Source organism: Salvelinus alpinus, chromosome 34 (assembly GCF_045679555.1).
Source record: "Salvelinus alpinus chromosome 34, SLU_Salpinus.1, whole genome shotgun sequence".
In the NCBI taxonomy this organism is placed as follows: domain Eukaryota; kingdom Metazoa; phylum Chordata; class Actinopteri; order Salmoniformes; family Salmonidae; genus Salvelinus; species Salvelinus alpinus.
The window spans coordinates 8,725,663-8,869,841 of record NC_092119.1 but is presented as its reverse complement, the minus strand read 5'-3'; the positions used below and the strand labels follow the sequence as shown (position 1 = coordinate 8,869,841).

The window sequence follows — 144,179 nt, the reverse complement described above, 5'->3', positions numbered from 1 at the left end:
CTTGGCCATTGTGGAGAGGTTGGAGTCTGTTTGATTGAGTGTGTGGACAGGTGTCTTTTATACAGGTAACGAGTTCAAACAGGTGCAGTTAATACAGGTAATGAGTGGAGAACAGGAGGGCTTCTTAAAGAAAAACTAACAGGTCTGTGAGAGCCGGAATTCTTACTGGTTGGTAGGTGATCAAATACTTACGTCATGCAATAAAATGCAAATTAATTACTTAAAAATCATACAATGTGATTTTCTGGATTTTTGTTTTAGATTCCGTCTCTCACAGTTGAAGTGTACCTATGATAAAAATGACAGACCTCTACATGCTTTGTAAGTAGGAAAACCTGCAAAATCGGCAGTGTATCAAATACTTGTTCTCCCCACTGTAGTTGATAATAACCATGCTCTCTCTGAGATGTTGTTGTAATTTTGCCCTCAGGTATGCCAGGTGCCGACGCCATTTTGCCCAAGCTGTCCTTTTCTGCCGCTCTCACCTACCCCATGCTTAGTGCTGGCACCATCGTCTTCGATAAGATCTTTGTCAACGAGGGAGAGTTCTATGACCCGCGGACTGGTACTGAATAGATAGGACTTGTTTTGTTTTCGGGTTGAATAAGTATTCACGAACATGATCAGTGCATACTACTGATACCAACGTGTACTGGGAAGAGACACACACACAGGCACAGACACACGCATACACACACACATGATAACATACGCACTATCCACACACATACACATGGATTTTGTGTTGTAGATATGTGGTAATAGAGTAGTGGCCTGAGGGAACACACTTAATGTGTTGTGAAATCTGTTGTGTAATGTAATGTTTTTAGTTGTACATAACTGCCTTAATTTTGCTGGACCCCAGGAAGAGTAACTGCTGCCTTGGCAGGAACTAATGGGGATCCATAATAAACCCCAGGAAGAGTAGCTGCTGCCTTGGCAGGAACTAATAGGAATGCATAATAAACCCCAGGAAGAGTAGCTGCTGCCTTGGCAGGAACTAATAGGAATGCATAATAAACCCCAGGAAGAGTAGCTGCTGCCTTGGCAGGAACTAATGGCGATCCATAATAAACCCCAGGAAGAGTAGCTGCTGCCTTGTCAGGAACTAATGGGGATCCATAATAAACCCCAGGAAGAGTAGCTGCTGCCTTGGCAGGAACTAATAGGAATGCATAATAAACCCCAGGAAGAGTAGCTGCTGCCTTGGCAGGAACTAATGGCGATCCATAATAAACCCCAGGAAGAGTAGCTGCTGCCTTGGCAGGAACTAATGGCGATCCATAATAAACCCCAGGAAGAGTAGCTGCTGTGTCACGATCGTCTTTAGGAGAGAGATATGACCAAGGCGCAGCGTGTGGAAAGTACATCTTCTTTATTTAAGAAAGAAGACGAAAACGAAACGAACACTATACAAACTAAACAAAACAACAAAACAGACGACCGTGAAGCTATTCAAACATAAGTGCTGACACTAAACACTTAGACATAGACAATTACCCACAAATACATGATGCCTATGGCCACCTTAAATATGGCTCCCAATCAGAGACAAATGAAAAACATCTGTCTCTGATTGAGAACCACTCAGGCAACCATAGACATAACTAGACACATACACTCAACCATAGACTTCCCTAGAAACATTCACTCAACACAAACCCATACACTCTAACAAATCCCCCTAGACACTACAACCACCCAAGACAAGACAAAAACACAAACATACCCCATGTCACACCCTGACCTAACTAAAATAATAAAGAAAACAAAGAATACTAAGGCCAGGGCGTGACATGCTGCCTTGGCAGGAACTAATGGCGATCCATAATAAACCCCAGGAAGAATAGCTGTTGCCTTGGCAGGAACTAATAGGAATGCATAATAATCCCCAGGAAGAGTAGCTGCTGCCTTGGCAGGAACTAATAGGAATGCATAATAAACCCCAGGAAGAGTAGCTGCTGCCTTGGCAGGAACTAATGGCGATCCATAATAAACCCCAGGAAGAGTAGCTGCTGCCTTGGCAGGAACTAATGGCGATCCATAATAAACCCCAGGAAGAATAGCTGTTGCCTTGGCAGGAACTAATAGGAATGCATAATAAACCCCAGGAAGAGTAGCTGCTGCCTTGGCAGGAACTAATAGGAATGCATAATAAACCCCAGGAAGAGTAACTGCTGCCTTGGCAGGAACTAATGGGGATCCATAATAAACCCCAGGAAGAGTAGCTGCTGCCTTGGCAGGAACTATTAGGAATGCATTATAAACCCCAGGAAGAGTAGCTGCTGCCTTGGCAGGAACTAATGGGGAGCCATAATAAATACAAATACAAATACTGTGAGTTCAATCTACATGTGAAGGGTATTTATAATCCCAGAGTACATCAGTTAGTTACATCATTGTTTTAGTTAATGTACAATGAGCCAACTGTCAAACCAAGCCATAAACCTAAACAGGCAACTGTTTGCTATATTGCTGTGTACAACATCAGTGAGTATGCTAAGCTAATGCTAACCTCACTATCTCTGTCTCTGTGTTGCCCAGGCATCTTCACGGCGCCCGTTGATGGCCGCTACTTCTTCAGCGCAATCCTGACTGGCCACAAGAACGAGAAGATTGAGGCGGTGCTGTCCAAGTCCAACTACGGCATGGCCCGTGTGGACTCCGGGGGATACCAGCCAGAGGGACTGGAGAACAAGCCGGTAGCCGAGGCCAAGGTCACCCCCGGCTCCCTGGCCGTGTTCAACATCATCCTGCCCCTCCAGGCAGGAGACACAGTCTGCATTGACCTGGTCATGGGCAAGCTGGCCCACTCTGTAGAACCTCTCACCATCTTCAGTGGAATGCTGCTGTATGAACAGATGTAAGCCAAAAACCCCCTAGGTTGTCCAACTGGAACATAAGAGAGGGAGAGGAAGGAAGAAACGGAAGAAGGACGAGGAAAGAAGAAAGTTAGAGAAGAGAGGGGTTGGGGTTGGTCCCCATTCTGGACGGTTTAGACTCACAGTTTGAATTGACCACCGCTTTTCAAAGCAAAACGACAGGGTCCAGAGATGGAATTACTTTATATCAACTCGGGAAACACGGGAACGAACGACAACTTGGAGACGACTACAACGACGGAAAAGTGTTGTGTTTCTCCCTCTGTATGTCATTCCTGGCCCTCTGATGTTGTGAGACCTGATGAACTGCTTGAACAAACACAGGATGTACTATAAACTAAGTAGCAGACTGAGAGACTTCACCCTTCATTCTTTTTTTACCTAGCTTGTCCAGTATTTGGAGAAGTGTTTTTCACACCAAATTTGTTGCTACTACTGCAGGATTTTTCTATGGTTATTCTTATTACTATGTCCCTGTTTCTATATTACTCACTCCAGGCATGGGGCTCAGCGTACTGTAGTCCTCACTGCGCAGCTGCCGACCATAATGTCTGCTTGACGTCCCACCTTTGCTGCAAAGTGTTTCCCTGCCAAAGAACCAGACCCACTGTCAAGGTCTGAGGTTAACCGGAAGTTGGGAATAGGGGAGAGAACCAGGAATGAGAAATTCCTTGCTTGATTTTCTATAGCTGATTTCTATGGTGATGAATTCACGTTTTGTGATTTTAATGTTATCGTGCACCTTTTTGCCTCCTTGTCTCTCTCTTCTGTAATGCCTTTGGCCTGGTGATCCAAAGCTTGGCCTTGTTGACGATATTGCTAGAGCTTAAGTCTGTTATACTGGTGGTTCCCAAGGCCTTTTATGTGCCGTCTGTGACCTAGCTAAATGTGTTGTCCGTGACCTAGCTAAATGTGCCGTCTGTGACCTAGCTAAATGTGTTGTCCGTGACCTAGCTAAATGTGTTGTCTGTGACCTAGCTAAATGTGTTGTCCGTGACCTAGCTAAATGTGTTGTCTGTGACCGAGCTAGATGTGCCGTCCGTGACCTAGCTAAATGTGTTGTCCATGACCTAGCTAAATGTGCCGTCCGTGACCTAGCTAAATGTGTTGTCCATGACCTAGCTAAATGTGTTGTCCGTGACCTAATTAAATGTGTTGTCCGTGACCTAGCTAAATGTGCCGTCCGTGACCTAGCTAAATGTGTTGTCCATGACCTAGCTAAATCTGCCGTCCGTGACCTAGCTAAATGTGCCGTCCATGACCTAAAGCCTTCAGATATGTCTTGCCATGCTCCAGATGAATGAAAACATTTTCGTACCCCAGACCCAGCCTTAACCACAACCAAGTAGGAATTTGCCTCAACCAAACAGAGGGAAACTCTGCCTTATACCCCAGTACAGAAGGAAGCCCTGCCATATACCCCAGTACAGAAGGAAACCCTGCCTTATACCCCAGTGCAGAAGGAAACTCTGCCCTATACCCCAGTACAGAAGGAAACTCTGCCCTATACCCCAGTACAGAAGGAAACTCTGCCCTATACCCCAGTACAGAAGGAAACTCTGTCCTATACCCCAGTACAGAAGGAAACTCTGCCCTATACCCCAGTACAGAAGGAAATCCTGCCTTATACCCCAGTACAGAAGGAAACTCTGCCCTATACCCCAGTACAGAAGGAAGCCCTGCCTAATACCCCAGTACAGAAGGAAGCCCTGCCTTATACCCCAGTACAGAAGGAAGCCCTGCCTTATACCCCAGTACAGAAGGAAGCCCTGCCTTATACCTCAGTACAGAATGAAGCCCTGCCTTATACCCCAGTACAGAAGGAAGCCCTGCCTTATACCCCAGTACAGAAGGAAGCCCTGCCTTATACCTCAGTACAGAAGGACCACATGGCCTACAGATCCTTTATTACATCATTAGAGGGAATCAGATGATGTGACTCAACAATCTTCAACCTAACACAGAGTCACACCCCAAAGTGTGAGAAAGTCAGTCTGAAAGCCTCGGTGACCAGTCAGGAGGGAGTATCACCCCCCCCCCCCCCACCACCCCGAACCCAAACCCCCCGTTTCCCCCTTAGGCACACGATGTGTTGAACGGCTGCCAAGGGCCACACGGTGTGAGCGGATCATAAACAGAGCGATGTGCTCTCTCTCTGAGGCCCCGATGGACGTCATTAATCGAGGCACAGTGAAGTGTTTACACAGGACGATAAATAAGGAGCTCTCTCTGACAGCAGGGGATGATTACTTGGTCATGTCTGTCGGCTCCCCAATGGTCCAGTGATACAGAGGACTAGGTTCTCTAATGGCCCAGTGATACAGAGGACTAGGTCCTCTAATGGCCCAGTGATACAGAGGACTAGGTCCTCTAATGGCCCAGTGATACAGAGGACTAGGTCCTCTAATGGCCCAGTGATACAGACCGGTGCAGATGCAAGAATGAGGATTTTTCAGACCAGGGCAGATGCAACAATGAGGCGCTTTCAGACCAGGGCAGATGCAACAATGAGGCACTTTCAGAGCGGGGCAGATGCAACAATGAGGCGCTTTCAGAGTGGGGTAGATGCAACAATGAGGCGCTTTCAGACCAGGGCAGATGCAACAATGAGGCGCTTTCAGACCAGGGCAGATGCAACAATGAGGCGCTTTCAGACCAGGGCAGATGCAACAATGAGGCGCTTTCAGAGTGGGGCAGATGCAACAATGAGGCGCTTTCAGAACAGGGCAGAGAAAATAAAAATAAGAAAAGCAGGTTTAATTGTAACAGAAACATGATGTCAGTCAACTAATTTCTTTAGTAAAAAGACAGGTGCTCCTGATAACGCCGCCATCGTCATCAAGGATGTTGGAATTATTTTGGGATGAATGTGCAAAAGTAACCAACTTTTTAAAGTGATTTGTTTGACAATCAGATGAAAACATCATGACTGGTTGTGGTCATGGTACATTAAAATAACATTTTTACAGTTAAATGACATGTCTTTACTATAAAACCCATAGGAGGGGGGATGGTGGGGAAGCTCAGACTGACCTCTGCCTGGGTCCTCCAAATCACTAAGTCCGCCCCTGTACAGAGGAATAGTTACAGGCCCTCTAATGGCCTATGTGATACTCCGCACCTAGTGTTTTCCCAACACAGTCCTGTGTCCCAACACAGTCCTTTCACATATTTGATCTATTCCAACACTAGCGCACCAGAACAGGACCAGGATGGTATTATCCAGTGCTGCATTAGACTATGTGTTATTTACTAGGAAATTGATTCAGTTTACAGATCAGCAAATGGATACCAACATATTTGACAGAGAGGTACACCATTGCAATCAAATACATGGAGTTATATTCAAATTATATCACTATTTGAAGACGCTGCATTTAGTTGAGAAGCTGCTATCTTGCTACTCTGTGCCTTTGAGTATTTCTCCACTTGGTCCTATCTGACCTCTCTGTTTGTTATTGCTAATGGAATTCCAAAGGTTTACTCAATCTATGAAGTCACCAACAACGGGTCATTCCACATGCCAACCAAAGCAATGCTATGTACTAAAGGTCCAGTTCCTCTTTGTTTTTTTGCAGCTCCTCCTCCCTACAGTCTAACCTTTTCCCTTGAATGTGTGATTTGGCGACACGTGTAGCTCAATTAAAGTTATTTAATTTTACAGCCATGTTCTCTAAGTAGGAGTTTTTTTTCGATTAATTCTCTGCTCGGAGGGTTAGGACTCTAATCTACCTGCTCAGAGGGTTTGGACTCTAATCTACCTGCTCAGAGGGTTAGGACTCTAATCTAGCTGCTCAGAGGGTTAGGACTCTAATCTAACTGCTCAGAGGGTTAGGACTCTAATCCAGCTGCTCAGAGGGTTTGGACTCTAATCTAGCTGCTCAGAGGGTTAGGACTCTAATCTACCTGCTCAGAGGGTTAGGACTCTAATCTAGCTGCTCAGAGGGTTAGGACTCTAATCTAGCTGCTCAGAGGGTTAGGACTCTAATCTACCTGCTCAGAGGGTTTGGACTCTAATCCAGCTGCTCAGAGGGTTAGGACTCTAATCCAGCTGCTCAGAGGGTTAGAACTCTAATCTACCTGCTCAGAGGGTTTGGACTCTAATCCAGCTGCTCAGAGGGTTAGGACTCTAATCTACCTGCTCAGAGGGTTTGGACTCTAATCCAGCTGCTCAGACGGTTAGGACTCTAATCCAGCTGCTCAGAGGGTTAGGACTCTAATCTAGCTGCTCAGCGGGTTTGGACTCTAATCCAGCTGCTCAGAGGGTTAGGACTCTAATCCAGCTGCTCAGAGGGTTAGAACTCTAATCTACCTGCTCAGAGGGTTTGGACTCTAATCCAGCTGCTCAGATGGTTTGGACTCTAATCCAGCTGCTCAGAGGGTTAGGACTCTAGTCTACCTGCTCAGAGGGTTAGGACTCTAATCTAGCTGCTCAGAGGGTTAGGACTCTAATCTACCTGCTCAGAGGGTTTGGACTCTAATCCAGCTGCTCAGAGGGTTAGGACTCTAATCTAGCGGGAAAGGAGATTGTGATGATGTCATGTTTTGAGATATCATCTGTCAGAGCAGTATGTAGTTTGAGCAGACTTCCCGGGTTCAGTGCTCTTGTGTGATTGCTTAAATGTATATAGGCAGTGATCCAAATCCTGTGATTTATTAATAAATACAGTATATTGTATGGAATCAAGTATTTCCATAAGTGGACCACTATTCCTGTTGATTTACTGAAACCATTTGGAACTTTAGTCAAAGAATATATAAATGGTTTGATTCATTTTTTATTCCTGCACATTAATAAACATGACATTTTGCTTCCCCCCTCGACCCGTGCTGTAAAGGCTGGGAAAGTGTTGAGCCACGTCATTTTTTTTCCAGTCTGCAAGCCAAAAAGAGAAAGGCATGCTGGGAGATCTGCCTGTGAGTTCATGGAAAGAATAACATGTCACATCTGTCCATCAACGGAGACGTAGAGATCTCATTTTTTGGGACGAACAAAGTCCCATTTTCCCATTTAGTTACTCCTGAGCTGAGCTGGGATGGGACTTTAACAGCCCTGGTCATCTAAACCAGGCTTTCCCAACACTCTCCTCGCCCCCCCCCCCCCCCCCCCACCCACCCCCCCCCCACCCACCCCCCCCCCCCCACAGTCAACTAATCATTAAGCCTTTGACTAATCAAATCAGGTGTTCCAGTAAAAAAAAAGAACTTCTGAGGGGGCTGGAGGAGAGGGTTATGGGTAGGGTAACCCCGGTCTAGACATCCAGGGGGCTGGAGGAGAGGGTTATGGGTAGGGTAACCCCGGTCTAGACATCCAGGGGGCTGGAGGAGAGGGTTATGGGTAGGGTAACCCCGGTCTAGACATCCAGGGGGCTGGAGGAGAGGGTTATGGGTAGGGTAACCCTGGTCTAGACGTCCAGGGGGCTGGAGGAGAGGGTTATGGGTAGGGTCTAGAGAGATCTCCACAAAACACAATCATTCCCCCTATAAGTTTCTTCTTCATTAGATTTCCACTGTCCTTCGTCTGTGGAATGAACCCAGATCCTGCCCTCTGAAGCCTGGTGCTCAGATGCCGGATTATCTCCTCTGGTTGGAATGGGAGAATCTGAATGGGCCTTAGAGTGGACACTATGTAATGATGTACATGAAGTGTGACTGTGTTCTGCCCTGGGTGTGTGAGTGTGGGAGTGGGCAGGGGAGTTTAGGGCTGGAATCTGTACACACCAGCTGTGTGTGGCCGGGACAGGGTGGGGTTACTGACATATTTCCTGTTTATCTTTCATTTTTACACACACACCCACAAACACACAGTTTTGTATTGCTGTACTTGTGGGGACAAAATTATTGATTCCCATCCAAAATCCTATTTTCCCCTAACCCTAAATCTAACCTTAACCTAACCATTACCCTAAACCTAACCTTTACCCCTAACCCTAAATCTAAAACTATACCTAACCCTAAACTTAAACCCTAACCCTTAACTTAAACCCTAAACTTAAACCCTCAACTTAAACCCTAACCCTAATTGTAGCCCTAACCCTAAACCTAACCCTTAAAACAGCATTTTTCCTCGTGGGGACAGGCAAAATGTCCCCACTTGTCCAAATGTTCCAAACATTGGTGACTTTGAATTCTGTAAAGTGAGTGAAATAATTATTGTTGTCTATCAAAACTGGCAAGCCACCTGGGTCTGACAGCTTGGATGGAAAATTACTGAGGATGATAGAGGACAATATTGCCACTCCTATTTGCTATCTCATCAATCTAAGCCTACAGGAAAGCGTGTGCCCTCAGGCCTGGAGGGAATCAAAGTCATTCCGCTACCCAAGGATAGCAAATCACCCTTTACTGGCACAAATACCTGACCAATCAGCCTGTTACCAATCCTTAGTAAACTTTTGGATAAAATGGTGTTTGACCAGATACAATGCTATTTCACAGTACACAAATTAACAACAGGTTTTCAGCACGCTTATAGGGAAGGGCATTGGACATGTATGACACAATCAAAAGACTAATGATTGGCTGAGAGAAATTGATGACATTTATCGATTATAACCTGCTGCTGGAAAAACGTACGTGTTATGGCTTTGCACCCTCTGCTTTATTGTGGATTGAGAGTTTCCTGTCTAACAGAACACAGAGGGTGTTCTTTATTAGGAGCCTCTTCAACATAATCCAAGTAGAGTCAGGCATTTCCCCAGGGCAGCTGTCTAACTTTACTAATGGCCTTCCACTGGCACGGAGTAAAGTCTGTGTGTCTATGGACGCTGATGACTCAACACTATACACATTAGCTACCACAGCAAGATAAATCACTGCAACACTTAACAAAGAGCTGCAGTCAGTTTCAGAATGGGTGGCAAGAAATAAGTTAGTCCTGAATATTTCAAAAACTAAAAGCATAGTATTTGGGAAACATCATTCACTAAACCCTGAACCTCAACTAAATCTTGTAATGAAATGTGGAAATTGAGCACGTTGAGGAGACTAAACTATGCCAGCAGCATACCACCCTGCATACCACTGTTGGCTTGCTTCTGAAGCTAAGCAGGGTTGGTCCTGGTCAGTCCCTGGATGGGAGACCAGATGCTGCTGGAAGTGGTGTTGGAGGGCCAGTAGGAGGCACTCTTTCCTCTGGTCTAAAAAATATCCCAATGCCCCAGGGCAGTGATTGGGGACACTGCCCTGTGTAGGGTGCCGTCTTTCGGATGGGACGTTAAACGGGTGTCCTGACTCTCTGAGGTCATTAAAGATCCCATGGCACTTATCGTAAGAGTAGGGGTGTTAACCCCGGTGTCCTGGCTAAATTCCCAATCTGGCCCTCAAACCATCATGGTCACCTAATAATCCCCAGTTTATAATTGGCTCATTCATCCCCCTCCTCTCCCCTGTAACTATTCCCCAGGTCATTGCTGCAAATGAGAATGTGTTCTCAGTCAACTTACCTGGTAAAATAACGGTAAAAAATAAATAAAAACTGCTTTGTGTAACCCTGGATTGGAAACTGTCACGGTCAAAACATATTGATGCAACAGTAGTTAAAATGGAGGAGAGGTCTGTCCGTAATAAAGCGCTGCTCTGCCTTCTTAACATCAACAAGGCAGGTCTTAGATTTGTTGCACATGGACTACTGTCCAGTTATGTGGTCAGATGCCACAAAGAGGGACTTGGGAAAATTACAACTGGCCCAGAACAGGGCAGCATGGCTGGCCCTTAAATGTACATGAAGAGATAACATGAGTAATATCCATGTCAACACTATATGCACTTCCTCACTACTTGTATTTGTGAGACATATTAACATGTTGAATGCACTGAGCTGTCTGTTTAAACTACTGGCACACAGCTTGGACACCCATACATACCCCACAATAAATGCCACAAGAGATCTCTTCACAGTCCCCAAGTCCAGAACAGACTATGGGAGGTGCACAGTACTACATAGAGCCATGACTACATGGAACTATCATCCACGTTAAGTAACAGATGCAAGCAGGAAAATCAGATTTAAAAACAGATACAAATACAGCTTATGGAACAGCGGGGACTCTGAAGAGACACAGGCACACCCACATGATAAAATCTGCACCATACACACACGTGCACATGGATTTTGTGTTGAATATATGTGGTTGTAGAGTAGCGACCTGAAAACACACATTTAATGTGTTGTGAAATTTAATGTTTTTAGTTGTATTTAACTGCCTTCATTTTCCTGGACCCCAGGAGGAGTAATTGCTGCGTTGGCAGGAACTAATGGGGATCCATAATAAACCCCAGGAAGAGTAGCTGCTGCCTTGGCAGGAACTAATGGGGATCCATAATAAACCCCAGGAGGAGTAGCTGCTGCCTTGGCAGGAACTAATGGGGATCCATAATAAACCCCAGGAAGAGTAGCTGCTGCCTTGGCAGGAACTAATGGGGATCCATAATAAACCCCAGGAAGAGTAGCTGCTGCCTTGACAGGAACTAATCAGGATCCATAATAAACCCCAGGAAGAGTAGCTGCTGCCTTGGCAGGAACTAATGGGGATCCATAATAAACCCCAGGAAGAGTAGCTGCTGCCTTGGCAGGAACTAATGGGGATCCATAATAAACCCCAGGAAGAGTAGCTGCTGCCTTGACAGGAACTAATCAGGATCCATAATAAACCCCAGGAAGAGTAGCTGCTGCCTTGGCAGGAACTAATGGGGATCCATAATAAACCCCAGGAAGAGTAGCTGCTGCCTTGGCAGGAACTAATGGGGATCCATAATAAACCCCAGAAAGAGTAGCTACTGCCTTGGCAGGAACTAATGGGGATCCATAATAAACCCCAGGAAGAGTAGCTGCTGCCTTGGCAGGAACTAATGGGTATCCTTAATAAACCCCAGGAAGAGTAGCTGCTGCCTTGGCAGGAACTAATGGGGATCCATAATAAACCCCAGGAAGAGTAGCTGCTGCCTTGGCAGGAACTAATGGGGGATCCATGATAAATACAATTGAATACAGTTGAAATTGTATATGACGCACATCATTGTCCATTTTTGTCACCCTGAGAGGAGAGGTTGCTTTAGGACAGGTACAGGAGGTAGCAGTGTTTTATAACATTATCAGGTTTGGTAAATCCCTCTCCAATGCCAGCAATGACAGAAGCAGGATTAAAAATGATTCATGTTTAATCTATACATGTTATACAAATCATAGAATGCATAGTTGGTTATTGCTTATACTCTGAACGCTCCACCCCTAACTGCAAACTATGAATCTTGAACACGTTGTCGTATGAAAGCCCATGTGGGCGAGGCATTCTGAAGATGCTCGACACTTATAATAACAAGAATCAAAATCCATCTCCAATCCTGTAGAGAATCCTGAACAACATGTTTGGGGAATTAAATGACGTCATAGAACATTCCTATAGAACGTTGTCTGTCTAGATGTTGTTTGGGAACATTATCCACGGGTGTTATGGGGTAATATTCATGTTATAATTGAGGGTGTGGTACCACAAGAGCTGGTACAGAGGCTCCCTGGTCTTCTCCGTCTCCACGGATACGGTGACCCTGTGTTGCTGTGGCAACATGATGTTAGACAGCTCCACCTGTTGGATCATCTTCACCTTCTCAGCATTACGACACCGTTTTTAATTTTTTTATTTAACAAGATGAGTCAGTTAAGAACAAATTCTTATTTACAATGACGGCCTACCAAAATGTAAAAAGGCCTCCTGTGAAGACAGGGGCTGGGATTAAAAATAAATGACAAAACACACATCACGACAAGAGAGACCCCACAACACTACATAAAGAGAGACCTAAGATGACAGCATAGCATTGCAGCACCACATGACAACGACATTGAGAGCAACATGGCAGCATCACAACATGGTGGCAGCACAACATGGCAGCAGCACAACATGGTATCAACACAACATGGCAGCAGCACAACATGGTACAAACATTACTGGGCACAGACAACAGCACAAAGGGCAAGAAGGTAGAGACAACAATACATCACTTGAAGCAGCCACAACTGTCAGTAAGAGTGTCCATGATTGAGTCTTTGAATGAAGAGATAAAACTGTCCAGATTTAGTGGTTTTTGCAGCTCTTTCCAGTTGCTAGCTGCAGCGAACTGAAAAGAGGAGGGACCTAGAGATGTGTGTGCTTTGGGGACCTTTAACAGAATGTGACTGGCAGAACGGGTGTTGTATGTGGAAGATGAAGGCTGCAGTAGGTATCTCAGATAAGGGAGAGTGAGGCCTAAGAGAGTTTTATAAATAAGCATCAACCAGTGGGTCTTGCGACAGGTATACAGCGATGACCAGTTTACAGAGGAGTATAGAGTGCAGTGATGTGTCCTATAAGGAGCATTGGTGGAAAATCTCATGGCCGAATGGTAAAGAACATCTAGCCGCTCGAGAGCACCCTTATCTGCCGATCTATAAATTATGTCTCTGTAATCTAGCATGGGTAGGATGGTCATCTGAATCAGGGTTAGTTTGGCAGCTGGGGTGAAAGAGGAGCGACTACGATAGAGGAAACCAAGTCTAGATTTAACTTTAGCCTGTAGCTTTGATATGTGCTGAGAGAAGGAGAGTGTACTGTCTAGCCATACTCCCAAGTACTTGTATGAGGTGACTACCTCAAGTTCTAAACCCTCAGAGGTAGTAATCACACCTGTGGGGAGAGGAGCATTCTTCTTACCAAACCACATGACTTTTGCTTTGGAGGTGTTCAGAACAAGGTTTACAAGGTTAACAAACGTGTTATAAACATGACCAGAAATCTATTAGTTTAAGTGTTATAAACTGTACATGATACAAAATGGTTGATCATGATTAAATCTAGAGGAGTGTTCTATAATGTGAATGTTAATCTCTGCGTGAGCTCTTTTCCCAGTGATCCATTTGTAAAGACTGAGAACTACCTGGGAGTAGTCTGCTTCTGACACCACAGGCAGGGTTCTGAGAGAGAGAGAGAGGGAGAGGGAGGAGAGGAGGGAGAGGGAGGAGAGGAGGGAGAGAGAGAGGGAGAGGAGGGAGAGAGGGAAGAGTGGAGGGAGAGAGGGAGAGGGAGGAGAGGAGAGAGAGAGAGGGGGAGAGGGAGGAGAGAGTGAGAGGGAGGAGAGGAGGGAGAAAGGGAGGAGAGGAGGGAGAGAGGAGGAGGGTGAGACTTAGTTCCTTTTTTAAACTGCAGTGGAGCAGCCACCCCTTATTTGACCCAAACACAGCGGCATCACAGGATCCGGCGCCAGATCCTCCGTCACGTGTGTCTTACGTGTCAGAGAGAAGGACCTTGAGGGACACACCACCCTCCCTCTGCCAGACAACGGCCAAAATGTCCATCCCGCGGCGCGAGAAGCTGACCGAGCAGGGGGACAGACAGACAAACTGACAGACAGACACAGCCCTTAATGAACACAATGATAATGATAATACATGCATATTAATATCATAAATAATGAAAATAATAACAATGATACACAGTGTGGGTACATTTGTTGCAGTCTGAGAGGGATGGGTTTCCACCTAGTGGTAGAGACGAGGATAGCAGCACTAAAGAGCCCAAGTGGAGAAGCGAGTGAGTGAGTGAGTGGGTGAGTGAGTGAGTGAGTGAGTGAGTGAGTGAGTGAGTGAGTGAGTGAGTGAGTGAGTGAGTGAGTGAGTGAGTGAGTGAGTGAGTGACACAGACACACACCTAGACACAGACACACACCTAGACACACACAGACACACACCTAGACACAGACACAGACACACACACACACACACACCTAGACACAGACACACACCTAGACACACACAGACACACACCTAGACACAGACACACACCTAGACACAGACACACACCTAGACACACACAGACACACACCTAGTGTCACAGGCCGGCTCATAGCCTGTGACAAAAATGAGGGGACACGAACAACAGGTATAGGCCAATTAAAAATGTTCTTTATTATAAACCAAACTATTAACTTTAAACAAAGAAATAGGAATGAGGTGTGGAAGTATCATAATGTAAGGTGTATGTAAAGTGCATGGATGCATGAATCTGTGTGTGTGAATATGACTGAGTGAAAACTATACAAAACTACAAAGGAACAAACAAAACAGGATCATACCTGGAGGAGCAGAGAGAGAGAGAGAGACAATTAGTGAAGCAGTTTTATACCCTGAGCCCAGGTGACTCCAATCCCTAACGACCATCCTGTGCCTGCAGGAGGAACCGCGCCTGCAATGCAGAGGAGGAGCCGTGACACCTAGACACACACAGACACACACATAGACATATACACACACCTAGACACACACCTAGACACAGACACACACCTAGACACACACCTAGACACAAACTGCTGGTGCATGTGCCCATGGTCGCATTGGTTATACTCATAGAGGCAGGGAAGGAACATTGGTTATACTCATAGAGGCAGGGAAGGAACATTGGTTATACTCATAGAGGCAGGGAAGGAACATTGGTTATACTCATAGAGGCAGGGAAGGAACATTGGTTATACTCATAGAGGCAGGGAAGGAACATTGGTTATACTCATAGAGGCAGGGAAGGAACATTGAGCGTGATAGAAGAGAGATGTCAATCTACTACTTCTAAAAGTCATCTAGTACGAAGCTGTTGTTCACTGCAAACATCAAAGCAGTGACTCACTCCTGCAGGTTCATGCTCTACAACATCCGTAGAGAATGACTCTACCTCACACAGGAAGAGGTTCAGGTCCTTATCCAGGCACGTATCATCCCCTGTCTAGACTACTGCAACTCGCTGTTGGCTGAGCTCCCACTTTGTACCATCGAAACCCCTGAAACCTATCCAGAATGCTGCAGTCCGCCTGGTGTTCAACCTTCACAAGTTCTCCCATGTCACCCCGCTCCTCCACACACTCCACTGGCTTCCAGTCGAAGCTTACATCAGCTACAAAGACCATGGTACTTGCTTAAGGAGCAGCAAGAGGAACTACTTCCTCCCTACTTTTAAGCTACGCTCAAACAATACACCCCAACCCGAGAACTCCATTATACCACCTCTGGTCTCTTGGCCCTCTCTCAGCCCAGTCTAAGCTCTTCTCTGTCGTGGTGCCCCAATGGTGGATCCAGCTTCCACCTAAAGCTAGGAGAGCAGAATCCCTGTCCCATCTTCCGAAAAACATCTGAAACCCTAAAATGTAAATACAATTTTTTTTTTGTTGATTCAAATAATTGTTATTAAGTGTAACTGGCTCCATAGCTCCACTTTTCAATCAAAGTGTTACCTTAACTTTAACATTTTAGTTGGCACAAATTGAATGTTCAACTTGAGAAACATTCTGTCAATTTAAAATGATATGTTTGTCTCAACTTGTCTCATATGTTCATTCAACTAGAAATGACTATTTCTTCAATAAAAAAAAGTATTTGAAACTAATAAGAAACACACTGTGCTTTTGACATACAGTATGTATTATTCAAAATGGTCATCATCAGGGATTTGAACTCAATCTCTTGGCTCACGGCCACGCAATCTGCAAGCTACACCACCATGTACGTGTCAATGACTGATTTCACCTGTATTGCTACACTTTTCACTTCAAAGTAAATCTCAGTTCTGTTAAAAGTAAATTCAAGAAACACTATTTTATTTATTAGATTAATTAAAGAGTAACATAAAAAAATATTAATATGCCCGACCAACATTAGAAAACAACACAGAAAACCCCTCAAATTGATTAAATAAGTACATTAAAACCATGATGACAGAATAATCCGATTAAATCAAATCAAATCAAATGTATTTATATAGCCCTTCTTACATCAGCTGATATCTCAAAGTGCTATACAGAAACCCAGCCTAAAACCCCAAACAGCAAGCAATGCAGGTGTAGAAGCACGGTGGCTAGGAAAAACTCCCTAGAAAGGCCAAAAACTAGGAAGAAACCTAGAGAGGAACCAGGCGATGAGGGGTGGCCAGTCCTCTTCTGGCTGTGCCGGGTGGAGATTATAACAGAACATGGCCAAGATGTTAAAATGTTCATAAATGACCAGCATGGTCAAATAATAATAATCACAGTAGTTGTCGAGGGTGCAACAAGTCAGCACCTCAGGAGTAAATGTCGGTTGGCTTTTCATAGCCGATCATTAAGAGTATCTCTACCGCTCCTGCTGTCTCTAGAGAGTTGAAAACAGCAGGTCTGGGACAGGTAGCACGTCCGGTGAACAGGTCAGGGTTCCATAGCCGCAGGCAGAACAGTTGAAACTGGAGCAGCAGCACGGCCAGGTGGACTGGGGACAGCAAGGAGTCATCATGCCAGGTAGTCCTGAGGCATGGTCCTAGAGCTTAGGTCCTCCGAAAGAGAGAAAGAAAAAAAGAGAGAATTAGAGAGCGCATACTTAAATTCACACAGGACACCGGATAAGACAGGAGAAATACTCTAGATATAACAGACTGTCCCTAGCCCCTGACACATAAACTACTGAAACATAAATACTGGAGGCTGAGACAGGAGGGGTCAGGAGACACTGTGGCACCCATCCGATGATACCCCCGGACAGGGCCAAACAGGCAGGATATAACCCCACCCACTTTGCCAAGCACAACCCCCACACCACTAGAGGGATACCTTCAACCACCAACTTACCATCCTGAGACAAGTCCGAGTATAGCCCACAAAGATCTCCACAACGGCACAACCCAAGGGGGGGGCGCCAACCCAGACAGGAAGACCACGTCAGCGACTCAACCCACTCAAGTGACGCACCCCTCCTAGGGACGGCATGGGAGAGCACCAGTAAGCCAGTGACTCAGCCCCTGTAATAGGGTTAGAGGCAGAGAATCCCAGTGGAGAGAGGGGCACCGGCCAGGCAGAGACAGCAAGGGCAGTTCGTTGCTCCAGAGCCTTTCCGTTCACCTTCACGCTCCTGCGCCAGACTACACTCAATCATAGGACCTACTGAAGAGATGAGTCTTCAATAAAGACTTAAAGGTTGAGACCGAGTCTGCTTCTCTCATTTACTACACATGGTGGTGTAGCAGGAACATCAGAATGCTGTGAACCAAAAGGTTGTGAGTTCAAATCCCAGGTGAGGAGGAAATGTTGAATAATAATAAATGCACAATGTTTGTCAAATACGTTGATAACTGTGTGTAACTAGTTCCGAAGCCATTTTTTTTTAAACACAAATCATTTCTAGTTGAATGAACATACAAATTGAGCAAGCACATCATTTAAATTGACAGATTTGTTTGAGTAAAGTTTGAATAACCTAAAAAACGGCTGGGGAACCAGTTAATTAATACCTGGTTCGTGGTGTGATGGAAAATATTATTGTGTGAAGAGACAGCCTTGAAAATGTTCATCTTGTCTTTCGTGTCATAAATTATCCTTGGTTTCTGCATTTGCTTGGTAAAGACATGAGGGTGGGTGACACGACCCCCTCCTTAGGACCATCTGGCAGAACGCCCAGAATATGTTCTGTAAATTAAGATAGGAGACGGTGCCAGACACATGCAGGAACCAACCCTATGACCCATGCCTATTTAACTTGTCTATGTTTGCAGTATATACAGAGCATTCGGAAAGTATTCAGACACTTTGACTTCTTCCCCACTTTGTTACGTTACAGCCTTATTCTAAAATTGATTAAATAGTTTTTTCCCCCTCATCAATCTACACACAATACCCCATAATGACATCACAATACCCCATAATGACATAACAATACCCCATAATGACATCACAATACCCCATACTGACAAAGTAAAAACAATTTTTTTGAATTTTTTGCAAACGTATAAAAAAACAAACTGAAATATTACATTTAAGTATTCAGACCCTTTACTCAGTACTTTGTTAAAGCACCTTTGGCAGCAATTACAGCCTTGATCGTTTTAGGTATGACGCTAAAAGCTTGGCACACCTGTATTTGGAGAGCTTCTCCCACTCTTCTCTGCAGATCCTTTCAAGCTCTGTCAGGTTGGATGGGGAGTGTCGCTGCACAGCTGTTTTCAGGTCTCTCCAGAGATGTTAGATCAGGTTCAAGTCCGGGCTCTGGCTTGGTCACTCAAGGACATTCAGAGACTTGTCCCGAAGCCAGTCCTGTGTTGTCGTGGCTGTGTGCTTAGGGTCGTTGTTCTGTTGGAAGGTGAACCTTCGCCCCAGTCTGAGGTCCTGAGCGTTCTAGAGCAGGTTTTCTTCAAGGATCTCTCTGTACTTTGCTCCGTTAATCTTTCCCTCGATCCTGACTAGTCTCCCAGTCCCTGCCACTGAAAAACATCCCCACAGCATGATCCTGCACCACCATGCTTCACTGTAGGGACGGTGCCAGGTTTCCTCCAGACGTGACACTTGGCATTCAGGCCAAAGAGTTCAATATTGGTGTCATCAGACTAGATAATCTTGTTTCTCATGGTCTGAGTCTTTAGGTGCCTTTTGGCAAACTCCAAGGGGGCTGTCATGTGCCTGTTACTGAGGAGTGGCTTCTGTCTGGCCACTCTACCATAAATGCCTGATTGGTGGAGTGTTGCAGAGATGGTTGTCCTTCTGGAAGGTTCTCCGATCTCCACATAGGAACTCTGGAGCTCTGTTAGAGTGACCATCGGGTTCTTGGTCACCTCCCTGACCAAGGCCCTTCTTACCCGATTACTCAGTTTGGCCGGGCGGCCAGCTCTAGGAAGAGTCTTGGTGGTTCCAAACTTCTTCCATGTAAGAATGATGGAGGCCACTGTGTTCTTGGGGACCGTCAATGCTGCTGACATTTTGTGGTACCCTTCCCCAGATCTGTGCCTCGACACAATCCTGTCTCGGAGCTCTACGGGCAACTCCTTCGACCTCATGGCTTAGTTTTTGCTCTGACATGTACTTTCAACTCAAGTCTGGGTTCTTATATAGACAGGTGTATGCCTTTCCATATCATGTCAAATCAATTGAATCTTAGGGGTCCCTTAAAAAAATATATCCAAAATAAAATAGTAAATAACACAAGAGGAATCACATAAAATACACAAGAATGGAGCTATACACTGTATATAGTATATAGTATATATATACTGCAGTGCCTTGCAAAAGTATTCATCTCCCTTGGTGTTTTTCCTATTTTGTTGCATTACAACCTGTATTTTAAATTGAGTTTTATTTGGATTTAATTTAGCCAGTCCTGTGGCTAAGGGGGTACAAGAGATGGCAACATAGCTATGATTTAAATTAAATCTGAAATGTATAAAATGCATAATATTTTATGCCAGGCCTTTAATATACTGGACAAATAGTCCAAATTGGTGAAGTGAAATGAAAAAATTAAAAGTGGTGCGTGCATGTGTATTAACCCCCTTTGCTATGAAGCCCCTAAATAAGATCTGGTGCAACCAATTAGCTTCAGAAGTCATATAATTAGTTAAACAAAGTCCACCTGTGTGCAATCTAAGTGTCACATGATCTTTCACATGATCTCAGTATATATACATCTGTTCTGAAAGGCCCCAGAGTCTGCAACATCACTAACCAAGGGGCTCCACCAAGCAAGCGGCACCATGAAGACCAAGGAGCACTCCAAACAGGTCAGGGACAAAGTTGTGGTGAAGTATTAGACCAGGGTTGGGTTATAAAAAAATATCAGAAACTTTGAACATTCCACAGAGCACCATTAAATCTTTATTTTATCTTATTAAAAAATGGAAAGAATATGGCACTACAACAATCCTGCTAAGAGAGGGCTGCCCATCAAAACTCATGGACCAGGCAAGGAGGGAATTAATCAGAGAGGCTACAGAGACCAAAGATAACACTGAAGGAGCGGCAAAGCTCCACAGAGGAGATTGGAGTATCTGTCCACAGGACCACTTTAAGCCGTACACTCCACAGAGCTGGGCTTTATGGAAGTGTCCTGAAAAAAAGCCATTGCTTAAAGAAAAAAATAAGCAAACACATTTGGTGTTCGCCAAAAGGCATGTGGGAGACTCCCCAAACATATGGAATTAGGTTCTCTGGTCAGATGAGACTAAAATTTATATTTTGGCCATCAAGGAAAAAGCTATGTCTGGCGCAAACCCAACACCTCTCATCACCCTGAGAACACCATCCACACAGTGAAGCATGGTGGTGGCAGCATCATGCTGTGAGGATGTTTTTCATCGGCAGGGATTGGGAAACTGGTCAGAATTGAAGGAATGATGAATGGCGCTAAATACAGGGAAATTCTTGAAACCTGTTTCAGTCTTCCAGTGATTTGAGACTGGGATGAAGGTTCACCTTCCAGCAGGACAATGGCCATAAGCATACTGCTAAAGCAACACTCGAGTGGTTTAAGGGGAAATGTTTAAAAGTCTTGGAATGGCCTAGTCAAAGCTCAAACCTCAATCCATTTGAGAACCTGTGGTATGACTTAAAATTGCTGTACATCAGCGGAAGCCATCCAACTTGAAGGAGCTGGAGCAGTTTTGCCTTGAAGAATGGGCAAAAATCCCAGTGGCTAGATGTGCCAAGATTATAGAGACATACCCCAAGAGACTTGCAGCTGTAATTGCTGCAAAAGGTGTCTCTACAAAGTATTGACTTGGGGGGGGAAGTTACGCACGTAAAAGTTTTCAGGTTTTTTTGTCTTATTTGTTGTTTGTTTCACAATAAAAAAAATTCTGCATCTTAAAAGTTGTAAGCATGTTGTGTAAATCAAATGATACAAATCCCCCCAAAAATATATTTTAATTCCAGGTTGTAAGGCAACAAAATAGGAAAAATGCAAAGAGGGGTGAATACTTTCGCAATCCACGGTATATAGGGAGTACCAATACCAGATAAATGTGCAGAGGTATGACATACTTGAGGTAGATATTTACATGAAGGCAAGGTAAAGTGATTATGCATCCAGATAGATTATAATCAGAGTAAAAACATTTATAATGTGTGTAAAAGTGTGTGTGTGTGTGTATGTATGTGTGTTATTTGTGTGTGCATGTGTAGTGCTTGAATGTGTGAGGTATTTGTGTGGGAGTGACAGTGTAGTGTGTGTGTGAGTGAGTGTGTATAGTGGTGTGTATATAAAGTCTAGTGAGTGTGAGTAGGGTCAGTGCAGATAGTTTGTGTACCATTAATTGACTATTTAGCCGTCTTATGGCTTGGGGGTAGAAACTGTCTCGGAGCCTGATGGTCCGAGAGCCGATGCTCCGGTACCGTTTACCAGACTGTAGTAGAGGGAACTGTCTATGGCTTGTGTGGCTGGAGTCTTTGGCAATTTTTTGGGCCTTCCTCTGACACCGCCTGGTATAGGTCCTGGAGGGCAGGGAGCTTGGCCCCTATAATGTCCTGGGCTGTCTGCACCACCCTTTGTAGTGCTTTTCTGTCAACCGCGGTACAATTTCCATACCAAGCGGTGATGCAGCCAATCAAGATGCTCTCGATGGTGCAGCTGTAGAACTTTTTGAGGATCTGAGGGCCTGTGCCCAATTCTTTCAGCCTCCTGAGGGGGAAGAGGCGCTGCCGTGCCCTCTTTACGACTGTGCGGGTGTGTGTGGACCATGTTAATTCCTTAGTGATGTGGACACCAAGAAACTTAAAGCTCTCGACCCATGAGAGCCATGAGAGGTTTTTGTCCTGTCACCATACTGCTAAGTCTTTGACCTCCTACCTGTAGGCTGACTCATCACCGTTGATGATCAGGCCTATCACCATCGTGTCATCAGAAAACTTGATGATGTTGTTGGAGTCGTGCACGACCATGCAGTCCTGGGTGAACAAGAAGTACAGGACGGGACTAAGCACACACCCCTGAGGGGCCCCGTGTTGAGGGTCAGTGTGGCAGAGTTGTTGTTGCCTACCCTGATCACCTGGAGCCAACCCATCAGGAAGTCCAGGGTCCAGTTGCAGAGGGAGGGGTTCAGTCCCAGGGTCCCTAACTTGGTGATGAGCTTTGAGGGGACTATGGTGTTGAATGCTGAGCTGTAGTCAATGAACAGCATTCTCAATACTGTAGTTCATTTCCTTGTCCAGGTGGGAGAAGGCAGTGTGAAGTGCATTTGAGATCGCGTCATCTGTGGATCTGTTGAGGCGGTATGCGAATTGGAGTGGGTCTAGGGTTTCTGCGATAGGGTGTCAGGGATGATGGTGTTGATGTGTGTCATTACAAGCCTTTCAAAGCACCTAATACTTACAGATGTAAGTGCTACAGTGCAAAAGTAATTTACTTCACTTATTTCATTGCTTTTCTATGTTACTTATTTGATACGTGACTTTTGTAGCCATTGCACTGTGTGGTAAGCCTGCAAGTACATGACAATAACATTTACAATACTTTTCAACAAAAAATTTTTTTATGGAAATTGCATGCAATGTAAAAATTAAATAACAAAAATGTCCAAAAATATGAAATGCTGTTGTCGTGGAAATTCTGCACATGGGACAAAGTCAATCTTAAATGAATCATTGTTTATTAACAGCAAGCTGGAGAGGTCACAGTCAAACGTAGATGAATCATTGTTTATTAACAGCAAGCTGGAGAGGTCACAGTCAAATGTAGATGAATCATTGTTTATTAACAGCAAGCTGGAGAGGTCACAGTCAAATGTAGATGAATCATTGTTTATTAACAGCAAGCTGGAGAGGTCACAGTCAAACGTAGATGCATAAAGTACCTGTCTGAAGTGAGCTCCGCCAGGGTAGTCCCGTTAGATCTCTTACAGTGCACCCTGAAAGTATTCAGACCCCATGACTTTTTCCACGTTTTGTTAACTTTACAGCCGTATTCTTTATTTTTTTGAAGCTTTTATTCTCTCATCAATCTACACACAATACCCCATAATGACAAATCAAAAACTGTTTTTTAGAATTGTTTGCAAATGTATATATTTTTTTTTACTGAAATGTCTTATTTACATAAGTATTCAGCCTCTTTGCTATGAGACTTAAAATGTAGCTCAGGTGCATCCTGTTTCCATTGATCACCCATGAGATGTTTCTACAACTTGATTGGAGTCCAGCTGTGATAAATCAACTGCATCATTGAAAAAGGTTTGTGAGCAAGCGTTCCACTGTAAAGTCTACCCCTGTTGTATTTGGCACGTGATGAATAACAATTTATAGTGTTTGCTCAGATTTGAACCAAACTGTTTTAACTCGCGACCCCCCAAAATAGAGTGGTTCAATGCTCCGCCGCCACCCCGCCACTCACATGCAAACACAATCGTTGCACAAATGTAGCCTATCGTTACAGATGAATTGTCAAAATTCAAGACACGGAAATAAACTTTGTTTCACACTTGCATTTTTGATCTGAAAGTCATTCATTTTAGAAGCCAATATCAACTCAGCTATAACGTCACTTCTCTTTGAGTCCAGAGCAAGCATACGGCCTACCTGTATCCAGCGAGGATGGAACGCATGATCTGTCTGTCGCCTTTTTCTTCCTCACAAAATATCATAATAAATTAGCTACAATATGTTACATCTTCATCCCATAAGTATTGAAGCCAATGCAATGTTACAGCTATCGTTAATCATATCGCCAATGAGAAGAACTGAAGTATATAGCCTAATTAACTCACCCAAACTAGGCCTATCTAAAATATGAAAATGATCAATGAAATCGGCAGGTAGCCTATTGTTCTGGTAAAGAAGCGTCCGTAGCAGATGGCTAAACTGTATTTTATATGGATAATATAAACGTAGACTACTCTTGTTTTCTCCAGGCAAACCGGATAAAATCAAACATATGCTCTCTGGTTACTAATATGGATATGTGCGCCTGTCTTTGCGTGACAACGCTGATGACTGGTCATTGGTGAAACCTTAGGACAACCTTTTGGTTCTGAAGCAAGAATTTGCTGTAATGCCCGAAGGCCTATTTTATTGACCAGATCGAATAGACAAAGGTAAAAATATAAAATGAAAATGTTATACCTGTTTATTAAAATATGTATTTGGCCCATTCAGTTTCACACTCGCGACCTCCCAAAACCTTCTCGCGACTGACAGTTTCCTGCTCCATTCAGAGAGCCTTGTGCATTTCACTAGCCAATCTGTTGCACGTTTTTTGTGTGCAAGCTACTGTCTCAGGCTGTGTGGAGAGTGTCAAAACATTACAAAACCTGGCCAGACAATTTCAAGTCATCAATCTCAAGGCAAAGTCGAGTCCCACTTCTTGAGACTCCAAGTCTCAAGTTATTTTATTTGCTGTCAAGTTGAGTCTCAAGTCATCAAATTTGTGACTGACTCAGACTCGAGTCCAAGTCATTTGACTCGAGTCCACACCTCTGGCTAGACAACCATCTAATGTTAGCATGCTAGCTTGCTAAGTAACTTCGCTAACAAGGACACACTCAGATAGCAAACTAGCCATCTTAACAGCATACAGTATATCATAATTTAGCTAGCTAGCAACGGTCAAGTTCATGTTTCTAGCTAGCTAGCTAACATTCTCAAGCCATTGAACATTAGCGAACTGCGTAGGTAAAATCTTTGGGGAAGCCAGGGAAAAAAAGACATATTACAACCTATGTGTTGTGATAATTGGGTTGTTTTCTCTATAACCTGTTAGTTAATTTGCCTCGCCACTGTGATATACTGTATAGGCCTAAGGTCGAGACAACATCTGTCCGGTGAAGTCCACAAAGCATATTGCATGTAACAAACAGTTACATGACCTACATCATGGTCAAGCAAGTTAATGTTTCCGACATTTTCATACTACTAAACAACTATTGATTTAGAACCATGGGGAGTTACAGCAAGTCACAAAGAAAACAGGAGCTGCCTCCACTATTCCAGCACCATTTCAACATCATCAAATCACCTCTGCTTAGTCTCATACAGTGACAACTGAAAGATACCAAAAACGATTTAGTCCTTAAGCTAAATATGATGTGGCTATCTATGGTACTGATTTCTGTGTGTATGTGTACACTCTTTTAGTTTTTGTTGTCCTAGACTACCTGGCTAAAAACTTGCTCGCTAGCCTAACTTCCTTTCCTGCTAGTTAACATTAGCCTACTATAGCTAGATACATATTGAACTTCCATCCTCTCAGGCCAGGGGAACAATGTATGAATTTATGGTTGGTTGGATCAGAATTGCTGTTATATAATCATTGGCCAGTACAGATAATTAAGTAAAACCACAAGTCCAAATCCCTATCTCCATTCATGTCTAAATTAGGAAATGGACCATTTTAGCTAGCTAGCCACCGGAGGACAACGACACAAAGAGATGCAACAATTCAATTTTTTTCTGTCAATTACATTTTGCATTTGATGTGATGTGATTGGTGTGAAGCCAAATCCAAACTCGCTTCCCTTGACACTTTTATTTGGTGCGCCAGGACCATTGACAGATGAGCTTGCTCGGATTAGATCAACGCTGATTGGCTATTATTTTATACTTTTTTATCAAGGGAGGCCAGATGCTCGCTGGCTTCCCTTGCATTCAATGCTATGAGCGGCAACAATGTCATACTCTTTTTGAAAAGACAGCAACAGATAGATGTGCTACACATACAAAGGGGCACTGTTTCACTCGCTCAGATGATTTTTCCAGTGAGATCCACTAAATAAACATCTAGGAGCAACAACAGCTCAATCGCGAAGTGGTAGGCCACACAAACTCACAGAACTGGACCGCCGAGTGCTGAAGCACGTAGTGCGTAAAAGTAATCTGTCCTCGGGTTGCATCACTCACTACCGAGTTCCAAACTGCCTCTGGAAGCAACGTCAGCACAATAACTGTTTGTCCGGAGCTTCATGAAATGGGTTTCCATGGCAGAGCAGCCGCACACAAGCCTATGATCACCATGCGCAATGCCAAGCGTCGGCTGGAGTGGTGTAAAGCTCTCCACCATTGGACTCTGGAGTAGTGGAAACGCATTCTCTGGAGTGATGAATCACGCTTCACCATCTGGCAGTCCGACGGACTAATCTGGGTTTGGCGGATGCCAGGAGAACGCTATCTATCCGAATGCATAGTGCCAACTGTAAAGTTTGGTGGAAGAGGAATAATGCAATAATGGTCTGGGGCTGTTTTTCATGGTTTGTGTCAGGCCCCTTAGGTCCAATGAAGGGAAATCTTAATGCTACAGCATGCAGTATATTTCGAATGTACTTGTTTAGTAAAAACGAATGCAGTAAGCAACAAATATCAGCATATTAGGCTCATCCTACTGAGAATGCACACAACACCCGCTGTAGCCTACACGTAGCCTACATAGGCTACTTGGACTGGCGCCCAGTGTACCTGCAGTCTAAGTATAATGTAGGTACACTACTATTGTGTCGGCCTGTACAAACACAGCTTCCAGCTGCCCCCTGGTGGCCATTCTAAATATTTCTTTAGACAGTCAAATCCTCCTGTTGCAGAATTATTCTGCGATGAAAGGGGTTGAATTAAGATCCGACATCTGTTGCCGTAAGTATTTTATGAAACCAGCATGCCATAATATTGTTACTGACATATGGTACACATATGGGGCTGCAGGTAGCCTAGTGGTTAGAGCGTTGGACTTGTAACCGAAAAGTTGCAAGATTGAATCCCCGAGCTGACAAGGTAAAAATCTGTCGTTCTGTCCCTTGAACAAGGCAGTTAACCCCACTGTTCCTAGGCCGTCATTGTAAATAAGAATTTGTTCTTAACTGACTTGTGCTGTTAAATAAATATAAAATATGCCATATTTGCAGTTCAATCAGTCAGAAATACATTCATACTGGCTGTATTTCTGCCCGCTTGAATGGAAATAGCTCAGATACACATGAAAACATGAAATGACCCAGAGAATCGATAGAGCGTCACTCAGTGACGCACAAAAAAAAATAATAATAATGGTCCTTCTTCCCTTTAATAATAGAAGCCACAGTCCTCAGATGCTGATACTGTACACTAACACATAGTTCCTTTAATGCTTGTTTTATTCAGTAGATGAAAACATGATGATTAGGATTTGAATCTTTCATGCTGTTCCTTTACAATTCCTGTTTTATTGCATTCAGTCATACATTCAGCGTATAACTGACACTGTACATGTCCGTTGTTTCAGTAAACAGAAAGACTAACAAGCTAAACAAGCACATCTCCAGGCTCGGGGTTCATTGGCAATATGTGTACCTCCTCACCCCCCCCACTCTCATGTCCTCATACAACCTGTCCTCTCCCTCTCGCTGTGAGCACCACCTGTCTCTCTCTCTCTCTCTCACACACACACACACACACACACACACACACACACACACACACGCTCTTCAGTTCTCTTTTAGTCTGCTGCTGTGCCCACTGATTGACTAAAATGAGTTGAGGTGAAAAAGCAGGTACCAGGTTTCGTTGTCACCTGTGTTTTCTGGTCAGTGTTATTTGAAGGAGAGGAGACCTGACACTGTTTGTAAGTGTCTCAGAGTAATAGCGTTATCCATGTAATCATAAACACTTTGATCTGAAATATTAAACATTTCCCAGATCAGCATTCCTTGTTGTCCGTGTAATCGTATTACACTTTAATCTAAAAAGTAAAACAGATCCCAGATCAGCTCTCCCTGTTGTCCGTGTAATCGTATTACACTTTGATCTAAAAAGTAAAACAGATCCCAGATCAGCATTCTTACTTTGGGATGCTTGATACATGGTTCAGATGGTTCCTTACTCTGAAAGTAGTCTATGGACCAAAATAAACTGTCTATACTTCAAATACTCTACAAACGTCAGCTCACCTTGGCCACCACAAACTAACAATCAATGGAAGTGACGGGGTCATGTGGGGCCACCCATACATAAAATGTACACACGCATGACTGTAATTCTCTTTAGGTAAAAGTGTCTGCTAAATGGCATATATTATACTGAATCAGTCCCAGTATTATTTTCCAGTCAGACCAGGAGGGGGCAGAATGTGGTTGCCAGGACAGATCACCTCTCCTGCCAGGAGAGGAAGCCTTCGTCCCAAATGGCTCCTTATTCCCTTCGAAGGACCCATAGGGCTATGGTCAAAAGTAGTGCACTTATATCTGGAAAAGTGTACCATTTGGGGCATTGGATGCAGCCGAAATGTCAGTAGCACCGAGAGGGCAGTGAAAACAATGGGAGTCTGCTTGGCATGCCAACTCATCTCAGTGTGTGAAAGGGCACTGTTTGAAGGTAGACTGTTTGAATAGGACACATTCTCCTCATATGCCCTTCTAATCAGAGTGTTATGTTGTGCTGGTTTGTGTCTTTGTTCTTGGCCACTTGGCCGCTTGTATGACGTTCGAGTCATCATGATTCTTTACCTCTCAGAACACTTCACTGGTTCAAAAACGAGAGAGAGAGAGAGAGAGAGAGAGAGAGAGAGAGAGAGAGAGAGAGAGAGAGAGAGAGAGAGAGAGAGAGAGAGAGAGAGAGAGAGAGAGAGAGAGAGAGAGAGAGAGAGAGAGAGAGAGAGAGAGAGAGAGAGAGAGAGAGAGAGAGAGAGAGAGAGAGAGAGAGAGAGAGAGAGAGAGAGAGAGAGAGAGAGAGAGAGAGAGAGAGAGAGAGAGAGAGAGAGAGAGAGAGAGAGAGAGAGAGAGAGAGAGAGAGAGAGAGAGAGAGAGAGAGAGAGAGAGAGAGAGAGAGAGAGAGAGAGAGAGAGAGAGAGAGAGAGAGAGAGAGAGAGAGAGAGAGAGAGAGAGAGAGAGAGAGAGAGAGAGAGAGAGAGAGAGAGAGAGAGAGAGAGAGAGAGAGAGAGAGAGAGAGAGAGATGGGAGGATGAAAACAGAGGGACAAAGAGAGATGGAGGGAACGGAGGGATTGAGATGGAGGAAAAGAGAGAGGAGGAGAGTTAGTCAGGGATAATGGCGGTGGCGATAGAGGAGAGGAACGGACCCAGGTGGCTCCATTGCTTGAATTCATAGCATGTAGCAGGGACGGACTGGGACCAGAAATCGGCCCTAACATTTCTAGCACACCGGCCCATTTTTTTAAATTGAAGCCCCCATTTTTAGCCAAGTAAATGATCATTTTGCACTAAGCTCACAATTTAGACAGGCACAATTGGCTTAAAATGAGCCCATCTGGTATTTGCACGAATTGCCCTTTATTTAGCCAGTCCATTTCTGACTATGAGCACTGAACACATCCCCTCTGCACCTGTTAGGAGATGATGCTCTCTGTTTCTCTACCCTGAGGGACTATCAGCTCTCTGCTGACTGGACAGAGACAGGAGGAGAGGACACTCACCATAGGTCTATTACACATACCCTGAATAACATGACGATCTTACCAACATTCTTATCTTGTATTAAGACAATGGTGTTAAATATACGTTCAGTTTTAGAGTTGATTTCCTGTAACAGTTTCCTCTCACCATCAACTTCTGATAATGCCCTACTTATAGTTCTGATTATTATTTAAGCAATAAGGCCAGAAGAGGTGTGGTATATGGCCATTATACCACAGCTAAGAGCTGTTCTTAGGGACGACGCAACGCGGAGTGCCAGGACATAGCCCTTAGCCGTGGTATATTGGCCATATATCACAAACCCTTGAGGAGCCTTATTGCTATTATAAACTGGTTAGCAACATATTTAGAGCAATAAAAAGAAATGTTTTGTCATACTCAAGATATATACGGTCTGATATACCACGTCTGTCAGCCAATCAACATTCAGGGCTCGAACCACCCAGTTTATAATCTGTATTATAGAATAGAGCTAAATCTCCTGGTCACCACCCTGTCTATTCTAATCACAGGAACCCATCTTCGGTTTGATGTGATCACACACCACAGCCCATGCACCTGCTCACCTCGCTCGGGTGACAGGATAAGTCATTTCCTGTGATATGAATCATGGGGAGAGGTAGAGGTGAGGGGGATTCTAATTAAAAAGAGACTCAATAAAAAATCTCTCTCTCTCTCTCTCTCTCTCTCTCTCTCTCTCTCTCTCTCACACTTTCTTTCTTCCCCCTCTCTCTCTAGGCCATCACTCTCTATACTCCCCCCTCTCTCTCTAGGCCATCACTCTCTATACTCCCCCCTCTCTCTCTAGGCAATCACTCTCTATACTCCCCCCTCTCTCTCTAGGCAATCACTCTCTATACTCCCCCCTCTCTCTCTAGGCCATCACTCTCTATACTCCCTTCTTCCTTGCTGAGCAGCCTTTCAGGTTATGTCAACATAGGACTCGTTTTACTGTGGATATAGATACTTTTGTACCTGTTTCCTCCAGCATCTTCACAAGGTCCTTTGCTGTTGTTCTGGGATGGATTTACACTTTTTGCACCAAAGTACGTTCATCTCTAGGACACAGAACGCATCTCCTTCCTGAGCGGTATGGCGGCTGTGTGGTCCCATGGTGTTTATACTTGCGTACTATTGTTTGTACAGATGAACGTGGTACCTTCAGGCATTTGGAAATTGCTCCCAAGGATGAACCAGACTTGTGGAGGTCTACAATTTTTTTCTGAGGTCTTGGCTGATTTCTTTTGATTGATTTTCCCATGATATCAAGCAGAAGCACTGAGTTTGAAGGTAGGCCTTGAAATACATCCACAGATACACCTTCAATTGACTCAAATTATGTCAATTCGCCTATCAGAAGCTTCTAAAGCCATGACATCATTTTCTGGATTTTTCCAAGCTGTTTAAAGGCACAGTCAACTTAGTGTATGTAAACTTCTGACCCACTGGAATTCTGATACAGTGAATTATAAGTGAAATAATCTGTCTGTAAACAATTGGTGGAAAAATGACTTGTGTCATGCACAATGTTGATGTCCCATCCGACTTGCCAAAACTATAGTTTGTTAACAAGACATTTGTGGAGTCCCTGAAAAACTAATTTTAATGACTCCAACCTAACTGATACTCCCTCTGTCTCCAGGGTGCATGTGTGTGTGTGTGTGTGTGTGTATGTGTGTGTGTGTGTGTGTGTGTGTGTGTGTGTGTGTGTGTGTGTGTGTGTGTGTGTGTGTGTGTGTGTGTGTGTGTGTGTGTGTGTGTGTGTGTGTGTGTGTGTGTGTGTGTGTGTGTGTGTGTTTATGTGTGTACGCTCTCCAAGTGTCACTGTGGGCATTCCTACTGGGATTGGACGCCCGTCTCCTGGAGGAGGGCAATCTTAACGTAACAGATTCACACCTCAATAAAGGGGATTCAGCAGGATATTGTTACACGGTGATTAGGAGTAGTACGTCTCTGTTACTGTGTATCACCCCAGGGTATAGATGTGTGTGGAGGAGCTAACCAAACCATATGCCGTTCACAAGCAGTATCCTGTATATTTCACCATTGGCCCCAAGGCCAATCGTTGTAGAGATTGTATTAAGTGTAAGTGTATTGACACATTTGTTTGAAATGTAAATGCTATAATGCTATAACGCTATAACACTATTACGCTATAGTGTTATAACACTATAACGCTATAAGACTATTAGGCTATAACGCTATAACACTATAACGCTATAACGCTATTACGCTATAATGCTATAACGCTATAACACTATAACACTATAACGCTATAACACCATAGCGCTATAACTCTATAACGCTATAAGACTATTACGATATAACGCTATAACACTATAACGCTATTACGCTATAATGCTATAACGCTATAACACTATAACACTATAACGCTATAACACTATAACGCTATAACGCTATAACACTATTACGCTATTACGCTATAATGCTATAATGCTATTACGCTATAACGCTATAACTCTATAATGTTATAACGCTTGTTACGGATACAGGTATCCTGTGTGTGTGAGTATCCTGTGTGTATCCTGTGTGTGTATTTATTTTCTCCCCTTCTCCCCTCACAGGTGGCAATCATCATTCCCCAATCAGTCATCAATCAGAAGACACACCTCCTCCTGTTTCCATTATCCAATCACAACCCCTTTCCCTTGGTTTAAAAACCCATTCAGTTGTTTTCTCTGGAGCTCAATCTGTCATGCCATCTCTCTGTAGATCTCTTGTTTTTGCAACTACATGTCACTTTGTCCGTTACCCTGTGAGTATTGTTTTGTTATGGTGTTTGACTGTGTGTTTGATAGTGGGAAAAGGGGGTACCAAGACAAGTCGCCCATGGGCATACACTACCCGTAGGAATACTTTGTCTAACACTAGTTAGAACTGGGTGGACCACCCACTGTATTTTTGGTTAGTTAGTTAGCTGTATAGTAGTAGGCTAGTCTAATTTAGGGGTGTTTTGGGATATTTGTTTCTTTCATTGGGTCCAGCTCAGCCCCTTTTCCTGCCCCCGCCCGCCCCGTTACCGTGTGTTTACATTTACATTACAGTCATTTAGCAGACGCTCTTATCCAGAGCGACTTACAGTAGAGTGCATACATTTTTATTACATTTTTTTTTTTTTTTTTTTTTTTTTTTTTTTTACATACTGAGACAAGGATATCCCTACCGGCCAAACCCTCCCTACCGGCCAAACCCTCCCTAACCCGGATGACGCTATGCCAATTGTGCGTCGCCCCACGGATCTCCCGGTTGCGGCCGGCTGCGACAGAGCCTGGGCGCGAACCCAGAGACTCTGGTGGCGCAGCTAGCACTGCGATGCAGTGCCCTAGACCACTGCGCCACCCGGGAGATACCATGGTTTACCAAATAAACCATGAGTGTTTGACGGTAATTTAGTTGTCTGTGGTTTTTTGTTCTCACTGTTACGTTTTCACTATTATACTTTGCATGAGTTATGTTACGGGTCTCGTTACCATCCCCCCTAGACTGTCGGGCCAAAGGGATTCGTAACAACGCTGTGGTGCTATAACACTAATGCTATAACGCTATAACACTATAACACTAATGCTATAATGCTATAATTCTAGAACTTTCCTAATAATAGCATAATGCTATAACGCTATAACGCTATAATGCTATAATGCTATAATGCTTTAACGCTGTAATGTTATAACGCTATAATGCAATAATGCTATACCGCTATAATGCTATAATTCCATAACCCTCCTAATAATAGCATAATGCTATACCGCTATAATGTTATAACGCTATAGTGCTATAATGCTATAATTACATTACCTTCCTAATAATAGCACAACGCTATAAAGATATAATGTTATAACGCTATTATGCTATAATGCTATAATTCCATAACCCTCCTAATAATAGCATAACGCTATAACGCTATATCGCTACAATGCTATAATGCTATATCGCTACAATGCTATAATGCTATAACGCTACAATGCTATAATGATATAACGCTATAATGCTGTAAAGCTATATCGCTACAATGCTATAATGCTATAACGCTACAATGCTATAATGCTATAACGCTACAATGCTATAATGCTATAACGCTATACTGGTATAATGCTATAACGCTATACTGGTATAATGCTATAACGCTATAATGGTATAATGCTATAACGCTATACTGGTATAATGCTATAACGCTATACTGGTATAATGCTATAACGCTATACTGGTATAATGCTATAACGCTATACTGGTGTAATGCTATAACGCTATACTGGTATAATGCTATAACGCTATAATGGTATAATGCTATACTGGTATAATGCTATAACGCTATACTGGTATAATGCTATAACGCTATACTGGTATAATGCTATAACGCTATACTGGTATAATGCTATAACGCTATAATGGTATAATGCTATAATGCTATACTGGTATAATGCTATAACGCTATACTGGTATAATGCTATAACGCTATAATGGTATAATGCTATAACGCTATAATGGTATAACGCTATAACGCTATACTGGTATAATGCTAGTACCAGTAGCCATTCCTGACAACAACCTCTCATGAATGTAAAACAACAAGCTAATTAATATTCCACCGTTTTTCAGTGGCAGATGGCTGCTTCCTCCAACTCTTTTGTTTCTTGGTTAGGGTTGGTTCACCAGCCATATGACTCTTCAGTCTAACTGGGTGGAGGGTTGGTTCACCAGCCATATGACTCTTCAGTCCAACTGGGTGGAGGGTTGGTTCACCAGCCATATGACTCTTCAGTCTAACTGGGTGGAGGGTTGGTTCACCTGCCATATGACTCTTCAGTCTAACTGGTTGGAGGGTTGGTTCACCAGCCATATGACTCTTCAGTCTAACTGGGCGGAGGGTTGGTTCACCAGCCATATGACTCTTCAGTCTAACTGGGTGGAGGGTTGGTTCACCTGCCATATGACTCTTCAGTCTAACTGGGTGGAGGGTTGGTTCACCTGCCATATGACTCTTCAGTCCAACTGGGTGGAGGGTTGGTTCACCAGCCATATGACTCTTCAGTCTAACTGGGTGGAGGGTTGGTTCACCAGCCGTATGACTCTTCAGTCTAACTGGGTGGAGGGTTGGTTCACCAGCCATATGACTCTTCAGTCTAACTGGGTGGAGGGTTGGTTCACCTGCCATATGACTCTTCAGTCTAACTGGTTGGAGGGTTGGTTCACCAGCCATATGACTCTTCAGTCTAACTGGGCGGAGGGTTGGTTCACCAGCCATATGACTCTTCAGTCTAACTGGGTGGAGGGTTGGTTCACCTGCCATATGACTCTTCAGTCTAACTGGGTGGAGGGTTGGTTCACCTGCCATATGACTCTTCAGTCCAACTGGGTGGAGGGTTGGTTCACCAGCCATATGACTCTTCAGTCTAACTGGGTGGAGGGTTGGTTCACCAGCCGTATGACTCTTCAGTCTAACTGGGTGGAGGGTTGGTTCACCAGCCATATGACTCTTCAGTCTAACTGGGTGGAGGGTTGGTTCACCAGCCATATGACTCTTCAGTCCAACTGGGTGGAGGGTTGGTTCACCTGCCATATGACTCTTCAGTCCAACTGGGTGGAGGGTTGGTTCACCTGCCATATGACTCTTCAGTCTAACTGGGTGGAGGGTTGGTTCACCAGCCGTATGACTCTTCAGTCTAACTGGGTGGAGGTTTATACACAGTGGCAGCAGAAGACTGAGATTCTCTGTCTGTAAACGGTGGGCCTCTGCTTTCTCCGATACCCTCCTATTGAACCAGGTCCTGCATGTACTGGGGTCATGTGCTGTTTAGTGTTTAACTTAGAATGGCTCTATGGAGGATGTTAGGTAACTCTCAGATAGACTACAACCAGATCAGCACCTCAGCCAAGGATCAAAGAAGTCATTCTAATTCACACATTACATGCTCCCTCCTGGTCAGGTCGTTATTGTAAAAGAGAAATGTGTTCGAAAAGACTTAGCTGGTTAAACAAGGTCAAACACATCATGCTAATGAGCCACAGCTGACAGATATTATTAAGTAGGTTTTATATTGGCTCATATTCATCAGGCGTGTCACATGTCTAATAAACACAACATCAATATGAGATACAAGCTTAACATTTACATTACATTCACTGCTTGATTAAAACCCTCAGAATGACCGGTGTTTGTAGTGCACTACATAGGGAATAGAATGGACTGTGTTAGTGATCGATGTTTCAGTATGTTATTCAACAAAACCCTGTGAAATCACCATGGAGAAACGCCTTGCCTCCCCGTACCTAATGTTACTTGTAAATCATGACAATACACCATGGATTTTTTTTTTTTTTTTAAGTGTCTGTGATCAATAAATACATGTTTTATTGGAACATCCTAGTCATCAATGGAACATATACAACAATGAATGGAATATGCGTTACACCCGATCATCAGGACGCAGTAACGAAAACCAGGCTTGAAAAGATATCAGACGTTTAGCTTTGGGTCAGGTATTCAGTTCAGGTGAAATGGCAAGGCATTCTAAATATGTATCTACAAGTCTTTCATTCAACTCCATTACATGCATGGATTAGTCTACTCTAATACCTGTATGTCTGGCTCAACCAGAGTAAACAATACGCTGATGAAATATGACTGAGACCATGACTGAGTCCATCAGGATATATGAGTTGCATTTAGATCAGATGGATAAGCTGTGTGTACCTCTGAGTCAAGGTCATTTAGATCAGATGGATAACCTGTGTGTAACTCTGAGTCAAGGTCATTTAGATCAGATGGATAACCTGTGTGTACCTCTGAGTGAAGGTCATTCAGATCAGATGGATAACCTGTGTGTACCTCTGAGTGAAGGTCAATCAGATCAGATGGCTACCCAGGATCGCCGGCAAACAGGCAGATGTGTTTGTTTATGTACGTAGATAGGAAACCCGCAAACACTGAAACACAGACTATTTCTCACTGCCATGTGTCTGTGAAACACAGACTATTTCTCACTGCCATGTGTCTGTGAAACACAGACTATTTCTAACTGCAATTTGTCTGTGAAACACAGACTATTTCTCACTGCCATGTGTCTGTGAAACACAGACTATTTCTCACTGCCATGTGTCTGTGAAACACAGACTATTTCTCACTGCCATGTGTCTGTGAAACACAGACTATTCCTCACTGCCATGTGTCTGTGAAACACAGACTATTCCTCACTGCCATGTGTCTGTGAAACACAGACTATTTCTCACTGCCATGTGTCTGTGAAACACAGACTATTTCTCACTGCCATGTGTCTGTGAAACACAGACTATTTCTCACTGCCATGTGTCTGTGAAACACAGACTATTCTTCACTGCCATGTGTCTGTGAAACACAGACTGTATCTCACTGCCATGTGTCTGTGAAACACAGACTATTTCTCACTGCCATGTGTCTGTGAAACACAGACTATATCTCACTGCAATGAATCTGCTCAGCCATGTCACATCGTTTCCCTCTCTAGTAGAAATACCCTGACACACTCTACGACTCTCACTCGGATAAAAACACAATTATTCACACACACTCACACACACTGTCCTCCTCTCCTGTCCTCCTCTCCCGTCCCCGTGTCCTCCTCTTCTGTCCTCCTCTCCTGTCCTACTCCTCTGTCAGATCTCCTAAATTAACCTGGGCCGTCTCTATCCAGTGTCGAATGACTCACATCCCAGATCTCCTAGATAAACCTGGGCCATCTCTATCCAGTGATGAATGACTCACATCCCAGATCTCCTAGATAGACCTGGGCTGTCTCTATCCAGTGTCGAATGACTCACATCCCAGATCTCCTAGATAGACCTGGGCTGTCTCTATCCAGTGTCGAATGACTCACATCCCAGATCTCCTAGATAAACCTGGGCTGTCTCTATCCAGTGTCGAATGACTCACATCCCATATCTCCTAGATAAACCTGGGCCTTCTCTATCCAGTGATGAATGACTCACATCCCAGATCTCCTAGATAGACCTGGGCTGTCTCTATCCAGTGTCGAATGACTCACATCCCAGATCTCCTAGATAAACCAGGGCCGTCTCAATCCAGTGGCGACTGACTCACACCCCAGATCTCCTAGATAAACCAGGGCCGTCTTTATTCAGTGACGAATGACTCACATCCCAGATCTCCTAGATAAACCAGGGCCGTCTCAATCCAGTGGCGACTGACTCACATCCCAGATCTCCTAGATAAACCAGGGCCGTCTCTATCCAGTGGCGACTGACTCACACCCCAGATCTCCTAGATAAACCTGGGCCGTCTCTATCCAGTGGCGACTGACTCACATTGCAGGTAAGGGAACCTAAATCAATACAGAGAAAACCCATCTGACAAGACAACAAACCCAAACTACCAGCCCCATATCAATACACTGTGAACCACACACTATAAATGACTCAAAGACTGGGGCATAGGAAGAAGGAGATGAACAGATAGATAAAGTGAGTTCATATAAGATTGAGAGAAAAAGAGTGAGATGAACAGATAGAGGGAGAAAAGAGACAGAGGGGGAAAGAGAGAGGGAGAGAAGAGAGTGTGAGGGAGAGAAGAGGGAGAGAAGGGATGAAGAGAGGGAGAGGAGAGAGAGGGAGAGAAGAAAGAGAGAGGAAGAGAAGAGAGAGAGGGAGAGAAGAGAGGGAGAGAAGAGAGAGAGAGAGAGAGAGAGAGAGAGAGAGAGAGAGAGGAAGAGAAGAGAGAGAGAGACAGAGGAAGGGAGAAAGATGGAGAGAAAATAGAGGGGGAGAAGAGAGAGAGAGAGAGAGAGGGAGAGAAGAGAGAGCTGGAGTGAGAGAAAGAGAAAAGAGAGAGAGAGACTGCTGGGTTAAGGGTACATCTATGCCTCCTGCTGTGAGTGACTCAGTGAGCCTCTCTGAAATGGATGAGTAGGTTCATCAGACAGACACAGAAGTTCACCATACCAGGGCACAGTAGAACAGGTGGTAAACAACTATTAAGAGACTGATTTCATACACTGAGACACTGAATTATTTTGGGTTTAGGCTGTTTATTTAAGAACTGGTTATTTCCACGGATGCTACATATTGGGCTTTCTCAACCTAGCTAGATATAGGGCTGTCTCAATATTATTTGTAGTGTCCTTTCCTCGTCTCCTCTTAGTGTCCTCCTCTTAGAGTTTCCTCTTAGCTCTTAGTGTCTCCCATGCTCCATCCTTAAACTAGAATATCAGCTGTCTACGATTAGCCTGATTGATCCCATCGAAACACAACACACATGAACAAGTCAACAAGTCCATCACACACACAAACACGTATACTAATGTACAATATAACTGTCCTGCTAATTGGCAGTGATGGAAAACTGAACATCATCAATCAACTGTTGAGAGAGAGAGAGAGAGAGAGAGAGAGAGAGAGAGAGAGAGAGAGAGAGAGAGAGAGAGAGAGAGAGAGAGAGAGAGAGAGAGAGAGAGAGAGAGAGAGAGAGAGAGAGAGAGAGAGAGAGAGAGAGAGAGAGAGAGAGAGAGAGAGAGAGAGAGAGAGAGAGAGAGAGAGAGAGAGAGAGAGAGAGAGAGAGAGAGAGAGAGAGAGAGAGAGAGAGAGAGAGAGAGAGAGAGAGAGAGAGAGAGAGAGAGAGAGAGAGAGAGAGAGAGAGAGAGAGAGAGAGAGAGACCTATATGGATCTCTCCATCGCTTTACTCTCTAACTAACTCTACAGCACTGGGCTACAGAGACGTGCTTCTCTTCAAGGAGACCAATAACACCTGTCTAGAGGATGACCGAATCACAGAGCCAATCTCCAGCCTGTGGTTAACATGATGGGTCACAGGTACTCAAAAAAGGAAGTAGCTTCTTTTGGACATGGCTTGAATCGTGAGCTGTCTGTATTATTTAGTATTTATTGCAAGTTCTCAACATCCCTACTAGACGGACTAGCTCCTCCACAAACAGCAGGGCAGTGTACATCAGTCACCTACCATTTAACTTTTTACCAGGTTATACTTTATTATCAGTAACCACTAATGCCTAAACATCTAGCTTGTGAGCCGCATCTTCATTATGGGCTTATGACGTCAGAGAGCGCAACCATCTTTGTTGATGTTGGAGGCTGTCGCTTGCAGGCGGGGCGGAGTTTCCTCCGAGGGCAATCCTTTTGAAGCGAGGCAGCAGTAGGAACTAGAAGGTGGGGGCAGCACCAAGGAGACATTTTCCAGTCCTGAACTGACGACGGTCCACAGAAAACTACTTCAGGTAGGTTGCTGAACGATTCAGTTCAGTTGAGATTTAAAAAAATAATAGGTTATTTAATTAAAGAAAATAAGAGTTTATGTCTAATGGCTGAGCCAAGTTTCAAAACAAAACAGTGTGGTGTCGCCGATTATTTTGTAAATTAGGGTTTGTAAAGTCAATCTCAACCACTTTCAATGTAGTATTCTTTAGTTTAGTTTCGTTACTTTTACATCGGTATCAAATCAGATGATGTTGTTGTTAAAACAGAGTAAGGATTTAGCTTCGAGAAACGTCCCATTTTAATTCCCCGTGATAAAGCTGCTTATCAACGGTGTTGCATGTTGCTTTGAGCGCGCGGTACGAGTGTGGTCAATTTCAGAACCACGGACAGCGCTTGAGCGCTCATTCTAGAACCAGCCCGGTAAACCACAGGCTACGCGACAGAAACGTTGAGAGCATTAATAATAAAGGTTTGTTTCTAGAAAAGCTGCACGAGATACCAATCGTGTGATTTGTTTGGGAGAAAAAACATTTGCAAGCTAGACCTGTTTTTTTATCGTTTATCTCAGAGAAATTGGTCATTCAGCCTTTACCTCCTTTGGGTTGTTCTCTGAAAAAAAAATGTCAAGAGACTGTTTAAACATAATTGGTAAGATGGTGCGATATTGCTATTGAGCTTTCGTTGTGATAATTTAGGTTCAAATGTTAGGTCATATGGAGATCAATAATCAGTCTGTTTTGTTTTGTGCACGTGGCTGTGTAATGTCAAGCAGTTCTCAAGCCAAAGTGAATGTGACAATAGAACATGAGTTATATGACATTTGCACCTAGTCCACCCACACCTGCTGCCAGAAGATCACTCAGGTCACTGGACGAGAACATGTGTATCTTTAAAAGGTTCAAAGAGGTGTCGCCATCCAAAACCACAAATTAAAGTAGTGAAAGTTTGGTCCGCCAACACAGGGACAGGAAGTGATGATGATATAGTTTGGTCCGCCAACACAGGGACAGGAAGTGATGATGATATAGTTGGTTCCGCCGAAACAGGGACAGGAAGTGATGATGATATAGTTTGGTCCACCAACACAGGGACAGGAAGTGATGATGATATAGTTTGGTCCACCAACACAGGGACAGGAAGTGATGATGATATAGTTGGGTCCACCAACACAGGGACAGGAAGTGATGATGATATAGTTGGGTCCGCCAACATAGGGACAGGAAGTGATGATGAAAATGTTGGGTCCGCCAACACAGGGACAGGAAGTGATGATGATATAGTTTGGTCCACCAACACAGGGACAGGAAGTGATGATGATATAGTTGGGTCCACCAACACAGGGACAGGAAGTGATGATATAGTTGGGTCCACCAACACAGGGACAGGAAGTGATGATGATATAGTTGGGTCCACCAACACAGGGACAGGAAGTGATGATGATATAGTTTGGTCCGCCAACACAGGGACAGGAAGTGATGATGATATAGTTGGTTCCGCCGAAACAGGGACAGGAAGTGATGATGATATAGTTTGGTCCACCAACACAGGGACAGGAAGTGATGATGATATAGTTTGGTCCGCCAACACAGGGACAGGAAGTGATGATGATATAGTTGGTTCCGCCGAAACAGGGACAGGAAGTGATGATGATATAGTTGGGTCCACCAACACAGGGACAGGAAGTGATGATGATATAGTTGGGTCCGCCAACATAGGGACAGGAAGTGATGATGAAAATGTTGGGTCCGCCAACACAGGGACAGGAAGTGATGATGATATAGTTTGGTCCACCAACACAGGGACAGGAAGTGATGATGATATAGTTGGGTCCACCAACACAGGGACAGGAAGTGATGATATAGTTGGGTCCACCAACACAGGGACAGGAAGTGATGATGATATAGTTGGTTCTGCCGAAACAGGGACAGGAAGTGATGATGATATAGTTTGGTCCACCAACACAGGGACAGGAAGTGATGATGATATAGTTTGGTCCACCAACACAGGGACAGGAAGTGATGATGATATAGTTGTGTCCACCAACACAGGGACAGGAAGTGATGATGATATAGTTGGGTCCGCCAACCTAGGGACAGGAAGTGATGATGAAAATGTTGGGTCCGCCAACACAGGGACAGGAAGTGATGATGATATAGTTTGGTCCACCAACACAGGGACAGGAAGTGATGATGATGATATAGTTTGGTCCACCAACACAGGGACAGGAAGTGATGATGATGATATAGTTTGGTCCACCAACACAGGGACAGGAAGTGATGATGATATAGTTTGGTCCGCCAACACAGGGACAGGAAGTGATGATGATATAGTTTGGTCCACCAACACAGGGACAGGAAGTGATGATGATATAGTTTGGTCCACCAACACAGGGACAGGAAGTGATGATGATATAGTTTGGCCCACCAACACAGGGACAGGAAGTGATGATGATATAGTTTGGTCCGCCAACACAGGGACAGGAAGTGATGATGATATAGCCTATCTATTACAGAATGTGTAATCGGAAACCCCGGTGGAAGAGGAGCTGGAAGGCTGCCAGATTCCCTGTGCCGTCTCCCTCTGCCAAGGGGATATCCTTCACACGTCTTAATAGTTTACATTGAGCCAAAAGGCCCAGAGCATTGACCCTGGGAGTCCTGTGTATTTCTGTATATGTGTGTCATAGGAGACAACCAGCTCAGTCTGAGCTATCCACATCGAGGTACAATACAATACAACATTTGCTTTATTAGTCCAGTTACACAGATATTCTTTATTTATTGTTGTCATAGTACCCAACCTGACACGCAACACACACGTCACAGGCTGAGATCAGCTGCTGCCGAGCAGCGCCCCTGGATCAAAGTGTCTTGCTCAAGGGCACAGCGGCGGTAGGTAGTGTACGGGATATGTAGGTAGGAAGATCAAAATGTGTCTGTTTCTGTATCAGTGACTGTGTGGCCTACGATAGGCCTGTATAGTGCTGTTGCTTGAATACGCAGGATTCTATGTTATTATCCAGGGTTTTGTCCTATGAAGAGGAAGCCTGCACTCTTCACCTCAGTCACACAAACAATGGGGAAGGAAAGCTGCTCGTTGAAAGCCTCAGACTCACCCGGATCACATCCATTCATTGGGATGATGATACTGAGGCACTTGATTATCTTTGCTTTGCACTATAGGCCTAGTTTTAATGGAAGCCGGGTCTAGCAGGGACTGGCAGATTGACTGACGTTTCAGTCATGACCCCTGACCATGATCCCTGACCTCTTCCTGAGATACAGTGTGTAGGTTGAACTCCAGCAGCTTGACATCCAAACTGATTTCACAGTTGATTCACTTCGTATTCAGTCTGGTTTAACCACACTGATCTCTCCCATTCATTGTTCTAACTCAGGATAATGAGACAGGAGCACTCGATTATCTCTGCTCCAGTTTTAATGGGAAGCAGGGAAGGTCTGCCACACGGACATATTTTCTGAGATGGTGTGTAGGTTAAATGACAGTACGTTGAAGTTGTTCACGAGTGTGCATTTACAGGTGGAGAGTTGGCACATTCCTTGTTGTCCATGGCCTTAATGCGGCTTATGGAGCCTGGGTTTGGTCAGGCAGGGTGAGAACAGAACATACCAGCAGGTGGTGACCTAGTGGCTGAGTTAGGCTGTGAGGATCGCTCATTAACACACAGCATGGGGGAGGGGGGTCCAAAGTGGTAGCCTATAGGCTAGCTCAGTGTAAAAGACACCCTTGTACTGATCTAGGATCAGCTTTACAGTCCCTAAATCCCAAACCCCCCTAACCATTTGGGTGAGAAACATTCTTCATTGTAAGATTGTTAGTGTGAGTGTGTGTGTGTGTGTGTCTAATTCTAAGTGTGGGGGTGTTAGTGTGAGTATGTGTGTGTGTGTGTCTAATTCTAAGTGTGGGGGTGTTAGTGTGAGTATGTGTGTGTGTGTGTGTGTGTGTGTGTGTGTGTGTGTCTGTACAAGAGTGTCAGTGTAGACGTGATAAGTGGATATACAGAATAGGAATATATAAATACTGGTGGTAATATACTAGTGGAAATATATACATACTGGTGATAATATACTAGTGGTAATATATAAATACTGGTGGTAATATACTAGTGATAATATATAAATACTGGTGTAATATACTAGTGATAATATATAAATACTGATGGTAATATACTAGTGATAATATATAAATACTGGTGGTAATATACTAGTGGTAATATATAAATACTGGTGGTAATATACTAGTGGTAATATATACATGTAAACAGGGCTGAAAAGTGACTGGTAGCAGGAATATATAAATACTGGTGATAATATACTAGTGGTAATATATAAATACTGGTGATAATATACTAGTGGTAATATATAAATACTGGTGGTAATATACTAGTGATAATATATACATGTAAACAGCAGTAATAGTGACCAGTAGCAGGATAAATAGATACTAATGGTAATAGAAATCAATAATCAATGACCAACAGCATAGTGGTAGTAATACATCTAATCAATAATAATTTTAACAGCAGGGTACGTGTGAGGGTGTGTGTGCGGGTGTCTGTGAGTGTGTGGCGTCACTAATGAGTGTGTGAGTGAGGGTGTGTGTGAGTGTGTGGCGTCAGTAATGAGTGTGTGAGTGAGGGTATGTGTGTGTGTGTGTGTGTGTGTGTGTTTGTGTGTGTGTGTGTGTGTGTGTGTGTGTGTGTGTGTGTGTGTGTGTGTGTGTGTGTGTGTGTGTGTGTGTGTGTGTGTGTGTGTGTGTGTGTGTGTGTGTGTGTGTGTGTGTGTGTGTGTGTGTGTGTGTGTGTGTTTGGTGTGAGTAAGGGTGACAGTGAGGGTGTGTGTGTGTGTGTGTGTGTGTGTGTGTGTGTGTGTGTGTGTGTGTGTGTGTGTGTGTGTGTGTGTGTGTGTGTGTGTGTGTGTGTGTGTGTGTGTGTGTGTGTGTGTGTGTGTGTGTGTGTGTGTTTGGTGTGAGTATGGGTGTGTATGCGTGTGTGTTAGGTGTGAGTCAGGGTGACAGTGAGGGTATGTGTGAGTGTGTATGCCTGTGTGTTTGGTGTGAGTCAGGGTGACAGTGAGGGTGTGTGTGAGTGTGTATGCCTGTGTGTTTGGTGTGAGTCAGGGTGACAGTGAGGGTGTGTGTGAGTGTGTATGCCTGTGTGTTTGGTGTGAGTCAGGGTGACAGTGAGGGTGTGTGTGCGTGTGTATGCCTGTGTGTTTGGTGTGAGTCAGGGTGACAGTGAGGGTGTGTGTGAGTGTGTATGCCTGTGTGTTTGGTGTGAGTCAGGGTGACAGTGAGGGTGTGTGTGAGTGTGTATGCCTGTGTGTTTGGTGTGAGTCAGGGTGACAGTGAGGGTGTGTGTGTGTCTGAGTGGGTAGACCTGTGGATTTACAAAGAGTCAGTGTGGCTAGTCTGTGGGAGAGGGAGAGCAGTGGTCTTAGCCATTTAACAGTCGTATGGCCAGGAGATAGAAGCTGTTTAGGTCTCTGTTGGTCTGTGCGTTGATGCACCGGTACCTCCTGCCTAACGGGAGCATGGAGAACAATCCATGTTTTGGGTGGCTGGAACCTTTGGTAATTTTTAGACCTTTCTCAAACATTGCTTGGCATTTATGTCCTGGATGGATGGGAGCTCACCCCCAGTGAAGCGCTGGGCCGTCCACACCACCCTCTGTAGGGCCTTCCGGTCAAGGGTGGTGCAGTTTCCATACCAGACAACCAGTCAGGAGGCTCTCGATGGTGCTCTCGATGGTGCTCTCGATGGTGAGGCTCTCTATTCCTTAGGATCTGAGGGGCCATGCCAAATCGTTTCAGCCTCCTAAGGGAGAAGAGGCACTGCGTGCCTTCTTTATGACTGTGTTGGTGTGAGAGGACCATGGTAAGTCCTCAGTCATGTGGACACAGAGGAACTAGAAGCTCTTGACCCGCTCCACTGTGGCCCCGTCGATGTGCACCGCTCCCCTACTTCCTGTAGTTCACCATCAGCTCCTTGGTCTTGCTGATGTTGAGGTAGAGGTTGTTGTCTTGGCACCACACTGCCAGTTATCTGACCTCCTCCCTGTAGGGCTGTCTCATCACTGTTGGTGATCAGGCCTACCACCGTTGTGTTGTCAGCAAACTTGATGATAGAGTAGGAGTGGCCCACAGTCGTACGGGAGGGTGCTGAGCACCCTGTTGAGAGTCAGCATGGTGGAGTTGTTGTTACCCGACCTTGTATTTAAAAATATATATATATTTAACCTTTACTTAACTAGGCAAGTCAGTTAAGAACAAATTCTTATTTTACAATGACGGCCTACCACGGCCAGACCCTCCCTTAACACGGACGACGCTGGACCAATTTTGCGTCACCCTATGGGACTCTCGATCACGTCCGGTTGTGATACAGCCCGGGATCGAACCAGGGTCTGTAGTGATGCCTCTAGCACTGAGATGCAGTGCCTCAGACCACTGCTCCGCTCGGGAGCGCTTGTATAGTAGAAGAGAGAAGAGAGAGATGTTGTTGACTTCCTGCATGACGACTGACAGTATACCAGAGTCAGCAGAATTATATCTATCTGTACTACTGCACTGATCATGTCTCTATACCCTCTTACGTTCAGCTGTCACCATAGGAGAACCCTTTGAATAATCCTTTTTGCTTCCAGGTAGAACCTTTTTGGTTCCAGGTAGAACCCTTTAAACAGAGGGTTCTACATTCAACCCAAAATAGTTCTACTTGGAACCAAAAAGGGTTTTACCTGGAACCAGGTTCTCCTATGTGGAGAACCCACTTTCTAAATTCTAAGAGTCTAAGAAAGGAGTATTTCCGATCTTACCCCTGGAGGTCCGGAGTACTGCTAGTTTTCTGTTCTCCCTGATAATTAATTGCAACCACCTGGTGTCCCAGGTCTAAATCAGTCCTTGATTAGAGGGGAACAATTTTAAAAAGCAGTGGAACTGGCTTTGAGGTCCAGATTTGAATTTGAATGCTCTGTAGGCTGTTTTAATCAGTAAGAAATAGTTGAGATTATATACACATCCACAAAGCTTTGTGCAGACCTATATGAAAGTATGCTCTGTAGGATTATTATTTTTTAAATCGCAATATATTTTTTTTTTAGCTGATGATTATTCATTTAGAAAATATATGGGCAGTTTAAACTTCCAGCAGTTTCATCTTGGAGGTGGGTCTCGCCAGTCATCCTATTAAGACTTTATCATTCCCCATACTGGTCCATCACTAACATTGAGTGGCTGCTGCCAACATACTGACTCATCTCTCACCACTATCCACTTTAAACTAGCCACTTTAATAATAAATGTATCACTAGCCACTTTAAACAATGCCACTTTATATAATGTTTACATACCCTACATTACTCATCTCATATGTACAGTATATACTGTACTCTATACCATCTACTGCATCTTGCCTATGCCGTTCGGCCAATATTCATATATTTTTATGTACATATTCTTATTCATTCCTTACACTTGTGTGTATAAGGTAGTTGTTGTGAAATTGTTAGGTTAGATTACTTGTTAGATATTACTGCACGGTCGGAACTAGAAGCACAATCATTTCGCTACACTCGCATTAACATCTGCTAACCATGTGTATGTGACAAATAACATTTGATTTGATTTTGATTTCTATGAATCATTGTCTATTGATTATGATGGATGCAAGTGTCCTGAAGCAGACACCAAGCTGCGGTGCCACTTCCACAACACTGGATATCGAGTGCTCCGTTTCCTCTGGCTTCTGTTCCCCCGGGACAGATCGTTTCTGAAACCTTTTAGAATCTGAGACTGTGACTGCCTCGTTGATTTGAATGAGATGGTGACTGCCTCGTTGATTTGAATGAGATTGTGACTGCCTCATTGCTTTGAATGAGATTGTGACTGCCTCATTGCTTTGAATGAGACTGTGTCTGCCTCATTGCTTTGAATGAGACTGTGACTGCCTCATTGATTTGAATGAGACTGCAGATCCGCAGAAACACGTAATGCACACACACACACACACTCAGAAGAATCCCCAAAGCAAGGGCATGCTGGGAGATACAGTCATCCACCAGAGCTATGGAGCCTGTCAGACTATTTAACTGACAGAGAGGCACAACTGGCCCAGACCAGAGAGACAGTGTTCCTCATGAATCCTACATCTGTGTGAGTGGGAATTGGAAGTGAAGAGGAGAGGAGAGGGTTAGGGTTAGGGTGTCACATCTGGCTACAGGAGTGCAGCCCTGGCACTTTGAAGTCACCACAGAACAAGGCATTTTTACAGCTCTGTGGAGGATGGGTATTAACATACAGCTCTGTGGGGGATGGGTATTAACATACAGCTCTGTGGAGGATGGGTATTAACACACAGCTCTGTGGAGGATGGGTATTAACACACAGCTCTGTGGAGGATGGGTATTAACACACAGCTCTGTGGAGGATGGGTATTAACACACAGCTCTGTGGAGGATGGGTATTAACATACAGCTCTGTGGAGGATGGGTATTAACACACAGCTCTGTGGAGGATGGGTATTAACACACAGCTCTGTGGAGGATGGGTATTAACATACAGCTCTGTGGAGGATGGGTATTAACATACAGCTCTGTGGAGGATGGGTATTAACACACAGCTCTGTGGAGGATGGGTATTAACATACAGCTCTGTGGAGGATGGGTATTAACATACAGCTCTGTGGAGGATGGGTATTAACACACAGCTCTGTGGAGGATGGGTATTAACATACAGCTCTGTGGAGGATGGATATTAACATACAGCTCTGTGGAGGATGGCTATTAACATACAGCTCTGTGCCGGATGGATATTAACATACAGCTCTGTGGAGGATTGGTTTTAACATACAGCTCTGTGGAGGATTGGTTTTAACATACAGCTCTGTGGAGGATGGCTATTAACATACATATAGTAGCATACTGGCTAATGTCTTGGCATGTGTCAGGTTGTATGGATACATGTGTGAGGGAGATAAAGGTGTGAGCATGTCTGTGTGTGCGTGCGTGAGGGTGTATGTTTGTGTTTGTGTATACATGTACGTCCATCGTTAGGGAAAGAAACATCGAGTGAGGGGGTTGGGGGTTAAGAGAGAGATCAAACGTGGAAGATAAAGGGAGAGAGAGAAAGTGAAAGAGGTACTGTGTGTTATGCAAGTGTATGTGATTGGTGCTCTGCCTGGGGAGAGAGGGGAGGTGGGGGATGAGGGGTGAGAGGGAGAGGGGGATGAGGGGAGAGGGGGAAGAAGCTGGAGAGGGGGTGGGGGGGGTGAAGGGAGAAAGACAACCTATAACTAAATTCCAAAAAAATATTTTGCTCCAGATATATAGCAAAGGGCACATATGAGGTGGGTGGGAGAGGGGGGATGAGGGGGGAGAGGGAATGAGGGGGGATGAGGGAGGAGGGGGGTGGGGTTAGAGGAGAGGGGTTGGTGGTGGAGGGGCTGTGAACAGGCCTACTCCACTAGATTAATACTGTGGGCTTTATCCTCTCTGAATGGGACACTGGCTTTAGTCCCGTAATCCCCTCTGGGAAAGATGATTGCTTTGAATATCCTGAATACTGCATTGACATCACAGGCCTTACCACTACACACACAGACACACACACACACACAGACACACACACACACACAGGCCGCGCTCTTTGAAAGTTATATAATGAGGAAATGAGATCTGTCCATTTTGACATCGTATTTTAATGACTGTATTTAGTTGGTGCACAAGACAGTAGCGTCTCGTGTCACTGTGGTTAATTGATTCTTTGTGAAGCACATGCTTGAAGGCAAATTATATTTAGGCAATAATGCACATAGAGGTGTGGTATATGGCCAATATACCACGGCGAGGGGATGTTCTTAGGCACGACACAACGTGGAATGCCTGGAGACAGCCCTTAGACGAGGTATATTGGCCATATACCACAAACCCCCAGAGGTGCCTTATTGCTATTATAAACTGGTTACCAACGTAATTAAAGCAGTAAAAATAAATGTTTTGTCATACCAGTGGTATACGGTCTGATATACCACGTCTGTCAGCCAATCAGCATTCAGGGATCGAACCTTCCAGTTTATAATTATAATTCTTCCCAGCTCACCAGACTTTCTATTTGGTTTTTCTTCAGTGTCTCAACAAGGATCCATAATATTCCAGGATGCCATATTGTCAGTGTGTTAGCACTAGCAGTGTGTGTGTGTGTGTGGTGTTGCTTTGTGTTGTTTGTCGTGTCGTGTTGTGTTATGTGTCACTTGTGTAGAGATGCACTGTCAGGGTTACAGGTAAAATGGTGATGCACAAACAGACTGTGTGTACAAGCACATTCTCAACTGTGCATGGTAATGTACACTTGTAATGAGGCTAATAATGACAAACGTGCCTAAACACACACACACACACACACACACACACACACACACACACACACACACACACACACACACACACACACACACACACACACACACACACATGCAATGTGTATTTTTTTTATAAAGTGTGGAATAAATGAAAAAAACAACCTATAATTAATAAATGATAAAAATATTTAGCTCCATATACATAGCAAAGGGCACGTATGTATTTTGATCTTGTGTAGGAATGTCTCACATTTGAATCTTCTCTGTTTGCCGGACCGGGTTCAAACACATTCCGTTTTCCTGTATCTATTATCTGTATTTTGACTGCTCTAGGGTTATTACTGCCGCTCTAGGGTTATTACTGCCGCTCTAGGGTTATTACCGCTGCTCTAGGGTTATTACCGCTGCTCTAGGGTTATTACTGCCGCTCTAGGGTTATTACCACTGCTCTAGGGTTATTACTGCCGCTCTAGGGTTATTACTGCCGCTCTAGGGTTATTACTGCCGCTCTAGGGTTATTACCGCTGCTCTAGGGTTATTACCGCTGCTCTAGGGTTATTACTGCCGCTCTAGGGTTATTACCACTGCTCTAGGGCTATTACTGCCGCTCTAGGGTTATTACCACTGCTCTAGGGTTATTACCGCTGCTCTAGGGCTATTACTGCCGCTCTAGGGTTATTACTGCCGCTCTAGGGTTATTACCGCTGCTCTAGGGCTATTACTGCCGCTCTAGGGTTATTACTGCCGCTCTAGGGTTATTACCGCTGCTCTAGGGTTATTACCGCTGCTCTAGGGTTATTACTGCCGCTCTAGGGTTATTACCACTGCTCTAGGGCTATTACTGCCGCTCTAGGGTTATTACCACTGCTCTAGGGTTATTACCGCTGCTCTAGGGCTATTACTGCCGCTCTAGGGTTATTACTGCCGCTCTAGGGTTATTACCGCTGCTCTAGGGCTATTACTGCCGCTCTAGGGTTATTACTGCCGCTTTAGGGTTATTACCACTGCTCTAGGGTTATTACCGCTGCTCTAGGGTTATTACCGCTGCTCTAGGGTTATTACTGCCGCTCTAGGGTTATTACTGCCGCTCTAGGGTTATTACCACTGCTCTAGGGTTATTACCGCTGCTCTAGGGTTATTACCGCCTCTCTAGGGTTATTACTGCCGCTCTAGGGTTATTACCACCGCTCTAGGGTTATTACCGCTACTCTAGGGTTATTACGGCTGCTCTAGGGTTATTACTGCCGCTCTAGGGTTATTACTGCCGCTCTAGGGTTATTACCACTGCTCTAGGGTTGTTACCGCTGCTCTAGGGTTATTACCGCCGCTCTAGGGTTATTACCGCCGCTCTAGGGTTATTACTGCCGCACTAGGGTTATTACTGCCGCTCTAGGGTTATTACTGCCGCTCTATGGTTATTACTGCCACTCTAGGGTTATTACTGCCGCTCTAGGGTTATTACTGCCGCTCTAGGGTTATTACTGCCGCTCTATGGTTATTACTGCCGCTCTAGGGTTATTACTGCCGCTCTAGGGTTATTACTGACGCTCTAGGGTTATTACTGCCGCTCTAAGTTATTACTGCCGCTCTAGGGTTATTACTGCCGCTCTAGGGTTATTACTGCCGCTCTAGGGTTATTACTGCCGCTCTAGGGTTATTACCGCTGCTCTAGGGCTATTACTGCTGCTCTAGGGTTATTACTGCCGCTCTAGGGTTATTACCGCTGCTCTAGGGTTATTACTGCCGCTCTAGGGCTATTACCGCTGCTCTATGGTTATTACCGCTGCTCTAGGGTTATTACCGCTGCTCTATGGTTATTACCGCTGCTCTAGGGCTATTACTGCCGCTCTAGGGTTATTACCGCTGCTCTAGGGTTATTACCGCGATCTATGGTTATTACCGCTGCTCTAGGGCTATTACTGCCGCTCTAGGGTTGTTACTGCACCTCTAGAGCTATTACTGCCGCTCAAGGGTTAATACCGCTCTAGGGTTATTACCACTCTATGGTTATTACTTCCGCTCCCGGGTTATTGCTGCTCTAGGGTTATTATTACTTCTCCGGTGTTATTACTTCTTCAGGGTTATTGTTACTGCGCTAGGGTTATTATTACTGCGCTAGGGTTATTATTACTGCGCTAGGGTTATTAGTACTGCTCCATGGCTATTATTACTGCTCCAGGGTTATCAGTACTGATCCAGGGTTATTATTACCGCTCTAGGGTTATTATTACCGCTCTAGGGTTATTATTACTGCTCTAGGGTTATTATTTCCGCTCTAGGGTTATTATTATTGCTGCTCTGGGGTTACTATTACTGCTCTCGGGTTATTATTACCGCTCTAGGGTTATTATTACTGCTCTGGGGTTATTGTTATTGTTGCTCTAGGGCTATTATTAATGCTTAAGGGTTATTATTTCTGCTCTTGGGTTTATTGTTACTGCTCTGAGGTTATTGTTACTGTTCTGAGGTTATTGTTACTGCTCTGAGGTTATTGTTACTGCTCTGGGGTTATTGTTACTGCTCTGGGGTTATTGTTACTGTTCTGGGGTTATTGTTACTGCTCTGGGGTTATGATTAAAGCTGTTATAGGGTTATTATTACTGCTCTGGGGTTATTGTTACTGCTCTGGGGTTATTGTTACTGTTTTGGGGTTATTGTTACTGCTCTGGGGTTATTGTTACTGTTCTGGGGTTATTGTTTCTGCTCTGAGGTTATTGTTACTGTTCTGGGGTTATTGTTACTGCTCTGGGGTTATTGTTACTGTTCTGGGGTTATTGTTACTGCTCTGAGGTTATTATTACTGCTCTAGTGTTGTTATTACTGCTCTAGGGTTATTATTATTCCTTGGATAACCTTATTTACTATTATATATGGAATTATTTTCAATTTTTTATGCGCTGCGTACTGCACAGAACACCGGAGTAATTATCACTGAAGATTGGTGTTTGTTTATGTGTCAATTAATCCTGTAAGGAATATGTTGCCAATTGCCGATTTAACACGATAGCACACTTTCATTAATTACTTAATTAATTCTCACACACGTACTCACGCACGCACGCATGCATGCACGCACGCACGCACGCAGGCACTCACACAAGGTGCATGGTAATGAATTAACAAAAAAACTGAGCAACCTAAAATGCTATTTGGCCCTAAACAGAGAGTACACAGTGGCAGAATACCTGACCACTGTGACTGACCCAAAATTAAGGAAAGCTTTGACTATGTACAGACTCAGTGAGCATAGCCTTGCTATTAATAAAGGCCACCGTCGGCAGACATGGCTCTCAAGAGAAGACAGGCTATGTGCACACTGCCCACAAAATGAGGTGGAAACTGAGCTGTGCTTCCTAACCTCCTGCCAAATGTATGACCATATTAGAGACACATATTTCCCTCAGATTACACAGATCCACAAAGAATTTGAAAACAAACCCAATTTTGATCAACTCCCATATCTACTGGGTGTAATACAAGATGACGTTGCAGTCAGACGTCTTTTGTCTTCGTCGTGTCCCGTGTATATATCTTTATGTATATCTTTGTATATCTTTTTTCTTTGCATATATTTAAAAAATATTTTTCTCAACCCCAACTTCAACATACTCTCCTGCAACCCGTCTCACCCAATGTGGTATGGATCTGCTATTTTCTTAACCTCAGAACCGGAATCCCGAACAGAAGCTAGCCAGCTAACTAACTACTAGCTAGTAGTCAGCTAGCCACTGCTAGCGGTCATCAACTAACCTTTAGCCAGGACAACTCCTGCCAGTCTAAACAGCGTGTTTCAACCCAGAGCTTATCGGACTCCTTTTTCTCCATATTACCGGATTCCTACCGCAAGCTCTGAACCTCTTCACCTGGATCACCGCAACTAGCTAGCTGCTATCCGATTGGCTTCTCCTGGCTAACGTCCCTGTCCCGACGCAAGCACCAATTAGCCTGGAGATAGCCTATGCTAAGCCCGTCTCCCGGCTAGCTGAAGAGGACCATCAGCCACTCCTTGGGCTACAATACCTATTTTGCCAATTGGCCTGGGCCCCTTTTATTGCCGATACAGAGCCCCGCCCGATCCATCACGATTGGACTACCGATGTAATCCGCCCGAGGGGGGTTTTCCATCTGGCTCCTTCGTTGCGACGTCCCCTGAATGCCCATCTGCCAGCCTGCTAGCCTGCTAGCCGCAGCCCGCTAGCTATCTAGAGCATACCGGACTGTTAGCTGAAGTGGCCCATCAGTCAATTTCTTGGGTACTATTCCTATTTTTCCAATTGGCCTGGACCCTTTTACTACACTGACTGGTCTGCCGACGTAACCGCATGAGGGGGCTAAAACAACTGACTTCTTCCGTCGCGATGTCCCTCTAAGGCCCTTCTGCTAGCCTGCTAGCCCCGGCCCTCTAGCCCTCTATGCCTAGGTTTACCTTAACTGTATTCACATCCTACCATACCTTTGTCTGTACATTATGCAATGATTCTATTCTACCGCGCCTAGAAACCTGCTCCTTTTACTCTCTTTCCCGAACGTACTAGACAACCAGTTCTTATAGCCCTTAGCCGTACCTTTATCCTACTCCTCCTCTGCTGATGTAGAGGTTCATCCCTGTAGTGCCTAGCTCCACTCCCATTCCCCAGGCCCTCTCATTTGTTGACTTCTGTAGCTGTAAAAGCCTTGGTTTCATGCATGTTAACATTAGAAGCATCCTCCCTAAGTTTGTTTTATTCACTGCTTTAGCACACTCTGCCAACCAGGATGTCCTGGCTGTGTCTGAATCCTGGCATAGGAAGGACACCAAAAACCCTGAAATTACCATCCCTAACTATAACATTTTTGGAAAAGATGGAACTGCCAAAGGGGGCGGAGTTGCAATCTACTGCATAGATAGCCTGCAGAGTTCTGTCTTATTATCCAGGTCTGTACCAAAACAATTTGAGCTTCTACTTTTAAAAATCCACCTTTCCAGGAACAAGTCTCTCACTGTTGCCACCTGCTATAGACCACCTTCTGCCCCCAGCTGTGCCCTGGACACAATATGTGAATTGATTGCCCCCCATCTATCTTCATAGCTCGTGCTGTTAGGTGACCTAAACTGAAATATGCTTAACACCCCGGCCATCCTACAATTTAAGCTTGATGCCCTCAATCTCACACAAATTATCATTGAACCTAAGAGGTACAATCCCAAATCTGTAAACACAGAAACCCTCATAGATATCATCCTAAGCAACCTGCCCTTCAAATACACCTCTGCTGTCTTCAACCAGGATCTCAGCGATCACTGCCTCATTGCTTGCATCCGTAATGGGTCTGCGGTCAAACGATCACCCCTCATCACTGTCAAGCGCTCCCTAAAACACTTCAGCGAGCAGGCAATCCTAATCGACCCGGGTATCCCGGGTCCTAATCAATCGTAATCGACCCAGGCCCGGGTATCCTGGAAGGATATTGATCTCATTCCGTCAGTAGACGATGCCTGGTTATTCTTTAGAAGTGATTTCCTCACCATCTTAGATAAGCATGCCCCATTCAAAAAATGTTGAACCAGGAACAGATATAGCCCTTGGTTCACTCCAGACCTGACTGCCCTTGACCAGCACAAAAACATCCTGTGGCGTACTGTATTAGCATCAAATAGCCCCCACGATATGCAACTTTACAGGGAATTTAGGAACCAATATACACAGGCAGTTAGGAAATGTGCATCCTGCAGCACAAATTCCAAAAAGTTCTGGGACACTGTAAAGTCCATGGAGAGTAAGAGCACCTCCTCCCAGCTGCCCACTGCGCTGAGGCTAGGAAAGACTGTCACCACCGATAAATCCACTATTATTGAGAATTTCAATAATTATTTTTCAACGGCTGGCCATGCTTTCCACCTGACCAACGCTATCCTAGTCAACACCCCTGCATCCCCCACAGCAACTTGCCCAGGCCTCCCCCATTTCTCCTTCACCCAAATCCAGATAGCTGATGTTCTGAAAGAGCTACAAAGTCTGGACCCCTACAAATCAGCAGGGTTAGACAATCTGGGCCCTCTCTTTCTAAAATGATCAGACGAAATTGTTGCAACCCCTATTACTAGCCTGTTCAACCTCTCTTTTGTATCGTCTGAGATCCCCAAAGATTGGAAAGCTGCCGCAGTCATCCCCCTCTTCAAAGGGAAGACACTCTAGACCCAAACTTCTATAGACCTATATCTATCCTACCCTGCCTTTCTAAGGTCTTCGAAAGTTAACAAACAGATCACAGACCATTTCGAATCCCACCGTACCTTCTCCGCTGTGCAATCTGGTTTCCGAGCTGGTCATGGGTGCACCTCAGCCACGCTCAAGGTCCTAAACGATATACTAACCGCCATCGACAATACTGTGCAGCTGTATTCATCAACCTGACCAAGGCTTTCGACTCTGTCAATCACCACATTCTTATTGGCAGACTCAACAGCCTTGGTTTCTGAAATGACTGCCTCGCCTGGTTCACCAACTACTTCTCAGACAGAGTTCAATGTTTCAAATCGGAGGGCCTGTTGTCCCGTCTCTATGGGGGTGCCACAGGGTTCAATTCTCGGGCCGACTCTTTTCTCTGTATACATCAATGATGTCGCTCTTGCTGCTGGTGATTCTCTGATCCACCTCTACGCAGACGACACCATTCTGTATACTTCTGACCCTTCTTTGGACATTGTGTGAACTAACCTCCAGACGAGCTTCAAAGCCATAACTCTCCTTCCGTTGCCTCCAACTGCTCTTAAATGCAAGTAAAACTAAATGCATGCTCTTCAACCAATCGCTGCCCGCACCTGCCCGCCCGTCCAGCATCACTACTCTGGACGGTTCTGACTTAGAATATGTGGACAACTACAAATACCTAGGTGTCTGGTTAGACTGTAAACTCTCCTTCCAGACTCACATTAAGCATCTCCAATCCAAAATTAAATCTAGAATCGGCTTCCTATTTCGCAACAAAGCATCCTTCAGTCATGCTGCCAAACATACCCTCGTAAAATTGACTATCCTGCCAATCCTTGACTTCGGCGATGTCATTTACAAAATAGCCTCCAACACTCTACTCAGCAAATTGGATGCAGTCTATCACAGTGCCATCCATTTTGTCACCAAAGCCCCATATACTACCCACCACTGCGACCTGTATGCTCTCGTTGGCTGGCCCTCGCTTCATATTCGTCGCCAAACCCACTGGCTTCAGGTCATCTACAAGCCTCTGCTAGGTAAAGCCCCGCCTTATCTCAGCTCACCGGTCACCATAGCAGCACCCACCCGTAGCACATGCTCCAGCAAGTATATTTCACTGGTCATCCCCCAAAGCAAATTCCTCTTTTGGCTGCCTTTCCTTCCAGTTCTCTGCTGGCAATGACTGGAACGAATTGCAAAAATCACTGAAGCTGGAGACCCATAACTCCCTCACTAACTTTAAGCACCAGCTGTCAGAACAGCTCACAGATCACTGCACCTGTACATAGCCCATCAGTAAATAGCCCATCCAAATTCCTCATCCCCATACTGTTATTTTTTATTTTATTTAGTTTTGCTCTTTTGCACCCCAGTATCTCTACTTGCACATTCATCTATCACTCCAGTGTTTAATTGCTATATTGTAATTATTTCGCCACTATGGCCTATTTATTGCCTACCTCCCTTATCTTACCTCATTTGCATACACTGTATATAGACTTTTTCTCTATTGTGTTATTGACTGTATGTTTGTTTATTCCATGTGTAACTCTGTGTTGTTGTTTGTGTCGCACTGCTTTGCTTTATCTTGGCCAGGTCGCAGTTGTAAATTAGAACTTGTTCTCAACTGGCCTTCCTGGTTAAATAAAGGTGAAATAAAATAAAGAATACCACAATGTGCCATCATATCAGCAAGATTAGTGACCTGTTACCACATGAAAAGGGCAACCAGTGAAGAATAAACACCATTGTATTTATTTTCCCTTTTGTACTTTAACTATTTGCACATCGTTACAGCAATGTATATAGACATAATATGACATTTGAAATGTCTTTATTATTTGGGAACTTCTGTGAGAATAATGTTTACTGTTAATTCTTATTGTTTATTTCACTTTTATGTATTATCTACTTCACTTGCTTTGGCAATGTTAACATCTTTCCCATGCCAATAAAGCCCTTGAATTGAATTGAGAGAGAGAAAGGGATATAGAATGCTGTGGTAGTGTGGAAGCTGGCAGCACCTACTTCTGCTTCTTAGAGCCTCTAATGGGTTCCTGCCCTCCATCTTTGTCAGATTGCTTCAAATATTTAGCAGGCGAGTGCAGGCTAGGGGAGGGAGGGGTATGGCTGGCTAGCGTTGTGTTCATGTTCTCTCCTATACTATGTGTCTGGATGCCCAGAAACAGGACCGTCTGGGGGTGAGGGGCAAAATCAAACATGGAAGAGTATCAGAGTTGACGTGCAACAAGGCATGGTGGCCTACATACAGAACTCACTGAGAAACAGCTTCAAGTTCTGACTGCCAAGCAGTGCACACACACACACACACATGTTGGACGTCCTGTTTCCCTACAGTAGGTCTCGGTGGGTCGACTTCCTGTTTGACTAAAGTAAGTCTCTGTGGTTTGAAGTCCTGTTTCCCTACAGTAGGTCTCTGTGGTTTGAAGTCCTGTTTCCCTACAGTAGGTCTCTGTGGTTTGAAGTCCTGTTTCCCTACAGTAGGTCTCTGTGGTTTGAAGTCCTGTTTCCCTACAGTAGGTCTATGTGGGTTGACTTCCTGTTTCCCTACAGTAGGTCTATGTGGTTTGAAGTCCTGTTTCCCTACAGTAGGTCTCTGTGATTTGAAGTCCTGTTTCCCTACAGTAGGTCTCTGTGGGTTGACTTCCTGTTTGACTACAGTAGGTCTCTGTGAGTTGACTTCCTGTTTGACTACAGTAGGTCTCTGTGAGTTGATGTCCTGTTTCCCTACAGTAGGTCTCTGTGAGTTGATGTCCTGTTTCCCTACAGTAGGTCTCTGTGGGTTGACTTCCTGTGACCCTACAGTAGGTCTCTGTGGGTTGACTTCCTGTTTCCCTACAGTAGGTCTCTGTGGGTTAACTTCCTGTTTGACTACAGTAGGTCTCTGTGGTTTGAAGTCCTGTTTCCCTACAGTAGGTCTCTGTGGGTTGACTTCCTATTTCCCTACAGTAGGTCTCTGTGGGTTGACTTCCTGTTTCCCTACAGTAGGTCTCTGTGGGTTGACTTCCTGTTTCCCTACAGTAGGTCTCTGTGGGTTGACTTCCTGTTTCCCTACAGTAGGTCTCTGTGGGTTGACTTCCTGTTTTACTACAGTAGATCTCTGTGAGATGACTTCCTGTTTGACTACAGTAGGTCTCTGTGAGTTGATGTCCTGTTTCCCTACAGTAGGTCTCTGTGAGTTGATGTCCTGTTTCCCTACAGTAGGTCTCTGTGGGTTGACTTCCTGTGACCCTACAGTAGGTCTCTGTGGGTTGACTTCCTGTTTCCCTACAGTAGGTCTCTGTGGGTTAACTTCCTGTTTGACTACAGTAGGTCTCTGTGGTTTGAAGTCCTGTTTCCCTACAGTAGGTCTCTGTGGGTTGACTTCCTGTGACCCTACAGTAGGTCTCTGTGGGTTGACTTCCTGTTTCCCTACAGTAGGTCTCTGTGGGTTAACTTCCTGTTTGACTACAGTAGGTCTATGTGGTTTGAAGTCCTGTTTCCCTACAGTAGGTCTCTGTGGGTTGACTACCTATTTCCCTACAGTAGGTCTCTGTCGGTTGACTTCCTGTTTCCCTACAGTAGGTCTCTGTGGGTTGACTTCCTGTTTCCCTACAGTAGGTCTCTGTGGGTTAACTTCCTGTTTGACTACAGTAGGTCTCTGTGGTTTGAAGTCCTGTTTCCCGACAGTAGGTCTCTGTGATTTGAAGTCCTGTTTCCCTACAGTAGGTCTCTGTGGGTTGACTTCCTGTTTGACTACAGTAGGTCTCTGTGAGTTGACTTCCTGTTTGACTACAGTAGGTCTCTGTGAGTTGATTTCCTGTTTCCCTACAGTAGGTCTCTGTGAGTTGATGTCCTGTTTCCCTACAGTAGGTCTCTGTGGGTTGACTTCCTGTGACCCTACAGTAGGTCTCTGTGGGTTGCCTTCCTGTTTCCCTACAGTAGGTCTCTGTGGGTTAACTTCCTGTTTGACTACAGTAGGTCTCTGTGGTTTGAAGTCCTGTTTCCCTACAGTAGGTCTCTGTGGGTTGACTTCCTATTTCCCTACAGTAGGTCTCTGTGGGTTGACTTCCTGTTTCCCTACAGTAGGTCTCTGTGGGTTGACTTCCTGTTTCCCTACAGTAGGTCTCTGTGGGTTAACTTCCTGTTTGACTACAGTAGGTCTCTGTGGTTTGAAGTCCTGTTTCCCTACAGTAGGTCTCTGTGGGTTAACTTCCTGTTTGACTACAGTAGGTCTCTGTGGTTTGAAGTCCTGTTTCCCTACAGTAGGTCTCTGTGGGTTGACTTCCTATTTCCCTACAGTAGGTCTCTGTGGGTTGACTTCCTGTTTCCCTACAGTAGGTCTCTGTGGGTTGTCTTCCTGTTTCCCTAAAGCAGGTCTCTGTGGGTTGACTTCCTGTATCCCTACAGCAGGTCTCTGTGGGTTGATGGGTGTATTTATGCCCTGGGTAAAGCATCTTTAATATAGTGTAGATGATGTAAACCACCAGGACCAGAGGCCAGGTGAACGGGTAATTTATCCAGCATTGTCATGCTAAAACACGGAATGGGCCTTCCCCGGACTTTTGCCACAAAGATGGAAGCACAGAATCATCTAGAATGTCATTGTATGCTGTAGCATTCACATTTCCCTTCACTGGAACTAAGGGGCCAAGCCCGAACCATAAAAAACAGCCCCAAAGCCATTATTCCTCCTCCACCAAAAAATTACAGTTGGCAATATGCATTCGGGCAGTTTGCGTTCACCTGTCATCCACCAAACCCACGTTTCCACTCCCCCAGAGTCCAAGCGTTATATCACTCCAGCTGACGCTTGGCATTGCACATGGTGATCTTAGGCTGTTCGGCCATGGAAACCCATTTCATGAAGCTCCGGACAAACAGCTATTGTGCTGACGTTGCTTCCAGTGGCAGTTTGGAACTTGGTAGTGAGTGTTGCAACCGAAGACAGACGATTTTTACACACTACGCAGATCAGCAATGGGCGGTCCCATTCTGTGAGCTTGTGTGGCCTACCACTTCACGGCTGAGCTGTTGTTGCTCCTAGATGAGTCCACTTCACAATAACAGCACTTACAGTTGACCGGGGCAGTTCTAGCAGGGCGACATTTGATGAACTGACTTCTTGGGAAGGTGGTATCCTATGACGTTGTCATGTTGAAAGTCATTGAGCTCTTTAGTAAGGCCATTCTACTGCCAATGTTTGTCTATGGAGATTGCATGGCTGTGTGATCGATTTTATACACCTGTCAGCAACGGGCGTGGGTGAAATAGCCGAATCCACTCATTTGAAGGGGTGCCCACATACATTTGTATACATACATATACATATATATACAGTACCAGTCAAAAGTTTGGACACACCTATTCATTCCAGGGTTTTTCTTTATTTTTACTATTTTCTACATTGTAGAATAATAGTAAAGACACCAAAACTATAAAATAACACATATGGAATCATGTAGTAACCAAAAAGGTGTAAAACAAATCAAAATATATTTTATATTTTATATTATTCAAAGTAGCCACCCTTTGCCTTGATGACATCTTTGCACACTCTTGGCATTCTCTCAACCAGCTTCACCTGGAATGCTTTCCCAACAGTTTTGAAGGAGTTCCCTGTTGAAAAACAAATGATAGTCCCGCTAAGCGCAAACCAGATGGGATAGCGTATCGGTGCAGAATGCTTTGGTAGCCATGCTGGTTAAGTGTGCCTTGAACTCTAAACAAGTCACAGACAGTGTCACCAGCAAAGCACCCCCACACCATCACACCTCCTCCATGCTTCACGGTGGGAACCACACCTGCGGCGATCATCCGTTCACCTACTCTGCGTCTCACAAAGACACAACGGTTGGAACCAAAAATCTCAAATTTGGACTCATCAGACCAAAGGACAGATTTCCACCGGTCTAATGTCCATTGCTCGTGTTTCTTGGCCCAAGCAAGTCTCTTAGTGGTGTCCTTTAGGTGTCGTTGACGTTACTTGAAGAAACGGTAGCGTCCCACCTGGCCAACATCCGGTGAAATTGCAGAGCGCCAAATTCAAAATACCGAAATACTCATAATAAACATTCATAAAATGTACAAGTGTTATACATCGGCTTAAAGATTAACTTCTTGTTAATCCAGCCGCTGTGTCAGATTTCAAAAAGGCTTTACTGCGAAAGCATACCATGCGATTATGTGAGGACAGCGCCCTACTTACAAAAGAATACAAACATTTTCCAGCCAAGTAGAGGAGTCACAAAAGTCAGAAATAGCGATAAAATGAATCACTTACCTTTGATGATCTTCATATGGCACATTGCACTAACAAGACTCCCTGTTACACAATACATGTTTGTTTAGTTCTCAAAAACTCCTTTTTGTTGGCCCGTTTTGTTCAGTAATCCACTGGCTCCAGGGCGGTCAAAACATGCAGACGAATACATCCTAATAGTACCGGAAAAGTTTGTCGAAACATGTCAAACGATGTTTATAATTAATCCTCAGCTTGTCTATTGTCTAAATAATCAATAATATTTCAACCGGACAATAGAAAGGAACCGGTTTCAATAGAAAGGAAAAACAATGAACGGCGTGCTCACGGTCACGCGCCCAATCCAGCTCTGCATACTTCCCCTGTCCACTGACCAAAAGGTATTTTTACTCGTCGTTTTTCAAAATACAAGCCTGAAAGCATGTCTAAAGACTGTTGACATCTAGTGGAAACCATAGGAACTGCAATCTGGGTCCTAACCCATTAGATACAATATAGGCATTCAATTGAAAACTACCCACATCAAAAAAAATCCCACTTCCTGGATGGATTTTCCTCTGGTTTTCGCCTGCCATATCAGTTCTGTTATACCCACAGACATTATTTTAACAGTTTTAGAAACCTCAGAGTGTTTTCTATCTAATACTCTCAAGCATATGCATATCCAAACATCTGGTCCTGAGTAACAGGCAGTTTACTTTGGGCACGTTTGTCATCCAAACTTCAGAATACTGCCCCCTACCCAAGAGTTAAAGAAATTATGAATTGTCTTTTCTCTTTGATTATTTGAGCTGTTCTTGCTACAATATGTACTAAGCATTTTACCAAATAGGGCTATCTTCTGTATACCCCCTTACCTTGTCACAGCACAACAAGATTGGCTCAAACGCATTAAGAAGGAAAGAAATTCCACAATTTACATTTTAACAAGGCACACCTGTTAATTGAAATGCAATTCCAGGTGACTACATCATGAAGCTGGTTGAGAGAATGCCAAGAGTGTGCATAGCTGTCATCAAGGCAAAGGGTGGCTACTTTGAAGAATCTCAAATATAAAATATGTTTTGATTTGTTGAACACTTTTTTGGTTAATACATGATTCCATATGTGTTATTTCATAGTTTTGATGTCTTCACTATTATTCTACAATGTAGAAAATAGTACAAATAAAAAAGACAAACCCTTGAATGAGTAGATGTGTCCAAATTTTTGACTGGTACTGTACATGTCATCGTCTACAGTAGGCTACTAAATACCATTTCCGGTGGCACACTGACTCACCTAATGAGGAAGATGAAGTCACGGTGATGGTCGATGCACTCGTCTTGGCAAAAGCCTACCTCTAAATGGGAGGGGGGGGGGGGTGCTTTTTCGTCAACAGTAAATTTACCACGCATCGATTCGCATCTTGGTCCTATGATTTCTTAATCCGGCCCTGTGTGTACAACGTTTACTGGGAGCGTGTGAGCGTATGTGAGTGGACCGTACATCCAGGATACATTGGCCCACAGCGGCAGATCCAGGACGGTGGCTAGCATGTGCAGAGGCTAGGTCACGTCTCGGTGAACACGTGTGTGTTGGAACGTGTCTGTGTGCAGGTTACATCTTCACGGCCCGGAATTTGAGTGTTTCTATCGAGACATGTCACCCACACGCACACACGCACAGACACACATACTCGCACACACGCACAGACACACACACACATGAATTCAATGAAAACCAACACTAACACATGGTTATATTAACAATATGGCACTTTTAATGTTGCCTAATTCTGGTCAGCTAATAGCCCAAACACGGAACATTATGGACTGAATGTTTACATCCCGTTGCTACGACAATACTGGTCAAATGAAGAACCTATATCTGCAATGTGTGTGTGCTTGTCAAGGGAACTTAGTTTGTGTACAGTACAGTGTGTGTGTGTTTGCGTGTGTGAGTGTGTGTGTGTGTGTGTGTGTGTGTGTGTGTGTGTGTGTGTGTGTGTGTGTGTGTGTGTGTGTGTGTGTGTGTGTGTGTGTGTGTGTGTGTGTGTGTGTGTGTGTGTGTGTGTGTGTGTGTGTGTGTGTGTGTGTGTGTGTGTGTGTGTGTGTGTGTTTGCGTGTGCGTGCGTGCGTGCGTGCGTGCACGTGTGTGTGTGTGCGTGTGTGTGTGGACAGATAATAAGTAGATGGAGGAGCAGATCTTTTGAAGGTAACGCTGTAGGAAACACTCAAACTCACCAGGACAACAACATACCTCTGCTACTGACAGATGACATAATACAGGACAACACCATACCTCTGCTACTGACAGATGACATAATGCAGGACAACACCATACCTCTGCTACTGACAGATGACATAATACAGGACAACACCATACCTCTGCTACTGACAGATGACATAATACAGGACAACACCATACCTCTGCTACTGACAGATTACATAATACAGGACAACACCATACCTCTGCTACTGACAGATGACATAATACAGGACAACACCATACCTCTGCTACTGACAGATGACATAATACAGGACAACACCATACCTCTGCTACTGACAGATGACATAATACAGGACAACACCATACCTCTGCTACTGACAGATGACATAATACAGGACAACACCATACCTCTGCTACTGACAGATGACATAATACAGGACAACACCATACCTCTGCTACTGACAGATGACATAATACAGGACAACACCATACCTCTGCTACTGACAGATGACATAATACAGGACAACACCATACCTCTGCTACTGACAGATGACATAATACAGGACAACACCATACCTCTGCTACTGACAGATGACATAATACAGGACAACACCATACCTCTGCTACTGACAGATGACATAATACAGGACAACACCATACCTCTGCTACTGACAGATGACATAATACACACCACAGCTACACATCCACTGGGTTGAAATATACAGTAAATACACATAACCAGTAAATATACAGTAAATACCCGTAACCAGTAAATATACAGTAAATACCCGTAACCAAAGGTGATTTTTGTTAAGCATGATTTATATTTATCAGCGGGTAAAACAACAGTAATGAGAACATTCTCATTTAGGGATATGTTCAGTTTTGTTGGTTTTATATAAAGTCATTGCTGTGTGTATTGTCACACACACCATACACACACCACACACCACAAACCACACACCACACACACACAGATAGAGAGAGAACCTCCTGCATTAATAATGTTGACCTGGTAGCAACCTGTGAATAATGAAACACGTCTTGCCTTTGATGTGAAGGAGACAGATGTGACATGGTAAAATGGCGGTAGACCACCCCCCCTCCCCCTCCTCTCCCCTCCTTGTCCTTGACACAGTTGTTCATTGTGGCTGTGTTTTAATTATCCAGCCTATGTGAACCTTCACGTCCTGAAGGCTGTGTAGAGGGCAACGTCTGGGCACTGGGCCCCTCCATGGCTCATAATGAAACATGAGGAATGTTAACGATAAAGGCAGTTACTCTGCTACACTCAGAAAAAGGGTACAAGTATTGTTTCCCGGGGGGGGGGGGGGGGGACAAAAATATCAAAATACACATCATGTACCTTCAGAAGTACACATAGGATGTCACATGGTACTGTTAGGTATCTTTTAGGGTACGTGTGTGTGGATAATCTAGTATAACGGCACATTGTTGTACCCAATATTTTGAATATTAAAGGTACAATCATCACACATTCTCAAAATCCATGCCCATCATTACTATATTTCCCAGCATGCTCTTTTTTTTTTGAATTGTTGTTTATTTAACCTTTATTTAACTAGGCAAGTCAGCAAGTCAGTCAAGAACAAATTCTTATTTACAATGACGGCCTACACCGGCCAAACCCGGACGACGCTGGGCCAATTGTGCACCGGCCTATGGGACTCCCAATCCTGTTGTGATACAGCCTGGAATCAAACCAGGGACTGTAGTGATGCCTCTAGCGCTGAGATGCAGTGCCTCAGATAGCTAGGTGGGACAACCACACAGCACAGGCATGCAGTAGTAAGTACACATTCCTTTTCAAAGGGATGAGTTTTTTAAATAAAATGACTTCATAACTAACGTGATCCTATTTACATTTTGTAGTCAGTTTTGGACACTAGAATACATGTTTCTGACTAATATTGATGCCGTTTTTCTACCAGAGAAGTCGTTTTTTTTGCTTTCAGTTGCTCTTTGAAGGCCTAGTGCAGACAAAAACCGCGATTTCCCTGGATTTTATATATATTTCCACATTATAAGGTTGGAATAATACTGTGAAATAGTGAAAAATAAAATGTAATGCCCTTTAAGTGTAAGAGCTGTTTGAAAAGACCACCTGAAATTTCAGCCTGTTTTGGTGGGATGGAGTTTTGGCCTGGTGACATCACCAGTAAACTAGTTAATAGACCAATAAGGAAGAGAGTTCCAAATCTCTCTGCCAATAACAGCTAGTTGTCAGTTTTCCCCTCCCCACTCAGACCACTCCCAGACAGTCCTAGTAAAATTATTTCTTGAGAAATTGCTCTTTGCCAAGAAGCCAATTATTATTTATTTCTTAGCATTTAATTGAAAAAAACAAAAAACAATCACAGTAAGTTACTTAATTGTTGCCCATAAATGATATGATATTGAGATAAAAACAGTTGCGTTGGACCTTTAAGGAACTGCAAGGATACAATTATGTCCCTATAACTCAAGGTACAAAGGACGTACCGCTACAGTGACAAACCTCTTTAAGAATACGTCTAAGAGTGTACTGGGAGTCAGTTGTATGGGAACAGTGAGGGCAGCATTGTGCAGCTGCATGTAGGTTGTTTAAGCTGTTGCTGATCAACACAATGGAGCTTAGAAGTTTCCAAATCAAAGCCTAACGTGAGAGATAAATGAGTAAGATAGAGAAGAAAACCTAAAATACACACAAGTACGTACACATCTACTGTGCATCTCTGTGCTTTAGTCTTGCTCTCTATAGTTACATTGTTTTATTTGATTTATTTAACCTTTATTTATCCCAGGAGAACAAATTCTTATTTACAATGACAACCTGAAAGTACTTCAGAACCAGAATCAGGCCACTATAAGGTTACGGGTTGAGGCTGACAGAGGTCAAGTGAATGAACGAGAGAAAGAGATCGAGCGAGAGATTTAAGTCGCCGGGACTAGCTAAAGCTCTTGTATTTTAATAATACCTTTTTGAGGGAGAGGGCAGAGGTAGTTGTCATTGAGAGCGTGCTGTGCTGTATTGTAGGTCACTGCTGTGGGCAGGGAGAGGGCAGAGGTAGTTGTCATTGAGAGCGTGCTGTGCTGTATTGTAGGTCACTGCTGTGGGCAAGGAGAGGGCAGAGGTAGTTGTCATTGAGAGCGTGCTGTGCTGTATTGTAGGTCACTGCTGTGGGCAAGGAGAGGGCAGAGGTAGTTGTCATTGAGAGCGTGCTGTGCTGTATTGTAGGTCACTGCTGTGGGCAAGGAGAGGGCAGAGGTAGTTGTCATTGAGAGCGTGCTGTGCTGTATTGTAGGTCACTGCTGTGGGCAAGGAGAGGGCAGAGGTAGTTGTCATTGAGAGCGTGCTGTGCTGTATTGTAGGTCACTGCTGTGGGCAAGGAGAGGGCAGAGGTAGTTGTCATTGAGAGCGTGCTGTGCTGTATTGTAGGTCACTGCTGTGGGCAAGGAGAGGGCAGAGGTAGTTGTCATTGAGAGCGTGCTGTGCTGTATTGTAGGTCACTGCTGTGGGCAAGGAGAGGGCAGAGGTAGTTGTCATTGAGAGCGTGCTGTGCTGTATTGTAGGTCACTGCTGTGGGCAAGGAGAGGGCAGAGGTAGTTGTCATTGAGAGCGTGCTGTGCTGTATTGTAGGTCACTGCTGTGGGCAAGGAGAGGGCAGAGAGGGCAGAGACACACAGACCGACTGGATCCTAAGGATAGGGGCTTAGGCACACACGGTAGAATTTTAACTACAGAGTGCACCGTTTAACATGAATGCTAATCCTAGCAGAGTGACACTGAGACTCAATTTACACTGAAAATGTACACTGAAAATGTACACTGAAAATGTATTTTGAATAACACATTTACTCGAAGAACAGTGCAGAAACAGTAATTCCGTTACCAAACCTTGCATCTGCACTGTTTACTTCAATAAATATGTTTTTATACAGTTTTCTGTGGGAATTATTAAAAGTTGTCCTTGTGCATAGAGTTTTGTGGTTTGTTTATCTTTGCTATCATTTGTTGTTGTCTTCATGCTGTGTTATGGAAGTTTTGCATTTTGGAGTGTCAAAAAGTCAAGGGCAGGGCGGTCCAAAACCACACTTAATTACAGGACAGCTCACATAAACGTACATTATAGACATTCACTGTTAGTGGTTTATGGTACTCAGAAAGGAATTTTCCATTCCTGGGATTTTTGTCAACCTTGTTGTTGCTTAAAATAGCTACCAGTTGGATCCCTGGTCTATGGGGAGAATGGTACTGTGTTAATCATGTCAGACGAGGACAAGCATAATCCATATCCCATCCATCCCCCTCCCTCCCTCCCTCCCTGCCCCATTCTACCTCTATGGGCTGCCACTGCACCCATCCCCCTCCCTCCCTCCCTGCCCCATTCTACCTCTATGGGCTGCCACTGCACCCATCCCCCTCCCTCCCTCCCTGCCCCATTCTACCTCTATGGGCTGCCACTGCACTTCCTTCATTCTTCAATACAGTAACCACCTAATTGTGAATGGCAGGTAATTTTCCCTATCACGGCTTTATCTCTTGCAGAGGGTTTGTGATTAGCATCAAATAAAGAGGAGGAAAAGTAAGGGGAGATAGAAAGAGAGAGATTGAGAGAAACATATGGAACGATGGATATCAATAAAAAGAGGGGGGGAAACAATGAAGGGAAATAAATAAAAGGAAAGAGAGAGTGCAGGTTGAAGTAAATAATATGGAGAGAGAGAGACAGAGAGAGAGAGACACAGAGAGAGAGAGAGACAGAGAGAGAGAGAGACAGAGAGACAGAGAGACAGAGAGAGAGAGAGAGAGAGAGAGAGAGAGAGAGACAGAGAGAGAGAGACACAGAGAGAGAGAGAGACAGAGAGAGAGAGAGAGAGAGAGAGAGAGAGAGAGAGAGAGAGAGAGAGAGAGAGAGAGAGAGAGAGAGACAGAGAGAGAGAGAAACAGAGAGAGAGAGAGAGACAGAGAGAGAGAGACAGAGAGAGAGAGAGACAACATTGTGTGTTGTCTACCTCACTTGCTTTGGCAATGTTAACACATGTTTCCCATGCCAATAAAGCCCCTTGAATTGAATTGAATTGAGAGACAGAGAGACAGAGAGAGAGATATGAGATAATGGTGTTCCAAAAAAGGTCCAGTCACCAGGACCACAAATTCCATCTAGACACCGTTGCCCTAGAGCACACAAAAAACTATACATACCTCGGCCTAAACATCAGCACCACAGGTAACTTCCACAAAGCTGTGAACGATCTGAGAGACAAGGCAAGAAGGGCCTTCTATGCCATCAAAAGGAACATAAATTTCAACATACCAATTAGGATCTGGCTAAAAATACTTGAATCAGTCATAGAGCCCATTGCCCTTTATGGTTGTGAGGTCTGGGGTCCGCTCACCAACCAAGATTTCACAAAATGGGACAAACACCAAATTGAGACTCTGCATGCAGAATTCTGCAAAAATATCCTCCGTGTACAACGTAGAACACCAAATAATGCATGCAGAGCAGAATTAGGCCGATACCCACTAATTATCAAAATCCAGAAAAGAGCCGTTAAATTCTACAACCACCTAAAAGGAAGCGATTCCCAAACCTTCCATAACAAAGCCATCACCTACAGAGAGATGAACCTGGAGAAGAGTCCCCTAAGCAAGCTGGTCCTAGGGCTCTGTTCACAAACACAAACACACCCCACAGAGCCCCAGGACAACAGCACAATTAGACCCAACCAAATCATGAGAAAACAAAAAGATAATTACTTGACACATTGGAAAGAATTAACAAAAAAACAGAGCAAACTAGAATGCTATTTGGCCCTAAACAGAGAGTACACAGTGGCAGAATACCTGACCACTGTGACTGACCCAAACTTAAGGAAAGCTTTGACTATGTACAGACTCAGTGAGCATAGCCTTGCTATTGAGAAAGGCCGCCGTAGGCAGACATGGCTCTCAAGAGAAGACAGGCTATGTGCACACTGCCCACAAAATGAGGTGGAAACTGAGCTGCACTTCCTAACCTCCTGCCCAATGTATGACCATATTAGAGAGACATATTTCCCTCAGATTACACAGATCCACAAAGAATTCGAAAACAAATCCAATTTTGATAAACTCCCATATCTACTGGGTGAAATTCCACAGTGTGCCATCACAGCAGCAAGATTTGTGACCTGTTGCCACAAGAAAAGGGCAACCAGTGAAGAACAAACACCACTGTAAATACAACCCATATTTATGTTTATTTATTTTAACTTGTGTGCTTTAACCATTTGTACATTGTTACAACACTGCATATATATAATATGACATTTGTAATGTCTTTATTGTTTTGAAACTTCTGTATGTGTAATGTTTACTGTTCATTTTTATTGTTTATTTGACTTTTGTATATTACCTACCTCACTTGCTTTGGCAATGTTAACACATGTTTCCCATGCCAATAAAGCCCCTTGAATTGAATTGAATTGAATTGAGAGAGAGAGAGCGGGTCAGACCAGACCTCTTCATCATATAACCCCACAGACGAGCAACCCTCAGCAGACAGTCAACCTCCCAGCACAGAGTACTTCTCCCTCATTGAAATGAAGGATAAATTCACCCAGCTGGAGGTAAGGCAGGTGGAGCTGGAACAGCAGGTGATTACACTCCAGTCAGCACAGACCCAGACAACAGTCCAGCACAACAACACCCCCTTAACCAGACCAGGAGAGCTGGAGGTGGAGAGAGACATATCTGCACTCTGGACAGTGGTGAGACAGGAGCAGAACAGAGCACTACTTCAACAGGAGAAAGAGCAGGAGCAGGAGCAGGAGCAGAACAGAGCACTAGAGGAGAGGATCAGACTGCTGGAGGAGAGGGTGAGGGGGATGGAGGAGAGGATCAGACTGCTGGAGGAGAGGTTGAGGGGGATAGTGTGTGACAGAGAACAACCCAGTAGAGAGGTGGCCACCCCCCACAGAGAAGCCAGCAGAACAGCCCACCTCAGCCCCCGACAAAAGTCTCGACACCACAGCAGAACAGTCCACACCAGACCCTGACCATAGAGTCGACATCACAGCAGAACAGACAAAAGAAAAACCCCAAGCGGCTCTCACCCCCTCTGAGGACCCCCCCTGTCAGCCACCCTGATAGCCCTCCTGACAACCCCCCCACACCCACTGAGGACAAACACAAGACACAGATTGATCTCCTTATGGACTCAAATGGGAAATATATACAAGAAAAACAACTTTTTCCCAAACACAGTGTGTCTAAACTCTGGTGTCCAAACACCCAGCGCGCCCTAGACCTTCTGTCTGAGGACAAACTAGGCTCACCTAGCCACATAATAATACACACAGGCACAAACGACCTGAGAGCACAGCAGGAAAGGGTGGCCTCAGCACTGAAGGGAGTGATTGAAAAAGCTTCTTCTACTTTCCCCAACGCACAAGTGGTTATCTCCACCCTGCTACCACGAAAAGACTTCCACCCTGCTACAATACTGCGGGTAAACGCAAGCATTTCCCGTTACTGTGCCTCAAAACCAAATGTTTTCCTGGCCCACCACTCCACCCTGGACTTGAACAGCCTCTATGACCAGGTCCACCTCTACAAGGGAGCAGTGCCCACCTTTGCCCGGACTCTAAAGGACATCGCTCTCAAACGCAGCCCCAACACCTCACACAGGAGCAACAGATCAATAGACACCCCACCCAGACCAGCGAGACACCCTCCAAGACCAGCAGAACCCCCCCCTGGACCTACACATAGAGGACCCACGCCAAGAGGACTTACATCCAGACCACAGCACCCCCAGACAAATCCACACCCCCACCCCAACCAATCAACACCCCCCCCACATCAACCATGCCCACACCCCATTTAGGCCCCCTCAGATCAGACCTATGCCACTCCTGCCCACCCCATGCACCCCACCCCCGCAAAGAGGGCCTCAACATGGAAGTCACACATACGCCCAGGTAGTGAGCGGGCAAACAGGCCCAACCCCCACTCTTACACTCGCCCAAGCCAATGGCATGTACCAGATGCTCAGCAGGCTCTGCTCACACTTACTGGCCTGAGGCCGTGGCGTGAGACAGGGATGCAACTTAGACCCACCCTCTTCAACATATATATCAACAAATTGGCGAGGGCACTAGAACAGTCTGCAGCACCCGGCCTCACCCTACTAGAATCTGAAGTAAAATGTCTACTGTTTGCTGATGATCTGGTGCTTCTGTCACCGAAACAGACAGACAGACAGACAGACAGACAGACAGACAGACAGACAGAGAGAGACTTAGAGAGCTAGCGCAAGCTGGTCCTGGGGCTCTGTTCACAAACACAAACACACCCCACAGAGCCCCAGGACAGCAACACAATTAGACCCAACCAAATCATGAGAAAACAGAAATATATTTACTTGACACATTGGAAAGAATGGACAAAAAAACAGAGCCCTAAACAGAGAGTAAACAGTGGCAGAATACCTGACCACTGTGACTGACCCAAACTTAAGGACAGCTTTGACTATGTACAGACTCAGTGAGCATAGCCTTGCTATTGAGAAATGCCGCCGTAGGCAGACCTGGCTCTCAAGAGAATACAGGCTATGTGCACACTGCCCACAAAATGAGGTGGAAACTGAGCTGCACTTCCTAACCTCGTACAAAATGTATGACCATATTAGAGCCACATATTTCCCTCAGATTACACAGACCCACAAAGAATTCAAAAACAAACCCAATTTTGATAAACTCCCATATCTATTGGGTGAAATACCACAGTGTGCCATCACAGCAGCAAGATTTGTGACCTGTTGCCACAAGAAAAGGGCAACCAGTGAAGAACAAACACCATTGTAAATATAACCCATATTTATGTTTATTTATTTTCCCGTTTGTACTTTAACTATTTACACATCGTTACAGCACGGTATATATATAATATGACATTTGAAATGTCTTTATTCTTTTGGAACTTCTGTGTGTGTGTGTGTGTGTGTGTGTGTGTGTGTGTGTGTGTGTGTGTGTGTGTGTGTGTGTGTGTGTGCGTGTGCGTGTGCGTGTGCGTGTGTGCGTGTGTGCGTGTGTGCGTGTGTGTGTGTGTGTGTGTGTGTGTGTGTGTGCGTGTGCGTGTGCGTGTGCACGGGCACGCGTGTGTCTATTCCATTTTGTGTAATGTCAGGCGAGTGGCGTCATCGTTGTCAACAGCAGCTCAGTGCATCAGTGCAGCCGGGGTGATCACAAATTGCCGGATGATCGCCTGCTGCCTGTCTGCCTGCCGTACCCCATGCTAAAGGTCAACTCTAAATGCCACAAAAAGGCAGAGATTTTTAGTAACATAACAAATACTGCAGGATAGTTGCTTGGCTCTGGAACATTCTCAGCACGTTAAAGGAACTTGACAAGGAAATGTCATTACTTTAACAAAACGTTTCCTAAAAGTTCAAACGTGGTAGTGTTCTAGGAACGTTCTCCAAAATGCTTTGACATTGGGAATGTTCTCAAATCTTTCAGAGAACGTTAAGAAACAACATTCTTCTGTGGGATTTTTGTTACTTCATCATGACGTTTTGTACAGGTTTCCTCGTGGTTCCATATAAAGTCATGTTCTCAGAACGTTCAGAGAACGTCCAACAGAAGAACCTTGTTTCTTAACGTTCTCGTGAACGATGTGAGAACTTGTAGGAAACGTTATGCTGAAGTACTGAAAATTCCCACAGAAAAACTTTGTTTATTAACGTTCTCTGAATTATTTGAGAACGTTCCCAATGTCAAACCAGTTGGAAAATATTGATAGAACACGACCAAAATTGATGTTGAATATAACCACGTTTGAACTTTTAGGAAACGTTCTGTGGTATTGAGTTGAAAGAGGCGATTATGATGATGTCATAGTGTTCAGCTGAATGACAACTGGAGAGAAGTCGACACATAGAAGCCAATCAGCTGTCTCTGTCTAGCTGCAACCTTTGACCTGGGAAAGGGTGTGAGTGTGAGAGAAGAGGAAGAAGAGGAGGAGGAGGAGAAGAAAGAGGACAAGGGGGAAAATAATGGATAGATGGATGGATAGAAGTAATAGAGGGAAGGGAAATCAACTGGAAAGGAGAGAAATTACTGATGAGAGGAGGAAAGAACAGGTGGGAAAGTCTGACAACAGACAACTGGAAACAAACAACACGGAGATCAACATTTCCCTCACAGTGAAACGAAATGGTAAAGAAGTAAAAAGAGAGAGAGAGAGAGAGAGAGAGAGAGGGAGAGAGAATGAGAGAGAGAGAGAATGAGAGAGAGAGAGAAAGAGAGAGAGAGTGATAGAGAGAGAGAGAGAATGAGAGAGAGAGAGAGAGAGAGAGAGAGAGAGAGAGAGAGAGAGAGAGAGAGAGAGAGAGAGAGAGAGAATAAAGAAAGAGAGATAAATAAAGTATAGAAGAGAGTGGCAGAGAAAAAGAAAGGGACATTCACGTGAGAAAGTGAGATGATTCGAGGACAGAAGCAAGCTGACAGAGAGAGATCAAATGATGGAGAAGAGGAGGAATGTGCTCTGAAATGAATTAATTGGCAGAGGAGAGGAGGAAATGAACAAGGAAGAAGGAATGATGAGAGAGAGGGGGAGAGTAGAAGAAAGGGGGGAGAGTAGAATAAAGGGGGGAAGAAGGAGAGACAGACAGACAGACAGACAGACAGACAGACAGACAGACAGACAGACAGACAGACAGACAGACAGACAGACAGACAGACAGACAGACAGACAGACAGACAGACAGACAGACAGACAGACAGACAGACAGACAGACAGACAGACAGAGAACAGAAGAGAGAATGGAGGGAGAGGCTTTTAAGTCTGACTATTCTGTACTGTGGGCTACTGTTCCTTTCAGATCCAATACTAAATTATTAAAGACCTACTGACGACTCAGGAGACACAGAGAGGGAGAGAGGGAAATAAAGAGGGGGGAAATGAGGTAGAAAGAGAGAGGGAGTGGGAAGACCTTATCTGACATTAAATCATAGGATCACCTGACCCAGCCTCCCCCCACACCTGAAAATAACCTGATTTGGTTGACTCTGATTCAATTGGTAATCACTCTCTTCCATCTGTTCTCTCTCTCTCTCTCTCTCTCTCTCTCTCTCTCTCTCTCTCTCTCTCTCTCTCTCTCTCTCTCTCTCTCTCTCTCTCTCTCTCTCTCTCTCTCTCTCTCTCTCTCTCTCTCTCTCTCTCTCTCTCTCTCTCTCTCTCTCTCTCTCTCTCTCTCTCTAGATGTTATTTAAAGTAAAGATGTATAGGCCTAGATGTTATTTAAAGTAAAGATGTATAGGCCTAGATGTAAAATTAAAACATTTTTATTTAACCTTTGTTTATACAGGTTTTTCTCATAGAGATCAAGTCTATTTTTCAAGACAGACCTGTTCCAACAGCAGCAGGGGAAAGGAAGTTTCAGTCAAAACAACATACATATACTGACACAACATGGAACAAAACTATAGACGCTTATAGTACAACAATTACATATTATGTAAAGAAACACAAATGTCATAACTAAAAACCGTCTGTCCCAAAGACAATTACACTATTCTATGATACTTACATCAAACAAGTGTTTAAACTCCACCAACATAACTAAAAACCAGCTGTCCCAAAGACAATTACACTATTCTATGATACTTACATCAACCAAGTGTTTAAACTCCACCAACATAACTAAAAGCCAGCTGTCCCAAAGACAATTACACTATTCTATGATACTTACATCAACCAAGTGTTTAAACTCCACCAACATAACTAAAAACCGTCTGTCCCAAAGACAATTACACTATTCTATGATACTTACATCAACCAAGTGTTTAAACTCCACCAACATAACTAAAAACCAGCTGTCCCAAAGACAGTTACACTATTCTATGATATTTACATCAACCAAGTGTTTAAACTCCACCAACATAACTAAAAACCGTCTGTCCCAAAGACAGTTACACTATTCTATGATACTTACATCAACCAAGTGTTTAAACTCCACCAACATAACTAAAAACCGTCTGTCCCAAAGACAGTTACACTATTCTATGATACTTACATCAAACAAGTGTTTAAACTCCACCAACATAACTAAAAACCAGCTGTCCCAAAGACAATTACACTATTCTATGATACTTACATCAACCAAGTGTTTAAACTCCACCAACATAACTAAAAACCAGCTGTCCCAAAGACAATTACACTATTCTATGATACTTACATCAAACAAGTGTTTAAACTCCACCAACATAACTAAAAACCAGCTGTCCCAAAGACAATTACACTATTCTATGATACTTACATCAACCAAGTGTTTAAACTCCACCAACATAACTAAAAACCAGCTGTCCCAAAGACAATTACACTATTCTATGATACTTACATCAAACAAGTGTTTAAACTCCACCAACATAACTAAAAACCAGCTGTCCCAAAGACAATTACACTATTCTATGATACTTACATCAACCAAGTGTTTAAACTCCACCAACATAACTAAAAACCAGCTGTCCCAAAGACAATTACACTATTCTATGATACTTACATCAACCAAGTGTTTAAACTCCACCAACATAACTAAAAACCAGCTGTCCCAAAGACAATTACACTATTCTATGATACTTACATCAACCAAGTGTTTAAACACCACCGACATAACTAAATCATCACATTTTAAAATGTTCATGAGAGAATTCCAGGACCACGGAGCTGAGTAACTAAAACTATTTCTTCCGTGACCTGTTCTAATTCTTGGTATTGTTAAAATGGGGCCGTAATGGGGCCGTAAATTATATTTATTATTCTGACCTGATTTTAAAAATAACAGCGATACAGGGGCATTTTACCCAATATGGCCTTATAAATCAGTGTTTACCAGTGTTTAGGCCTATACTAGGTCAATGAAGACCAGCCAACGGCGCTCTAGAGATCACAATGATGTGTTAGATGTGTTTGATTGGTAATGAACTTGAGGGCCGCATGATATACTGAATCAAGTGCTCTCAGGGTAGTGGTTGAGGCCTCCATATATATACTCAGCAAAAAAAGAAACGTCCTCTCACTGTCAACTGCGTTTATTTTCAGAAAACTTAACATGTGTAAATATTTGTATGATGATAACAAGATTCAACAACTGAGACATAAACTGAACAAGTTCCACAGACATGTGACTAACAGAAATGGAATAATGTGTCCCTGAACAAAGGGGTGGTCAAAATCAAAGTAACAGTCAGTATCTGGTGTGGCCACCAGCTGCATTAAGTACTGCAGTGCATCTCCTCCTCATGGACTGCACCAGATTTTCCCGTTCTTGCTGTCAGATGTTACGCCACTCTTCCACAAAGGCACCTGCAAGTTCCTGGACATTTCTGGGGGGAATGGCCCTAGCCCTCACCCTCCGATCCAACAGGTCCCAGATGTGCTCAATGGGATTGAGATCGGGCTCTTCGCTGGCCATGGCAGAACACTGACATTCCTGTCTTGCAGGATATCACGCCCAGAACGAGCAGTATGGCTGGTGGCATTGTCATGCTGGATGGTCATGTCAGGATGAGCCTGCAGGAAGGCTACCACATGAGGGAGGAGGATGTCTTCCCTGTAACGCACAGTATTAAGTTTGCCTGCAATGACATCAAGCTCAGTCCGATGATGCTGTGACACACCGCCCCAGACGGACCCTCCATCTCCAAATCGATCCCGCTCCAGAGTACAGGCCTCAGTGTAACGCTCATTCCTTCGACGATAAACACGAATCTGACCATCACCCCTGGTGAGACAAAACCACGACTCGTCAGTGAAGAGCACTTTTTGCCAGTCCTGTCTGGTCCAGCGACGGTGGGTTTGTGCCTATAGGCGACGTGGTTGCCGGTGATGTATGGTGAGGACCTGCCTTACAACAGGCCTACAAGCCCTCGGTGTTTAAACAGTGTTTAAACCCTGTACAATGAAGATCTGTGAAGTTATTTGGATCTTTACGAATTATCTTTGAAAGACGGGGTCCTGAAAAAGGGACGTTTCTTTTTTTGCTGAGTTTTTAACATCACTCAAATCTAAAGTTGTCAGTAATGTACATCGTACCTGCTCCTTCCTGGCCTCCAGAGACAAACAAGCCTTATGCTGGTAATAAAAACCTATTCACACCTTGAGCTTCCTTGAGTTCTCCACATGAACAGCTCAGCTCAGCTTATCATCAACCCACACTCCCAAATATTTGTACACTTTGACTTGCTCTATAGAATGTACATCCAATGTAGCAATGACATGATTAGTAACATGCCTGGCATTTGAAAATACCATGCATTTTGTTTAATCCGAATTCAGAACCAGCTTCAAATCATACAGATTCTGTTGTATGGTAACTGCTACCACTTGAATGAAAAACAGTATCATCTGCATAAAAATGAACATCTGGTGTTTCAATATGATCCCAAATGTTGTTGATGAACAACAGTGGACCCAAAATACAACCTTGCGGAACACCTGAGCACAACTCTATGGACTCTATGGATTTACAACCATCCGCCATTACACATTGTGTACGATTTGATAGGTAATTTATAAACCAATCTAGAGCATGACTAGTAATTCTACAGCATTTTAACCTTTGCACCAACACACTGTCGTCCGGGTTAGGGGAGGATTTGGCTGTTGGGGGTTGCAACGATGAGACAAGATCGTAATCACGAAATTGGGGGAAAAAAGGTCGTAAAAATTACCAAAAATATATATATGCTTTTTGAATAAGGAGTAGGCTCCGGAAGTACCAGGTTCCGCTTACGTAAATATAATACATAAATAACAGATTGAAGTGAACTGAAATAAAACCTGAATTACAAACAAAAATCTGCCAACTCCTCTCAGTTTAGAGTCTACCTCCCCCTCTCTCCTATGGAAACACTTGAGATAAGTTTCTAATTTCCCTGGAGAAAGGTAGCCAGGGATGGATATGGATTTCCGATGCTCTCATAGAGAAGTGGGAGCTAAAGCCATCTGTCTGGGAGGCAGAGAGGAGACCCTCGACAGGAGCATTACCATTACACAGTGACAATAACACTTAATCCTACCAGGGGTTGCTGGTCTTAGTGTAAAGGCCTGACTGAACCCATCTCAACTATTATATGCATCTCTCAGAGCTGTGAGGGAGACCAGACAGGGATACCACAGGAAGGATAAGAGAGAGGGAAGGACTCTTCCTTGGGGGATTTGGCTGCTGTGTCTGTCTGATCTTAATCTCAGGTTAACCCATAACTGAAATCTTACGTAATTTGGTCAGCTGTGTGATTAAATTCTAGCTCTATACATGTTTTTTTTTAAATGGAGAATTCCCAGTATGCAAAGTCTCCACCCTCACGAAAGGAAACTCTCAGCCAAAGCCCCATCCTATTAAGTCTATTTAACCAGTGACAAAAACCCAAACACTGGAATTACTGATATTATCCCACACATCCCATTCATTCCCGACAGATCCTACATTTTACGCACATGTATCTGTCCACGAGAGATTAGACTAGACCAGGGAGGGGCAACTCCAGTCCTTGGGGACCGGAGCATTGTCACACTTTCCCCCCATCCCTAGCAAACACAGCTTATTAAACAAATTGCATTCTTAACTGAAAATCATGATTAGTTAATTATTGGATTCAGTGTTAGCTGGGGCAACAGTGGGACATCAATCAGGCCCCCGAGGACTGGGGTTGCCCCTCCCTGGACTAAACGATGCGTCAGTTAAGGTGGTCGCACAATGTTTTACTTGTTTGACTCAAACTTTTGAGAACTGGGATACCTCTGAGCCATCCACAATGCTTAATGGTTGACTGGATTCATTATCAAAGAAACGTCCGATCCTACAGCATCTGAAATGCAGCTTGACATGTGTGTGATAACCACTTGGCCCTGCTGCTGCTCCAGTTTCAACTGTTCTGCCTGCGGCTATGGAAACCTGACCTGTTCACCGGACGTGCTACCTGTCCCAGACCTGCTGTTTTCAACTCTCTAGAGACAGCAGGAGCGGTAGAGATACTCTCAATGATCGGCTATGAAAAGCCAACTGACATTTACTCCTGAGTTGCTGACCTGTTGCACCCTCGACAACTACTGTGATTATTATTATTTGACCATGCTGGTCATTTATGAACATTTGAACATCTTGGCCATGTTCTGTTATAATCTCCACCTGGCACAGCCAGAAGAGGACTGGCCACCCCTCATAGCCTGGTTCCTCTCTCGGTTTCATCCTAGGTTTTGGCCTTTCTAGGGAGTTTTTCCTAGCCACAGTACTTCTACACCTGCATTGCTTGCTGTTTGGGGGTTTTAGGCTGGGTTTCTGTACAGCACTTTGTGGTATCAGCTGACGTAAGAAGGGCTATATAAATACATTTGATTTCATTTGATTTGTGATCTCTCTGCATATATATAATCTCTAAGAAAATCTAAGTGGACATTTTTTTCTGTTAATCGCCATCAAACACTAACGTGATGGTACTTACTGTGGTTGTTATTTTCTCTCTCCCTCTCTTCTCTCTCTCCCTTCGCTCTTTCTTCTCCCTCTCTGCTTCTCTCTCTCCCTCTCTTCTCTCTCTCCCTTCGCTCTTTCCTCTCTCTCCCCCCCCTCTCTCTCCCTCCCCTTCTCTCTCTCTCTCTCTCTCCTTCTCCCTCTCTTCTCAGTTTTTACAATAGTAGCCACTTTTCTCATTGTTTGGACGCCGACGCCCATCTCACAACCCAAAAGCCATGGCAGATGAAGCGGACATGCGCAATGAGCTGGAAAGCCTGCAGACGAAGGCGGACCAGATAGCTGATGAGGTAAAAACACACACAAAGACACCTACCACACACACACCTCACACACACACCTCACACACACACCTCCAACCTGAGTGACGGCTCACAGTAGACCTTCATTGTTTCATGAACACAAATGAGATCCATAACAGGGCTCATATTTGAAAAGCATCTCAGAGTGCGAGTGCTGATTTTAGGATTAATTTAGCCTTTTCGATCATAATGAATATGGTTGAATACGGACAGGAGAATCAGCACTTGTACTCTGAGATGTTTTTCTGAACATGGGCCTTAAGCTCCACACCCGAGACAGAAGCAAACAATTAAGTATCTTTATTACATATCAGAGCTCTGTCAACTTTTTCGTTCCACTTTAGCTACACTGTAAAACAAACTGTACTTGAGGGGAGAGAGACTATGTGGGGCTATGCAAGTCATGAATTAGAAAGATGTTTGAGTGCTGTTTGACTATAAATAGACTGTATTGCTCTAAGCTAAGCTGAGTCAACCAGACCCTGCCTGAAACACACCATTTTATTTTTGGTCTGATACATTGTGTGTGTGTGTGTACATTTGTGTTTATTTTATGAAGAATGTACAGCACATTGCTATCTGTAGCCTACTACTTACCTTGTATTTTACAATCTGTGTAAGTTAACAGATTGTGTTTTACTTTGACAATGAGCTTTGTTTATATTTAGCTAGCTACACGTACCCTTTTAGTCTGGCGTACATGGATAGAAAGAGATCAAATCTGTGTATGCATATCATGATAGAACCTGTATTTATGCTTTGAGGCAGCCATATTGGGATGACTCCTGTAGCCTACTAGAGACAGCTGTTCAGAGTGGTCACTAGCTGGCACAGCCACAGAGTTATACAATCTGATTTTAAACATAACCCTAACCTTAAACCTAACCCTAATACCTTGCCCTAACTCTAAATTAAGACCAAAGAGCTAATATTTGTTTTAATACATTTTTACGATATACAGTGCCTTGCAAAAGTATTCAACCCCCTTGGTGTTTTTCCTATTTTGTTGCATTACAACCTGTAATTTTGGATTTCATGTAATGGACATACACGAAATAGTCCAAATGGGTGAAGTGAAATAAAATAAAAAACTTTTTTCAACAACAAAAAAACAAACAAAAAAACGGAAAAGCGGTTTATGTATGAAAATATGTATTCACACCTTTTGATATGAAGGTATGATCTGGTGCAACTAATTACCTTCAGAAGTCACATAATTAGTTAAATAAAGTCCACCTGTGTGCAATCTAAGTGTCACATGATCTGTCACATGATCTCAGTTTATATACATCTGTTCTGAAAGAGCCCAGAGTCTGCAACACCACTAAGCAAGAGACACCACCAAGCAAGCAGCAATATGAAGATCAAGGAGCTCTCCAAACAGGTCAGGGACAAAGTTGTGGAGATCAAAGTTGTGGAGATCAGGGTTGGGTTATAAAAGAATATCTGAAACTTTGAACATCCCACGTAGCACCATTAAATTCCTTATTAAAAAATGGAAAGAATATGGCACCACAACAATCCTGGCAAGAGAGGGCCGCCCACCAAAACTCACGGAACAGGCAAGGAGGGCATTAATCAGAGGGGCAACAAGGAGACCAAAGATAACCCTGAAGGAGCTGCAAAGCTCCACAGCGGAGATTGGAGTATCTGTCCATAGGACTACTTTAAGCAATACAATCCACAGAGCTGGGCTTTATGGAAGAGTGGCCAGAAAAAAAGCAATTGCTTAAAGAAAAAAATAAACAAACACATTTGGTGTTCGCCAAAAGGCATGTGGGAGACTCCCCAAACATATGGAAGAAGGTACTCTGTTCAGATGAGACTAACATTTTGCTTTTTGGCCATCAAGGAAAACACTATGTCTGGCGCAAACCCAACACCTCTCATCACACAGAGAACACCATCCCCACAGTGAAGCATGGTGGTGGCAGCATCATGCTGTGGGGATGTTTTTCATCGGCAGGGACTGGGAAACTGGTCAGAATTGAAGGAATGATGGATGTCGCTAAATACAGGGAAATTCTTGAGGGAAACCTGTTTCAGTCTTCCAGAGATTGAGACTGGGACGGAGGTTCACCTTCCAGCAGGACAATGACCCGAAGCATACTGCTAAAGCAACACTCAAGTATTTTAAGAGGAAACATTTAAATGTCTTGGAAAAGCACAAACCTCAATCCATTTGAGAATCTGTGTTATGACTTAAAGATTGCTGTACACCTGCGGAACCCATCCAACTTGAAGGAGCTGGAGCAGTTTTGCCTTGAAATATGGGCTATAATCCCAGTGGCTAGATGTGCCAAGCTTACGGAGACATACCCCAAGAGACTTGCAGCTGTAATTGCTGCAAAAGGTGGTTCTACAAAGTATTGACTTTGGGGGGGTGAATAGTTATGTACGCTCAAGTTTTCATATTTTGATTTTTTTTTTCTTGTTTGTTTCACAATAAAAAATATTTAGCATCTTCAAAGTGGTAGGCATGTTGTGTAAATCAAATGACACAACCCCCCCAAAAATCTATTTTAATTCCAGTTTGTAAGGCAACAAAATAGGAAAAATGCCAAGGGGGGTGAATACTTTCGCAAGCCACTGTAGCCAATTTTGACTTTTCAGCTGGCCCATTTAGCAGAAACCACTCAGTTCTACCTCCAGGACAAGACTCATGACAATAAACGTCAATCTGTTACATGACAGGACCTTTGTTGACTCTTTGAGGTAGTGCCAGCCCTAGGACTGCCTGATTGGTGTCAATAATGACAGACATCCAGATATTGGCCCATTATCAGCCAAATCCCACTTTGTGTCAAGATCACTTGAGTATTTGACTCGGTTAGTGGACAAAAACCTTGCATGGCACAGGAAGTATTCTTTCTAAAATGGCCATCAGTCTGGTCTGGGTTGATAATCAAAGGGATGACAACATTTGATATAATCACACATCGACACAGATAAATCTCTTGTCTTGTGAACTTTCCTGCATCTTTGGGAAAAGTGTAATATGATCCCCTCCGTCTGTCACCCCGCAGGGTGAACGTGTGGCGTCTGAGGTCGGTAACAGAATGCATTGTCTAATATCTCACCCTAACATACTGTCGCATGTAGCCTACTGTCCTTGGGTTGATTTGATCACAGATTGACAATGCGTTATAATCTCACATTAATAATCTCACGTTAATAATCCCTGGTTCAGTTGTCTTGTTATCCACGTCACTGTTCTCCTCTCTCTGTTATTGAGCACTGCGTGTCCACTACCGTTAGTCAGACATAAACTATATTTGTCATGAACTAAGTGTCATGGTTATGGTTATGGGTTATTTGTCCTACTGTGTCCATGTTCCCATGGTTTTGCTGCGGGTGTTTTAGACAGTGTTAACTGTACATCTCTCTAGCCTGTCCTTTCTGAGTGGGGCACAGCCTTAATTCAAATGGCCAGAATAACACACTAGCTCAAATGGACCTATTAAACATTCAGGAAGGGATAATGTAATCCAACCAGGCTCTGGAGAGAGAGGGAGCCAAGAGAGAAAGAGAGAGAGAGAGAGATTAGATAAGTAGAGGAATGGGAGGGAGGGAGGCAGGGAAGAAGGGAAGGAGGGAGGAATGGGAGGAGGGAGAGAGGGAGATTGAGGAGGGGAAGGGAGAAGCAGAGCAGAGGAGAGGGAGGGGGAGATCGAGTGAGATAAATAAACACATTTAGAGGGAATGATATATGTATGGAAAGGGGGATAGATGGAAAAAGAGGGAAAGAGTGAGGAGAACCGGTCAAAAATCCAGTGGGATTGTGAAGAATTGGTAGCTCACTGTGGGTCAATGTTAATATGTTAATGATATTTTAATGATATAGCTCACTGTGTGTCAATGTTAATATGTCAATGATATGTTAATGATATAGCTCACTGTGTGTCAATGTTAATGATATGTTAATGATATAGCTCACTGTGTGTCAATGTTAATATGTTAATGATATGTTAATGATATAGCTCACTGTGTGTCAATGTTAATATGTTAATGATATGTTAATGATATGACTGTTTGTCAATGTTAATCATATGGTATACCAGGTGTGTGCCCCACCAGGTGTATTCATTACCAAGTGTATTCATCACCAGGTGTACTCATCACCAGGTGTATTCCCCACCAAGTGTATTCCCCATCAGGTGTATTCCCCATCAGGTGTATTCATCACCAGGTGTACTCATCATCAGGTGTATTCCCCACCAAGTGTGTTCCCCATCAGGTGTATTCCCCACCAGGTGTATTCGTCACCAGATGTATTCCCCACCAGCTGTATTCCCCACCAGGTGTATTCCCCACCAAGTGTATTCATCACCAGGTGTATTCCCCACCAGGTGTATTCCCCACCAGGTGTATTCATCACCAGGTGTATTCCCCACCAGGTGTATTCATCACCAGGTGTATTCCCCACCAGGTGTATTCCTCACCAGGTGTATTCCCCACCAGTTGTACTCCCCACCAGGTGTATTCCCCACCAGGTGTATTCATCACCAGGTGTATTCCCCACCAGGTGTATTCCCCACCAGGTGTATTCCCCACCAGGTGTATTCATCACCAGGTGTATTCCCCACCAGGTGTATTCCCCACCAGGTGTATTCCCCACCAGGTGTATTCATCACCAGGTGTATTCCCCACCAAGTGTATTCCCCATCAGGTGTATTCATCACCAGGTGTACTCATCATCAGGTGTATTCCCCACCAAGTGTGTTCCCCATCAGGTGTATTCGTCACCAGATGTATTCCCCACCAGGTGTATTCGTCACCAGGTGTATTCGTCACCAGGTGTATTCCCCACCAGGTGTATTCCCCACCAGGTGTATTCCCCACCAAGTGTATTCATCACCAGGTGTATTCCCCACCAGGTGTATTCCCCACCAGGTGTATTCCCCACCAGGTGTATTCATCACCAGGTGTATTCCCCACCAGGTGTATTCATCACCAGGTGTATTCCCCACCAGGTGTATTCCCCACCAGGAGTATTCCCCACCAGGTGTATTCCCCACCAGGTGTATTCCCCACCAGGTGTATTCATCACCAGGTGTATTCCCCACCAGGTGTATTCCCCACCAGGTGTATTCCCCACCAGGTGTATTCATCACCAGGTGTATTCCCCACCAGGTGTATTCCCCACCAGGTGTATTCCCCACCAGGTGTATTCCCCACCAGGTGTATTCCCCATCAGGTGTGTGGTACAGTACAGTAGTAGAGAAGAGATTCACCACCAAGTGTATTCACCACCAAGTGTATTCATCACCAGGTGTATTCATCACCAGGTGTGAGGTACAGTTCAGTAGTAGAGAAGAGATTCATCTGACAACTCTCTAATATGGGTGTTTTCTCTCCACAGTCGCTGGAGAGCACTCGGCGTATGCTGGCCATGGTTGAGGAGGTAAGGTCATATGTCAACATCACACACACACACACACACACACACACACACACACACACACACACACACACACACACACACACACACACACACACACACACACACACACACACACACACACACACACACACACACACACACACACACACACACACACACACACACACACAAACATCTTATTCTAATAGAGAGACAAATTAAACTTCCTAATTTCAGAGTGGAATATAAGCACTTGCACTTCCTTTGGCGTGAAGTTAAATGTTTGGTTCAGTTCTACATAATTTGTTTTAGAAAAAAAAGCACATCTCCTTACGTTTTAGAGTTTGACTCCTCCCAGTCGAGGGACTAGCCTGAGTTCTACGACACTCCTACTTTCTGGAAGACAATGGCTGAAGAGTGCTTTAAATGTCCCGTCAATCTGTGACTGTGTCTGTTTCCAGAGTGCTTTAAATTGTATAGACAGACAGAGGATGAAAGGCCAATATCCCAGCATGTATTATGCATGAGTAGGTCCACAGGAGGTTGGTGGCACCTTAATTGGGGAGAACAGGCTCTTGGTAATGGCTGGAGTGGAATAGATGGAATTGAATCAAACACATCAAACACATGGATTCCATGGTTTCCAGGTGTTTGATGCCATTCCATTTGCTCCGTTCCGGCCATTACAATGAGCCGTCCTCCCCTCAGCAGCCTCCTGAAAGTAGGTAGCTACACGTACATAACCGTTGTCATGACGTTGGCCTGTGTTTGATGGTTGATTGTGGAGAGCGTTCGCAATTTCGGCAGTTTTTTCGCTAATGGCATAATTAGGGTTGGTATCGCTGCTGAGGTCAGAGATCAATCATTTTATGGGTGGAGGTTCACTAATTAGCGGAGGAGTGGTGACCACCTCCTTTGATAGCTTGCACATTATTAGAAAGATTTTGACAAAAAATGTTCTTATTTATTTATTTTTAAGTTTTAATGATAAATCAAACCTGTATAGGCTATTTGGGTATTAAACTTTAATTAACCTGAGAAGTTGCTTCATCTAGGTTTGTTTGGCTTTGACTTTGGAATTTGTTGGAAGCTGCAAAGACAAGTTTAATCTATTTATAGATGTTGACGAACCGTCAGTAATGTGGAAGTTAGACGTGAATGAATTTGCAAAAGCAAATTGAATTAATCAATCAATGCCAATGATTAATCCTACCTGGGTAGACTATCTGGATATTACATTTTAATTAACCTGAGAGGTTGCTTCATCCAGGTTAATATGAGAAGTTTAAAAGTGTCTCATTTGATTGGAAGAACATTAAGGTATGTTCAACAATTTAACTTATTAAATTGAATGAGACGATAATCCATGCAATCTCCATTGATTGGATATCATAAGTGTAAACAGTAGATCACTATGTTTACACTTATGGTACTATGTACTATGGTACACTTCTCCCTAAGGCCGAAGCCACATGGGATTCCCGCTGGGGCGGGACTTCTGTCAGTACTGGATCACTGAATGGTTTTGCAAAAAACAAATTTAACTGATTGATCAATTTAATGATAAATCAAACCTGTATAGGCTATTTGGGTATTAAACTTTAATTAACCTGAGAAGTTGCTTCATCTAGGTTTGTTTGGAAAAAGTTTACAATGTCTTATTTAGAAAACTCATCAATTTGGATATTATTTAAAAGATCCATTTGAGAATGTAAATCTGGCAATTTCACTTATTAGTTCAATTGAATAAGACATCGATATCCGTCTGGATATCATAAGTAATGACTTGAGTGTGAACTGAATAATTATTCTCGAAGGAAAGTACTGGCACACACTTCAGCCGTCACTGATTGCACACGCTGAAATCAAACGAAAGTACCCGAGGCGGGACTTCCATTCCGCAAGGTGGAGGAATTACAATGTGGCACAAGACAAAATGGCTCTTTTCCCTTTGTTAGCTTAACATCTTGTGCAAGCTAATCCTACTTTTTACGCTTTCAGCAAAACATAGGACGGGAAAGGTTTTACTTATAACTATTATGTTTAAACCCTTTTCGGCGTTATTTTGACCATGTTTTAACCGGAACACTCGGCAAACAACGAACTGCACCGTGGTCTCCTCGCGTGGAAACACGAGAGAGACAGAGATAATTATCGCTGGTCAAGCTAATATCTCCTGAATTTCAATCGGCTGGCTCTTTGTCCTCGCTCGAGAAATGAATAATGACCGAGCCTACACGCGTCTGAAACGCGCGAGGCAGAAATAGCCCTGCATTTGGCCAAACGCTCTATTTCTCAGATTTCTATAATTAGCTTCATCCGCCCTCATACAGAAATGTATTCGCTTACGGTACCCACTGACTACGGCAGAACACAACATGGAGGAATTTCTCCAGAGCACACACGCACCAATAACTCCTGTCTCCAACTCCCATAATGTGTATAATAAACTTGGTATATTATGTAATCTGTTTTTAACTTTTATATAGACTGAATCAAAATGAAAGCGTCATCCTATTTTAGAAGTCTCACACGGGGCACCAATTTTGTCGTGTCTTTGGCTATGCCGGATTAAGTGATATGACATGCTATTCTATAAAATCCTTTCTCTGTAATTAATATTACCTGATTGAGCTAATCATGTAAATGTAATTAACTAGAAAGTCGGGGCACCACAAAATAATATTTATAGAGCTGTTATCCTCCGAATAAACTCTTAAAGACCTAGTAATATTTTACATCAATAGCAGTCAATATTAATCGTCACCTTATTTCAGTCTCATCTGAAAGTTGTAAATTATTGGTTATCTTCACAAACCCTGGCTAACAAGTTGAATCAGCAATACAAAATGGGGTTTTATTATTTATTTACTAAATACCTAACTAATCACACAGAATTACATATACACAGAATGAATCATACCTTGATTACAAATTATGTCATAAAGGAAAACGTCCCTAGCTGTCACGACTTCTGCCGAAGTTGGCTCCCCTGCCTGTTCGGGCGGTGCTCGGCGGTCGTCGTCACCGGCCTACTAGCCGCCACCGATCCCTTTTTCGTTTTCTGTTTGTTTTGTCTTATTAGTTGCACCTGTGTCTTTTGTGTTTGCTTGATGGGCTTCCTTATGTATAGAAAACGTTTGACCTCTGTCATTGCAAAACAAAGGGTATATAACAAAGTATTGAGATAAACTTTTGTTATTGACCAAATACTTATTTTCCACCATAATTTGCAAATAAATTCATAAAAAATCCTACAATGTGATTTTCTGGATTTTTTTTTCTCATTTTGTCTGTCATAGTTGAAGTGTACATATGATGAAAATTACAGGCTTCTCTCATCTTTTTAAGTGGGAGAACTTGCACAATTGGTGGCTGACTAAATACTTTTTTGCCCCACTGTATAACGTGTAGACTTTCCCAGATACAGTTTAGGTCGTCCTGTCATCAGTCATAATGTCTCAGATGACAACCGAACTGACATCATAGTCATTAAGTACCAACGCATATTTTCAACTGGTTCTATTACCGAAATATGGTTCCTTTCCCTCCACTTGTTTGATGTTCCCAGACTCTCTATGTTTAACAAAGGCTATTCAGGAGTCCCTCAGTAGAGTCAGAGAGAGAGGGAAGGGAGAAAGGTATTTATGGGGGGGGGGTCATAAACCTTACCCACATGCCAACGTCATGACACCATGGACCATGTGACGCCAACACTGTCTATAATCCTAGGTCACAACATGGATTTAATATGTATGGCTGTTACAAACATACCTTCTAGGATATAGTATGTTCCTGAGTGGCACAGTGGTCTAAGACACTGCATCTCAGTGCAAGAGGCGTCACTGCATTACCTGGTTTGAATACAGGCTGCATCACATCCGGCCGTGATTGGCAGTCCCATAGGGTGGCGCACAATTGGCTCAGAGTCGTCTGGGTTTGTCCGGGGTAGGCTGTCATTATAAATAAGAATGTGTTCTTATTAACTGACCTGCCTAGTTAAATAAAGGTTAAATAAAAAAATTAAAAAACGCTGAGCTTCAGAAACGTGTGTCTGTAGGCTAACACTCCACCGGTTTAATAAGCACTGAAGAGGAAGGGGGTGAGGTTTCAGTGCCTGGTTGTATTTCAGTGCATTCGGAAAGTTTTCAGACCCCTTGACTTTGTCCACATTTTTTTACGCTACAACCTTATTCGAAAATGGATTAAATTATTTTATCCCCCTCATCAATCTAGACACAATACCCCATAATAACAAAGCGAAACATGTTTTTAGACATTTTTTGCAAATGTATTAAAAATGTAGAACTGAAATATTACATTTACATAAGTATTCAGACCCTTTCTCAAAGTACTATGTGCATAAGTACTATGTTATTGTTTACCTAGGCTCACTCCACTCCTAGAATAATACCTTCTTTATTTCACTGATGTTGTTCGTTCACACGTAGAACATTGACCTGTCACACATCACGTTTATAGTTGTAACTCTTTCACGGCTATGAAGCTTGGTTGTTAAGAAAAATACCGTAGTTCTTTAGCTACCAAGGCTTTGAGAAACCCACCCACCCAGGTCAATACTTTTCCAAATATCCAATTACAGACTTCTTCTCTCAAGCACAGGGTGATAGCCGTTGAGTGGACTTTGAACTAGCGACGCTAGGCTAATAGAATCAGCTAAGAGTGCGTATTGGTGTATGGAGCGTATCCGTTTAAGCGCAGTGGAAGCCCTCTCTTTGACTGAAAGGGTGTGTTGTTACGTTTTATGGAGGTTGTGAATATGTTGACTGAGTGGGGGTGTTGTTACGTTTTATGGAGGTTGTGAATATGTTGACTGACGGATTCCTGGGCTATCCATCTCCTTGATGTAATGTTGTTCGACTCTGCCTCTGTCCTCTAGTCTGTCTTTAATCAGCCCCACAAACTGACTTATCCGCTGAGCCGCCCTGTTATGAAGCATTATAACACTACGTAAGGTTGTCATTGACTGAGATGTCTGGGGTTTATGAATTTAGCAACGGAGCATTCAGTGGAGCATCAGGCACATATTCCAGTTGACTCTTTCAATGCAAAGATTTGAACCAACTAGTGACAGAGGGGTTAAATCTACCTGTCTGTTCCCATGTACGCTTTGAGCCGTTCAGGATGAGAAGGGAGAGAGACAGTATTATAGTCTGTTATATCAGGACTCTGTGGAACGGTGGAGGGAGGGAGAGAGAGACAGTATTATAGTCTGTTATATCAGGACTCTGTGGAAACGGTGGAGGGAGGGAGAGAGAGACAGTGTTATGAAGTCTGTTATATCAGGACTCTGTTGAAATGGTGGAGGGAGAGAGCAAGAGGAAAATAATCAATGCTGCTAGTCGGTGGCTATCTCCAGAGAGACGGGATCTGAAGAACATATGTAATCCCTCATCTCTCACACACACACACACACACACACACACACACAGACACACAGACACACAGACAGACAGACAGACAGACAGACAGACAGACAGACAGACAGACAGACAGACAGACAGACAGACAGACAGACAGACAGACAGACAGACAGACAGACAGACAGACAGACAGACAGACAGACAGACAGACAGACAGACAGACAGACAGATTCTAGAATGTAAACAAGATTACACTGACAAAAGGTGAAAATCATAGGTGATATATGCCTGGAAACACTTTTGAAATCTGTCCTGCTCCTACTGAATGTTTGGTGGGAAAGTGGCAGTTGAAATCTGTCCTGCTCCTACTGAATGTTTGGTGGGAAAGTGGCAGTTGAAATCTGTCCTGCTCCTACTGAATGTTTGGTGGGAAAGTGGCAGTTGAAATCTGTCCTGCTCCTACTGAATGTTTGGTGGGAAAGTGGCAGTTGAAATCTGTCCTGCTCCTACTGAATGTTTGGTGGGAAAGTGGCAGTTGAAATCTGTCCTGCTCCTACTGAATGTTTGGTGGGAAAGTGGCAGTTTCAAATACACAGTAATAGCAGTGTCATATGTCTCCATGTAATTGGGTCATTATGTGAAATTTAACCATAAATAATTCATGTTGAAGAGAAGCATCTGGTGCTATCAAGTCTATTTCCATGCCTCGTACTTTCTCTACATTTCTCAAATCTATATGTAGGTATGCTAGCTGTATTAAAATGACATGCACTAAATAATACATGGTATGAACAGGGCCGGCTTAATGCAGGAGCTTACAGGGGTTGAAGCCCGTGGGAGGCCCAAGAGGCAGCAAACATTTTTATTATAATAATATATATATACAGTTTATATTGTACAGTATATATTAAATACAGTGCCTTCAGGAAGTGTTCACACCCCTTGATTTTTACACATTTTGTTATGTTATAACCTGAATCAAAAATGTATTCAATTGCGATTTTTTTTGTTGTCACTGATCTACACACAATATCCCGTAAAGTCAAAGTGGAATTCAGGTTTTTGCAATGTTTACAAATGAATCAAAAATGAAAAGCTGAAATGTCAATAAGTCAATGAGTATTCAACCCCTTTGTCTAAATAAACTCAAGAGTAAAAATGTGTTTAACAAAGTCATATAATAAGTTACATGGACTCTGTCATATAATAAGTTACATGGACTCTGTCATATAGTAAGTTACATGGACTCTGTCATATAATAAGTTACATGGACTCTGTCATATAGTAAGTTACATGGACTCTGTCATATAGTAAGTTACATGGACTCTGTCATATAGTAAGTTACATGGACTCTGTCATATAATAAGTTACATGGACTCTGTCATATAGTAAGTTACATGGACTCTGTCATATAGTAAGTTACATGGACTCTGTCATATAGTAAGTTACATGGACTCTGTCATATAATAAGTTACATGGACTCTGTCATATAGTAAGTTACTCAATGGACTCATTCTGTGTGCAATAATACTGTTGAACATGATTTTTGAATGAGTACCTCATCTCTATACCCCACACATAATGTTATCTGTAATGTCCCCCAGTCGAGCAGTGAATTTCAAACACAGATGCAACAACAAAGATCAGAGAGGTTTTCAAATGCCTCGCGAGGAAGGGGACTAAGGGAAGGGAAGAATGGTAGATGGTTAAAAATAAAAAGCAGACATTGAATATCCCTTTGAGCATGTTTTATTTTTACCCCTTTTTTTCTCCCCAATTTCGTGAAATATCCAATTGGTAGTTACAGTCTTGTCTCTTCGCTGCAACTCCTGTGCGGAGTCGGGAGAGACGAAGGTCGAGAGCCGTGCATCCGCTGAAACACAACCCAACGAAGCCACACTGCTTCTTGACACAATGCACACTTAACCCGGAAGCCAGCCACACCAATGTGTCAGAGGAAACACCGTACACCTGGCAACCGTGTCAGAGTGCACTGCGCCCGGCCCTCCACAGAAATCGCTGATGTTCAATGGGACAAGGACATCCCTGCCGGCCAAGCCCTCCCCTAACCCGGACACCACTGGGCTAGTTGTGCGCCACCCCATAGGTCTCCCGGTCACGGCCGGCTGCGACAGAGAATGGACTCGAACCCAGAATCTCTAGTGGCACAGCTAGCACTGCGATGTAGTGCTTCAGACCACTGCGCCACTCAGGAGGCCCCTGTGAAGTTATTAATTACACTTTGGATGGTGTACCAATATATCCAGTCACTGCAAAGATACAGGCGTCCTTCCTAACTCAGTTGACGGAGAGGAAGGAAACCATTTAGGCATTACACCATGAGGCCAATGGTGACTTTAAAACAGTTGCAGAGTTTAATGGCAGTGATAGGAGAAAACTGAGGATGGATCAGCAACATTGTAGGTACTCCACAATACTAACCTAATTGACAGAGGGAAAAGAAGGAAGTCTGTACAGAATAAAAAATATCCCCAAACATGCATCCTGCTTGCAACAAGGCACCAAAGTAATACTGCAAAAAATGTGGCAAAGCAATTCACCTTTTGTCCTGGATACAATTTTTTTTGGGGGGGGACAAATCCAATACAACCCTACTGAGTATCACTCTCCATTTTTCAAGCATAGTGGTGGCTGCATCATGTTATAGGTATAAACTGGAGAATAAACTGGATGATCTCCATTCGAGACTATCCTACCAACAGGATATTAAAAACTGTAATATCTTATGTTTCACCGAGTCGTGGGTGAACAACGACACGGATAATATACAGTTGGCTGGGTTTTCAGTGCATCGGTAGGACAGAACAGCTACTTCTGGTAAGACGAGGGGTGGGAGGGTGTGTCTATTTGTCAATAACATGTGGTGCTCGAGGTGATAAGCTGTAGACCACACTATCTACCAAGAGAGTTTTCATCTATATTTTTTGTAGCCATCTAGTTACCACCACAAACCGATGCTGGCACTAAGACAGCACTCAACAAGCTGTATAAGTAAACAAGAAAATGCTCGTCCAGAAGTGGCACTCCTATTGGCCGGGAACATTAATGCAGGCAAACTTAAATCCATGTTAATCTAACTTCTACCAGCATGTCACATGTGCAACCAGAGGGGAAAAAAACTCTAGACCACCTTTACTCCACACACAGAGACGCATACAAAGCTCTCCCTCAACCTCCATTTGGCAAATCTGACCATAATGATATCCTCCTGATTCCTGCTTACAAGCAAAAACTAAAGCAGGAAGTACCAGTGACTCGCTCTATACGGAAGTGATCAGATTATGCGGATGCTACACTACAGGACTGTTTTGCTAGCACAGACTGGAATATGTTCCGGGATTCATGCAATGGCATTGAGGAGTGTAACACCTCAGTCACCAGCTTCATCAATAAGTGCATCGACAACATCGTCTCCACAGGGAACGTTCGTACATATCCCAATCAGAAGCCATGCAGTACAGGCAAAATCCGCACCGAGCTAAAGGCTAGAACAGCCACTTTCAAGGAGCGGGACACTAATCCGGACGCTTATAAGAAATCCCGCTATACCTTCAGACGAACCATCAAACAGGCAAAGCATCAATAGAGGACTAGGATTGAGTCATACTACACCGGCTCTGATGCTCGTTAGATGTGGCAGGGCTTGCAAACCATTTCGTACTACAAAGGGAAACCCAGCCACGAGCTGCCCAGTGACGCGAGCCTACCAGATGAGCTAAATGTATTTTATGCTCGCTTCAAGGCAAGCAACACTGAAGAATGCATGAGAGCACCAGCTGTTCCGGATGACTGTGTGATCACGCTCTCCATACCCGATGTGAGCAAGACCTTTAAACAGGTCAATATTCACAAGGCAGCGGGGCCAGAAGAATTACCAGAATGTAAACTCAGAGCATGTGCAGACCAACTGACATTTTCAACCTCTCCCTGACCGAGTCTGTAGTACCTACATGTTTCAAGCAGACCACCATAGTCTCTGTGCCCAAGAACACCAAGGTAACCTGCCTAAATGACTACTGCCCAGTAGCACTCACGTCTGTAGCCATGAAGTGCTTGGAAAGGCTGGTCATGGCTCACGTCAACACCATCATCCCGGAAACCCTAGACTCACTCCAATTCACATACCGCCCCAACAGATCCACAGATGAAGCAGATCTCAATCGTACTCCACACTGCCCTTTCCCACCTAGAAAAAAGGCACACCTATGTGAAAATGCTATTCATTGACTACAGCTCAGCGTTCAACACCATAGTGCGCACAAAGCTCATCACTAATCTAAGGACCCTGGGACTAAACACCTCCCTCTGCAACTGGATCCTAGACTTCCTGACGGGCCACCCCCAGGTGGTAAGGATAGGCAACAACACATCTGCCATGCTGATCCTCAACACGGGGGCTCCTCAGAGATGTGTGCTCAGTCCCCTTCTGTACTCTCTGTTCACTCATGATTGCACGGCCAGGCACGACTCCAACACCATCATTAAGTTTGCTGATGACACAACAGTGGGAGGCCTGATCACCGACAATGATGAGACAGCCTACAGGGAGGAGGTCAGAGTCCTGACCGTGTGGTGCAAGGACAACAACCTCTCCCTCAACGTGATCAAGACATAGGAGATGATTGTGGACTACAGGAAAAGGAGGACCGAGCACGCCCCCATTCTCATCGACGGGGCTGTAGTGGAGCAGGTTGAGAGCTTCAAGTTCCTTGATGTCCACATCACCAACAAACTAACATTGCCCAAGCACACCAAGACAGTCGTGCAGGGGCACGCAAAGCCTATTCCCCCTCAGGAGACTGAAAAGATTTGGCATGAGTCCTCAAATGGTTTTACAGCTGCACCATCGAGAGCATCCTGTTGGATTGCATCACTCCCTGGTATAGCAACTGCTCGGCCTCCGACCGCAAAGCACAGCAGAGGGTAGTGCGTACGGCCTACATCACCGGGACCAGGCTTCCCGCCATCCAGGACCTCTATACCAGGCGGTGTCAGAGGAAGGCCCTAAAAATTGTCAAAGAATCCAGCCACCCTAGTCATAGACTGTTCTCTCTGCTACCGCACAGCAAGCGGTACCGGAGCGCCAAGTCTAGGTCCAAGAGGCTCCTAAATAGCTTCTACCTCCAAGCCATAAGACTCCTGAACAGCTAATCAAATGGCTACCCAGACTATTTAGCCCCGCTATTGTGATTTACTGCTGCTCTTTAATCATTTGATTTTCTTATCTCTTACTTTTTTTTGTTAGCTTTTCACTGTAAGGTCTACCTGTTGTATTCGGCGCATGTGACAAATAAATGACCCTGATCGAACATCTCTGGAGAGACCTGAAAATAGCTGTGCAGTGACGCTCCCCATCCAATCTGACAGAGCTTGAGAGGATCTGCAGAGAAGAATGGGAGAAACTCCCCGAATACAGGTGTGCGCGCCAAGCTTGTAGCGTTATACACAAGAAGACTTAAAGGGCCTGAATACTTACGTAAATGTGATATTTCAGATTTTTTATTTTGTAAAAATTTGCAAACATTTCTAAAAACAGTTTTTCTTTTTCATCATGGTGTAGATTGATGAGGGAAAAAATTATTTAACCTCTCTGGGAAATGTGGGACGGTAGCGTCCCACCTGTCCAACATCCAGTGTTGGAGTAATAAATTACTCTAAAAATTAAACTTTCATGAAATCACACATTCAATATACCAAATTAAAGCTACACTTGTTGTGAATCCAGCCAACGTGTCAGATTTTTAAGACACTTTACGGCGAAAGCAAACAATGCTATTATCTGAGGATAGCACCCCAGCTAACAATCACAGACCCCAGCTAACAATCACAGGGCGGACGTAAAGGTAACGTAAAGGTAATGGCGGACTGAACGAAGTTATGTAGAGCACCTCAAGATAAAACATAATATTAGAATTATCTGCTAAATTAGACTAAAATATTAGCACTAAATAATCTGGTGGGTGATAACCTTCAATCTGGATAATAACACAAAACAAATCCTAAGACTAGAGACATTTATCGACAAATATTACGAAAACAAGCAACACCCAAACATGACGGAGAATAAGACAGGGGAACCGAATCAAAAACGAAAACGTGACTCCTCAACCGACACGGATGATCTAATATTCTCAACACCGGCAATGGTAAAGGTCGAAACCGATCTGTTAAAATCAATAAATGACAAACTGGGTATACTTGAATTAGTTAGTAAAGATATAAAAGAGTTGAAGGCAAGCCTAGAGATGAGTGATGAAAAAGCTGCGGCTTTGGAGAAGGAAACACACGCGCTAAAAGGGACGGTCAATAAGATTGAAACCGAAATGAATGAATTTAAAAAGGAGAACAACGTTCTGAAGGAATGCTTACTGGACATACAAACTAGATCCATGAGAGAGAATTTGGTACTTACAGGTATCCAAGAGAAAGAAGGAGAGGTTCCTGAATCTGTAGTTAGAGAGTTCCTTTTTGCAGCGCTTCAGATACCGCGCGAAGTTATCGATAAGATCCAACTTGAACGTGTACACCGCCTCGGACAGAGAGGGCAGAGGTACGAACGCCCAATCGTTGCCAAATTTGCTTCATTTAAAGATAAAATAATGGTTAAAAGCCTGGGTAAAAGACTTGCTGGGACCAAAATTGGCATGAATGATCAGTTTCCGAAAGAAATTGCAGAACGGCGCAAAGTTCTGTATCCAATTTTCAAAGAAAATAGATTAAAAGCGAAACGAGTAGCTCTCGTCATTGATAAACTATATATTGATAACCAGTTGTTCAGAGACACAAAGATTACTCCATGGTTATTTTAAAAATTACAAAGTTCTCATAGATGAGGAAAATAAACACAATTCAAGCCCGGTTACAGATTGTAACAATACAATACAAAATATAGCTTTTCTATAAATCTTCACATATAACTAATTGAACACAAGCACTATTTCTATATAGTGAAGATAAAAACTAAGTAAACAGAAGGCACAGTATGTGTGGATGGTGTGGTGTGTGTTTATTTTTATTTGTTATGTTTGAAAAGTTGAGTGAGTGAGTAATGAAATAGTTGCATATCCCAGAGCCAGTGTATTGCTGTGGGCCGGGTATGAGAGGGCTTTCAATGTTGTTCAGATGATGGATATACTTTTATAATGAATTACACGTCTTGTTTATTTATTGTCCTATCATGGGGAACTACATTTTTAAAATAAATTATATCTAATTATTTATTATCCTATTTTAATGGTACGGTCCATGGCCCTATACCCTAGACACCCACATGAATAGCCCAGATACTAAGGAGAAGTCCCTAACTGTTTTATGTGCATGCTGTATGCGGTCTGTATGCAGCCAAAATGAGGCCAGGGACCAAGAGCAGCACTGCCCCCTCAAGATTCTGAGCCTGCTTGGCAGGGTTGGTCCTGCAAAGCCAAAGCCCCCTAAAGGGAGAGCATAATAAACAAGGAAATTCTCAAAGCTGCTAATGAGAACCTTGATGACCTTGTACCTAGCCGGTGGGGATTCCGGTGGGGTGCCCCCACCCAGGCAGTGGCAGTGCTGGCAACACTAGCTGCAGTAACCCATGGGGAGGGGGTCACACTCGGACATTCAGAGAGGGGGTATATTATTGTGGCCCTGGTGGCACGAAACCAATCGGACTGCATGGAGAGGCTTGGGAACATGGTCAAAATGGATGACCGTATTGTGGGTGTTTCAGGAAGAAGGTGTACATTTGACCTCCATCATCTAGGACGTGACAATGGTAAATAAATCTCTACATTTATGCTCATTTTTTGCGCGGTCTTGCAGGCCTTCTCATGCAGCTGCAACTGCAAGTACATTTGTAAATCATGACCCATCTTGAGTTGGGCTCTGGGATGGTGCAATTGTTGAGAGGGTGAGCTTATGGTTGTGTGGGGGTAAGGGCTGAATGTGTGTGGGTGTATGTGTGTATCCCACAACGGTTGCGAAGGAAGAAGTAAAAGATGTTAGGGACTATAGAGGATGATTCACAGCAATATGTAATAAAAATCGAGGTGAGGGCGATGGAAATGCATTTGGCAATGGATCTGCTTCGGTTCGGTGGATGGTGCTGTGTGCACTTTTCGAAGGATGGATCCCAGTCGGTCCGGGGCTGTGCGATGCGGGGGGTCGGGGGTGGTCTGCCGGGCATTGGGATGACAACCCAACTCGAGATGGGGGCTTTTGGCGGGTGGAATAGTGGGGACCAATTGGAGGTTTGCTTAATGGAGATGCAAATGTCATGGTACAACTATATAGACACTCAATCATTATGTTACTTTTTAATAGGACGTTTACAAACATATATTTTGATAAAAATAATTGAAAGGTGTGTCTCATTATGGTAAGTGGTGAAATAAGTATAGCCAGTTACAATTGTAATGGCTTAGCAGATAATAAGAAAAGACGATCAGTATTTACCTGGCTAAAAGAGAAGGATTATAATATCTACTGTTTACAGGAAACCCATTCAACAGTTTTAGATGAAGTTTTGTGGAAAAAGAACTGGGGGGGCGAAATATATTTCTCCCATGGGCAAAGAAATTCAAAAGGGGTGATGGTTTTAATTAATAATAACTTTGATCCAAATGTGCAACTTGTCCAAACAGATCCTCAAGGTAGATGGATTATTTTAAATATGTTATTGGACAATAAACATATATGGCTTATTAACCTATACGGTCCGAATAATGATGATCCAAGCTTCTTTGACAATATATATAAGAATGTATCAACTCTACAAGCAACACTAGACTCTATTATTATAGTGGGAGATTTTAATACGGTCTTAAATACCTCTATGGACCGGAAAGGAAATCACACTACAAACTATCACCCTCAGGCACTTAAGGAAATCAGGAATGTCATGGATATATTGGAATTAGTGGATATATGGAGACTTAAATACCCTGACCTAGTGAGATATACATGGCGGAGGCTTAATCAAGCTAGTCGCCTTGACTACTTTCTTATATCATTCTCTCTGGCACCAAAAGTTAAAAAGTGTTTGATAGGGGACAGAATGCGGTCGGACCATCACATAATTGGCATATATATTACTCTTACAGAATTTCCACGTGGGCGAGGATATTGGAAATTTAATCAAAGCCTACTAGATGATAAATTGTTTAGAACTAGGACAGAAGAATTTATAACTGACTTTTTTAGACATAACATAGGTACAGCAGATCCCCATATTGTATGGGACACTTTTAAGTGTGCCTTTAGAGGCCATGCAATTCAGTACTCATCTATAAAACAAAAGCAATTTCGATCAAAAGAGTCCATATTAACAAAGGAAATTGAAGGACTAACAGTACAGTTAGATAACAATAAAAACGGTACCATAGAGGCACAGAATAAGTTAGAGGAAAAACAAAAAGAAATGGAGGAACTTATTCAAGAAAGATCCAGTGTAATATATTACAAAAATAAAGCTAACTGGATGGAATATGGGGAGAAATGCACCAAATTCTTTTTCAATCTTCAATATAGAAATGCTACCAAAAAAAACGTATTAAAACTTGTTACAAATGATGGAGTCACGCATGATTCACCAAATGATATTTTGAAAGAGGAAGTAAAGTACTTTAAGAATATATTTTCGTTTCAGGCTCCTCCATCTCCACTAACTGAAACTAATTGTATGGATTTTTTCCCTAATAATAATGTAAAATTAACATCTGTACAGAAAGACTCATGTGAAGGCCTAATTACAGAGGAGGAACTACTTGATGCAATTGGGGCCTTTAAGGATGGGAAAACTCCAGGACTGGATGGCATACCAGTGGAAGTATACAAACATTTTTTTTATATACTCAAAGGACCACTATTAGCTTGTTTTAACCACTCCTATATAAATGATAGATTATCAGACACGTAACAAGAAGGTGTGATATCATTATTACTGAAACAGGACCCAAGTGGTATATATAAAGATCCAGTCCATTTAAAAAATTGGAGACCTCTTACACTTCAGTGTTGTGATGCAAAAATCCTAGCAAAATGCTTGGCGCATAGAATAAAAAAAGTTTTGTCAGATATTATTCATCCTAATCAGACAGGTTTTTTACATGGACGATACATTGGAGATAATATAAGGCAAGTACTGGAAACAATAGAACACTATGAAATATCGGGGACACCAGGCCTGGTTTTCATAGCTGATTTTGAAAAGGCTTTTGATAAAGTACGACTGGAGTTTATATATAAATGCCTAGAATATTTCAATTTTGGGGAATCTCTTATAAAATGGGTAAAAATTATGTATAGTAACCCTAGGTGTAAAATAGTAAATAATGGCTACATCTCAGAAAGTTTTAAACTATCTAGAGGAGTAAAACAAGGTTGTCCACTATCGGCATATCTATTTATTATTGCCATCGAAATGTTAGCTGTTAAAATTAGATCAAACATTAATATTAAGGGATTAGAAATCCAGGGCCTAAAAACTAAGGTGTCATTGTACGCTGATGATTCATGTTTTCTTTTAAAACCACAACTAGAATCTCTCCACGGCCTCTTAGAGGATCTAGATACATTTGCTATCCTCTCTGGATTAAAACCAAATTATGATAAATGTACCATATTACGTATTGGATCACTAAAAAATACACATTTTACATTGCCATGTAGTTTACCAATTAAATGGTCTGACGGTGATGTGGACATACTCGGTATACAAATCCCAAAAGAAAGAAATGATCTCACTCCAATACATTTTTATAGAAAGTTAGCAAAAATAGATAAGATCTTGCTACCATGGAAAGGAAAATACCTGTCTATTTGTGGGAAAATCACCCTGATTAACTCTTTAATCATATCACAGTTTACCTATTTGCTTATGGTTTTGCCTACACCTAGTGACCTGCTTTTTAAATTATATGAACAAAAAATATTCAATTTTATTTGGAACGGCAAGCCAGATAAAATTAAAAGGGCCTATTTATATAACGAATATGAATTCGGAGGGCAGAAATTATTAAATATTAAAGCATTAGACCTCTCACTAAAGGCATCAGTCATACAAAAGTTATACTTAAATCCAAACTGGTTCTCTAGTAGATTGGTACGAATGTCTCATCCTATGTTCAAGAAGGGCCTTTTTCCCTTTATTCAGATTACACCTGCTCACTTTCGGTTGCTTGAAAAGGAAATAATCTCCAAAATATCTTTATTTTTTAAACAAGCCTTAGAAAGTTGGTTGCAATTTCAGTTTAATCCACCTGAAAGGACGGAACAAATAGTACAACAAATCTTGTGGTTAAATTCAAATATAGTAATTGATAAAAAAACTGTATTTATCGAAGAAATGTTTAAAAAAGGTATAATTTTTGTGAATGATATCATAAATAGGACTGGTGGAGTAATGTCACACATGCAGCTAACACAGACATATGGAAATGTCTGCTCTACCCAAAATTACAACCAATTAATTGCAGCATTACCACAAAAATGGAAGAGGCAGGTGGAAGGGGATAAAAGTAAGGAACTTGTATGTCGGCCTTATATTAAAGAACATAAATGGTTAAAGAAAAGTGTGATAAATAAAAACATATACCAATTTCATTTAAGGACCAAAAAACTTACAGCTGTGCCATATAAATTGCAAAATAGTTGGGAAGAGATTTTCGATGTACCCATTCCATGGCACATGGTTTATGAATTGATACGCAAAACAACGCCGGATTCAAAACTTCGAATTTTTCAATTTAAATTATTGTACAAAATTCTTGCAACTAATAGAATGTTATATATATGGGGGATACAATCTTCTCAGCTCTGTAGATTCTGCTGTGAGGAGGCAGAGTCATTAGACCATTTATTTTGGTATTGTCCGCATGTAGCTCGTTTTTGGTCACAGGTCCAGGAATGGTTGAAGAATTGCAACATTTGCGTAGAACTAACGCTACAGATAGCAATACTGGGGGATTTGAAAAGCCATAGTCAATCAATCAATAATATAATAATTATTTTAGCAAAAATGTTTATTTTTAATTTACAATCCGTGGAAGCTATGAGAATAGGAAGATTCAAATCTTTTGTGAAGCATCACAGCACAGCTGAAAAATATATGGCAAATAAAAATCCGAAATGGATGATGTTGGAAGATAGATGGGAAAGGTTGAGTGGAGCTGAAGGGTGGGACTAATAACAAGATAAACAATGTAGGGCATACGGGATCTGTGAAATGTGTATAGGTGCGGAGCTATTGTGAAATAGCACAGTTACAAGTGGAAATCAAACTGGAGGGACAACAGAAATAGAGGAAGGACTAAGAACAAACAAGAGATAACTATTATAAAGTAGACTGTGTCTGTAAATGTGTATAAGATGTATAAATTGAAGGTAAAAACAGAAATGTTTATCAGTTTACTCCAATTGGGGGATCGGTGGTAGGGTTTGCAGGGAATAATAATAAAGGTATACTCTTTAAAAAAAAGTATGTATGTCTATGTAGGTATGTGTATGTATATATGTGTATATGTATGCATACGTGAATGGATATATATATTTACCCCAAAAAATATGGGGGATTGGAAATGATGCAGACAATTACATTGGAAACAACATTCTTTCCGCAATATTAAGCTGATCCACCCCCCAAAAAAATAAAAAAATAAAATAAAATAACAATCACAGACCATCATATTTCTACCTTCCAGGCGCGACACAAAACGCAGAAATAAATATATAATTCATGCCTTACCTTTGACGAGCTTCTTCTGTTGGCACTCCAATATGTCCCATAAACATCACAAATGGTCCTTTTGTTCGATTAATTCCGTCAATATATATCCAAAATGTCCATTTATTTGTCGCGTTTGATCCAGAAAAACACTGGTTCCAACTTGCACAACGTGACTACAAAATATCTCAAAAGTTACCTGTAAGTGTTGTGCAAATATTTCAAACTACTTTTGTAATACAACTTTAGGTATTTTTTTACGTAAATAATCGATAAAATTGAAGACGGGATGATCTGTGTTCAATACCGGAGGAAAACAATGTGTAGCATGCTTTCTGGTCACGTGCCTCTAACAAACAGTACACTTCGCTGGAGCCTCATTCTGAACATGGCTACTTCTACATTGCTCAAAGGAAAAACCTCAACCAATTTCTAAAGACTGGTGACATCCAGTGGAAGCGATAGGAACTGCAGGAAGGTCCCTTAGAAATCTGGATTCCCAATGAAACCCCATTGAAAAGAGAGTGACCTCAAAAAAAAAATCTGAATGGTGTGTCCTCAGGGTTTTGCCTGACAAATAAGTTCTGTTATAGTCACAGACATGATTCAAAAAGTTTTAGAAACTTCAGAGTGTTTTCTATCCAATATTACTAATAATATGCATATATTAGCATCTGGGATTGAGTAGGAGGCAGTTTACTCTGGGCACACTTTTCATCCAAACGTGAAAATGCTTCCCCCTATCCTAGAGAAGTTAATCATTTTTTGAATATGGCTGTAATGTAACAAAATGTGGAAGAAGTCAAGGGGTCTGAATACTTTCCGTATTTAAAGTGTCTTAAAAGGATGTTGGGTCACCTTGAGCTGCCAGAACAGTTTCAATGCGCCGTGGCATAGTTTATACCATAGCATCCATTTTGTATTTCACATTTACTCAAGTGTTTCCTTTATTTTGTTAGTTACCAGTTGCCTACAGTCGGGAAAGCAGCCATTTACTCAAGTGTTTCCTTTATTTTGTTAGTTACCAGTTGCCTACAGTCGGGAAAGCAGCCATTTACTCAAGTGTTTCCTTTATTTTGTTAGTTACCAGTTGCCTACAGTCGGGAAAGCAGCCATTTACTCAAGTGTTTCCTTTATTTTGTTAGTTACCAGTTGCCTACAGTCGGGAAAGCAGCCATTTACTCACGTGTTTCCTTTATTTTGTTAGTTACCAGTTGCCTACAGTCGGGAAAGCAGCCATTTGTGCAGCATGCGAATCAAATATAGAGCTTGTTGAGTTAGACATTTAATCCATTTTGAACCTCTTACCCTGGCAATTTGAGTGTTAAACTCATGGGTACACTAGCAATGGCTGCTAGTCCTTACTTGAGTATGAGTACACAAGCATGGCATGGGTACACTAGCATGGCTGCTAGTCCTTAGTATGGCTGCTAGTCCTTACTGCTAGTCCTTACTGTTAGTCCTTACTGTTAGTCCTTACTGTTAGTCCTTACTGCTAGTCCTTGCTGCTAGTCCTTACTGTTAGTCCTTACTGCTAGTCCTTACTGCTAGTCCTTACTGCTAGTCCTTACTGCTAGTCCTTACTTGAGTATGAGTACACTAGCATGGCATGGGTACACTAGCATGGCTGCTAGTCCTTACTTGAATGGGAATCTATGGATTATATTTCTATGGTTGTTTGCAGTTGTCTGTTTGCCTTTTGTGAATTTCAAAATACATTTGCGGGAAAAACGTACAGTTTGGAAAGAGAAGACTAATCTGTCTGTTGAACCAACAGAAATAACAAACAAAAAAACAAGTGCATCTGCCATCACCATGACTAGTAGCCTATGGCTTCATCTTCCTCATTAGGTGAGTCAGTGTGCCACTGGAGATGTTGTTTAGTAGCCTACTGTAATTCTGGCCGAGGTATGAATATTATATGTCATGCAACCAACTCTGGCCATCCAATGGCTCGGCAGCAAGGGGATACAGGGGCGGGGGGCTGGGGGAGGCAGTTGTCATATCGATTGCAGATCAATACAGGAGACATCGATAAAATCAATGACAATCTCCATTTTACGGCCAGTAACCTCTCTCTCTCTCTCTCTCTCTCTCTCTCTCTCTCTCTCTCTCTCTCTCTCTCTCTCTCTCTCTCTCTCTCTCTCTCTCTCTCTCTCTCTCTCTCTCTCTCTCTCTCTCTCTCTCTCTCTCTCTCTCTCTCTCTCTCTCTCTCTCTCTCTCTCTCTCTCTCTCTCTCTCTCTCTCTCATTATATATATATATAAGGACTAACAGTATATATAGATATATATATATAGAAGGGTGATGATAAAGCCTTTCTGTCCAAACGTAGTGCATTAGGAAGCCATATGGTGGAGCACTCTCGCCCACCACAGGTGTTTGTGATTCACTCCGTCATGAACCTGAGGCCCGGTAGTCATAGCAACAGAGTAAGTCGTTAGAGCCCTACTACTGCATAGGTGAGGAGGAGTGAGTGGTGACTTCACAGCAGGAATCAGGGTCTGCTACCAAGTCAAACATACACGTCCCTGTCAGATTCATAGAGAGGACGTGGACGTCAACCTTTCTAAAAGACATGCACTCTATCTTAAGATTCCTTTCTGTTGTTTCCAGAAGCACTTTGAACAAAACCTATGCAAGTCATAATGCAAACCCAGGCGATGTAATCCCCCCCCCCCCCCCCCCCACATATCCTCTACGGTTTCATAGCTCATAGTTGTTGATGTGTGAGCACTGACAGGAAAAAAGAAGTCTGATAGATGTGACTGGTCATGTCATTAGGCCTGTCTCTCTACATTTACATATTAACATTTTAGTAAATTAGCAGACGCTCTTACAGTCAGTGCATTCCGGTGGCGGTCTGTGCCGTTTCAGACTGTTCTTTATTTTCGTCATCATGGACTTATTTATGTTACAGCATGTTGGATGACTATCATTCAAATTCCATTCACCCAGTTTCAATGTAACATCGATAGGTTGAGGCTACTACATGATACTCTAATGTTCCCTATACCCATCATGAGGTTGCCACAACCTAGCCTATGAGTGAACGTAGGTGCACACAGGTCTAAAGAAAAAATTGAGATGACAGACAGTGACATATGGACAGACAGTGACACATTCAATATTGCCTTGCAAACTCTTGCCTGCATCTAGCTTATCTAGGGTGTAATTGGACAATTTCAGCTATTTTCATCCCCGTTTCGTTTGCTTCCATTTAAGAAACCTTTATCAACAGAATCGGAGGAATGAAAACACACCTGATCACACATAAACACAATTCACTTTCATAGCACCCACGTTGTATTCACTCTAGTCTCTACGTACTCTCCTCCTCTCACCTTTTCCATTCAATTGAGACATTACTGTGCAGCCGTATTCATCGACCTGGCCAAGGCTTTCAACTCTGTCAATCGCCACAATCTTATCGGCAGACTAAACAGCCTTGGTTTCTCAAATGACTGCCTCGCCTGGTTCACCAACTACTTCTCTGATAGAGTTCAGTGTGTCAAATCAGAGGGCCTGTTGTCCGGGCCTCTGGGTGCCACAGGGTTCAATTCTCGGGCCGACTCTTTTCTCTGTATACATTAATGATGTCGCTCTTGCTGCTGGTTATTCTCTAATCCACCTCTACGCAGACGACACCATTCTGTATACTTCTGGCCCTTCTTTGGACACTGTGTAACTAACCTCCAGACGATCTTCAATGCCATACAACTCTCCTTCCGTTGCCTCAAACTGCTCTTAAATGCAAGTAAAACTAAATCCATGCTCTTCAACCGATCTCTGCCAGCACCTACCCACCCGTGCAGCATCACTACTCTGGACGGTTCTGACTTAGAATATGTGGACAACTACAAATACCTAGGTGTCTGGTTAGACTGTAAACTCTCCTTCCAGATTCACATTAAGCATCTCCAAACCAAAATTAAATCTAGAATCTTATTTTGCAACAAAGCATCCTTCACTCATGCTGCTCGACTTTGGTGATGTAATTTACAAAATAGCCTCCAACACTGAACTGCTTGATATCACTGCTGACCTATCCCCCCCTCTTTTCTTCTGACCCGGGGTGTGCAGAGTAAAGATGCCGGTATCAGGACTCTGGTTATGCTGGATGAGCAGGGAGGTAAGTCCTTATAGAGACACAATATTACACTCTAATATTGGACAACTGTACATGACTATATAAATTAAATGTAATGTACTATGCTGTACTACTCCATAATGTACTGAACTCTATTTGCATAGTGCTAGTATACTATGTGCAGTTAGAAAGGTAAAAGCACCAGGGATTTTAAATTGTTATTTCTGTAATATATAATGTCTGAACTGTTTGCTGTCTTGCTTGTATCTTTGTCTTATAAGAGGTATAGTACATTTCCTCAGTAGACAGTAACAATGAGCTGTAGTATTGAGGTTAACTGCTTGTTGACTCAATAGCGTATCTGAGAAAAAGCACAGTTACAAGAAACTTGTGGCCCTGCGGTTCAGAGGTGAAGTTGTTAGTTGATAGCAAATCCTCTTTACTGAGAGGACACACTGATCAGTTATACTGGTAATGACAAAACATCTCATTTACATGCACTCAAACAGGACACCATCTGTAGAATCCCTGGGTTAAGGCTTTGGTTAAGGAAATGTAACCTTGTGGAAGTGGATCAGATGGATAAGGTTGGTTAGGCAGGAGAAACAGCTTGATATTACTGGTTGGTTAAGCAGGAGAAGCAGCCTGATAGTACTGATTCCTAGTGGCTGGTGACTTTAATGCAGGGAAACTGAAATCATACAATGCTCTCCCTTGCCCTCCATTTCACAAATCTGACCATAACTCTGTCCTCCTGATTCCTGCTTAGAAGCAAAAACTCCATCAGGAAGTACCAGTGACGTGTTCAATACAGAAGTGATCAGATGATGCAGATGCTAAACTACAGGACTGTTTTGCTAGCACAGACTGGAATATGTTCCGGTACTCATACAATGGCATTGAGGAGTATACCACATTAATCTCCAGCTTCATGAATAAGTGCATCGACGAAGTTGTACACACGGTGACCGTGCGTACATATCCCAACCAGAAGCCATGGATTACAGGAAACACCCGCACTGAGCTAAAGGCTAGAGCTGCCGCTTTCAAGGAGTGGGATACTAATCCTGCAAATCCTGCAATGCCCTCAGACGAACCATCAAACAGGAAAATTGTCAAAACAGGACAAAGATTGAATCCTACTACACCGGCTATAATGCTCGTTGGATGTGGCAGGGCTTGCAAACTATCATAGATTACAAAGGGAAACCCAGCCACGAGCTGCCCAGTGACGTGAGCCTGCTAGAGGAGCTAAATGTCTTCTATGCTCGCTTCGAGGCTAGCAACACTGAATCATGCATGAGAGCACCAGCTGTTACAGACAACTGTGCGACCACGCTCACCGTAACCGATGTGAGGAAGACCTTTAAACAGGTTAACATTCAGACAGATAACCAGGATGCATACTCAGAGCATGCGCTGACTATCTGGCAAGTGTCTTCACTGACATTTTCAACCTCCCCCTGACTCAGTCTGTAATAATATTTACATGTTTGAAGCCAACCACCATAGTCCCTGTGCCCAAGAATTCCAAGGTACCGGTCTAAATTACTTTGAAAGGCTGGTCATGGATCACATCAACACCATCATCCCAGACACCCTGGGCCCACTCCCTGGGCCACCCCCAGGTGACACATCAGCACATCCACCACGTTGACTTTCAACACAGGGGCCCCTCAGGGGTGTATGCTTAGTCCCCTTCTGTACTCTCTGTTCACCAACGTCTACATGACTCCAACACCGGCTTGATAGTACTGGTTGGTTAGGCAGGAGAAACAGCTTGATATTACTGGTTGGTTAGGCAGGAGAAGCAGCTTGACAGTACTGGTTGGTTAGGCAGGAGAAGCAGCTTGACAGTACTGGTTGGTTAGGCAGGAGAAGCAGCTTGACAGTACTGGTTGGTTAGGCAGGAGACGCAGCTTGATATTACTGGTTGGATAGGCAGGGGAAACAGCTTGATATTACTGGTTGGATAGGCGGGAGAAACAGCTTGATATTACTGGTTGGTTAGGCAGGAGAAGCAGCTTGATATTACTGGTTGGTTAGGCAGGAGAAACAGCTTGATAGTACTGGTTGGTTAGGCAGGAGAAGCAGCTTGACATTACTGGTTGGATAGGCAGGAGAAGCAGCTTGATATTACTGGATGGTTAGGCAGGAGAAGCAGCTTGATATTACTGGTTGGTTAGGCAGGAGAAGCAGCTTGATATTACTGGTTGGTTAGGCAGGAGAAGCAGCTTGATATTACTGGTTGGTTAGGCAGGAGAAACAGCTTGATAGTACTGGTTGGATAGGCAGGAGAAGCAGCTTGATAGTACTGGTTGGTTAGGCAGGAGAAGCAGCTTGATATTACTGGTTGGTTAGGCAGGAGAAGCAGCTTGATATTACTGGTTGGTTAGGCAGGAGAAACAGCTTGATAGTACTGGTTGGATAGGCAGGAGAAGCAGCTTGATAGTACTAGTTGGTTGTATTAGGTCATTTCTCGTGTCAGGTTCTTACCTTTATGTTGACCTCAATTGCTTCCATTCAGAATATAAAGCAGACTAAGGAGTTTAACTCCTTCTTCAGGAGGTCTACTCCTCATTAGACCTCTTCAGTTGTACGGACATCAGCTCTTCAGTCATGGTTGTCTCATGGCAGTATGAAAGACAGTCCCAGCTCTTCAGTCATGGTTGTCTCATGGCAGTAAGAAAGACAGTCCCAGCTCTTCAGTCATGGTTGTCTCATGGCAGTAAGAAAGACAGTCCCAGCTCTTCAGTCATGGTTGTCTCATGGCAGTATGAAAGACAGTCCCAGCTCTTCAGTCATGGTTGTCTCATGGCAGCATGGAAGAAAGTCCCAGCTCTTCGGTCATGGTTGTCTCATGGCAGTATGGAAGACAGTCCCAGCTCTTCAGTCATGGTTGTCTCATGGCAGTAAGAAAGACAGTCCCAGCTCTTCATTAGACCACTGAATAATGTTAGTATGGTATAGAACTAGACCGTTACATTGTAACAGAAGCACAGTCTTTCTAAAGCATTCACAGCCCCTTCTGCATTCATTTGGACACAATGCAGTCTTTCAACATAAATATATTTTGTAGAACACATTTTATGTTTCTCTGACATGTGGAGAAAGCAGTCATATCAGCTCTGTTCATGGTATTTACATCTCCAACGTTCAGTGTGTTGCTCCCTCCCAGGTTCCAGCAAGGCAGGGGTTTAATTTGTGTGTTCAACTCCATGGGACGGCTTCCTGCCCCCGGCTCGGTTCCACATGTCACTGAGGTACCTAATAGGCCTGTCAGTGGAACATATAACCTTTCTCTCTGGCTTCCTGAGTAATGGTACTAACATCCCGCTCGCTGCAAACGCCAAAACCACTGAGTAATCAATTCCCAGATTTAAATTACCTCAGCACCAGCGTGTTGGAGAGATTCCACATCTAGAGAGTCTAGAACCAGGTGCCAGTGTTGGAGAGATTCCACCTCTAGAGAGTCTAGAACCAGGTGCCAGTGTTGAAGAGATTCCACTTCCAGAGATTCTAGAACCAGGTGCCAGTGTTGAAGAGATTCCACTTCCAGAGATTCTAGAACCAGGTGTCAGTGTTGGAGAGATTCCACTTCCAGAGATTCTAGAACCAGGTGCCAGTGTTGAAGAGATTCCACTTCCAGAGATTCTAGAACCAGGTGTCAATGTTGGAGAGATTCCACTTCCAGAGATTCTAGAACCAGGTGTCAATGTTGGAGAGATTCCACTTCCAGAGATTCTAGAACCAGGTGCCAGTGTTGGAGAGATTCCACTTCCAGAGAGTCTAGATCCAGGTACCAGTGTTGAAGAGATTCCACCTCTAGAGAGTCTAGAACCAGGTGTCAGTGTTGGAGAGATTCCACTTCCAGAGATTCTAGAACCAGGTGTCAATGTTGGAGAGATTCCACTTCCAGAGAGTCTAGAACCAGGTGTCAGTGTTGAAGAGATTCCACTTCCAGAGAGCCTAGAACCAGGTGCCAGTGTTGAAGAGATTCCACTTCCAGAGAGCCTAGAACTAGGTACCAGTGTTGAAGAGATTCCACTTCCAGAGAGCCTAGAACTAGGTGTCAGTGCTTTTTGTAAATCGGACCTGTGGAGTGACTTCAGAACTGATCTGATTGGCTATCCCAACTGTTACCATTGATTAGTTTAGGGCAGTCTTCCACCCTCTGATTGGTCAGAGTGGTGTTGTGTAAAGATGCCCCTCTCTTTCTCTCTCTCTCACATTCCCCCTCTTCTCTAATCCCTCACTTTCCATGGGATTACCTGGGGAGGCTGTTGTTGGGGGCGTCAGAGGCGCCAGAGAGGATAACAATACTGTTCCCACTATCTGTCTGACTGGCAGACTGCAGATGGTCACACTACAGAGAGTGCGAGAGTGAGAGAGTGAGAGTGAGAGAGAGAGAAAAAAAAGACCTGAAAAAGAAAGACACTGAAAATGTAGAAGGGAGAAAGAGAAGAAGGAGCCAGAAAGAACAGAATCAGTCTAGAAGTCTAGTTGACTGCTCCACATCTAGTTCCCTATTTCATCTTGTGTCTGTGTCCATTCTGTGTCCAGTGACCAGAGACATGTGTATCTGTCTCAAACATTGTGAGTTGTTTCCACATCGCCACAACCCAGGGATTGTTTACAAATGTTCAAACATCAACTAGCAAGCCACCCCAGCCATGAATTCCCTTACCCTGCCTTGCCTGTGCCACAGACCACTCCCCCTGGACCCACTCCAGGGAGATGTTGACCCTAACTACAGGTCTAGGATCAGAGTACCCACAATGATAACCCAACACACCATTTAAGGAATCAACCAATATTTGACCCTGTATCAGTGGTTAGAGCTCTTGGGGTGAGGTCATTACTGTTGCTACCCAACTTACATATTATTCAAACATTCTGCTTGCATCCCCCATAATGCTTTTCACCTCATCCACTACTTCACAACACTTGTTCAGTCTCTCTCTCTCTCTCTCTCTCTCTCTCTCTCTCTCTCTCTCTCTCTCTCTCTCTCTCTCTCTCTCTCTCTCTCTCTCTCTCTCTCTCTCTCTCTCTCTCTCTCTCTCTCTCTCTCTCTCTCTCTCTCTCTCTCTCTCTCTCTCTCTCTCTCTCTCTCTCTCTCTCTCTCTCTCTCTCTCTCTCTCTCTCTCTCTCTCTCTCTCTCTCTCTCTCTCTCTCTCTCTCTCTCTCTCTCTCTCTCTCTCTCTCTCTCATAAGTTGTTTAAATGCACTGGCTTTAATGCTGTGAGTCTGAAAGTGTGGCCCAGAGGCAGTGTTCGGTAGCATCAGACCTGCCTTATTCTCACTTGTTGAATAGGCTAAATTCCACATTCTCTTAACATCTGACCATAGGCTAAATTCCACATTCTCATCTGACCATAGGCTAAAATCCACATTCTCTTAACATCTGACCATGGGCTAAATTCCACATTCTCTTATCAACTGACCATAGGCTAAATTCCATATTCTCTTAACATTTGACCCCAGATTGATCTATTCTTGCAATTGGAGTATATGACATTTCAAATTCAGCTCACGAAGTAGTTTGTATGTAGTAGAATACTTTTTCAAAGTAACTTTAGTTCAGTAAACTATATATTTTTTTTTATAAGGGTACCTTTTGTGTAGCTTACCTTGTCCAGTGTGAAATAATAGGTAGCTTAGTAAACTACATTTTCAGAGTAGCTTCCTCAACACTGCCCAGAGGTCAGGGAAGTAGACTAATCATTGAACGGGCTACTGGTTCAAATCACCGCTGAAGCACAAACTGGTGTTAATCAGCTGAATGATTCCATGTGTTAAACTAAATAGAAAGCAATGGAATTTCGGATGGGAAGTGCCTGTCTAGTAAACATGTATACCAATACATCTACAGTACACTGTCTTTATTGACAAAAGAATCAGGTGAGTATAGCCTATTAGTGTGATACTACAGTTTAAACCTACGTCTATGTCACCATTGACCTCCTCTATTAGCCTCTGGTGTGATGACAGAACCCCTGCTTTCCTGGTACATCTTTACAATGCATCTTACTTCTTGCATCGCATTATGGTTGTGTTTGATAGGCTGTAGTTTAGAGCGCAATCATCAATCCGATTCATTTCACTGCTCTCATTACCTTTGTCCTCACCAGAACAACTGGATCGGTTTGAAGATGGCATGAACAAGGTCAACCAAGACTTGAAGGAGGCCGAGAAAGATATGAAGGGTTTAGGGCAATGCTGTGTCCAATTATGTCCATGTGTTGCCAAGTAGGTACCGGTGGCGACGGGCCTGTGTGGTGTTGGTAGTGCTGTCCAATGTCTGTCTCTCTTGTCACAGTCAATGTCTCTTTTTGTCTCCTCTCCTTTGTCCTCCCGTTCCCCTTCTTCTTCTCTTTTCTTTCTTCTTCTTTTTGTTTTCAACGTGCTGTCGTTCTTTGTGGGGGAAAATTGACTTGTGTTGATAATCAGAGCAACTGGAGCGGATCGAGGAGGGGATGGACCAGATCAATAAGGACATGAAGGATGCAGAAAAGAATTTGAACAATCTAGGGTCTCTCTGTGGTCTTTGTTCATGTCCCTGTAACAAGTAGGTGCAGCCTGCATTGCCTGACTGTCTGCCCACCTGCCTGCTTGCCTGCTTTGATGTCTTAACTAGTGTGCATGCTGCTTCCACCTGCACTTTGACCTGGAGGGGGGGGGGGGAGAGAGAGAGAGAGAGAGAGAGAGAGAGAGAGAGAGAGAGAGAGAGAGAGAGAGAGAGAGAGAGAGAGAGAGAGAGAGAGAGAGAGAGAGAGAGAGAGAGAGAGAGAGAGAGAGAGAGAGAGAGAGAGAGAGAGAGAGAGAGAGAGAGAGAGAGAGAGAGAGAGAGAGAGAAATTTAATTAGTATTTATAAGTCACATACACTACATGGACAAAAGTATGTGGACACCTGCTCATTGAACATTCTCATTCCAAAATCATGAAAAATAATATTGAGTTGGTATTGAATATTGAGTTGGTACCCCCCTTTGCTATTATAACAGCCTCCACTCTTCTGGGAAGGCTTTCCACTAGACGTTGGAACATTGCTGCAGGGACTTGCTTCCATTCAGCCACCAGGGCATTAGTGAGGTCAGGCACTGATGTTGGGTGATTAGGCCTGGCTCACAGTCTGCGTTGCAATTCATCCCAATGATGTTCGATGGGGTTGAGGTTAGAGCTCTGTCAAGTTCTCCGATCTCAACAAATAATTTTGATTATTATTTTATTAATTTTCGATTTTTTGGGGTACTTTTTACCCCTTTTTCTCCCCAATTTCATGATATCCAATTGGTAGTTACAGTCTTGTCCCATCGCTGCAACTCCCGTACGGACTCGGGAGAGGTGAAGGTTGAGAGCCATGCCTCCTCCGAAACACGACCCCACCAAGCTGGACTGCTTCTTGACACACTGCTTGCTTAACTCGGAAGCCAGCCGCACCAATGTGTCGGAAGAAACACCGTACAGCTGGCAACTGAAGTCAGCGTCCATGCGCCCGGCCCACCACAAAGAGTCGCAAGAGAGAAATGGGACAAGGACATCACAGCCGTCCAAACCCTCCCTTAACCCGGATGACGCTGGGCCAATTGTGCGCCGCCTCATGGGTCTACCGGTCACGGCCGCCTGCAACACAGCCCGGGATCGAACCCGGATCTGTAGTGACGCCTCTAGCACTGCGATGCAGTGCCTTAGACAGCTGCGCCACTTTGGAGGTGTCAAACCATTTCTGTATGGACCTCGTTTTGTGCATGCGGGCATTGTCATGCTGAAATGGGAAAGGGCCTTCCCCAAACTGTTGCCACAAAGTTGGAAGCACAGAATTGTCTAGAAAGTAATTGTATGCTCTAGAGTTAAGATTTCCCTTCCCTGTAACTAAGGGGCTTTCCCTGAACCATGTAAATCTAAGGGGCTTTCCCTGAACCATGAAAATCTAAGGGGCTTTCCCTGAACCATGAAAAACCGCCCCAGACCATTTAGCGTTCTCCTGGCATCTGCGGAACCCAGATACATCTGTTGGATTACCAGATGGTGAAGCGTGATTCATCACTCCAGAGAACGTGTTTATACTGCTCCAGAGTCCAATGGCAATGAGCTTAACACCACTCCAGCCAACGCTTGGTATAACGCATGGTGAATTTAGGCTTGTGTGCGGCTGCTCGGCCATGGAAACCCATTTCATGAAGCTCCCAACGAACATGCTGACGTTGCTTCCTGAGGTCAGTTTGGAACTCGGTAGTGAGTGTTGCAACTGAGGAGAGACGATTTTTACGAGCTACACGCTTCAGCACTCGGCGGTCTCGTTCTGTGAGCTTGTGTGGCCTACCACTTCGCGGCTGAGCCGTTGTTGATCCTTGACGTTTCCACTTCACTATAACAGCACTTACAGTTGATCGGTGGCGGCTCTAGCAGGGCAGAAATTTGACAAACTGACTTGTTGGAAAGGTGGCATCCTATGACGGTGCCACATTGAAAGTCACTGAGCTCTTCAGTAAGGCCATTTTACTGCCAACGTTTGTCTATGGAGATTGCATGGCTGTGTGCTCGATTTTATAGACCTGTCAGAACGGGTGTGGCTGAGGTAGCCGAATCCACTAAGTTGACGGAGTGTCCACATACTTTTGTATATATAGTGTACTTCTTCTCAAGACAATTTGCCATCATAGGAATAGTTTATATTTCCAAGCTATTGTTTTATGCACATTTAACTGCTGTAGTGAGCTACAATCAAAAATGTCTATAAAGTCCAAGTGATTTTAAACCGAACTTGACTTCCTAGAATGTTTTTCTTTCTCTATATTGTACAAGACAGGTGTGTGTGTGTGTGTGTACATTATGTGCATGTGTGTGTGTGTGTGTGTGTGTGCGTGCGCGCGTGTGTGTGTATGGTTATGGGGTGTGAATGAATAGTACCTAAGGAGCCACTACAAATCCAAACTATGGCCTCTGAGTCATGTTCTGAGGCAAACGCCTTTTCTGTGTCCATAACATAATGTCCATATCATTATGTTCATTAGTGTTGTCTATGTATTTTCCTTTACTTACAGTTGTGGGCACCAAAAAGCTATATATTTTTATTTTACATATATATATTATTTTATTTTTTACAAATGATCACTTGCACCGTGTTACACACACATTGCAGCAATGACTCTGCTACCACCACGGCATGACCTAACTTTTTAGTGTCCCGCATCTGAAAAAAATGTATAAATAAACGTTACTTTTATCATATGTAGTTATTTATCTATTTCCATGTCGTTCTGTAATTCAGTATCATTAACTATCATGTTCTGGTTTATTTCTGATTGTGATCTAAACTGTTTTCCTCCAGAAACCAGAGGGTGTGGATATGATGTGTCTCCCTGTCTGTCGTCCTGTCTCCCTGTATGTCTCCCTGTCTGTCTCCCTGTCTGTCTCCCTGTCTGTCGTCCTGTCTCCCTGTCTGTCTCCCTGTCTGTCTCCCTGTCTGTCGTCCTGTCTCCCTGTATGTCTTCCTGTCTTCCTGTCTGTCTTCCTGTCTGTCTCCCTGTATGTCTTCCTGTCTTCCTGTCTGTCTCCCTGTCTGTCTCCCTGTCTGTCGGCCTGTCTCCCTGTATGTCTTCCTGTCTTCCTGTCTGTCTCCCTGTCTGTCTTCCTGTCTGTCTCCCTGTCTGTCTCCCTGTCTGTCTTCCTGTCTGTCTCCCTGTCTGTCTTCCTGTCACCCTGTCTGTCTTCCTGTCTCCCTGTCTGTCTCCCTGTCTGTCTTCGTGTCTCCCTGTCTGTCTTCCTGTCTGTCTCTCTGTCTGTCTTCCTGTCTGTCTCCCTGTCTGTCTTCCTGTCTGTCTTCCTGTCACCCTGTCTGTCTTCCTGTCTCCCTGTCTGTCTTCCTGTCTCCCTGTCTGTCTTCCTGTCTCCCTGTCTGTCCGTTGGTGTCGGTCTGTGTTGTCTTCTGCTCGGTGTTCTGTGTGTTGATTGTGTCTGTGTTGGTGGGAGGGTTTATGTCTCCTCCATCTACAAGTCTATAAAGGACCCCTTTCTATCAACCACATAGACACAGTAAATACACTAGAATTCAATTGATCAGTAGGCCTACTCGAATCCGTTATTCATTGATAGAGCTAACATATATAATATACAGTATATATATATTTATATGTCCCGAATATATCATTGGTATGCTGTGTTGGTGGGCTGCCTTGCTGTCACTATGCATGGCTATTGTCATATTTATATTACATCAAATTACAGTTTACATGCACACACACTGACTCACCTACACAGACCCTGACTGGTACGTGTCCCTGCAGGATAAAGGGTGGGGGCCAGGCGTGGGGGGCCAACCAGGATGGAGTAGTGAACAGCCAGCCAGGGGCCCGTGTGGTGGACGAACGTGAACAGATGGCAATCAGTGGGGGCTTCATCCGCAGGTGAGTGTGTTCATGTATTAGGAAGAGTGTGTGTGCGTGTGTGTGTGTGCGTGCATGCACGTGCGTGCGTGCGTGCGTGGACTCCCTCTGCCACTCCAAAGCTAGTTTCATGGAATATCCGATGTGTGTTTCCAGGGTAACAGACGACGCCCGGGAGAATGAGATGGATGAGAACCTGGAGCAGGTGGGCGGGATCATCGGTAACCTGCGTCACATGGCCCTGGACATGGGCAACGAGATAGACACCCAGAACCGGCAGATCGACAGGATCATGGACAAGGTAATGTCCACTATGTCGACGATGACAAATCAATCAATCAATACATTTTCAGTGTTAACGATTGGCAGCCCATCCTTGAGTTGACGATCCAAAAATATTTATTGATTGGTAGTTGATTGCTTGAATGACTTCATATCATCAGCTGATGTAAGAAGGGCTATATAAATACATTTGATTCGATCTCAATTCTCTCTCTCTCAGGCTGATTCCAACAAAACCAGGATTGATGAAGCCAACCAGCGCGCCACAAAGATGTTGGGCTAAGCTGCAGAGACAAGTGCTTTAAACCCCTGACCCCCCCACCATCACCCCTGCACCCCTCTCAAGCATGTCATGGGGTGGTGCAAACATGCTTTTATCGTGGGACTTTTGCTGCGTTCATAACCAAGTGGGAAGGTGGTATTTACCACATAAGACTGGAAAGAAACCCACTTGAACGCCCCTCCAACTGGTAATTACTAGTGGGAAACACGTCTATCATCCCTGAGCTTCCACTTCTCCGACATGAGGTCACCTACTAAGGAAATTGCCTCTATAACAGCATTTTCGGCAGTTAAATGTAACAAAAAACATTATTTATAAAAATACATATATTAATATGATTTTTGAACACTTTACAAGCATGATGGCTGTACTTTTACTTTATGGTTGAATCAGCTTGTTGGCAATTAGCCAATCTACGTTTCTCAACGTGGCCAAAACATGTGAACCAACTAGTATTTACAACTTCATAAACGGTAATTGCCAGCTTCTCACTTGGTAATGAATGTAGCATTACTCAGTAGGTTTGCACACATGCACATATCAGACCCCCCCCTCTCCTCTTCTTCCTGTTGTAAATGTTTTTCTGTGTCATCGGTCTTTGACTTTTATTAAAATGAGTCCTGGTTAATCGTCTCATCCTCTACCCTCCACTCTCTGTCCTCCTAAAGTTGTTCCTCTACTCTCCACTCTTTGTCCTCCTAAAGTTGTTCCTCTACTCTCCACTCTCTGTCCTAAAGTTGTTCCTCTACTCTCCACTCTCTGTCCTAAAGTTGTTCCTCTCTCCTCCACTCTCTGTCCTCCTAAAGTTGTTCCTCTACCCTCCACTCTCTGTCCTCCTAAAGTTGTTCCTCTACCCTCCACTCTCTGTCCTCCTAAAGTTGTTCCTCTACCCTCCACTCTCTCTCCTCCTAAAGTTGTTCCTCTACTCTCCACTCTCTGTCCTCCTAAAGTTGTTCCTCTACCCTCCACTCTCTGTCCTCCTAAAGTTGTTCCTCTACTCTCCACTCTCTGTCCTCCTAAAGTTGTTCCTCTACTCTCCACTCTCTGTCCTCCTAAAGTTGCTCCTCTACCCTCCACTCTCTGTCCTCCTAAAGTTGTTCTTCTACCCTCCACTCTCTGTCCTCCTAAAGTTGTTCCTCTACTCTCCACTCTCTGTCCTCCTAAAGTTGTTCCTCTACTCTCCACTCTCTGTCCTCCTAAAGTTGTTCCTCTACTCTCCACTCTCTGTCCTCCTAAAGTTGTTCCTCTACCCTCCACTCTCTGTCATCCTAAAGTTGTTCCTCTACCCTCCACTCTCTCTCCTCCTAAAGTTGTTCCTCTACCCTCCACTCTCTGTCCTAAAGTTGTTCCTCTACTCTCTACTCTCTGTCATCCTAAAGTTGTTCCTCTACCCTCCACTCTCTGTCCTAAAGTTGCTCCTCTACCCTCCACTCTCTGTCCTCCTAAAGTTGTTCCTCTACTCTCCACTCTTTGTCCTCCTAAAGTTGTTCCTCTACTCTCCACTCTCTGTCCTAAAGTTGTTCCTCTACTCTCCACTCTCTGTCCTCCTAAAGTTGCTCCTCTACCCTCCACTCTCTGTCCTCCTAAAGTTGTTCCTCTACCCTCCACTCTCTGTCCTCCTAAAGTTGTTCCTCTACTCTCCACTCTCTGTCCTCCTAAAGTTGTTCCTCTACTCTCCACTCTCTGTCCTCCTAAAGTTGCTCCTCTACCCTCCACTCTCTGTCCTCCTAAAGTTGTTCCTCTACCCTCCACTCTCTGTCCTCCTAAAGTTGTTCCTCTACTCTCCACTCTCTGTCCTCCTAAAGTTGTTCCTCTACTCTCCACTCTCTGTCCTCCTAAAGTTGTTCCTCTACTCTCCACTCTCTGTCCTCCTAAAGTTGTTCCTCTACCCTCCACTCTCTGTCATCCTAAAGTTGTTCCTCTACCCTCCACTCTCTCTCCTCCTAAAGTTGTTCCTCTACCCTCCACTCTCTGTCCTAAAGTTGTTCCTCTACTCTCTACTCTCTGTCATCCTAAAGTTGTTCCTCTACCCTCCACTCTCTGTCCTAAAGTTGCTCCTCTACCCTCCACTCTCTCTCCTCCTAAAGTTGTTCCTCTACCCTCCACTCTCTGTCCTAAAGTTGCTCCTCTACTCTCCACTCTCTGTCCTCCTAAAGTTGTTCCTCTACCCTCCACTCTCTGTCCTAAAGTTGCTCCTCTACTCTCCACTCTCTGTCCTCCTAAAGTTGTTCCTCTACCCTCCACTCTCTGTCCTCCTAAAGTTGTTCCCCTACCCTCCACTCTCTGTCCTCCTAAAGTTGTTCCTCTACCCTCCACTCTCTCTCCTCCTAAAGTTGTTCCTCTATCCTCCACTCTCTCTCCTCCTAAAGTTGTTCCTCTATCCTCCACTCTCTGTCCTCCTAAAGTTGTCCCTCTACCCTCCACTCTCTCTCCTCCTAAAGTTGTTCCTCTATCCTCCACTCTCTGTCCTCCTAAAGTTGTCCCTCTACCCTCCACTCTCTGTCCTCCTAAAGTTGTTCCCTACCCTCCACTCTCTGTCCTCCTAAAGTTGTTCCCTACCCTCCACTCTCTGTCCTCCTAAAGTTGTTCCTCTACCCTCCACTCTCTCTCCTCCTAAAGTTGTTCCTCTACCCTCCACTCTCTCTCCTCCTAAAGTAGTTCCTCTACTCTCCACTCTCTGTCCTCCTAAAGTTGTTCCTCTATCCTCCACTCTATGTCCTCCTAAAGTTGTCCCTCTACCCTCCACTCTCTCTCCTCCTAAAGTAGTTCCTCTACTCTCCACTCTCTGTCCTCCTAAAGTTGTTCCTCTACCCTCCACTCTCTCTCCTCCTAAAGTAGTTCCTCTACCCTCCACTCTCTGTCCTCCTAAAGTTGTTCCCCTACTCTCCACTCTCTGTCCTCCTAAAGTTGTTCCTCTATCCTCCACTCTCTGTCCTCCTAAAGTTGTTCCTCTACCCTCCATTCTCTCTTTCCTAAAGTTGTTCCCCTACCCTCCACTCTCTGTCCTCCTAAAGTTGTTCCTCTACTCTCCACTCTCTGTCCTCCTAAAGTTGTTCCTCTACCCTCCACTCTCTCTCCTCCTAAAGTTGTTCCTCTCTCATCCACTCTCTCTCCTCCTAAAGTTGTTCCTCTACCCTCCACTCTCTGTCCTCCTAAAGTTGTTCCTCTATCCTCCACTCTCTCTCCTCCTAAAGTTGTTCCTCTATCCTCCACTCTCTCTCCTCCTAAAGTTGTTCCTCTACCCTCCACTCTCTGTCCTCCTAAAGTTGTTCCTCTACTCTCCACTCTCTGTCCTCCTAAAGTTGTTCCTCTACCCTCCACTCTCTCATCCTAAAGTTGTTCCTCTACTCTCCACTCTCTGTCCTCCTAAAGTTGTTCCTCTACTCTCCACTCTCTGTCCTCCTAAAGTTGTTCCTCTACTCTCCACTCTCTGTCCTCCTAAAGTTGTTCCTCTACCCTCCACTCTCTCATCCTAAAGTTGTTCCTCTACCCTCCACTCTCTGTCCTCCTAAAGTTGTTCCTCTACCCTCCATTCTCTCATCCTAAAGTTGTTCCTCTACCCTCCACTCTCTGTCCTCCTAAAGTTGTTCCTCTACCCTCCATTCTCTGTCCTCCTAAAGTTGTTCCTCTACCCTCCACTCTCTGTCCTCCTAAAGTACATAGTGCTTCTTTGATGGCTTTAGGTCACTTGTGAAGATCTGTTTCTGTCTCACTTGTTTCCGTTTCTTTTTTTTTAATAGTAGATATGTATTATATAAACTGTATTGACATCATTACTCTGATACGACGACGACTAGTTGCTTTACACGAGCCGGACACTGCGTCACTACATGTGGTCCCTTCAATGAGTCAGTGTTATGTCCATGTCAGACACTGGTGCTCTGTTGTTGTTGTTGTAATGCTAAAGGAGAAAAACTAACCATACAAGTCCCTTCTCACAAAACATTGTCAACTTCCTCCCTTACTCTCCTCCCAGACTCTCCCATTAAAGAAAATAGCCATCTGGATAATGTGCAACTGTACTGGGAACATGACCAGTGGTGCACCTCTATTTTCAGCCAGGCCCTTCCCTCAATGCAAGTGATTTAGCATTATCATTGACAAAGATGAGCAGCAGTAGACTATAGGTAGTTTATCTAAAGTCACTATACACATTGTGTAGGTGAGCCCAGGTCTCCCAGGTGGAAAATTTAACCCAACACCTAGGGTTGGGCAGCACCATGCTCCAACCAACTGGACCACATCAACTCATTGTCAGGGGAAGACAGTATCTAAATACCCCCAGCCCCCCCTCGCCCCCTCAGACAGGCCTGGAGATGGGATGAGCTGGGATGAGCTGGGAGGAGCTGGGAGGGGCTGGGAGGAGGTGGGAGGAGCTGGGAGGAGGTGGGAGGAGCTGGGAGAGGCTGGGAGGGGCTGGGAGGAGTTGGAAGGGGCTGGGAGGAGCTGGGAGGGGCTGGAAGGAGATGGAAGGGGCTGAAGGGGGAGCTCAACCTCTCTGTCTTACTCCCATTGATGTACAGTAGCCCTGTGTGTGTTATGCATGTCCGTCAGCAGATAGAGCTCAACATCTTATGAATAAGACTAAAGACTAAAATCTGTAAGTAACATCTGTAGGTAGCACAGCATGCCCAGTAGGACACTTCCATGCTGAGAGAATACCCTGCTTCCTGCCACTCTGCAATAGTGCCACTCTTTTTGTTCACACATATCTTTCCAGATTGTGACCATCGTTGTAAAATAATATGGAAAAATGCCAATAAAAACAAGATAACTGTAGAACAAAATGTATTTCTTTTTTTAATTATTTCAAATGTATTCACGATTGTGTATTGCTAAACTTGGGGCGGCAGGTAGCCTAGTGGTTAGAGTGGAGGGGCGGCAGGTAGCCTAGTGGTTAGAGTGGAGGGGCGGCAGGTAGCCTAGTGGTTAGAGCGTTGGGCTATTAACCGGAAGGTTACAGGATCAAATCCTCGTAGCTGACAAGGTAAGAATCTGTTGTTCTGCCACTGAACAAGGCTGTTCCCTGGTAGGCTGTTATTGTAAATAAGAATTTGTTCTTAAGTGGCTTGCCAGGTTAAATAAATAAATAAACTAGACTGAAGAAGCTAAAGGGTAAAGACTGATACTACACACAACACTCCACATGAAAGGAAGGAGAGGACAGACATTACACTAATGGATATCCTCTTTGGGCCTAGTCCTTAAGGTGGATTAGAGCTTGCCGTCACTAAGAACACACACACCCCCCCCCCCTCTCTTATTTACACACACAAACAGCTCCTCCCTGAATTTCATGAGTCATTAGACAGGCTGATACAAACAGGAATTTAAAAGTGGGGTCATTTAAAACAGACATTATAATTGACCTTGAGCCTAGACTCAAATATTGAGTCTCACATAACCCCCAACATGTTTCAGACAGGGTTAGCTGACCAGTACATAACCCCCAACATGTTTCAGACAGGGTTAGCTGACCAGTACATAACCCCCAACATGTTTGGGACAGGGTCAGCCGACCAGTACATTAGCCCCAAACATGTTTCAGACAGGGTTAGCCGACCAGTACATTAGCCCGAACATGTTTCAGACAGGGTTAGCTGACCAGTACATAACCCCCAAACATGTTTGGGACAGGGTTAGCCGACCAGTACACAACCCCCAAACATGTTTGGGACAGAGTTAGCCGACCAGTACATAACCCCCAACATGTTTCAGACAGGGTCAGCCGACCAGTACATAACCCGAACATGTTTCAGACAGGGTTAGCTGACCAGTACATATCCTCCTGCATGTTTCAGACAGGGTTAGCCGACCAGTACATATCCTCCAGCATGTTTCAGACAGGGTTAGCCGACCAGTACATATCCTCCAGCATGTTTCAGACAGGGTTAGCCGACCAGTACATATCCTCCAGCATGTTTCAGACAGGGTTAGCCGACCAGTACATATCCTCCACCCTGGAGCACTTTTACAGACCCAGGAAGGAATGTTCAGATAGAAATGTGTCATTATGAGGGTGAGGGGTCAACTGGGTCATCTAGCTGCAGATGAAGAGACTACTAGTTCTGGTTTGAGATGGATGATTGGGTGTGTGGTTCTGGTATGAGATGGATGATTGGGTGTGTGGTTCTGGTATGAGATGGATGATTGGGTGTGTGATTCTGGTATGAGATGGATGATTGGGTGTGTGATTCTGGTATGAGATGGATGATTGGGTGTGTGGTTCTGGTATGAGATGGATGATTGGGTGTGTGGTTCTGGTATGAGATGGATGATTGGGTGTGTGGTTCTGGTATGAGATGGATGATTGGGTGTGTGATTCTGGTATGAGATAGATGGTTGGGTGTGTGATTCTTCATCCTGCAACAAGGGAAGCTTTTGGGGATAAGATAACAACTTGAGATAAAACAGTTCCATATCTTAACAGTTCCTCCCAATGGCTTAGACTTTGAGGTTTAATGTAAGTTCTAGAATGACATTCTAGCCAATCAGAAACAAGTATTTAACAATGATGTGGTATAACTAAAGGTACAGGACATGTATGGAGACTGAACATTGTCTTCTCCTTCTATTCAGACTTTTCTGCGTTGATTTTGAGGTTGAAACCAATAGCAAATCAATGATTTAAATTCATGGTAACACTGAAATAACTGCCTCTTTCAGAGATGTGAATTCTGATCGAACGCGACATTTGTCGTTGTTTGTCATTCCAATAGATGTTGTTGGTGCAAGTTGTTATCTTGTTAAGGCTGCAAGCCCGACACCGGTACACTTATGACAACATCCAGCTCAAGTGCAGGGCGCGAAATTCAAAATCTATTTTTTTTTTTATATTTAACTTTCACACATTAACAAGTCCAATACAGCATTTGAAAGATAAACATCTTGTGAATCCAGCCAACATGCCCGATTTTTTAAATGTATTACAGCAAAAACACCACGTATATTTATGTTAGCTCACCACCAAATACAAAAGAGGACAGACATTTTTCACAGCACCGGTAGCATGCAGGTAGCATGCACAAAGCCAACCTAACTAACCTAGAACTAACCTAAATAACCTAGAAAAAACTACCTCAGATGACAGTCCTATAACATGTTACACAATAAATCTATGTTTTGTTCAAAAAATGTGCATATTTGAGCTATAAATCAGTATTACATTCCTGCTACCATCATAGCTACAGTCAGAAATAGCACGGGAGTAGCCAGAGTAAATACAGACACCAACGTCAACTACCTAATTACACATCATAAAACATTTCAGAAAAATATATGGTGGATAGCAAATGAAAGACAAAGATCTTGTGAATACAGCCAATATTTCCGATTTTTAAAATGTTTTACAGCGAAAACACCACGTATATTTATGTTAGCTCACCACCAAATACAAAAGACAGACAGACATTTTTCACAGCAACGGTAGCATGCAGGTAGCATGCACAAAGCCAACCTAACTAACCTAGAACCAACCTAAATAACCTAGAAAAAACTCCCTCAGATGACAGTCCTATAACATGTTACACAATAAATCTATGTTTTGTTCGAAAAATGTGCATATTTGAGCTATAAATCAGTTTTACATTACTGCTACCATCATAGCTACCATCATAGCTACAGTCAGAAATCGCACGGGAGTAGCCAGAGTAAATACAGACACCAACGTCAACTACCTAATTACTCATCATAAAACATTTCAGAAAAATATATGGTGGATAGCTAATGAAAGACAAAGATCTTGTGAATACAGTCAATATTTCCGATTTTTTAAGTGTTTTACAGCGAAAACACAATATATCGTTATATTAGCTTACTACAATAGCTAACAAACAGCAGCATTGATTCAAGACAAACGGTAGCGATAGCACAGTTTGACAGATATATGAAATCGCATCCCAAATTGGGTCCTTATCTTTGTTGATCTTCCATCAGAATGTTGTACAAGGGGTCCTTTCTTCAGAACCGTCTTTGTTTGGATCCAGAACGAACTATTTCCCTCTTGAATTAGCAAGCACACTGGCCGTGCGGCGCTAACCTCTCCTTCTTGAACAAATTCCTCCAAAGCATCACGTCTAAAGTCCCGAATAAATTTCAATAATATAATTAAACTATATTGAAAAAACATACTTTAGGATGATATTGTGACATGTATCAAATAAAATCGAAGCCGGAGATCATATTCACCTATAACGACGGTTTTCCAGGAGGCGATTCCAGGTCCAACTTCGCGCCCTCGAAAAAAAATAAATGGCGCACCTCTCACTCCAAGAGGTTGTATTCAATCCCAGAACGAGATAATCAAGTCATTTCTGCTCTCACTTCCGCATGACACCCAGGGGAAGGTGTATGACGTGTTTCTACAGTCCTAAGTGACATGCCCTTTTATAGACAAGCTCTTGAAGAGAGACATCGCTTTTGGAAATCTCACTTCCGGATAGGAAATGGTCTGTAAAAAGAGTTCTGTTTCACTTAGAGAAATAATTCAAACGGTTTTAGAAACTAGAGAGTGTTTTCTATCCAATAGTAATAATAATATGCATATTGTACGAGCAAGAATTGAGTACGAGGCCGTTTGAAAATGGGCACCTCTTTCCAGTTATTCAATACGCCCCCTGCAGCCATAACAGGTTTTTAAGGTCATACCATCCATCATTCAGCTAATTGATTTTGAATTTTAGGACACCTTTAGATAACCAAAAATGATATTAAACAATTATTTTAGAAAATTTTGAACTTGGCCTTTACTACTATAGCCCATAGAAACACAATGCATGGCAAAAACACATTAATAAATGGCAAAAAAGACAGTAAAAAAATGAATCATAAGGAATAAGGTTTTGAGGTGTGAAAGCTTAGGAAATACAGTGGCTTGCGAAAGTACTCACCCCCTTGGCATTTTTCCTATTTTGTTGTCTTATGTCATGATGTTGCCTGCTTGGGTACTGCAAACCCCATCCCCCTCTCCCTGCCTCTCCCTTTCCACCACAACCCATGCGGTGATCACAGAGAGATGTCGTAAATTCCTGAGAATCTCCCCACCACAAACAGTATTAAGAGAGGGTAAACTTTCAGGACAAAGGAATTCTCTTCCACCTCACAGAACTTGAGGTACGAACATATTTCATATTCCTGCACAAGTAGGAAAGATCGGTGGACAGTCCAGCTATTAACATGTCCATTGGTCACCACGTGGGAAACTCACGTGAGACTGTGGGACCACATTACCATACCGCTGTTTATATAATAACCTCAGATATGAGGTTAACATCTGTCTGTTGTATAAAATGAATGAGTGAGTATGATACTGTTTGTATAATTGTGTAATATGATTTTGAACTGTTTAATGAAGGAAAATACAACTCCCGGTTGTATTTGAACTAAACCCAAGGACCGCCCCTGAGCCAGTTGGGTCAGAGACCATGGGACCACCCCTCTCTGCTATCTGAATAAAAGCCAACTCTTAAGAAATTACTTCAGACCATGTTTCTCTCAATCACGAGAGGACAAAGGTTGCAGACCAGACTGCTGAATCTTTTAACCATCCCACGTGGTTAAACTCTTAGACTATCGATACCGACAGAATAAGAACAAGTCTTTGATATTGACTTCTAGTCTGCAGCTAGTGTTGTGGAACATCGTCTCAGAAATATAACACTCGTAAGAACTTGTGAAATCAATTAGGCTTTTAATACAGAGCATTGCCAGCCGGAATGTCCAGCGGAACACACAATTTCCCAAAGCCCTAGCTGTTATATTTATACACACATAGTATTATGTCCATCCCTTATGCAAATGACCTTTCTTTTCTTAAGTCTTTCACCACCATTATCTTTTAGTTCAAGCTTCCTACTTGTTCATGCCCAATAACGCCCATATCTGTTTTCAGTTAGATTATAATGGTGGCTGGACCCTCTATCTTTTTAGTGTGTCAGCATAATGTCTCACTTCCTTTCATTAATGTGTCAATGTACTCTTTGTTCAGTTTGCCTTTATTGGAATCAGCAGATTCTGTCCTATAGGTTTTTAGAAGCAGCTGACTATGGGTCCCTCTATTATTTAGTGTGTCAGCATAATGTGTCACTTCCTTTCATTAATGTGTCAATGTACACTGTGTTCAGTTCTCCCCTATCCTTAGTGTGTCCAATTGTCTTAGGCGCCTATGTGTCTCCCTGTCTTTCTGTGGTCTATTTTTAATGTTCAGCTATCCTATACATCTATGTGCGGTCCTATACGTCTCATTTACTTCTACACTAGGAATTCGGTATCATTGAACGCGAAGAAAGACAACCGCCGAAACATCCATTCTATAACGAATGTCACTCTGAACTCTCCACAATAACTCCAACAAAAACGAACTTCTCTCCAACGATCAAGACGACACACACACTGAACGTAACTATATATATATTGATTGCAATTGTTCCCGAATGAGTGAGCGTTCATGTGTAAGGATTAGCATGTCAATTGTTATAGTTATGGACTCTGTAGTGAATTCTTAGTCGAACGCAACTTTCCCTTTGTCTAACAGCCGCCATGCCGGTTTAGCCCACTAGGGCATATTTTCTCCTATCATTTCATGTAACTATTTTAAGTTTGTTTGTTTGTTTATGCATTTCTGTGAATTAATTAGTTAGTAATAAATAAATGATTTAAGACAATTGATGTATGGATGACTCATAGTGAAGACTGGGTTCGTGCAGATCAACGATTTACGACGTTTGGAATGAGACTGACGTGAGGTAGAGTAAATAAATCATTAATTAGAAGACTATTGATCAGATATGAAAATATCTAAAAGGTTATATTGGGAAATTATAACTTTGTAATCGAATAACTTTCCCTGGTGCCCTCGAATTCATAGTTAATTAATTACGTTATTACTCAAGTGATCGCGTAATCCCTAATTACAGGAATCTATGATAAAAACTATAAGTCTTCAATTTAACGATAGCAAAGACACGACACTTACAACCTGGAATTAAAATAGATTTTTGGGGGGGTTTGTATCATTTGATTTACACAACATGCCTACCACTTTGAAGATGCTGATTTTTTTAAATTGTGAAACAAACAAGAAATAAGACAAAAAAATAGAAAACTTGACCAGACATAACTATTTACCCCCCAAAGTCACTACTTTGTAGAGTCAACTTTTGCAGCAATTACAGCTGCAAGTCTCTTGGGGTAGGTCTCTATTAGCTTGGCACATCTAGCCACTGGGATTTTTGCTGCTCCAGCTCCTTCAAGTTGGATGGGTTCCGCTGGTGTACAGCAATCTTTAAGTCATATCACAGATTCTCAATTGGATTGTGGTCTGGGCATTGACTAGGCCATTCAAAGACATTGAAATGTTTCCCCTTAAACCACTCGAGTGTTGCTTTAGCAGTATGCTTAGAGTCATTGTCATGTAGGAAGGTGAACCTCCGAACCAGTCTCAAATCTCTGAAAGACAAACAGGTTTCCCTCAAGAATTTCCCTGTATTTAGCGCCATCCATCATTCCTTCAATTCTGACCAGTTTCCCAGTCCCTGCTGATGAAAAACATCCCCACAGCACGATGCTGCCACCACCATGCTTCACTGTCGGGTTGGTATTCTACGGGTAATGTGAGGTGTTGGGTTTGCGCCAGATATAGCGTTTTCCTTGATTGCCAAAAAGTTCAATTTTAGTCTCATCTGACCAGAGTACCTTCTTCCATATGTTTGGGGAGTCTCCCAGAAACGTGTTTGCTTATAATTTTCTTTAAGAATGGCTTTTATCTGGCCACTCTTCAGTAAAGCCCAGCTCTGTGGAGTGTACGGCTTAAAGTGGTCCTATGGACAGGTACTCCAATCTCCGCTGTGGAGCTTTGCAGCTCCTTCAGGGTTATCTTTGGTCTGTTTGTTGCCTCTCTGATTAATGCCCTCCTTATCTGGTCTGTGAGTTTTGGTGGGCGGCCCTCTCGACAGGTTTGCTGTGGTGCCATATTCTTTCCATTTTTAATAGTGGATTTAATGGTGCTCCGTGGGCTGTTCAAAGTTTTGGATATTTTTCTTACCATCCAACCCTGATCTGTACTTCTCCACAACTTTGTCCCTGACCTCTTTGGAGAGCTCTTTGGTCTTCATGGTGCCACTTGCTTAGTGGTGTTGCAGACTGGGGTCTTTCAGAACAGGTGAATATATTCTGAGATCATGTGCCAGACCATGTGACACTTATCTTGCACACAGCTGGACTTTATTTAACCAATTATGTGACTTCTGAATGTAATTGGTTGCACCAGATCTTATTTAGGGGCTTAATAGCAAAGGGGGTGAAAACACTAAAATTATCCGCCGGCATTGTTGCAACCCCTATTACCATCGTTCGAGATCCCTAAAGATTGGAAAGCTGCCGCGGTCATCCCCCTCTTCAAAAGAGGTGACACTAGACCCAAACTGTTATAGACCTATATCCATCCTGCCCTGCCTTTCTAAAGTCTTCGAAGGCCAAGTTAATAAACAGATCACTGACCATTTCGAATCCCAACGTACCTTCTCCGCTGTGCAATCCGGTTTCCGAGCTGGTCACGGGTGCACCTCAGCCACGCTCAAGGTACTAAACGACTTCATAACCGCCATTGATAAAAGACAGTACTGTGCAGCCGTCTTCATCGACCTGGCCAAGGCTTTCGACTCTGTCAATCACCGTATTCTTATCGGCAGAATCAATAGCCTTGGTTTCTCAAATGACTGCCTCGCCTGGTTCACCAACTACTTCGCAGACAGAGTTCAGTGTGTCAAATCGGAGGGCCTGATGTCCGGACCTCTGGCAGTCTCTATGGGGGTACCACAGGGTTTAATTCTCGGGCCGACTCTTTTCTCTGTATATATCAACGATGTCGCTCTTGCTGCGGGTGATTCCCTTAACCACCTCAAAGCAGACGACACCATTCTGTATACATCTGGCCCTTTTTTGGACACTGTGTTAACTAACCTCCAAACTAGCTTCAATGCCATACAACACTCCTTCTGTGGCCTCGGACTGCTCGTAGACGCTAGTAAAACCGAATGCATGCTTTTCAACTGTTCGCTGCCCGCACCCACCCACCCGACTAGCATCACTACTCTGGACGGTTCTGACTTAGAATATGTGGACAACTACAAATACCTAGGTGTCTGGCTAGACTGTAAACTCTCCTTTCAGACTCATATTAAACATCTCCAATCCAAAATAAAATCTAGAATCGGCTTCCTATTTCGCAAACTGACTATTGTAATAAATATCATTTATTACAACACAAGCATATTTGCTATTACATTGTTATAACTAACTTCTTTCCAAACAGGGTTTCTCACAAACTCATAAGCAGATACTGAGACCCACACACACCCAGAGACAGATGGCTGACACAGGCCTTTCATAAAGACTGATAAGAAAAGGGTGCCTGGTACTGCATATCACGAGATACTGAGACACACACATACCCAAGGACAGAGGGCTGACGCAAACCTTTCATAAACACTGATAAGACAGGAACATCTACGCACACACAAAATCTCCTCTTCAGTCTGAACATTTTACAGAGACACACAGAAATGTCAAAATAGGAACATCTACGCACACACCTAATCTCCTGTTTTAGCTGAACATTTCTGAAGACAAAGAAATCTACTCAGAGCCAATGAGACAGTGATACTAGCCTGAAGGGGACCTCGCCCAACTCATCAGGACCAACCAGAGGACAAGAACTTCCAGACTCAACCTACTTTCTATCTTTGTATAAAATGTCTATGCACTCTGTTATCTGGGCTTCTTTCGGAGAGTTCCATTTGAGCTTGATGAAAGGGTCCGTGCACGCTATTTCAGATATCTTTACCTCTGAATAAATTGCTTTTAATTAAACCTTATCCACCCTGTCCAGAGTCTCTACTTCGTCTCAGTTCTCCAGTAAACTTGTGATATCAACAAATTGGTAGCAGAGGAATGGTTTTCTTCTCTGAATTCGGTCCATAAAAAGTTGATAGAGAAAAGAGACAAGTGAGAGACGGATCAGAAAGGAAGGGTGACCTGTCCGAAGGAGCAGCCGGGAATCCAGCTCACCTCAGGAAAACTGATCTATAAGGCCTACAAAACAAAGGTAAGCAGAAACCTGTTAAATCAAAAATCTGCATATTGTATATTAGGAAAATCCAAATTAAAGATCAGAAGTACTGAGGTTGAGTATGGGTTACTGTCAAATTTATGATAAATGTCTATTGTAAATGTAAAAGTAAACATGTAAAGATATCTGAGATATAGAGAGTCACATAGTCGGGTAGAAGCCGTGAGACTCAGATTCATATAGTCGGGTAGAAGCCGTGAGAATCCAATGAATTGTGTTATAATTGTAACTGACTTGATAAAAAGATTCAGACAGTCGGGTTGAGTGAGAATTCCGTGAGAATCCAAGTCTAGAAAAGGTTCCCCAGACTTAACAACATTTGATTGGTTAAAACACTTGGAAGTTACCTAGGGGGAATCAACAAAATAAAACAAAAATACAAGTTCAGATAGTCGGGCAAATGGTTGACTTGGCACTTAACTAGATGCACTGTGAAGAACTTAACCTGCGATCAATGTATTAATGTTGTTATGTAATAAAATACAAATGTGGAAATGTTAATTTGAAATGTTGTGTAAGATTGGCCTTTTCACGAGACTCACTAGTTGATAACTTTTGGGAGGACAGCTGAGTTTTCTTTTGGCCCGTGGTGCAGCCGCCGAGCTGAAAACTGACTTGTATTTTTCCTCTATTGTGATGTTGGTATTTCCATAATTCCTAAAATTGAATTGATAATTATTTTAGCAGCGCTTGAGTTCGTAGATATATTGTTCCCGAAGGGCGATTCTGATACCTTCTGGGAAAATATATAACAACTCGAAAAACTGAAAAGCGCTGATAACTTTTGCAAAATAATTCCTATAATTGAATTGATAATTATTTTAGCAGCGCTTGAGTTCGTAGATATATTGTTCCCGAAGGGCGATTCTGATACCTTCTGGGAAAATATATAACAACTCGAAAAACTGAAAAGCGCTGATAACTTTTGCAAAATAATTCCTATAATTGAATTGATAATTATTTTAGCAGCGCTTGAGTTCGTAGATATATTGTTCCCGAAGGGCGATTCTGATACCTTCTGGGAAAATATATAACAACTCGAAAAACTGAAAAGCGCTGATAACTTTTGCAAAATAATTCCTATAAATGAATTGATAATTATTTTAGCAGCGCTTGAGTTCGTAGATATATTGTTCCCGAAGGGCGATTCTGATACCTTCTGGGAAAGTATATAACAACTCGAAAAACTGAAAAACGCTGATAACTTTTGCAAAATAATTCCTATAATTGAATTGATAATTATTTTAGCAGCGCTTGAGTTCGTAGATATATTGTTCCCGAAGGGCGAATCTGATACCTTCTGGGAAAATATAAAACAACTCGAAAAACTGAAAAACGCTGATAACTTTTGCTAAATAATTCCTAAAATTGAATTGATAATTATTTTAGCAGCGCTTGAGTTCGTAGATATATTGTTCCAGAAGGGCGATTCTGATACCTTCTGGGAAAATATATAACAACTCGATTAACAAAAACTGTTTAACAGTAATAACTGCTGTAAATAATTATTTGTGTACGAGTGTGGGGCACCAGAGATAAGTCGGTGTCAGCACCGAGAATACATTGCTGGCCTCGGCCAGTGACGGGCTAAGTGCACTAAGATAGTCAAACCTGATCCTGAGATTTACCATGGCAGCCGCTAATGGCCCAAAACTAAAGTTCAATGAATACCTAGAACAAAAAATACAGGACAGAGCAGGGGGTAAGGAACAGTATAAAACGATAAAAAGGGTGTACGAGGGAGTCAAGCTGAAGTGGACACAGGCAGGTTACCTTAGTGGAGGTGTCCCGTCAAAAGGGCAACTCACTACTATGGAGAAAGAGCTAGAGGAGGCAGTGAAGGAAGGAATAGAAAGAGAGGTGGAAAAGAATAAGTCTCACTTATTTAAGAAGGAAGAAACTAAACACAGAGAGAGAGCAGAGGCTGAGCTAAAGATAGGAATGTGGGCAGTGGAGGAAATACGACGAGCTCACCTATACAGGAAACCAGACATGATGGGGGTGGTGACTGAATCCACCACTGATAATACACCAGCAGTGTCCATGAGTGCCACACCAGCGCCAGCTGCCCCAGCACCCACAGCACCAATGTATCCGACCCTGCCACAGGAAGTGAAGAGTACACCACCCGCATATACACCTACTCCTGCAACTAACCCGTATAACCCATTCCTAACTCCTGCAGTTGTTCAAGCACCAGTGTTCGTGGTGCAAGGAGGACATCTGAAGGGTAACATGGCATTGACCCTGGGGGGGGAGTGATTCAATGTGAAGAAGCTCGACAACATCGAAAGGACCCAGGCTCTACTACACACACCAGACAGGGACCTTCACCAACAGGGGGAGGTTCCGACCCTGCATCACTGATAAGGAGAACCCCTCCCCCTCAATTGTACGACAGAACATCAACGCAGAGACAGGGACGAGACGGGGCGGGAGCAACAAGACTCTCGGAATGGTTTTCTAGCAACCCGGAAGAGAACCGGGAAGGAGATGAAGGGGGTAGTGATCCATGGACGTCGATAGGATCCGGTGAGTGTAGCTCAGTAGGGTCCAGACGCTGCCAACCAAGTGAAAATGAGGAAACCGGAAATTTGATCGGATTTGACGAAGAATGGGATGCCGTACAGGCAGAGGCCTCTCAAAACTTGACAATCATAAAGGAAGCAGAGGGGGGAGGAACCTTTCAAATCAGAGGGGTGATGATGGGTGATGTGGTGAATCTGAACGGCCCTGTCCGAGCATCTCAAAGACTCAGAGAAAAGCAAGAAAGAAAAAACAGGGAAGAGGGAAGCAACAGTCAACGACACATAACACATGCACAAATGCCACTGCGACCAAACCAGAGGGGAACTCAGGAGGAATATCGACCCTGGAAAATGACAGACTTAACTACTCTAATGGACCAACTGCCGAGTCTCCATGGTGGAGCATCTGCGTGGCTGTTGCAACTCCAAACCCTTACATCTGGATTTAGGCTTGCTCTGGCAGACATGAAGGCACTCTTGGCCAGAGCTACGGATCACACCACCATGACAGTACTGATAAGGGATGCAGGTATGGAAAAACACCCAGGTGTGACGCCACCGGAAGATTACAGAACTGTGTTATGGGGGGTTCTGAGAAGGGCATATCCTACCGAACGAAACCATGGAACACTGACCTCGTTTACCATCGCCCCTGGGGAACAGCCAGCTGCCTACCTGGACAGGGCCAAAACCACCTGGAGAACGGTCAATGATGAACCATATGATCACTCTGACACCACCTGCAGCATGTGGAAAGAGATGGTGGTGAGCGGGACCCCGAGCGAAGTTCGAACCAAACTGAGGGGAACAGTGGGACTAATGGCACTCCCCAGGACGCAGTTCAACTCTCATGTCCACCATCACATCACCCAATACAACAAAGACAAAGGAGGGGCAGAAACTCAGGTCCAATCTCTACAGGTGCAGCTTCTTAAACTACAACTCAAGGAGGCACAGAAGGGAGATAAACCTAAGAAACAGATGGTGACTGAAGACCAACCTGACATCTCTCAAATCATTGAAGAAACTGTCTCACAAATGATACAAACACAGCAGCCGACTCAAACAACACCCTCAACCCCGCCTGGGATATTAGTGCCTCAACCATACTATCCAGGTCCAGTCCCACCATACCAAGGTCCAGTCCCACCATACCAACCGACAGTCCCACCATACCAGCCGCCAGTCCCACCATACCAAGCACCAGTCCCACCATACCAGCCGCCAGTCCCACCATACCAAGCACCAGTCCCACCATACCAAGAGCCAGTCTCACCATACCAAGCACCAGTCCCACCATACCAAGCACAAGTCCCACCATACCAAGCACCAGTCCCACCATTCCAAGCACCAGCTCCACCATATCAGCCACCGGTGGCACCATACCAGACTCAATGGGGACAGCCAAGGCAGCAAGGAAATGGGGGGGCCTGTTACAATTGTCATCAACATGGCCATGCGGCCAGATGGTGTCCATCACCACCCACTCCACAACAACAACACTGGATGGCGCACAGAGGTAGAGGATATGCTTTCCGAGCAAGAGGAGGCCCAAGACCGATGTACCAGCCGCGTGCTGCCCTACCAGCATATAACCACCCACAACAAGACCCTAACCAAGAGCCCAACCAGCAGCCGGCTCCCACCTTCCAGGGCTTATCAGACGAATTTCCTCCCTGGCCCTGAAGCTGCCCACCACCACAGAACGAGAATGGGGGTCAGCATTTTCCACTCCACACCGAACCAACTGTCATGTGTGAAGTGGAGGGAGTTACCCACCAATTTTTGGTAGATACAGGATGTACGTACTCTGCCATAAGATCTCGTCAACCACTCTCTTCGGAATCAATACAGGTGGTGGGGGTATCAGGAACACCCGAAGCACAAAACAAGACCATACCATTGCTTTTCCAATGGGGCCCTTCCAAATTGGAGCACCAATTCCTATATTGTCCCAACTGTCCTATCAACCTATTAGGGAGGGACCTACTGTGCAAACTGAAATGTTCAATCTACCTCACCGAAAAGGGTGTGGAGGTTTCCATTGATCCCATTTCCTCCACACCAGTTCATCCAGTTAGGGTGCTGATGCTACCCATCATCCCAAACCCAGTACTCTCCCTGACCCAGGAAATATACTGGTTGAAGTGCATCGAATCCGGCCAAGGAACCCCAGAGGTTCAATTCAAGTTCAACCAGCTGAGACAACTCATTTACACCTTTCACCCATACAAGACTCCTCAAGCTGAAATCCACTGTACACTTAATGTGACTGACAATGATGTCAACCCATATACTGATGACTGGGATGAAAACATGATGCACCTGACACCAACAATCAGATGTTGTACCATTGTGTGTGGACAAGAAGGAGTGGCTGCTCCGGTTATTCTACCTCCCCATTTGAAATCCTGGTACCTACTGGGCGAAGAATCTGCTCCCCATGTTACACTAGCAGTGGGAAACGGTTTTGAAGCAAGGAGCCTTGGGCCTATGATCAGACGAGCATCCAAACTCCAGTGGGAACCCACCCAAACTCCAGGAATAACCAAAGCCACCACTGAGAAAATGTGGAGGTTTATGACAGTTGACACAGAGGAACATTGCCTTCCTGATCGTCTGACTCTCCCCAGACACCATGGTAAACCTTACACCGACCATCCTTCATCACAAGCACTGCTCTCCACCATTGATGAAGGTATATGGTCACACACCCCATTTGATGTTGGACAACTACAGGTGGCACCAGTTACCATCACCTTACTTAACCCTGAACAAATTCCTATCTACCGAGCACAGTACCGTCTGAAACCTGAACAGACCATGGGGATCAAACCAACCATAAATGGGTTGTTGGGAGCTCGAGTCATTTATCACACCGTGTCTCCATGGAACACACCAATCCTACCAGTCCTAAAAGCAGGAGGTGCAACATACCGGTTGGTACAAGACTTCCGAGCAGTGAATGGCGTCACTGCACCAATTGACCTACCTGTCCCTGACCCTCACATCACTCTGAGCAATCTGTCCCCAAAACACCAATACTTCACAGTTGTGGATCTGGCTAACGCCTTCTTCAGCATTCCACTGGATGAGGCTTCACAGCCTCTCTTTGCTTTCACGTATGAACATCAACAGTACACGTATTCGGTTCTGCCCCAGGGTTACAGGTGTTCTCCCGGAATCTTCAATCATATCCTGAAGACACACCTGGCCGAATTGAAAATCCCTGAAGGAGTGATACTCATCCAATATGTAGACGACCTTTTGCTGGGGGCTCCCACATCTGATCTCTGTCTACAAATGACAAAAACCCTACTTGACTTCCTGGCTGTCAAAGGCTACAAGGTAAAAATGAGCAAAGTCCAGACTTGTCGTAGAACTGTCCTTTTCCTTGGCAGAGAAATCTCAGGAGAAGGTGCTGGTCTCTCGAAATCCCACCGAGATTCCATACTCCATCATCCACGTCCCATCACAGTATCAGGCATGTTGTCCTTCCTGGGGTTGACAGGGTACAGCCGTACCCACATCCCTGACTACACATCCAGGACTGAACCACTGAGAGAAATAGTTAGAGAAGCAGGACCAAGAAACTTACACTCCTCACTCACCTGGACACCTGAAGCATCAACCGCATTTGCTCTTTTGAAAACTGATCTCTCGGTGGCAGCAGCTCTGACAGCACCTGACTACAAAAACAAATTTCATCTTGATGTTTCTGAAAAGGAGGGATTCACTTCATCCATCCTATTTCAGAAACAAGAGGGGGAGAGAAGAGTACTGATGTATCATTCCTCCAAGTTGGACCATATCGAAGTAGGTCAGACAACATGTTCCAGGTACGTGGCTGCAGTAGCAAAAGCTATTGAAAAAACCGCCCACCTGGTAATGTGCCACAAATTGGAAATCCATACTCACCATGGGGTTGCAGCATATCTGATGAGCAAGGAATTCACGTTCAGCGCTGACAGAAAGAACAAAATCCAGAATAAATGCACCCAATCACACATTAATTTTGTCAACACCGACAAAAACATGGCAGACGCACTCAATGCAGAAGAAGGGTTGGCACACTCTTGCGAAGAAAGGGCGGCACAGGAACTAAAACTGCGACCAGACTTGGGAAACGAACCCCTTACCAATCCTGACCTCTGGTTGTACACCGATGGATGCTGCTATAGAGGGGAAGAAGGGAACATAGCAGCATATGCAGTGGTACAGCAGCTTCCAGATGGGTCACACGTGACCCTGGAATCAGACATCATCCCACAACCTGCCTCAGCCCAACTAGCTGAGATCACAGGGTTGACTCAAGCCCTGAAAAAAGCTGAAGGAAAGACTGTGAACATTTACACTGATTCAGCATATGCTCATGGAGCAGTCCATACAGATGGACCACAGTGGGTCAGACGTAACTTCACCACAACAGGAAACCTTCCGATCAAACACAAGGCACAAATGGAAAGACTGATAAAAGCAGTCTCACTACCAGAGAAAGTGGCCATCATGAAGTGCAAAGGACATCAGCAACTCAAGAACAAAGTCAACGAGGGAAATGACGCAGCTGATAAGGCAGCCAAGAAAGCTGGTGGGTACACTCCGAGACAAATGGTACTACAGACTCAGCCAGCCCGGACTGAACTCACAGACCAACACATAAAAGAACTTCAACTCACCGCAGGTCCCTATGAGCACTCAGTATGGGGACAGAAAGGAGCCACCAAAGGACCGGATGAACTATGGAGATGCCATGATGGCAGGTTGGTGGCCCCGGCAAATCTGTGTCCTGAACTGATACGAGAGGCTCATGGGCCCACCCATGAAGGGAAACTAAAAACTTTGCAGAAGGTTACCCACATCTGGTGGCACCCTCACATGAAAGACATGACAGATTTGTTTTGTGACGAGTGTAGCATTTGAGGTAGCCACAACCCAAAGAAACCATATCAAACACCCATGGGTTCGTACCCAGTCCCCAATGCATGTTTTCAGGATATTAGCATAGACTATACCGATATGGGGCCAGATAATGTAACACACGGGAAAAGATACCTATTGGTAATGGTAGACAGATTTTCCAAATGGGTTGAGGCAATACCAACAGCACGTGAGGACGCCAGGTCGGTCATTAAGTGGCTGCAGACTGAACTCATACCAAGGTATGGAGTTCCAAGACAAATCCGATCCGACAACGGGTCCCATTTCAGTAACCAGCACCTGAGACAGGTGGAGGAAAGGTTCGGCATTGTGCACAAGTTTGGGTCAGTGTACAGGCCGCAATCTCAAGGTCTCGTGGAACGCGCCAATCAAACTTTGAAGGCTAAGATAGCCAAGGTATGTGCAGGTTCGAAGTTGACATGGGTTGAAGCCTTGCCCCTGGCGTTGATGGCCATGAGAGCCTCTCCAGGTGCAGGCACCCATCTCTCTCCTCATGAGATAATGACTGGAAGAGTCATGCCTGGTCCACCAAGGGAGGGAGGTCATATGCCCGCCCTTGATGTACAACAAATTGTAATGTCTGACTATGTGAGAAAACTGACGGAACTTTCTGCAGCACTCTCCAAACAGATTCAAAAGGTCCAAGAAGGGGAGCTGACGGGAGATCCGGCACCACTGAAGGTAAAAGTTGGTGACTGGGTGAGGGTGAAAGTCCACAAGAGAAAGTGGCTAGAACCCAGGTGGACTGGACCGTACGAAGTGAAGGAGGTTACTTCACACTCAGTCCAGGTCAAAGGTAAATCAGGCGCACCTTGGCACCACCTCACACATTGCACTCCAGCCCCAATTCCTTCTAGAACACTGACAGAAGTCAGAGCGGATTTAAACAGCCTAAATTCGATTCCAAATGAAGACACTCCTGACTCAGGTGATGCGGCATCTAACTCCGCCTCCCCTGAAAAAGGAACCTCGCCCAGTTAGAGGGACATTTCTCCCTCCCTGGGCGAGGCTAGGGATATCTGGCCCCTTATTTATGATATTCCTAATAATATTTGGGGTGTCCATGGGCACTTTCACATGGTTGATAGAACACCTATCACACCCTACCACATCACGCATACATACCCCTACCCATATCCCAACCACCGTCCCTGACATCACTCCCTCCAATTACTCCCGTCCCAAACGAAGTATGGCACGCAGCACTGCACCCACAGACCAACAATGCACTCCAACAAAGGTCAGAAGCACCACCTTATGTGTACCTTCTAATGCGACCACCACCATTACACTGTCTTGGGGGGTATTGGGAAAAGCTAGGAATGGCCTGGGAGGGCATAGTCTGGAGTACACCAGATTCAACTGGTATATGACAAGAGGGGGGTTTCAGGAGTGGTCATGGAAGAACCTGGTCGCTGAGACTGGTCCTGACTGGTCCAGATATGCAACAGGGCAAGAAGTTCTTATCTGGCGACAAAGATTGTCGCTGACTAGGACTGGATTGCATAATTGGGGATTATCACTAATTATCCGACCAGGTACTGGGACGGGTTGTCAGGATTTTATACTAGCACCATATGTAGATTCTAGCGAGGCCCTACTTTACTGGCCATTGAAAATCTGCAATACACAAAAGACTCAGCCCTCTGCTATTTCTAACCGGTTTACTGTTTTAACATCTAAGGGGAAGGGTGATTGGGGTCCTATCATTATGGTCACCACTCCTAACACCCCTGATGATACCATTCTTACTGCTACCGGAATCTCAGGTTTCTCTAACAATTGGCTATTATTGACCGAACAAGCAGCTAACACGACCCTGCAAAGCTGCGTCGTTTGCATGGGAGCTAGGCCATTGCTCCGCATAGTCCCAGCCGCCATAACAGGAGACTGTCTAATGCCCCTTATGGACAAAGACAACCCACCTGAGAAGTGTTCACAGTGGGACTCGGTTTATCCGGTAGTCACCACT

At 43.9% G+C, this 144,179-nt stretch overlaps 2 protein-coding genes across 3 annotated transcripts in view; both read left to right on the top strand.

Moving 5' to 3' along the window:
* LOC139563418 (EMILIN-1-A-like) overlaps positions 1-7,586 on the top strand; it is a 94,902-nt gene extending 87,316 nt beyond the window's left edge. For both annotated transcript variants that reach the window (XM_071382072.1, XM_071382071.1), the window contains 2 exons: positions 431-565; positions 2,545-7,586. In XM_071382072.1, the coding sequence (XP_071238173.1) occupies positions 431-565; positions 2,545-2,867 (458 nt within the window). In that variant the 3' untranslated portion in view covers positions 2,868-7,586. The remainder of the gene's footprint in view (positions 1-430; positions 566-2,544) is intronic.
* A 32,537-nt stretch (positions 7,587-40,123) lies between these two features.
* Positions 40,124-121,259, top strand: LOC139563546 (synaptosomal-associated protein 25-B-like). The gene is made up of 8 exons (XM_071382299.1): positions 40,124-40,248; positions 81,939-82,076; positions 87,451-87,492; positions 109,659-109,707; positions 116,116-116,233; positions 119,953-120,072; positions 120,208-120,352; positions 120,554-121,259. Exons 2-8 carry the CDS (start codon positions 82,005-82,007, stop codon positions 120,614-120,616), a joined length of 609 nt encoding a protein of 202 aa, XP_071238400.1. The 5' UTR covers positions 40,124-40,248; positions 81,939-82,004; the 3' UTR covers positions 120,617-121,259.
* The last annotated feature ends 22,920 nt before the right edge of the window (positions 121,260-144,179 follow it).

Bases quoted from the DNA above. Each gene is read 5' to 3' on its own strand.
- LOC139563546 (XM_071382299.1), top strand. From the start codon at position 82,005: ATGGCAGATGAAGCGGACATGCGCAATGAGCTGGAAAGCCTGCAGACG. The intron at 109,708-116,115 runs GTAAGTCCTTAT...GTTGATAATCAG, and splicing joins TATGCTGGATGAGCAGGGAG to AGCAACTGGAGCGGATCGAG. The intron at 120,073-120,207 runs GTGAGTGTGTTC...GTGTGTTTCCAG, and splicing joins AGTGGGGGCTTCATCCGCAG to GGTAACAGACGACGCCCGGG.